Source organism: Oncorhynchus kisutch, linkage group LG25 (assembly GCF_002021735.2).
Source record: "Oncorhynchus kisutch isolate 150728-3 linkage group LG25, Okis_V2, whole genome shotgun sequence".
NCBI lineage: Eukaryota > Metazoa > Chordata > Actinopteri > Salmoniformes > Salmonidae > Oncorhynchus > Oncorhynchus kisutch.
The window spans coordinates 33,073,487-33,191,847 of record NC_034198.2 but is presented as its reverse complement, the minus strand read 5'-3'; the positions used below and the strand labels follow the sequence as shown (position 1 = coordinate 33,191,847).

Here is a 118,361-nt window from a genome sequence, read left to right as displayed (position 1 = left end):
TACACTTTATAGGGAACAGGTTTTTCGCATGACATGAAAGGGTTTTAAACTCTCAGATATTGAAAACAAAATGGAACACAGAAAACAGGATCCAGATTAAATCAATTTTCATCCTTCCACCCGTCTTCAATTCTAAACCATATATTTGATTGAATTGCTTAAAAGCACTGGTTGCAACAGAAGAGCCTTGTTCATTCTTCAACTGTGAATGCTAGAATAAGTTTTAACAATGTCCGTTATTTATGGGCAGCAGGAAAGCTTTATAAATGTACTCTTCAACCATGGAAAGTTAGAACTAAATTAGCTTACCAGTGATTATCTGGTTGCAAAGGTCTGTCAGCAAAATCTGGTCAGAATGGATGGATTGAGATGTGAATGTGGGCGGCATCAGATATGCTGGATAGATAAAATATGATAAAAAGAAACAGATCTGTGACCTTTCCCCACAACTCAACTCTGTGTAAACGACAGAGAAAAATAGTACCTTTTATTTATTTTTTTACAAACGTAAAAGCCTTTATAAAAACAGCAGGTTACCTTATAGTTTTCAGGAAGGTCGACTGGCTGTGGCCAACTTTCCATAGCACCCCTCAGAGACAGCATGTGTGTTAAAGATTACTTTGCAGTAGTCACATTGCCTAGCACCCTTTGGTTTTTGGTTACAAAAGTCCCTGACCTGTGCATTGGGGTCACTGTCCCCAAAGGACCATCAAGTATGACATTTCTCAACAGATTTGGATGTTGGTGCTACTGAGCAGTAGCTGGCTTTGAGACCCGTCGACTGCTTGGCATGCCTTCTATGACAGCTCTACAGTACGTCCACAGCAGCAACACGCTGGCTGTTAAAGTACTGTTCAGCAGGTGGGAACGCAGAAGCGCTAACCGTCGTTGAATCATTCAAACTTGGAATCAGAATTATTTTTGCTTAAACATTAAGTTTTTATTTTTGCTTAAACATGATGGATTGGCTGTAAGATTTCCACATGGTCAATTTGATTCCTGAGAAGACTGCTGGCGGGCTATTAAATAGAAAACTAGGTAACTACAGGTTTGACATTGATGTATCTAAGCAGATGTTTTAATGCAGCTTCAGATGTATTGTGCAGATTGGTTAATTGCCCAGTAGAGCAATCTAAGGGCCTACTCATGTTATAAATGATGATCTCTCAAATGTTCCCATCTCTTTTGTGGAAGAAGTTATATTTAATATAATTTTTTACAAGAGCCCTAGAATATTTGTTAAATGGCAGCTGTTGTTATCTCTATTCACTTTCTAAGTATACTACATAGAATAATTAATGATCTAGACAGCTTACTTTGAGAAACAACCCCCCCAAAATTCTAGTTCAGTAAGAAAGCTTAACATAACTATGTGTTTTTGGTGTTTGAGTCAATTAGACCATACCCATTTCAAGATGAACTTTCTAAACAATGAAAAGTTATTTCAGAATATTTAGGCAAATTAGCTGGCTCATTGATCCTGCTTTGTAGTATTCCTCTCTGTATCTATTTTTCTAAAACAAAAGTGTCTTCCTAAGATGTTGTGAGATTATTCAAAAAAACAGTAGAGAGAGCATAAGTAATCTTTCTGGTTACTTTTAATGCATAACTACACAAAACAAAAATACCCGATTGATGAGGAGGAACCCAATGCACAATGTATTTCGTATCCAATGCAACAGTATTATTCCCTTTGCCTAGAACAACAGAGAAGGTAGAATTCCTTTTAGCATCCCATAGCCTGGCAAATCAATTTTACTCCACCTTTCTGTCTTACACAACTCGACACATTTTGATGCAATATTTGTCTTGGCTGCCATGACAGTGATGAAGATTGACTAAGGAAATTGTAGTTTCTTCTTTTATCCAAAGACTATAACTACTAATACTGTTTCAATGCACATCCTTTTGGAATACTGTTTGTCATCAGGCTTCTTTTGGCAAGGATGTTACTTCTGGATGTAACCACTGACAGGCATTAGTGCTTTTTAATTTCACTTGGGCCCAGAACTGAAAACAGAAATATAAACCAGGTGGGTTTGTCTTCTGATGGACTCTGGCAGGACACCAGCCATCGGCTTTTTAGTCTTGATGATAAATCAGTATGATTAATACGAGATCTCTGACCTCGTTTAAACCCATTTCAGAAGAAGATGGTTAATACTGTACAGCTGATTGTCTGTTTTTTCCTTATTTATTTTCTTTTGAGGTATTTTCCCCTGGAAAACACATAACAGTCATGTTGTTCTGTCCATCTGAAGCTATAATTTCCCCTGGAAAACATGCATAAAGTCCCTATTTGACTGTAGTCTTATGACATAGCTGCCTGTGAGTTACTGTAACAAGCCTACAGCCTGTACAGTAAGAAGAAAGCACACATTCTCTTCCCAAGTTTGCTCTATGTGGCCAGGAGCTCTGACTTTGTTCCTACTGGAATACATTAACAAGTGAGATTATCCAGAGGCTAGCCTGTTTGAATTAGACGCCTTGAAAAAATACAGTTGTGTTTCATAAATATGAGACATGCACTGACCACCCTGCCTCTGATAACATCGTAGAGTGATTCCGAAGCAATCGATAACACCTTTACTGTATAAAGATTTGCAAGGCATGTTTCCTGTGTTAGTCCCCCCAAATAGATATAATGTATATATTTTTATGAAATCCATAAGAAACACAGCTTTCCATAACTGAAAGTAAATCCCCAAATATCCTCTCATTTACATGGCAGCAGAATCAGGAATGCACCTTACCTCTTCAATGCTGTAGTTGCCAAGGAGACCACACTAAACAGGAACCAATACAGAACATGTTTACATTTTCATACAGGCGATAAACTGACAGACACATTTGTCAGTTTCAGGTATTCAATTTAGAGTTGGCGATGATAATACAAAAAACTTAAAACATAAAATGGGACGTGAAAATATAAAATGGGAAAATATGGCATCATTTGGAATCATCTGGCATGAAATTGTTAAGAATAAAGATTGGAGAACTGTTGTTTAAGATTGATAGAAAAATGTCATCCACTGATCTTCAAACAGTAGGCATTTCACATAGGGCCAATATACAGTATGCAATCCTCAATTTATGTTTGTAACAATAGAGGGGAACCATGAATTTGTCCTAAATTTACAACACAAGACACAAGTTAACCTTGGGAAAATGCTTGCTTCTCATGAAAGGATGTCTGAAGATGAAAGTCTAAGTCCCAGGGCTAAACCTGCCAAGGCACGGGTACTTCAATTTACAATGATTGGAGAAGACATATCAGGTCAAATGCAGTCTTTCGGGACTCTGGAAAGACAACACACAGCCCCACTTTCTCTAGTTCAGGAAACAAATGTGCATATAAGCACACATACATCAGCGTAAGGAGACATTTCTTGTGTCTTGCTGCAGCCTTGTCATACCAAGCAACATGTAAAAATCTGACCCAGGTGGCCGTGCTGTTTAACAGACACTGATTGAGCTGTAATGGAAGTCCCAGCACACTCAAAGAAGACAAATAGGGAGAACTTGAGCCATATATTTACAGAGTTAACTTTTAGAATGTTTTTCTATTGTTATAATTCTAGACATTAAGTTAGATAGTATTGTCTAAATATTCCTAATGTAATGTTAATGGGGAGCTAACATGGCTGCCATAAACTGTTGAAGTGTAATGTCAATGCATCAATACGCAGAAACCGCATTGGCCCAGCTCTCTATATAAATTACTCTATAGGGAGAACCATGTAGAACGATGAATAAAGTAAACTGAATAAAAATTTTATTAGATACAATTTCACCAGCCTTGTGGACAGAGTGTAAGCTGACCCTTTGAAATAAACTGTGAGGCAAAGAAAATAAAAAAAATCCTGTAGTTAACTCAAGGGAAACAGAAATGGGAATTATGTAACAGAATTGACAATGGCTGTTGTTTTGTGGCCATTCATTTACATGTATTATTTAGTTCACTGAGAAACCAATGTTAACCCTGAAAGTGACAAAAATGGAAATTACTAAACCCTTTTTTTATCCATCTGAAATGTTTAGGACATTGTCAAGCAACTAGTTATAGACAAAACACACAATTTATTATGATTTAATATAAAATAAAATAATAACCTCTCTTTTGTATGCTAGTGGTGTGCGGCTAAACTGAAAATGTAGACTCAATAGTAAACTTTGGCATAGAAGTAGATGTAAAGTATATACTCTAAAAATACATAGTTTTGGGGCCACTTCAGATCTGCCCTTAGGGTGCGTGGCAGCCACTATAACTACAAAATTACTAAACAATTCTAGTCAGTAGCTAGGTATCCATCCAACTGGCAATAGGTTTTCAATATTCTAAAATATGCATAAATAAAATATGCACATTTTTCCACCAGAGATGTGTTTCCATCAAATTAACTTGTTTTAGATAAAAGTCTGTGCATGATGACATAGTGCACATATAAAACTTTTGCGGTTCAATTTCCGCGTACTGAATAAAAAATACAAGTTAAAGGGGGTTCCATCGCATTTTCAACTCTACTAATGGTTTTGTAACAAAAACTGTTTGCTTTATATAGCGAATGTGCCCACACTGGTCTGGGTAAATGCACTCCAGCCAACAGCTCGCAGAAACAGTGCTCTGGTATAGTCAACATGATGAGATCATTTCGAACGAAAGAGCAATATTATTTTTAATTGTCAAACGGCAGCCAAGCATCGATCATCATGTCACCAGAATAAGATATTTATTGGAAAGTAGCATCAAGCTCATCACCTTGCACTTTCACCACTCTGTGAAATTCATAACTTATAATAAACAGCTAGGTGTAATAAACGGCATGCTTTCCCGAGTTGTAGCGGGGGGACCAGAGTTGGATAGGTTACTTTCTAAATGTAATCCGTTAGTTACTAGTTACCTGTCCAAAATTGTAATCAGTAACGTAACTTTTGGATTACCCAAACTCAGTAATATAATCTGATTACATTCAGTTACTTTTCGATTACTTTCCCCTTAAGAGGCATTAGAAGAAGACAAAAATGTATGTTACCAATTGAACAACATCTATTGCAGTATAAATCAATGTTAAAGTTTACATAACTGGCCATATATGGATGTTACATTTTACTTTATGGATTGGTGGTGTATGCTTCTTCTAACCCATCGCTTTCTACTACATATAATAATACGATTAAATTATATCTTTACATTAATATATATAATTTATAAGTCCGAAAATGGATGTAACAACTACAGATAACCCCTTTAAGTCTATCAGAAGTGTGTGAGTTTGAGCATGTGTCCATTAGGCCTGTGGATGCATTTTATTTTATCAGCATGAATTACATTGAGCAATAAAAGCCCCACTTTCATTCCATAGGCTGGGATCCGCACTATGCATCTGTTATTCCATAGGCTGGGATCCGCACTATTCATCTGTTATTCCATAGGCTGGGATCTGCACTATTCATCTGTTATTCCATAGGCTGGGATCCGCACTATTCATCTGTTATTCCATAGGCTTGGATCTGCACTATTCATCTGTTATTCCATAGGCTGGGATCTGCACTATGCATCTGTTATTCCATAGGCTGGGATCTGCACTATTCATCTGTTATTCCATAGGCTGGGATCCGCACTATTCATCTGTTATTCCATAGGCTGGGATCTGCACTATGCATCTGTTATTCCATAGGCTGGGATCCGCACTATGCAGCTGTTATTCCATAGGCTGGGATCCGCACTATGCAGCTGTTATTCCATAGGCTGGGATCCGCACTATGCATCTGTTATTCCATAGGCTGGGATCCGCACTATGCATCTGTTATTCCATAGGCTGGGATCTGCACTATGCATCTGTTATTCCATAGGCTGGGATCCGCACTATGCATCTGTTATTCCATAGGCTGGGATCCGCACTATGCAGCTGTTATTCTATAGGCTGGGATCCGCACTATGCAGCTGTTATTCCATAGGCTGGGATCCGCACTATGCAGCTGTTATTCCATAGGCTGGGATCCGCACTATGCAGCTGTTATTCCATAGGCTGGGATCCGCACTATGCAGCTGTTATTCCATAGGCTGGGATCCGCACTATGCAGCTGTTATTCCATAGGCTGGGATCCGCACTATGCAGCTGTTATTCCATAGGCTGGGATCCGCACTATTCATCTGTTATTCTATAGGCTGGGATCCGCACTATGCAGCTGTTATTCCATAGGCTGAGATCCGCACTATGCAGCTGTTATTCCATAGGCTGGGATCCGCACTATGCAGCTGTTATTCCATAGGCTGGGATCCGCACTATTCATCTGTTGTAAGAGCTCATTTTTCACTAACTGTCCAATGGTTTAAAAAACAATGATTGATAGGCAGCTTAAATTTCTTCAATTCAACCATTATTGGGTTCAAATAAACATTTGATTTGTGAACAGCCATCCACAATAACCACAATCCGTAAGGCTCAAATAGCTAAATGAGACAGTGCATTGATGTGAATTACACTGCCGCTATGTAGATATCAATAATAAGTGATGTCCATATCGCCGTAGATTACACCACTGTCATCATTACCTCCAAGTGTTTATTCAAGTTGGATAATCTTTGGATGCCAACAGCAGTCGCACCATTGGAAGACATAGCTTGGACTGTAGCCTACAAAAGCCTATTCCTGCCCTTTTCCCGTGATCCATCAAACACATTTGGTGTGTCATCATAGTGGTCTCTGACTTGTGGTCAGACTCGCTCAGGTGGAACAAACTTAAACTTGTGCCTTTTTTCAATGCTGATTTGAGTGTCATTGAGAAAACAGTGAACTGTCAAATATTTTATTTTCGCAAACACCTTTTCTCAATTTAAAAGTCATCCTCGATGTAATCTAGATTTCCAAAAGTATCTGTAATCGGATTACAATATTTTTGCTTGTAACGTAACGGGTTACAGTTACCGGTATTTGTAATCTCTTACGTGTAACGGATTAGTTGTAATCCGTTAATTACCTTTGTAATTACTTGTGATTACTTGTAATCCATTACTCCCAAACCCTGGGGAGGACAATACAACATGTCATCACGTGACTCCAAGTTAACTTCGATATGATGGTTACTACAGATGAAGTCGGAAGTTTAAATACATCTTACAAAATACATTTAAACTCAGTTTTTCACAGTTCCTGACATTTAATCTTAGCAAAATACCCTGTTTTAGATCAGTTAGGATCCCCACTTTATTTTAAGAATGTGAAATGCCAGAATAAGAGTAGAGAGAATTATTTATTTCAGCTTTTATTTCTTTCATCACATTCCCATTGGGTCAGAAGTTCACATACACTCAATAAGTATTTGTTAGTATTGCCTTTAAATTGTTTAACTTGGGTCAAACATTTTGGGTAGCCGTCCACAAGCTTCCCAAAATAAGTTGGGTGAATTTTGGCCCATTCCTACATTCCTGACAGGGCTGGTGTAACTGAGTCAGGTTTGTAGGCCTCCTTACTCGCACACGCTTCTTTAGTTCTGCCCACAAATTGTCTATGGGATTGAGGTCAGTGCTTTCTGATGGCCACTCCAATACCTTGACTTTGTTGTCCTTAAGCCATTTTGCCAAAACTTTGGAAGTATGCTTGGGGTCATTGTTCATTTGGAAGACTAATTTGCGACCACGCTTTAATTTCCTGACTGATGTTTTGAGATGTTGCTTCAATGTATCCACATAATTTTCCTACCTCATGATGCCATCTATTTTGTGATGTGCACCAGTCCGTCCTGCAGCAAAGCACCCCCACAACATGATGCTGCCACCCCTGTGCTTTACAGTTGGGAGGGTGTTCTTTGGCTTGCAAGCTTCCCCCTCCAAACATAACAATGGTCATTATGGCAAAACAGTTCTATTTTTGTTTCATCAGATGAGAGGAGATTTCTCCAAAAAGTATGATCTTTGTCCCCATGTGCAGTTGCAAACTCTAGTCTGGCTTTTTTTTTATGGCGGTTTAGGAGTAGTGGCTTCTTCCTTACTGAGTGGCCTTTCAGGTTATGTCAATATAGGACTCATTTTACTGTGGATATAGATACTTTTGTACCTGCAAGGTCCTTTGCTGTTGTTCTGGGATTGATTTGCACTTTTTGCACCAAAGTACGTTCATCTCTAGGAGACAGAACGCGTCTCCTTCCTGAACGGTATGACGGCTGCGTGGTCCCATGGGGTTTATACTTGCGTACTATTGTTTGTACAGATGAACGTGGTAAATTCAGGCGTTTGGAAATTGCTCCCAAGGATGAACCAGACTTGTGGAGGTCTACAATTGTTTTCTGAGGTGATTTCTTTTGATTTTCCCATGATGTCAACCAAGGAGGCACTGATTTTGAAGGTAGGCCTTGAAATAGGCCTTTTACCTTTGTTTAACCAGTTAAGCTAGTTGAGAACAAGTTGTCATTTACAACTGCGACCTGGCCAAGATAAAGAAAAGCAGTGCGACACAAACAACAACACAGAGTTACACATGGAATAAACAAGCGTACAGTCAATAACACAATAGAAGAAAAAAAGACTTGTGGAGGTTTACAATTTTGTTCTTAGGTCTTAGCTGATTTCTTTAGATTTTCCCATGATGTCAAGCAAAGAGGCATTGAGTTTTAAGGTAGGCCTTGATATACATCCACAGGTACACCTCCAATTGACCTCCAATTGACTCAAATTATGTCAATCAGAAGCTTCTAAAGCCATGACATCATCTTCTGGAATTTTCCAAGCTGTTTAAAGGCACAGTAAACTTAGTGTATGTACACTTCTGACCCACTGGAATTGTGATACAATTAATTATAAGTGAAATAATCTGTCTGTAAATCTGTCTGTAAACAATGGATGGAAAAATTACTTGTGTCATGCACAAAGTAGATGTACTAACTGACTTGCCAAAACTATAGTTTGTTAACAATACATTTGTGGAAAAAAGTTTTAATGACTCCAACCTAAGTGTATGTAAACTTCCGACTTCAACTGTATATCTATATTTGCACATACATGTGTTTCCACCACCATTTCTCCCATTAATACATTTTACCGACCAAATCTCACCTTGTCTACCATATTTTGTTTTGTCGACATTCTTAAAATTTTACATAAGGCATTTGCGTGACATGTTTTATCTGACATGTACTTTACTCACATAAAAAGGTTGGATGGAAACCTGGCTAACCTGCAATTGGAACTGGATTGATAGCACATAGCATTCCAAATGTAGAGCTAAAAGTCTGATGGCACCAGTGCCCATATCACGTTCAGCACCAGTCAAAAGTTTGGACACACCTACTCACTCCAGGGTTTTTCTTTATTCTGACTATTTTCTACATTGTAGAATAATAGTGAAAACATCAAAGCTATGAAATAACACATACTGTACAGATTCACGTAATAACCAAAGAAGTGTTAAACAAATCAAAATACATTTGTGGAATTTCTTTCCTTCTTAATGCGTTTGAGCCAATCCGTTGTGTTGGGACAAGGTATTGGTGGCACACAGAAGATAGCCTTATTTGGTGAAAGACCAAGTCCATATTACGGCAAGAACAACTCCAATAAGCAAAGAGAAATGACAGTCCATCATTACTTTAAGACATGAAGGTCAGTCAATGCGAACATTTCAAGAACTTTGAAAGTTTCTTCAAGTCCCGTTGCAAAAACCATCACGCGCTGTGATGAAACTGGCTCTCATGACGGCCGCCACAGGAAAGGAAGACCCAGAGTTACTTCTGATACAGAGGATAAGTTCATTGGAGTTACCTGCCTCAGAAATTGCAACCCAAATAAATGCTTCACCGAGTTGAAGTAACAGACACATCTAAACATCAACTGTTCAGAGGAGACTGCATGAATCAGACCTTCATAGTCGAAATGCTGCAAAGAAACCACTACTAAAGGACACCAATATTAAGAAGAGACATGCTTGGGCCAAGAAACATGAGCAATGGACAATAGACCGGTAGAAATATGTCCTTTGGTCAAATTTGCGATTTTTGGTTCCAACCGCTGTGTCTTTGTGAGACTAGGTGAACGGATGATCTCTGCATGTTTAGTTCCCACCATGAAGGATGATGTGTGATGGTGTGGGGGTGCTATGCTGGTGACACTGTCAGTGATTTACTTAGAATTCAGGGCACACCTAACCAGCATGACTTCCACAGCATTCTGTAGCGATGCGGCATCCCATCTGGTTTGCACTTAGTGGGACTATCATTTGTTTTTTGACAATGACCCAACACACCTCCAGGCTGTGTAAAGGCTATTTGACCAAGAAGGAGAGTGATGAAGTGCTGCATCAGATGACCTGGCCTCCACAAGCACCTGACCTCAACCCAATTGAGATGGTTTGGGATGAGTTGGACCGCAGAATGAAGGAAAAGCAGTCAACAAATGCTCAGCATATGTGGGAACTCCTTCAAGACTGTTAGAAAAGCATTCCAGCTGAAGCTGATCGAGAGAATGCCAAGAGTGTGCAAAGCTGTCGGAGGCAAAGGGTGGCTACTTTAAAGAATCTAAAATGTGGAATATATTTTAATTTGTTTAACACTTTTTTGGTTACGACATGATTCCATATGTGTTATTTCATAGTGTTAATGTCTTCACTATTATTCTGCAATGTGGAATTTAAAAAACATTTATTTTGTTGGAAAAGATAAATAAAAGAATGTGTATTTTTGCCATAATTCCCCATTTAGGGTCAGAAATTACCCCTGTTGGCGCTTTTAGGGGTCTGAACAGCCTATGTTGCCGCTTTTAGGGTTAAGGATATTTTATTTGTTTCATGAGCAAACCTCGAAATTACTTTCATAAACCACTCAAGGTGTTGTTATCCTCTTTCCCCCTTATTATTCTTTGTAACACCTTCCACCTTCTATAGAGCGGATATTATACATGTTGAGACATTTCATTACAGTTGTTTAGTATGCAGACCTAAGCTTGTCACCTGCCTTCTTGCCTTTGGGACGACTCCCATTGGAGACATGAGCAACTCGTCATTATATAGCCAACAGATCTCAGACTAATGCTGCATTCAATTGCACTCTGAAATTTCCGACATGTGAACTGATATTATTTATACATGTACCGCAGCCCAACGAAACAGGAAGTCGGATATTTCAGAGTAGCATATGAACGCGGTATAAGGTAACACTGACATCATCTTTTAGGGTGTGGTAATGAGGTGACCATTAATGATTGCAATTGAGATCAGCCGTGTGGGTGAATTTAGCACATATTGATGTTTTAAGGAGACATCAGCTGGCGTTAATCTAGTGACATCCATGGTTGTAATAGGCACCTTGTTATTTGATTAAATTCCAATAGGCCACATTTTGCCTAGCCATTGTCACAAATTGAAAGGTGTGAAAACCATTAATAGGCTACTGTTTGTGTTTCCCTGAGCTGATTTGGGCCATCGGTTGATTGACAGATGTCGACCTACTGTAGAATGGTAAACTTTCCTCCAGTGTGGATGCTCGCCCATGTTTTATAGTTAGGCTATGTACAATTTGCAGAGGAATGTATGGTACTGAAAATCTGTACTTAAAGCGGTTATCAGCAGTAGAAACAATAACAAAGTGCTCTCCCAGACCCTGTTTCTTTATAAAGCTGAGGAATGGAGCTGGAGAAATGTAACCATTTAAATTCATAGACAGAGCTATTGATGCAAGGACTGACCATCCATGATATCACAATTATAGTTTTAACCATGTTTTGAGGCTATATAGTCTTTGATTTGTTTAGAAACAGAAAAATACCTAAGTACTAGTCACAAATGTAGTTTGGTAATTTTTACACCTTATAGTAAATTGTGACAGCAAAGAAAAAGGACAGTTTAGTGCAAGTGATTTGACATGCATTGTTTAATTTAAGCCTGCCAGCCAGCACCATCTTGCAGATGTCCTCCAGCACAGCTAAAATCTTGATATAATAACCATCAGATGGAAATAAACGGGGTCACGCAATGATATGGTGTGGTCCTCTAACTACAACTCGGGAAACCATGCAGTTTACTAGGCTACAGATGAAATAAGTTATGATGAACTTCACAGAGTTGTGAAAGTGCACGGTGATCTTGATGTTCCTTTCCAAACAATATCGAGGGTCTTATTCTGGTGACATGATGTTTGACAAATGCTTGACTGCTGTTTGACAAATATTTTTGCTCTTGTCCATGATAAACTCATTATAAAGACTAGTTTACCCGTCCTTACTGTATCTGCAAGCTGTCGGCTAGAGCACACGTGCCAAGACCAGAGTAGACACATTTGCTATTTAATGAAACAATTTTTGTGACATAACTATCCATTGGGTTGAAAATGCGATGGACACACATTGAACTTTAGATTTTTATTCGGGACATGAAAATGTAAGCGAAAAAGTACATTTTGTGTGGATTATGTCATCACGTGCTGATTTTTATCCCCAACATGTCCATTTGGTGTTAACACCCCTGGTGGTTAAAGGCACACATTTTCTTTATGCGGATTCTAGAATACTCACATGAAAATCTGTCGCCAATTGGATCGAAACCTAGCTGCTGTGCAGAATTTCATAAAAAGGTAAATGGTAACTGAGACATTTTAATAATTTTACAATTACAATAGCATTAGAACGCCAGCCAGCCCTGAGGTTAAGAGGTTGATCCGGTAACCGAAAGGTTGCTGGTTTGAATCCCCAAGCTGACTAGGTGAAAAATCTGTCGATGTGCCCTCGAGCAAGGCACTTAACTCTAATTGCTCCTGTAATGGATAAGAGCGTCTGCTAAATGAGTAAAATGTCAAATGTAATTGCACAATATAATTTCAAGTACATGTTATTAGTATGCAAATCAGGCACATTTGAACGTGTAATTAAACATCAAGGTAGGTATTCAGGTCAGCATCATAAGTAGCCTAACAGATAATCAAAAGGCCTAATAGAATATCAATTGCCATAGTCAACTCAATCATCTTTTTCCAGCCAAGGTAGGATTTACTGGTCAAGTTTCAATAGGATTTTGACATCAAAGTTGATTTTTTGGTACATTTTAGCTAACCGTAACCCTTCTCCCAACCTACTCCTCCTAACCTGCATTGTTAATTCTCTTAACCTGCTGCATAACTTCCAAAAGCAGTATCCCTTCTAGACAAAACCAGATTTACCTTCCGAACCTCACCTTTCCACTTACAAAGGTATTTTATTTTCTTGGCTGGCCTATTCTACTCCCCTTTGGTTGTGCTGTAAATAAGACAGACACAAAAACAACTTTGTAGTATATGGCACAAAAAAGATTACTGATATGATACACTGACTGAATGAGAGATTTGCTTATGGGCCTAGGTCTTAAAAACACAGGGACATTTACACACACGCACACTGCGCTGAACATTAGCTAGCTAGCTACATGGTTTACACTGCAGCTAGCTAGCTAGTTTAGACAGCATATCTACTTGCACTTAATGTGATAGCTAGTTAGCTATTGCCACACACATCTGATTAATCTGGGCACTATTTAAGCCAATGACAAGGTTGCTAGTTAGCCAATGAGCAGAGATAATATGGAGAGCTAAAAACAGGTAGTTAGCAACCTAGCCCTTTAATTTGCACTCGCCCTCAAAAATGTCATTTGTCATTTGCACCGAATACAACACCTTACCGTGAAATGCTTACTTTACAAGCCCTTTACCAACAATGCAGAGTATGAAAATACTGGCTAAATAAACTAATGTAAAAAAAAGAACAATAACGAGGCTACAGTTGAAGTCGTAAGTTTATATACACTTAGGTTGGAGTCATTAAAACTCGTTTTTCAACCACTCCACAAATTTATTGTTAACAAACTATAGTTTTGGCAAGTCGGTAAGGACATCTACTTTGTGTATGACACAAGTAATTTTTCCAACTATTGTTTACAGACAGATTATTTCACTTATAATTCACTGTATCACAATTCCAGTGGGTCAGAAGTTTACATACACTAAGTTGACTGTGCCTTTAAACAGCTTGGAAAATTTCAGAAAATGATGTCATGGCTTTAGAAGCTTCTGATAGGCTAATTGACATAATTTGAGTCAATTAGAGGTGTACCTGTTGCTGTATTTCAAGAACTACCTTCAAACTCAGTGCCTCTTTCATTGACATCATGGGAATATCAAAAGAAATCAGCCAAGCCCTCAGAAAAAATGTCTGGTTCATCCTTGGGAGCAATTTCCAAATGCCTGAAGGTACCACGTTCATCTGTAAAAACAATAGTACACAAGTATAAACACCATGGGACCACGCAGCCGTCATACCGCTTAGGAAGGAGACGCTTTCTGTCTTTTAGAGGTGAACGTTCTTTGGTGTGAAAAGTGTTAATCAATCCCAGGACAACAGCAAAGGACCTTGTGAAGATACTGGAGGAAACAGGTACAAAAGTATCTATTTCCACAGTAAAACGAGTCCTATATCGACATAACCTGAAAGGCCGCTCAGCAAGGAAGAAGCCACTGCTCCAAAACCACCATAAAACCAAAACCACTACGGTTTACAACTGCACATGGGGGACAAAGATCGTACTTTTTGGAGAAATGTCCTCTCGTCTGATAAAACAACAACTGTTTGGCCATAATGACCATCGTTATGTTTGGAGGAAAAAGGGGGAGACAACCAAGCCGAAGAACACCATCCCAAAGCACGGAGGTGGCAATATCATGTTGTGGGGGTGCTTTGCTGCAGGAGGGACTGGTGCACATCACAAAATAGATGGCATCATGAGGTAGGAAAATTATGTGGATATATTGAAGCAACATTTCAAGACATCAGCCAGGAAGTTAAAGCTTGGTCGCAAATGGGTCTTCCAAATGAACAATGACCCCAAGCATACTTCCAAAGTTGTGGCAAAATGGCTTAAGGACAACAAAGTCACGGTATTGGAGTGGCCATCACAAAGCACTGACATCAATCATGTAGAAAATTTGTGGGCAGAACTGAAAAAGCATGTATGAGCAAGGAGGCCTACAAACCTGACTCAGTTACACCAGCTCTGTCAGGAGGAATGGGCCAAAATTCACCCAACTTATTGTGGGAAGCTTGTGGAAGGCTACCCGAAACGTTTGACTCAAGTTAAATCATTTAAAGGCAATGCTACCAAATACTAATTGAGTGTATGTAAACTTTTACTAGGATTAAATGTCAGGAATTGTGAAAAACTGAGTTTATATGTATTTGGCTAATGTGTATGTAAACTTCCAACTTCAACTGTAGCCTACGCTGCTTGAACTGACACCCAGTGGACCTGTAGTTTAATATAGCCAAAAAACACCGTTCAGATCTGCCCCCTGGCAGTTATTCCTAAAATATTCAATATTCACTAAAATCCTACAGCTGCAGAATTATTTTCCTCCTGCGACAAAAGGGGTCAAATTAAGATCCAACATCTGTAGGATGAGCCATGACAAGAATACGCTATATACACTACCGTTCAAAAGTTTGGGGTCACTTAGAAATATCCTTGTTTTTGAAAGGGAGCACATTTCTTGTCCATTAAAATAACATCATGTTGATCAGATATACAGTATTGACATTGTTAATGTTGTAATTGACTATTGTAGCTGGAAATGGCTGATTTTTAATGGAATATCTATATAGGCGTAGAGATGTCCATTATCAGCAACCGTCGTTCCTGTGTTCCAATGGCATGTTGTGTTAGCTAATCCAAGTTAATCATTTTAAATGGCAAATTTATCATTAGAAAACCCTTTTGCAATTATGGTGGCACAGCTGAAAACTGTTGTACTGATTAAAGAAGCAATAAAACTGTCCTTCTTTAGACTAGTTGATTATCTCAAGCATCAGCATTTTTGGGTACGATTACAGGCTCAAAAAAAAAAATGGCCAGAAACATAGACTTTCTTCTGAAACTCGTCAGTCTATTCTTGTTCTGAGAAATTAAGGCTAATCCATAGAGAAATTGCGAGAAATTGCTAAGAAACTGAAGATCTCGTGCTGTGCACTACTCCTTTCACACAACAGTGCAAACTGGCCCTAACCAAAATAGAAAGAGGAGTGGGAGGCCCCGGTGCACAACTGAGCAAGAGGACAAGTACATTAGAGGGTTTAGTTTGAGAAACAGACGCCTCACAAAAGCATTTTATAAAATCTGACACCGTGGTAGGATTAACAAGAAGTTAATATTTAAATTTATGCAAAATATGTTTTGTTTTCAGAATTTTTATAATGAGCATTTCTGTATTTGAATTTGGCGCTCTGCAATCTCACTGGACGCTAGCGTCCCACATACCCTAGAGAGGTTAACAGTGTCATGACGTTGCCCTCTTTGGACACAGCGAGCACCATCCTCCTACCTCTGCACCTCCCCCTCTCTCTCTCTCCTACACTCAGGCTGCTGTGGTCAGAGAGGTCATAAATTCCTGGAGGAGAATCTTCCTCATGGCCAGACAGTATAGAGAGAGAGTGAGTTTCATAGAGAGAACAAAGGAATTTATTCCACCTCACAGAACTGGAGAACCGAACAATATTTATGTTCTGGAGAATGTATAAAAGATCGGTGAAGAATCCAGCTACGAACTGGTCCATTTGGTACAATTTTGTGAAACTCATGAGAGTCAACACAGCCGCATTACCATAACCCTGTTTTTTACAAGAGTCTCAGTTACGAGGCTTACATCTAATTGTTGTATAAAATGAGTGAGTAAAGATGAAACTATTTGTGAAATTTTGTAATGTGATTTTAGACTGTTTAATGAAGGAAACTCCAATTCCGTTTGGAGTTTAACTAAATCAGAGGACCGGAGGGTTGAGACCAGACCAGCTTACCTCGATAACCACGAGAGGGCTAAGGTTGCAGACCATACATTTCTCTTGTTGAAAACCATACCGCGGTTAAACTCTTAGACTATTGATACCGACAGAATAAGAACAAATCTTTGATGCTAATTACTAGTCTGCAGCTAGGAATTCGGTATCATTGAACGCGAAGACCGACAACCGCCGAAACATCTATTCTATAACAACATGAATGAATGTTACTCTGAACTATCCATTCTAACCAGAGAGAGAGAGGGCGGACAAACTCTCCAACAGAAACAAACTTTTCAACAAAGATCCCGACGACACACTGAGCGTAAATATATATTGATTGCAATTATTCCCGAATGAGTGAGCGTTCATGTGCAAAGGATTAGCATTTCAATTGTTATAATTATCAACTTTGTAGTGTCTCATCTCAGTCGACCCCCACTTCCCTTTTTGTCCACCAAGCCGCGATACCGGTTTATCCCACTAGGGAAACTTCATTATCATTTCCTTGTAACTATCTACAGTATGTTTATGCATTTCTGTGAATTACTTAGTTAGTAAGTATATGATTTAAGACAATTGATTTATGGATGACTCATAGTGAAGACTGGGTTCATGCAGATAACCAACTATTTACGATGTTTGGAATGAGACTAACGTGAGGTAAAGAATAACTCATTAATTCGAAGACTAATTGATCAGATATTAAAATACCTGAAGTTACATTCGGAAAATTATAACTTTGTAATCAGAATATTTTCCTTGGTGCCCCGACTTCCTAGTTAATTACAGTTACACGATTAATTCGTTTAATCGTGTAATAATAATTACAGAGAGTTATTTGATAAAAATAAGTCTTCAGTTTTAATGATGCCAAAGACACGACAACAGTCTAATGGCCTGGGGATAAACCGTTTCTATCAGTCTCTCCTCTCAGCTTTGATGCACCTGTACTGTCTCCTCTTTCTAGATGATAGCAGGGTGACCAGGCCCTGTTTCGAGTGGCTGAGGTCCTTGATGATCTTCTTGGACTTCCTGTGATACCGGGCTGACCTCACCACCATCTGGAGAGCCCTGTGTTTGCGGACTGTGCAATTGTCGTACCAGGGGTTGATACAAACCAACAGGATGCTCTCAATGGTGCATCTGTAGAAGTTTGTGATGGTTTTAGGGGCCAAGCTGAATTTCTTTAGCCTCCTGAGGTTGAATCAAATCAAAGTTTATTTGTCACATGCGCTGAATACAACAGGTGGAGACCTTACAGTGAAATGCTTACAGGCTCTAACCAATAGTGCAAAAAAAGTATTAGGTGAACAATAGGTAGGTAAAGAAATAAAACAGTAAAAAGACAGGCTATATACAGTAGCGAGGCTATAAAAGTAGCAAGGCTACGTACAGACACCGGTTAGTCAGGCTGATTGAGGCAGTATATATGATAAACAGAGAGTAGCAGCAGTATAAAAAGAGGGGTTGGTGGGTTTGGGGGGCAGGACACAATATAAATAGTCCGGGTATCCATTTGATTACCTGTTCAGGCTTGGGGGTAAACACTGTTAAGAAGCTGTTTTGTCCTAGACTTGGCACTCCGGTACCGCTTGCCATGCGGTAGCAGAGAGAACAGTCTATGACTGGGGTGGCTGGGGTCTTTGACAATTTTTAGGGCCTTCCTCTGACACCGCCTGGTGTAGAAGTCCTGGATGCCAGGCAGCTTTGCCCCAGTGATGTGCTGGGCCGTACGCACTACCCTCTGTAGTGCCTTGCGGTCGGGGGCCGAGCAATTGCTGTACCAGGCAGTGATGCAATGCTCTCGATGTCGCAGCTGAAGAACCTTTTGAGGATCTCAGGACCCATGCCAAATCTTTTTAGTTTCCTGAGGGGGAATAGGCTTTGTTGTGCCCTCAAGACTGTCTTGGTGTGTTTGGACCATTCTAGTTTGTTGGTGATGTGGACACCAAGGAACGTGAAGCTCTCAACCTGCTCCACTACAGCCCTGTCGATGAGAATGGGGCCGTGCTCAGTCCTCCTTTTCCTGTAGTCCACAATCATCTCCTTAGTCTTGGTTACGTTGAGAGATAAGTTGTTATTTTGGCACCACCCGGCCAGGTCTCTGACTTCCTCCCTATAGGCTGTCTCGTCGTTGTCGGTGATCAGGCATACCACTGTTGTGTCATCTGCAAACTTAATGATGGTGTTGGAGTCATGCCTGGCCATGCAGTCGTGGGTGAACAGGGAGTGCAGGAGGGGACTGAGCACACACCTCTGGGGAGCTTCAGTGTTGAGGATCAGCGTGGCAGATGTTTTGCTACCTACCCTCACCACCTGGGGGCGGCCCGTCAGGAAGTCCAGGATCCAGTTGCAGAGGGAGGTGTTTAGTCCCAGGATCCTTAGCTTAGTGATGAGCTTTGAGGGTATTATGTTGTTAAACGCTGATCTGGAGTCAATGAATAGCATTCTCACATAAGTGTTCTTCTTGTCCAGTTGGGAAAGGGCAGTGTGGAGTGCAATAGAGATTGCATCATCTGTGGATCTGTTTGGGCGGTATGCAAATTGGAGTGGGTCTAGGCTTTCTGGGATAATGGTGTTGATGTGAGCCATTACCAGCCTTTCAAAGCACTTCATGTCTAGGGACGTGAGTGCTACTTGTCTGTAGTCATTTTGACAGGTTGCCTTCGTGTTCTTGGGCACAGGGACTATGGTGGTCTGCTTGAAACATGTTGGTTTAACAGACTCAATCAGGGACATGTTGAAAATGTCAGTGAAGACATCTGCCAGTTGGTCAGCACATGCCCAGAGCACACGTCCTGGTAATCCATCTGGCCCCGCAGCCTTGTGTATGTCTTCTTGTTTAAAGGTATTACTCACGTCGGCTACAGAGAGCGTGATCACACAGTCGTCCGGAACAGCTGATGCTCTCATGCATGCCTCAGTGTTGCTTGCCTCGAAGCGAGCATAGAAGTGATTTAGCTTGTCTGGTAGGCTCGTGTCACTGGGCAGCTCATGACTGTGCTTCCCTTTGTAGTCTGTAATAGTTTGCAAGCCCTGCCACATAAGACGAGTGTCAGAGCCGGTGTAGTATTATTCAATCTTAGTCCTGTATTGACGCTTTGCCTGTTTGATGGTTTGTCGGAGGGCATAGCAGGATTTCTTGTAAGCTTCTGGGTTAGAATCCCGCACCTTGAAAGCGGCAGCTCTACCCTTTAGCTCAGTGTGAGTGTTGCCTGTAATCCATTGGTTCTGGTTGAGGTATGTACTTACAGTCACTGTTGGGACAACATCCTAGATGCACTTTTTGATAAAGCCAGTGACTGATGTGATGTACTCCTCAATGCCATCGGAAGAATCCCAGAACATGTTCCAGTCTGTGATAGCAAAACAGTCCTGTAGTTGACCACTTTTTTATAGACCGAGTCACTGGTACTTCCTGCTTTAATTTTTGCTTGTAAACAGGAATCAGGAGGATAGAGTTGTGATCGGATTTACCAAATGGAGGGCGAGGGAGAGTTTGTACGTGTCTCTATGTGTGGAGTACAGGTGATCTAGAATTGTTTTCCCTCTGGTTGCACATTTAACATGTTGTTGAAAATTTGGTAGAACTGATTTAAATTTCCCTGCATTAAAGTCTCAGGCCACTAGGAGTGCCGCCTCTGGGTGATTGGTTTCTTGTTTGCTTATTTCCTTATACAGCTGATTGAGTGCCGTCTTAGTGCCAGCATCTGTCTGTGGTGGTAAATAAACAGCCACGAAAAGTATAGCTGAAAACTCTCTAGGCAAGTAGTGTGGCCTGCAATTTATCACAATATACTCTAATATACACAATATACTCTATACCCTTAGATTTCATGCACCAGCTGTTGTTTACAAATATGCACAGCCCCCCCCCCCCCCGTCTTACTGGTGTGTGCTGTTCTATCTTGACGGGGCAGCGTGTATCCCGCTAGCTGAATATCCATGTCGTCATTCAGCCACGATTACGTAAGACATAGGATATTACAGTTTTTGATGTCCCGTTGGTAGGATATTTGTGATCGTACCTCTACTCTTGGCGAGTAGTATTGACGGTAACGGCAGCTTTCCCACTCGCCTTTTCCGGGTCCTGACCAGGCATCTGGCTCTTTGTCCTCTGTACCTGTGTCGCTTCCTCTTGCAAATAACGGGGATGTTGGCCCTGTCTGTCATGATGTTCGTAATAATGAATGTCGGACCAAGGCGCAGCGTACGTTGAGTTCAACATAATTTATTAAAGAAGTTCAACTTTAGCAAAGACAAAACAATAAACAATAAACTAACAAACAACAAACCGTGACTACAACACTAACTCAAAACATAAACAATATCCCATAACCCACAGGTGGAAAAAATGCTACTTAAGTATGATCCCCAATTAGAGACAACGATAGCCAGCTGCCTCTAATTGGGAATCATATCAAAACCCCAACATAGAAAAAACAACATAGAACCACACATAGAAAATATTAACTAGACTAACCCCCCAGTCACACCCTGACCTACTCCACCATAGAAAATAAAGGCTCTCTATGGTCACTTGATGATTGAGTTGGAGACGTGCGTTGCTACACAGTCATGGGTGAACAGGAAGTACAGGAGGGAAAGGAGCATGCACCCCTGTGGGGCCCCCATGTTGAGGATCAGTGTGGCGGAGGTGTTGTTGCCTACCTTCACCAATGACCCAGGGCCTTGAGCTTAGTGATGAGCTTTGAGATCACTATGGTGTTAAAGTCAAGGAACAGCATTCTGTGAGATGGGCAGTGTGCCTTGCAATGACGATTGTGTCATTCGTGGATCTGTTGGTGGTCTAAGTTGTCGGGTAAGGTAGAGGTGATATGGTCCTTAACTAGCCTCTCAAAGCACTTCAAGATGACAGAACTGAGTGTTATAGGGCGATAGTCATTTAGTTCAGTTACCTTTGCTATTTTGGGTCCAGGAATAATGGTGAACATTTTGAAGGAAGTGTGGGGGACAACAGACTGGGATATGGAGAGATTGAATATATCCGTAAACACTCCAGCCAGCTGGTCTGCACATGCTCTGAGGAATCGGCTTGGAATGCCTTCTGGGACGGTAGCCCTGCGAGGGTTAACACGCTTAAATGACTTACTCAAGTCGGCCACAGAGAACAAGAGCACACAGTCCTCATGAGCGGAGGGGCCCCACTGTCGTTCCATTCATCTGCTGCCATCACTTTATGTTTCATCATGATAATGCATGGCCCCATGTCTCAAAGATCTGTACACAATTCCTGGAAGCTGAAAATGTCCTAGTTCTTCCATGGCCTGCATACTCAGACATTTCAGTCATTGAGCATGTTTGGAATGCTCTGGATCAACGTTCTACGATGCTCTGGATTGACGTGTACGACATGTTCCAGTACCCACCAATTTCCAGCAACTTCACACAGCCATTGAAGAGGAGTGGGACGACATTCCACAGGCCACAATTAATTAGATGTGTTGCGCTGCACGATGTAAATGGTGGTCACACCAAATACTGACTGGTTTTCGGAACCTAAGTCTAGGTTCCTGGATATTACAAAAGGTGTACCACAGGGGTTGGGATTGGGACCTGTTCTCTTTAATATTTATATAAGTATATTGGTCTCTCTGTTAAATATTTTAATAGTTATCCATATTCAAATCAAATTTGTTTGATCACATACACATGTTTAGCAGATGTTATTGCTTGTGTAGCGAAATGCTTGTGTTTCTAGTTCCAACAGTGCAGTAAAATCTAACAAGTAATATCTAACAATTTCACAACAATACACACAATAGACACAAATCTAAAGTAAGGAATTTAATTAAGAATATATACTGTTATGTATGCCATTGCCCCAACTGTAGACCAGGCATTGAGCTGCAATCTGACCTTGTAACCTTACAGAAAGCCCTGGTTTATTAATAATGTGCACATAATGTGGCCACGACTAAATATATGTTGTTCTCTAATTCTCAAGAAAATGTTTCAGATGGACTAAATATTTATTAATTGAATGGTTCTCCCATCGATCGGGTTCCCGTCTCTATAAATATCTGAGCTTTTGGTTTGGCAAGGATTTAAAAAACAAACTAATGAGTTAGTTAAAAAGCTAAGATTTAAGTGGGCTTCATTTTTAGAAATTGATCTAGTCTCTCCCTAAACAGCAGGAAGCAGATCGTATAGTTCACTTTCCTGGCAGTTCTTGACTTTGGTGACACAATTTACCAGAATGCAGCAACCACTACTGTTAAACCTTTGGATTCCGTCTTCCATAGCACCCTTCACTTTATCACAGGTGAGAGCTTTAATACTCATCACTGCATCCTTTATGAAAAACTCTTGAGGTTCCTCGAGTCTACACCGAATGAGGCAAATCCCCTTTCAGTTTCAGTTTCCTCACCACTGGAACAATTTCCACAAGTCATTACAGTTAGATGTTCTGGTGTCGCTCAGACAGCTTAGGGTGTTAATTGAGGACCTAGTAGCTGAGGACTGTGACTGTTCTTCATACATTTTGTGTGTCCTGTTGATTCCTGTTTTATTTTTAATTGTATTGGTTTTTGTATTTTTTTCCCAGACGTGTTTTGTTCGTCCCCTCGTGTACTTTTGTATTTTTCATCTTTTTTGTATATATTTCAATTTTATTTTCAACCTCTTCTCCATTTTAGTTCAATTATACCTTCCAGTAACCTACCTCACCCAATGTGATACGGAACCGCTATTATTTGTCATTTTTAGACTTTAAAGCAAGAACCACAGCCATCAGAAGCTAACCATTTGCTACAAGCTATTTAGTCATTGTTAGCCACTGCAAGCGGCCTTGACCTTCTGCACAGGTACCAGCCCCTTTAAAAAAAAAAAAATCTATAAAAATCTATATATATATATAAAAAAAAATATATATATATACAGTGGGGCAAAAAAGTATTTAGTCAGCCACCAATTGTGCAAGTTCTCCCACTTAAAAAGATGAGAGAGGCCTGTAATTTTCATCATAGGTACACTTCAATGACAGACAAAATGAGAAAAAAAATCCAGAAAATCACATTGTAGGATTTTTAATGAATTTATCTGCAAATTATGGTGGAAAATAAGTATTTGGTCACCTACAAACAAGCAAGATTTCTGGCTCTCACAGACCTGTAACTTCTTCTTTAAGAGGTTTCTCTGTCCTCCACTCGTTACCTGTATTAATGGCACCTGTTTGAACTTGTTATCAGTATAAAAGACACCTGTCCACAACCTCAAACAGTCACACTCCAAACTCCACTATGGCCAAGACCAAAGAGCTGTCAAAGGACACCAGAAACAAAATTGTAGACCTGCACCAGGCTGGGAAGACTGAATCTGCAATAGGTAAGCAGCTTGGTTTGAAGAAATCAACTATGGGAGCAATTATTAGGAAATGGAAGACATACAAGACCACTGATAATCTCCCTCGATCTGGGGCTCCACGCAAGATCTCACCCCGTGGGGTCAAAATGATCACAAGAACGGTGAGAAAAAATCCCAGAACCACACGGGGGGACCTAGTGAATGACCTGCAGAGAGCTGGGACCAAAGTAACAAAGCCTACCATCAGTAACACACTACGCTGCCAGGGACTTAAATCCTGCAGTGCCAGACATGTCCCACTGCTTAAGCTAGTACATGTCCAGGCCCGTCTGAAGTTTGCTAGAGAGCATTTGGATGATCCAGAAGAAGATTGGGAGAATGTCATATGGTCAGATGAAACCAAAATATAACTTTTTGGTAAAAACTCAACTAGTTGTGTTTGGAGGACAAAGAACACCATACCTACTGTGAAGCATAGGGGTGGAAACATCATGCTTTGGGGCTGTTTTTCTGCAAAGGGACCAGGACGACTGATCCGTGTAAAGGAAAGAATGAATGGGGCCATGTATCGTGAGATTTTGAGTGAAAACCTCCTTTCATCAGCAAGGGCATTGAAGATGAAACGTGGCTGGGTCTTTCAGCATGACAATGATCCCAAACACACCGCCCGGGCAACGAAGGAGTGGCTTCGTAAGAAGCATTTCAAGGTCCTGGAGTGGCCTAGCCAGTCTCCAGATCTCAACCCCATAGAACATATTTGGAGGGAGTTGAAAGTCTGTGTTGCCCAGCAACAGCCCCAAAACATCACTGCTCTAGAGGAGATCTGCATGGAGGAATGGGCCAAAATACTAGCAACAGTGTGTGAAAACCTTGTGAAGACTTACAGAAAACATTTGACCTTTGTCATTGCCAACAAAGGGTATATAACAAAGTATTGAGAAAACTTTTGTTATTGACCAAATACTTATTTTCCACCATAATTTGCAAATAAATGTATTAAAAATCCTACAATGTGATTTTCTGGATTTTTCCCCTCATTTTGTCTGTCATAGGTGAAGTGTACCTATGATGAAAATACAGGCCTCTCTCATCTTTTTAAGTGGGAGAACATGCACAATTGGTGGCTGACTAAATACTTTTTTGCCCCACTGTATATATATATACAATGCCGGAAACCTTCCGTAATCCCTGGACCATTCTCCTGATCTTCACAGCTAGCTAGCACCCACCGTGTTACCCAGTACTGAAGCTATCCCTGAAACCCACCTCCCGGCCTACTCAGTTGTTCACCCGGACTCCACACAAACACGGCTAGAACACACTACTCCACCGGATCCTTGCCGTAAGCTCTGGACCTTGGCACCGGATCACTGCTGCTACCGAGTGGCTATAGTGGCTAAAGCCTCTGCCCCGAAGCTAGCACCAGTTAGCCAGGCGTATCTACCGTATAGAAAACTAAATTACTACAACTACAATACCTCTTTTGCCACCTGGCTTGGATCCTTAGTCGACACGGCGCCTCGCCGCACCACCACGACAAGTCTGCCGACGAATACTCCATCCGCTGTGCCTTCAACCGGCCTCCGCCGGAGCAGACGCTTCTACTAGCCCCGGGCTACTAATTTTAAACGCCGCGTCGCCCGCGTGCTAGCGTGGTAACGACTACTCCGCGGCCTCCCTGTTCCATCTATTGCTGCCCCTGGACCCTATGATCACTTGGCTACATAGCTGATGCCCGCTGGACTGTCCATTAATCACAGTACTCCATTCTGTTTATACTGTATACACTGTATATATATATATATATTTATTTATTATTATTTATTTATTTATTTATCTGCCGGCCCCAGCCGCAAACTCAGGCTCTGTGTGTAGTTAACCGACCCCCTGCCCATTCATCGCCATTTTACCTGTTGTTGTCTTAGATAGCTCTCCAAATCAACACCTGTGATTACTTTGTGCCTCGCTGTATGTCTCTCTCATACGTCAATATGCCTTGTATACTGTTGTTTAGGTTAGTTAACATTGTTTTAGTTTACAATGGAGCCCCTAGTTCCACTTATTATACCTCTGATACCTCCTTTGTCCCACCTCCCACACATGCGGTGACCTCACCCATTATAACCAGATTATCCAGAGATACAACCTCTCTTATCATTACTCAGTGCCTGGGCTTACCCCCGCTGTATCCGCACCCCACCATACCCCTGTCTGCACATTATGCCCTGAATCTATTCTACCACGCCCAGAAATCTGCTCCTTTTATTCTTTGTCCCCAACGCTCTAGGCGACCAGTTTTGACAGCCTTTAACCGTACCCTCATCCTACTCCTCCTCTGTTCCTCGGGTGATGTGAAGGTAAACCAAGGCCCTGCGTGTCCCCAGGCACCTTCATTTGTTGGCTTCTGTGATCGAAAAGAACTTGGTTTCATGCATGTCAACATCAGAAACCCCCTACCTAAGTTTGCTTTACTCACTGCTTTAGCACACTCCGCCAACCCTGATGTCCTTGCCGTGTCTGAATCCTGGCTTAGGAAGGCCACCAACAATTCTGAGATTTCCATACCCAGCTACAACATTTTCTGTCAAGATAGAACTGCCAAAGGGGGAGGAGTTGCAATCCACTGCAGAGAGAGCCTGCAAAGTTCTGTCATACTTTCCAGGTCTATACCCAAACAGTTTGAACTTCTAATTTAAAAAATGAACCTCTCCAGAAATAAGTCTCTCACTGTTGCCGCCTGGTATTGACCCCCCTCCGCTCCCAGCTGTGCCCTGGACACCATTTGTGAATTGATCGCCCCCCATCTAGCTTCAGAGTTCGTTCTGTTAGGTGACCTATACTGGGATATGCTAAACACTCCGGCATTCCTACAATCTAAGCTAGATGCCCCAAATCTCACACAAATCATCAAGGAACCCACCAGGTACAACCCTTAATCGGTAAACATGGGCACCCTCATAGACATTATCCTGACCAACTTGTCCTCCAAATACACCTCCGCTGTTTTCAATCAGGATCTCAGTGATCACTGCCTCATTGCCTGTATCCGCTATGGGTCCGTGGTCAAAAAACCACCCCTCATCACGAAAACACCTCTGCGAGCAAGCCTTTCTAATCAACCTGGTCCGGGTATCTTGGAAGGATATTGACCTCATCCCGTCAGTCGAGGATGCCTGGTCATTCTTTAAAAGTAATTTCCTCACCATCTTAGATAAGCATGCCCCGTTAAAAAAATGCAGAACTACGAACAGATATAGCCCTTGGTTCACTCCAGACCGGACTGCCCTTGACCAGCACAAAACATCCTGTGCGGACTGCCATAGCATCGAATAGTCCCCACGATATGCAACTGTTGAGGGAAGTCAGGAACCAATACATGCAGTCAGTCAGGAAAGCAAAGGCTAGCTTTATCAAGCAGAAATTCACATCCTGTAGCTCTAACTCCAAAAAGATTTGGGACACTGTAAAGTCCATGGAGAACAAAAGCACCTCATCCCAGCTGCCCACTGCACTGAGGCTAGGTAACACAGTCACCACTGATAAATCCATGATAATCGAAAATTTCAATAAGCATTTCTCAACGGCTGGCCATGCCTTCCTCCTGGCTACTCCAACCCCGGCCAACAGCTCCACCCCCCACCCCCCAATCCCGCAGCTACTCGCCCAAGCATCCCCAGCGTCTCCTTCACCCACATCCAGACAGCAAATGTTCTGAAAGAGCTGCAAAACCTGGACCAGTACAAATCGGCTGGGCTAGACAATCTGGACCCTCTCTTTCTAAAACTATCCTCCACCATTGTTGCAGCCCCTATTACCAGCCTGTTCAACCTCTCTTTCGTATCGTCCGAGATCCCTAAAGATTGGAAAGCTGCCGCGGTCATCTCCCTCTTCAAAGAGGGTGACACCCTAGACCCAAACTGTTACAGACCTGTATCCATCCTGCCCTGCCTATCTAAAGTCTTCGAAAGCCAAGTTAATATACAGATCCGTATTCTTATCGTCAGACTCAATAGCCGTGGTTTTTCTGACGACTGCCTCGCCTGGCAACTACTTTGCAGACAGAGTTCAGTGTGTCAAATCGGAGGCCATGTTGTCCGGACCTCTGGCATTCTCTATGGGGGTACCACAGGGTTCAATTCTCGGGCCGACTTTTTTCTCTGTATATATCAATGATGTCGCTCTTGCTGCGGGCGATTCCCTGATCCACCTCTACGCAGACGACACCATTCTGTATTCTTCTGGCCCTTCCTTGGACACTGTGCTAATTAACCTCCAAACGAGCTTCAATGCCATACAACACTCCTTCCGTGGCCTCCAACTGCTCTTAAACACTAGTAAAACCAAATACATATTCGTCGCCAGACCCACTGGCTCCAGGTCATCTATAAGTCTGTGCTAGGTAAATATCTGCCTTATCTCAGTTCACTGGTCATGATAACAACACGTAGCACACGTTCCAGCAGGTGTATCTCACTGATCATCCCCAAAGCAACACCTCATTTGACAGCCTTTCCTTCCAGTTCTCTGCTGCCAGTGACTGGAACGAATTGCAAAAATCCCTGAAGTTGGAGACTTTTATTTCCCTCACCAACTTTAAACATCAACTATCTGAGCAGCTAACTGATCACTGCAGCTGTACATAGTCCATCTGTAAATAGCCCACCCAATCTACCTACCTCATCCCCATACTGTTTTTATTTAATTTAATTTTCTGCTCTTTTGCACACCAGTATCTCTACTTGCACATCATCATCTGTTCATTTATCACTCCAGTGTTAATCTGCTAAATTGTAATTATTCGCTCCTATAGCCTATTTATTGCCTACCTCCTCATGCCTTTTGCACACACTGTATATAGACTTTCTTTTCTCTACTGTGTAATTGACTTGTTTGTGTCATTGGCTTGTTTATTTTTTACTCCATGTGTAACTCTGTGTTGTTGTCTGTTTTACACTGCTTTGCTTTATCTTGGCAAGGTCGCAGTTTCAAATTAGAACTTTTTCTCAACTAGCCTACCTGGATAGATAAAGGTAAATTTAAAATAAATAAATAATTAAATACAAGTATTGTTGTGATGAGGGCACCCTTGGGAAAGAGACCATGGTCTCAAGGAGTTTTCTCTGAATAAATAAAGAATAATACAAAAAAAATACATAATAGTACTTGCTAAAATAAAAAATACATCTGTTCAAGGTACAAAAACTAGTAACACTCAAGCAAAGAAAGACATAAAGAACGAAAGAAAGAGAGAAAGAAAGATAAAAAGAGAGAAAGAAAGAAAAACACCCTACACAAACTTTAGCGGATTGTCATGGGTTGTTTTACTGCTGTTTTCAGAGCAGCCATTTTGTGGTGTGCCTCAGAAGTAAGGGGCTGTTGATGTGATGGGATTCAGAGCACCTCTGACTCACTGTGGGCTGTAATTCAGCAGGAGGCCCTCCCGAGGGGAAGGAGGCAGTGTATCAATCTGCCCTCAGTATTGCAACTCCTTTCATGTGGTCAGGGGGTTTACGCTAAGAGGCCTCTATACTTGCTGAGAGTTCCTGAAAGTACGAGTTTATTCATGCTAGCCCCGTACGTTATAGAGAGGGAGAAATGTAGCTGGATTGGAAAGAATCCATGATATTAAACAGTAGATGGGATTGTAAGTGCTAGAAGTAATCATGCCAGGCAACAGGCCACAGGAATGCAAATCATCCTCCACGCCAAGAGTTAAGTTAGCAGGTGGCCTCTTCTATTCATTGAACATCAACACTTTACGATGGGAGCGCACATCACATCTGGGCAGACTGGTCACTGCTTTAAATTAAGTGAAATATAGTCACTCAATGTTCTGCCATTTGGAGAAAAAAAGCTATAAAAAGGGGTGACTGAGGGAAGAAAAAGTATAGCTGAATACATGTCCTGTGTTTGGTGAAGGTCAATACAGTTGTCTCAATAAATATTAATCTTTAACCTAATCCCTTTGGTTATCTACCTTTCCAAGTGTACTGAACATCCCTGGGCAACCAAAGGACTTCAGGAAGCCCTACTTGGACTGATTTGTTAGACCAGGGGTGAATGCAAGAGCTATTCATCCCAGGTCCCTGCTCTCATTTCATAAATGAGCTGCTATGGTGAGATATTGCATTAGTTAAGACAGCGCATGCTCCTGTTGATAGAACCTTCTTCTGATTCGACTTAAGCCTGCTCATTTCATAGGTAGATGCTTACAGCTTTCAGAATAAAAAAAAAGTAGATTAATATCACTTTATTCATACACAAGATCACCTTATTCATACACAAGATCACCTTATTCATACACAAGATCACCTTATTCATACACAAGATCACCTTATTCATACACAAGATCACCTTATTCATACACAAGATCACCTTATTCATACACAAGATCACCTTATTCATACACAAGATCACCTTATTCATACACAAGATCACCTTATTCATACACAAGATCACCTTATTCATACACAAGATCACCTTATTCATACACAAGATCACTTTATTCATACACAAGATCACTTTATTCATACACAAGATCACTTTATTCATACACAAGATCACTTTATTCATACACAAGATCACTTTATTCATACACAAGATCACCTTATTCATACACAAGATCACCTTATTCATACACAAGATCACCTTATTCATACACAAGATCACCTTATTCATACACAAGATCACCTTATTCATACACAAGATCACCTTATTCATACACAAGATCACCTTATTCATACACAAGATCACCTTATTCATACACAAGATCACCTTATTCATACACAAGATCACCTTATTCATACACAAGATCACCTTATTCATACACAAGATCACCTTATTCATACACAAGATCACCTTATTCATACACAAGATCACCTTATTCATACACAAGATCACCTTATTCATACACAAGATCACCTTATTCATACACAAGATCACCTTATTCATACACAAGATCACCTTATTCATACACAAGATCACCTTATTCATACACAAGATCACCTTATTCATACACAAGATCACCTTATTCATACACAAGATCACCTTATTCATACACAAGATCACCTTATTCATACACAAGATCACCTTATTCATACACAAGATCACCTTATTCATACACAAGATCACCTTATTCATACACAAGATCACCTTATTCATACACAAGATCACCTTATTCATACACAAGATCACCTTATTCATACACAAGATCACCTTATTCATACACAAGATCACCTTATTCATACACAAGATCACCTTATTCATACACAAGATCACCTTATTCATACACAAGATCACCTTATTCATACACAAGATCACCTTATTCATACACAAGATCACCTTATTCATACACAAGATCACCTTATTCATACACAAGATCACCTTATTCATACACAAGATCACCTTATTCATACACAAGATCACCTTATTCATACACAAGATCACTTTATTCATACACAAGATCACCTTATTCATACACAAGATCACCTTATTCATACACAAGATCACCTTATTCATACACAAGATCACCTTATTCATACACAAGATCACCTTATTCATACACAAGATCACCTTATTCATACACAAGATCACCTTATTCATACACAAGATCACCTTATTCATACACAAGATCACCTTATTCATACACAAGATCACCTTATTCATACACAAGATCACCTTATTCATACACAAGATCACCTTATTCATACACAAGATCACCTTATTCATACACAAGATCACCTTATTCATACACAAGATCACTTTATTCATACACAAGATCACCTTATTCATACACAAGATCACCTTATTCATACACAAGATCACTGTATTCATACACATTATCACCTTATTCATACACAAGATCACTTTATTTGTACACAAGATCACCTTATTCATATACAATATCACTTTATTTGTACACAATATCACCTTATTTGTACACGCAAGATCCAATGGAAGAAAGACACACATACACACTCAGGTTGGAAAGGTTGGCGCGGGGTGTTGTTGTTGTCGTGGAGCAGTTGTTGTTGGGTTTTAAGTGCCTTACTCAAGGGCACAACGGCATGCAATGGCATCTATGATTTGATACCAGCAACCCTCCGGTTGCCAGCTCACTTCCCGACAGATTTTTCCCATCAGACCCGGGATTCAATCTTGCAACCCTCCGGTTGCTTGCTCGCCTCTCTAACTGCTAGGCCCCCTGTTGCTAGGCTACTCTATAAACCAAAAAAATGTACTTGATGTACAGTGGTGTTTATTCATGGATGCCACGTCTCTCTGTGTTTCATAATTTTGATTCAATTCGCAAGAGACTGAATGTATCTCACCGGAGAAAGCATCTGAGCAAGCGAAACAGCGAAGTGCCCCTCTCTCTGTCTCTGTATGTGTAGCCCATGCCGTCTGGTCAAAAAGAGTATGACATTGTTGCCGCCCGCAGAATTGAATGCAAAGGAAGCCAGAGAGCATTTGGCCTCTGTTGATAAAAACATAAAAGTAATAAAAGCCAATCAACATTGAGCTAAACTGAGTGAGCTCAACTGTGAAATTAGCCATGGATGGAGACACGGATTTGGACTTAATTATCCATACTGGCCAATGATTATTACATCGATTCTGATCCAACCATTAATTAATATTGTGCCCATGGCCTGAGGATGGTAGTTCAATATGCTGCTAGATGTAGTAGGCTAACATTAACTAACTGGCTCATCATTGCCCATGAAAGGAAGTCAGGCTAGTGAGCAAGCATTTGAGCTAGGTAGCCTAGGAAAACATATATTGTGGTAACTCTCCGTGGTTCTAAATCATCAGTTATTTAGTAGTCCGAAAATGTTGGAAACATTAACTTGCTTGACTATGCTGTAGGTGATGTAACTGTTCGTATGCGGACTTCACAGGACGAATGTTGCTCCCCGGTTTTGTAATGAAACAAAGGTGTAGTTGAATTTATTCTGCCACTGTCTTCTTATTGGCCCTTAGGCCTATATGTCACAGTGGCAAGGCATAACAGGTTATAGAGCAAACAATGCAAATATCACAACAAAATGGTTGCAATATGTTTTTTTTCTGGCCTGGCTTCCTCAGTGATTTTACCCATGCACCGCTACTGTTTATGTATATTGCATAAACAAGAAGTTTGACTGAATCCTGCTCTTGTTGTGTTAGTGGTTATTAGGGACAAATTCCTCAATGGTTATCGATCTGTTCTTCATACCATTTGAGCCAAGTGGGAGCTGGAATAGCAACTATGGCAAATATCATTGCTTCTCTTTTTATCTTGAAGGATAGGAGGCAATGTCAGTGGTCAAAAGAGTAAGTAGAACTGTCTTGAACTGAATTGTGTCTCCAAAGTGTTTGTGTGTCACAGAGAAAACTGAATCCATTTAGATATTCTCCCTCTTGGCAGTTGTCGTTCTAATGGCGTGGATTTCCTAGCTAGTTGATTTAAAAGGTCACTTCTCTATGGAAACCCCATGCACAACGGTGCTTTACCAACAGCTGCTTGGCAGGACTCATGATTAAGTGCTAGCAGAGACGAAAAAAGCATAACAACCATTGTGATCACACCACCGTAATTCAAACCCTGATGCTACTCAGATACTTTGCATTAAACAATAATGTAGCAGTAGAACATTTGGTCAATGTATGGTCTAACCCGTACATTTATTTTATATTCTCCAAAATAGGAGGGATGCCTCTTTGGTGCCTAGTGACTATAGATCACCGCACACAGCAACAATATGATGGTGTAATCCTCCCTGTCAGGAGTCAGGAGAGAGCTCTGCTGAAGCTCACAAAACAACTAAACACTAGCAGTCTGTCACTACGCAGCAGATGTACAGGCTCCCTGGGTGGACCCCTATGTTTATATCATACTTGTCAAACATTTATAAATCTCAGACGGTAGTCCGGCAACAGTGCATAAAACATCCATAGAATTCCAAACACTAATACACGAAGACAACTTGGATTTGAAAAACCTGAAGGCCTGCAGCTGGAGGACAAAAGAGAGTGTTTGTCAATGGAGTTTCTTTAAGGTGGGATTGGTGTTTCAAGCCTTTGGGGGTGGGGAAAATTGTTATTTTCACGTTTAAACTGAACATCTTTTAAGGGATGTAAATTGTCTGTTTATTTTTTATTATGTATTGGTGGAATTAATAATAAATTAAAAGTATTTGGAAGCAATATTTTCAAAAAGATCATTTAATAATATGTAAACAACACTAACAATACAGTAACCTGTATTTTTCCCAAACATATATTACTCAGATTACTATGAAGCATAACAACATGACAATAATAATATAACATCAATAATAATACAAAAATAACAGTGATATAACCACAATTGGGCAAACAATGTATTTTCTCACACCTTGACCAAACCTGTCCCAAGCATGCATGCGTGCGCCATCGTGTGCATTTTGATTTAGTTTATCTCCGCCATATGCGTTCATGACACGCAGGTTAAAATACCAAAACCAACTGTGAACCAACTATATTAATTTGGGGACAAGTTGAAACACAAATGAAACATTCATGGACATTTAGCTAGCTTGCTGTTGCTAGCTAATTTGTCCTGGGAGATAAACATTGGCTTGCTATTTTATCTGAAATGCAAATGGTCCTATTTTTTTGCTGGATCTTTGTAGAATTTACTTTGAGTCATACAAAATTGTGTGTCCTCTACTCCGACAATTAATTTTGTTGTCAGTTTGTCAGTTTTCTTTGATTAATCTCTCCTTGTTAATTATTCAATCACCCATGTGGGTTAGTATGGTCATGAAAACAAAAGAGTAGATGGGAGAGGCAGGACATGGAACCAAGTTCTGGCTACGCAGACGATCGTTGAAACATGCAAGCAGTTTGGATGAAATGATTGAATAACGTGTACATGATGTGTACATTTATTTTGCAACACTCGCGCACACAACGTGGCCGGTCTAGTCAGCATGTTAGGGATGTTTCATCCATTACGTATTGAATATGTAAAATGTGAAAATATATACTGGCCATAAAGTACTTTTAAGAGAGCTACTGTACAACTTAATTTTCATATATTCCTACTGTTATTGAACTTTGACATTTCAAGGGTCTGAGAATATAGCAGGCCAGTCCTCATGTTTTTTCTGTGAATGCTCTGGAAATATGTATTCAACAGAATGTAGCTATGGGATACTTTGGCATAGAGGAAGTACCTTTCAGCAGAACTGATTTGATATAAAACATGATATATACATATATTTTATAGACAGAAGTCTAAGGATACCGTATAAACAACCACACGTTTTTCCAAACCCATTTTCATGATAGACTGAAGCCTGTGCACAGTGTAAATATGATTAACTTCAAGCCTGGAGGAAAAACTCTGAGTGTTATTCAAGGGGACCTATTTGAAATACTTCCTTTGCTCTTTTACGGCATACCTTTAATGTGATTTATGTTGTGCCAGGCTCTTACTCAGTCAATGACATCAATACGAATTCTGCTTTAACACGTCTGATGGATAAATCAAATACATTTTTTTGCAAGTTGTATAGGCTAGTATAGGTTATAATGTGCTTCATAATACAATGTTGATGCAATAATTGACACTATTTCTAGGTAAGATACTGTAGCTACGCAAACCATTTTCAACTGCGATGTCATAAGATTTTACCTCATTTTACTGTAGCAGCATCTTGTAAATCTTTTTTGAGTGGTTAGAATGGTTTAAAACAATGGTTTGAAAATGAAACCTAATGTAACAGTTTGAAAAACAGTGCTTTACACTCTTAGAAAACGGGTTCTAAAACGGTTCTTCCGCCGTCCCCATAGAAGCACCATTTTGGGTTCAATGTAGAACCGTATGTGGAAAGGCTTCTATATGGAACCCCAAAAGGTTCTACCTGGGAAGAAAAGGGTCTCTTCAAATGGTTCTCCTATGGGGACAGCCGAAGAACCATGTTGGTAAAATGTGTATACTTAGTTGAACCGTATTCAATAACAATACGTCCAATAGATCCATATTGGATCGAGAAGTTTCCTTTTGCTAAGATGTACAACAAAATCCTACAACTATAACAACGTATATGTTTGATATGGCCTATAGGAGAGAGTGCCAAGTGATGTCTAACATACATGCACTCTAATTTCATATTCTAAGTCATATTCATTGTACAATGTTGAGTGTTTCCACAAAAATAGGGGAAATAAATAAGTTAATACAACTAATATATACATAATACTGTACATCACACCTCCAACCTATCTAAATCGATATTGTACTTTTTCAGCAATACCACATATGTGAAATATAACGCTGCTTGCCCGTTAATGGCAACCACATGACCTGACGACCATGTTTCTGTATTTCTTGAGGATGACATTTGAGCTGTCATCAAAGTAAAGCACAGATATAGCGTTCAGCTTAGTCGGTGCACAACATGGCTTTGGCACATTGTCAGGGAACATCAGATGGACCTGTGGAAGTGAACAGAAAGGACTGAGTAAAATATAAATGAAAATGACTGAAAGAAAGAAAGGACTGAGTATAGAAAGGAGATAGCATCAATGCAGCAGTTTGAGAAGCTCATAAAATCTATATGGTGAGGGAATAATTATCACCATATTGTTAAAGAAATTCAATATGAATTCAAATAAGTAACCTTTGAGGCTTTGCACTTACCAGAGTTTGCACAATGGCGTGATTTGTCGCATTCATATGTGCATTGAGTGGAAAAGAACATTCCCCATCGCAGTAAAAAGCAGCATAGCCTTCAGGTGCAATAATCCAGTCCTTCAAATAGAATTAAAAAAGACAAAATAAGCCTGAACGTGCTCCTCATTGAATATTGAAGACACTTCATTCACACTTCATGTGTTTTCTTTAGTCAGTCATCTGTCTGTTTCTCGTGCACTGCATTGAATACCCTAAATAACAGTGTTGATACCAAAAGAGGTGTTTTTACAAACACACACATACTTGTAACACACATGTAATGATTCTGATATTTTCTTTTTACTAATTGCTCTTTTGACCAATCAAATCAGCCATGAAAAGGAGCTATTATTGGAGAAGAAAAAAAATTGGTCTGAATTGGGCTGCCTGTCTAAATGCAGCCTATGTGCCTTCTGCTCTGACATGCTTATGACAGTGTAGAATAGACATGGTAAGGTTGAAATGGTATTCCATCTTTCTTACCTGCCATCCTAAGTCTCGGAAGCTGACGTAAAGTTCATGCTTCTTGCAGGCTTGTTTCTGTTCACTGGTGTTATGATCTGAAAACAAGAAACATTAAATTAACGGTTTTTCATGCATCATTAGGCTTTTATTTGATTTTATTGAGCACCTGTGAGCACTATTATTATTTTGGACAATAGGAAACTAGAAAATTATTAGTGAAATGTTAACAAACTGTTAACAGCAAATGGCAGCACCAACTCATTTCTAGTTATTACAGTAAAGCGGCCACTGAAAGGGTGTTGACTGGGTGTCCCTAACGCACTGAACCACATCAGTTCTAAACAGCTGTGGAGCTGAAGCAAGTGCACATAGACTTCTATAAAATGACGCCAAATTAAACTAATTTATTGAGGGTCATTGGGGACGTTTTGTGTACTTTAGCTAGAGTATTTATTTAAGGTGAGCATTACATGTTAATATCCATGGACCATCCTGAGTTGAAGGAAGGGTAAAAGATTCAGCAGGTAGGTTTATTATTTTGAAAAGCTATGTGTTTTATATGGATCTATAGTACACGTGTAACTGCCAAAACAAGGCTAATTGGCAACAAGAAGCTGCTTGAGTAGACATAACATCCTGGAGGGTAGACATAACATCCTGGAGGGTAGACATAACATCCTGGAGGGTAGACATAACAATTATGATCGTTTAATATGCCCACCTCCACTTTTCGGTGCCTGTGATGATTCCTGTTGACCACCTGATTTGTTACGATTGTGATTCTTTTTCTTTCCACCAGCGGCCCTGACAGAGCGCAGCAATACCTCACTGGCCTTGAAGAATGAGACTAGGAACGGCTGTTTGGATTGTGGTCCATTCCTACCAACGATGCCAGCAGACTTCATGTTGATACTCCGTCCTTTAAAACAACAAGCAGTGTGAATAGCAGCAAACAGAATCATACTTACGTTCCTATCTAATCAAATGCAATGATCAGGGCACAACATAAGAGTTTATTTCCAAAAGGCAATATCCACCAATCCTTCACATTTGTGTTTTTAGGATTGCATATGGATACTTCATGTGTGTGTAAAATATTACTGTTCTCAGATGTTTCATTCATAGATTTTAGATGTATAGTTGAAGTTAGAAGTTTACATACACCTTAGCCAAATACATTTGAACTCAGTTTTTCACAATTCCTGACATTTAATCTTAGTAAAAAAAATCCCTGTCTTAGGTCAGTTAGTATCACCACTTTATTTTAAGAATGTGAAATGTCAGAATAATAGTAGAGCGAATAATTTATTTCAGCTTTTATTTCTTTCGATCACATTCAAATTGGGTCAGAAGTTTACATACACTCAATTTGTATTTGGTAGCATAGCCTTTAAATAGTTTAACTTGGGTCAAATGTTTCAGGTAGCCTTCCACACGCTTCCCACAATAAGTTGGGTGAATTTTGGCCCATTCCTCTTGACAGAGCTGGTGTAACAGAGTATTGTAGGCCTCCTTTCTGGCGTACGCTTTTTCAGTTCTGCCCACAAATTTTCTATGGGATTGAGGTCAGGGTTTTGTTATGGCCACTCCAATACCTTGACTTTGTTGTCCTTAAGCCATTTCGCAAACAACTTTGGAATTATGCTTTGGGTCATTGCCCATTTGGAAGACCCATTTGCGACCAAGCTTTAACTTTTTAACTTTTTTTTTTAAGACTGATGTCTTGAGATGTTACTTCAATATATCCACATAATTTTCCTACCTCATGACGCCATCTATTTTGTGAAGTGCACCAGTACCTCCTGCAGCAAAGCACCCCCACAACATGACGCTGCCACCCCCTTGCTTCATGGTTAGGATGGTGTTCTTCGGCTTGCTAGCCTCTCCCTTTTTCCTCTAAACATAATGGTCATTATGGCCAAACAGTTCTATTTTTGCTTCATCAGACCAGAGGACATTTCTCCAAAAAGTACGATCTTTGTCCCCATGTGCAGTTGCAAACCGTAGTCTGGCTTTTTTATGGTGATTTTGGAGCAGTGGCTTCTTCCTTGCTGAGCGGCCTTTCAGGTTATGTCGATATAGGACTCGTTTTACTGTGGATATATATACTTTTGTACCTGTTTCCTCCAGCATCTTCACACGGTCCTTTGCAATTGTTCTGGGATTGATTTGCACTTTCTGCACCAAAGTACGTTCATCTCTAGGGGACAGAACGTGTCTCCTTCCTGAGCGGTATGACGGCTGCATGGTCCCATGGTGTTTATACTTGCGTACTATTGTTTGTACAGATGAACGGGGCACCTTCAGGCATTTGGAAATTGCTCCCAAGGATGAACCAGACTTGTGGAGGTCTGCAATTTTTTTCTGAGGTCTCGGTTGATTTCTTTTGATTTTCCAATGATGTCAAGCAAAGAGGCACTGAGTTTGAAGGTAGGCCTAGAAATACATCCACAGGTACACCTCCAATTGACTCAAATGATGTCAATTAGCCTATCAGACGCTTCTAAAGCCATGACATCATTTTCTGGATTTTTCCAGGCTGTTTAAAGGCACAGTCAATTTAGTGACCCACTGGAATTTTTAGACAGTGAATTATAAGTGAAATAATCTGTCTGTAAACAATTGTTGTGAAAATTACTTGTGTCATGGACAAAGTAAATGTCCTAACCGACTTGCCAAAACTATAGTTTGTGAACAAGACATTTGTGGAGAGGTTGAGAAACGAGTTTTAATGACTCCAACCTAAGTGCATGTAAACTTCCGACTTCAACTGTATATTTTGATTTTGTTTTGCAAAACGCTACAAAATGTATACGTTGTTTAGCTGGAATGTTTTATTTTTTATTTAACCTTTATTTAACTAGGCAAGTCAGTTAAGAACAAATTCTTATTTGCATTGACGGCCTACCAAAAGGCAAAAGGTCTCCTGCGGGCATGGGGGCTGGAATTAAAAATAAACATGTATTAAATCAAAATATAGGACAAAACACACAACACGACAAGAGAGACAACACAACACTATATAAAGAGAGACTTAAGACAACAACATAGTATGGCAGCAACACATAACAGCACAGCATGTTAGCAACACAATATGACAACAACATGGTTGCAACACAACATGGCAGCAGCACAACATGGTAGCAGCACAAAACAGGGTACAAACATTATTGGGCAAAGACAACAGCACAAAGGGCCAGAAGGTAGAGACAACAATACATCACTTAAAGCAGCCACATCTGTCAGTAAGAGTGTACATGATTGAGTATTTGAATGAAGAGATTGAGATAAAACTGTCCAGTTTGAGTGTTTGTTGCAGCTTGTTCCAGTCGCTAGCTGCAGTGAACTGAAAAGACCAGAAACCCAGGGATGTGTGTGCTTTGGGGACCTTTAACAGAATGTGACTGGCAGAACGGGTGTTGTAAGTGGAGGATGAGGGCTGCAGTAGATATCTCAGATAGGGGGGAGTGAGCACTAAGAGGGTTTTATAAATAAGCATCAACCAGTGGGTCTTGCGATGGGTATACAGAGATGACCAGTTTACAGAGGAGTCTAGAGTGCAGTGATGTGTCCTACAAGCAGCATTGGTGGCAAATCTGATGGCCGAATGGTAAAGAACATCCAGCTGCTCGAGAGCACCCTTACCTGCCAATCTATGAATTACATCTCCGTATACTAGCATGGGTAGGATGGTCATCTGAATCAGGGTTAGTTTGGCAGCAGGGGTGAAAGAGGAGCTATTACGATAGAGGAAACCAAGTCTAGATTTAACTTTAGCCTGCAGTTTTGATATGTGCTGAGACAAGGACAGTGTACCATCTAGCTATACTCCCAAGTACTTGTATGAGGTGACTACCTCAAGCTCTAAACCCTCAGAGGTTGTAATCACACCTGGGGGGAGAGGGGCTTTCTTTTTACCAAACCACAGGACCTTTGTTTTAAGGGCAGATAAAGCTTTTTGGACACTAAGAAAGCTTTGTTGTAGAGCATTTAACACAAAATCTGGGGAGGGGCCAGCTGAGCATAAGACTGTATCCTCTGCATATAATTGGATGCGAGAGCTTCCTACTACCTGAGCTATGTTGTTGATGTAAATTGAGAAGAGCATGGGGCCTAGGATCGAGCCTTGGGGTGTACCTTGGTGACAGGCAGTGGCTGAGACAGCAGATATTCTGATTTTATACACTGCACTCTTTGAGAGAGGTAGTTAGCAAACCAGGACAAAGACCTTCTTGTCTACACCCATTCAGCATCATTCACACCCTCTTCAGCTTTAGCCCCACCCAGCTCTTAAGGGTTGTTCCGAATGTACTAACAGCAGCAGTCAAGCACCCGAGCTAACTTGTTAGCTACTTAAGTGAGAGAGAGAACAGCTCACTGAACATTACTCACCCTAGCAGAGCTAATTAGGCTGTTATGTTATCCAGAACATTGGTGACTGCAACTGTGTTGTCAGACTGTCCGTTAGTAAATTCAGAGCATTTCGCGTTCAGAGTGCACACCGGATGCTTTGGCCAATTAGTAGGGCTGATCCGAACATTCTGATGGCTCTTTCTGTCAAAATTAGACATTTGTAATATCTGAAAATATGGCTAGCTAGAATATCTTAATGTCTTATCTTACATTATTCATGGATGGAAGCGTCTCCTGTCGGATGCCATGGTTGCTCTTAGGTTGAAGATGTAATCCGGAGACATGTTATATTCCACTGATTTCAAAACTCAGTCCTCCAGAAAGTGGAGAGCCACACTTATGCAGTTTTAATACACAATACACTTTTAAAAAAGCCACGCTAGACAGGATTACTTAGACATATTGACCAGCTCAAATTGACAGAAGCGCACTAAACTCAGCAAAAAAAGAAACGTCCCTTTTTCAGTCTTTCAAAGATAATTTGTAAAAATCCAAATAACTTCACAGATCTTCACTGTAACGGGTTTAAACACTGTTTCCCATGCTTGTTCAATTAACCATAAGCAATTAATGAACATGCAGCTGTGGAACGGTTGTTAAGACACTAACAGTTTACAAACGGTAGGCAATTAAGTTCAAAGTTATTAAAATTTAGGGCACCAATGAGGCCTTTCTACTGACTCTTAAAAACACCAAAAGAAAGATGCCCAGGGTCCTTGCTCATCTGCATGAACGTGCCTTAGGCATGCTGCAAGGAGGCATGAGGACTGCAGATGTGGCCAGGGCTATAAATTGTAATGTCCGTACTGTGAGACGCCTAAGACAGCGCTACAGGGAGACAGGATGGACAGCTGATCATCCTCGCAGTGGCAGACCACATGTAACAACATCTGCACAGGACCGGTACATCCGAACATCACACCTGCAGGACAGGTATAGGATGGCAACAATAACTGCCTGAGTTACACGAGGAACGCACAATCCCTCCATCAGTGTTCAGACTGTCCACAGTAGGCTGAGAGAGGCTGGACTGAGGACTTGTAGGCCTGTTGTAAAGGCAGCTGCTCACCAGACATCACCGGCAACAAAGTCTCCTATGGGCACAAACCCACCGTCGCTGGACCAGACAGGATTAGCAAAAAGTGCTCTTCACTGACAAGCCACGGTTTTGTCTCATCTGGGGTGATACACTGAGGCGTTACACTGAGGTCTGCACTCTGGAGCGGAATCGATTTGGAGGTGGAGGGTCCGTCATTGTCACGTTCTGAACTTTCTTTCCTTTGTTTTGTCTTTATTTAGCATGGTCAGGGCGTGAGTTGGGGTGGGCAGTCTATGTTTGTTTTTCTATGTTTGGTTTCTGTTTCTGCCTAGTATGGTTCTCAATCAGAGGCAGGTGTCGTTAGTTGTCTCTGATTGAGAATCATACTTAGGTAGCCTGGGTTTCACTGTTGGTTTGTGGGTGTTTGTTTCCGTGTGTGTGTTTGTCGCCACACGGTACTGTTTCGTTTTTTGTAGATTTCACATTATCGTTTATTGTTTTTGCTCGAGTGTTCATTTGTCTTTATTAAAATATCATCATGAACACTTACCACGCTGCATCTTGGTTCGATCCTTACTCCTGTTCAGACGAAGATCTGCCGTTACAGTCGTGGTCTGGGGCGATGTGTCACAGCATCATCGGACTGAACTTGTTGTCATTGCAGGCAATCTCAATGCTGTGCATTACAGGGAAGACATCCTCCTCCCTCATGTGGTACACTTCCTGAAAGCTCATCCTGACATGACCCTCCAGCATGACAATGCCACCAGCCATACTGCTCGTTCTGTGTGTGATTTCCTGCAAGACAGGAATGTGTTCTGCATGGCCAGCGAAGAGCCCGGAACTCAATCCCTTTGAGCACATATGGGACCTGTTGGATCGGAGGGTGAGGGCTAGGGCCATTCCCCTCAGAAATGTCCGGGAACTTGCAGGTGCCTTGGTGGAAGAGTGGGGTAACATATCACAGCAAGAACTGGCAAATATTTTGCAGTCCATGAGGAGGAGATGCACTGCGGTACTGTTGATGGAATTTATAGCTTTAAAGGAATGATTAGAATACTCCACTCAGAAACCATATAATTGTTGAAATTGACTGGAATCATAAAGTTCTAATTAATGATATGTGTAGTTTTAGTCAGTCAAACAATATGTCTTGAGCACAAACTGTCTGAGCAATATTCGGTGCCGACCTGACTAGAGATTTGGGAGAGAACGGGACGTCTCAAGGACAAGGTCTCCCTAATCTCTGTCGGCTGGGTAGTGAGACAGTATGTGCGTCGGATACCTTCTGTTTTGTGTGGATGTATGTGTGTGCGTATGTTTGTGTGAAGGTGTGCGTGAGAAGCCAGTATAAAATGAATTGTTTTGTACAACAGGCTAGTGTGCTCTCATAAATACATTTTCTGAGTATTGTAGCTGGGCCTCCGTCTGATTCATTTCATCCAGTTTATTACAAATTCTGGGTTTCAGGCTGAGTAATTAATTCAATTGAGTTTATGAACATTGAGAACATAATTCTCGTGACAGGTACTTAATGCAGCTGGTGGCCACACCAGATACTGACTGTTACTTTTGATTTTTAGCCCGCCAACTTTGTTCAGGGACACATTATTCCATTTCTGTTAGTCACATGTCTGTATAACTTGTTCAGTTTATGTCTCAGTTGTTGAATCTTGTTATGTTCATACAAATATTTACACGTTAAGTTTGCTGAAAATAAATTCTGTTCAAGGTGAGAGGAAGTTTCTTTTTTTGCTGAGTTCATATGGCAGAACAATCCCAACTCATCTCTCGGCAAGTCCAGCCCACTCATTATCTCAGCCAATCATGGCTAGTGGGAGGTTTGCTCACTATTTCTGTGGCTCAGCCAACTAGGCTCGTAATTTAACAATTTTATTTGTATTTACAGATTGCATACACGTTTGTTATTAAGGAAAATGAAAGCTCACATGTTCGAGAAGGCATTTCTGCCAAGAACACATTTTGATAAAAATGTTTATGTTCAAACGGCTCTCCTGTGAAGTAGTGACCCGCGACATATGCCCAGTTTCCTGAAATGAGTCACATTGTACTGTGATATGTGGCTGTCTTACCTAGCTATCTTAAGATGAATGCACTAACTGTAAGTTGCTGTGGATAAGAGCAACTTGCGTTCTTGGCAGAAATGCCTTCTCGAACATGTGAGCTTTCATGTGCCTGAATAACAAACATGTATGCCATCTGTAAATACAAATAAAATTGTTAACCTCTATGAGGAATGGGCTTCTCAGGATGATCACCACAAACACATGAAGAGGATCTATCTTTACCTTTTATTTATTATTAGGAAAGTCAGTTAAGAACCAATTTTTATTTACAATGACTGCCTACCCCAGCCAAACACAGACTACACTGGGCCAATTGTGCACCACCCCATGGGACTCCCAATCACAGCCAGATGTGATGCAACCTGTATTTGAACCAGGGACTGCAGTTATATCTCTTGCATTGAGACAGAGTGCCTTAGAACACTGCACCACTTGGGAGCCCATGAAGCCAAGCAACACGTGTTGGGTTAAAAAGGAAGACACATTTCAGTTAAAGGTATTCAGTTGTGCAACTGACTAGGTATCCCCCTTTCCCCTTTCCCTAGGGCTCAGTTCTCCTCCCCTGTTGTTCTCTCTGTAGACCACAACCAAGTCACAGGGCTCTGTTTTCTCTTCACAGGGCTTATCCTACATTTGCTATGCAGAAGGCAAACAGCTCTGTCTGTCCTTCTCTCATCTGACATACAGGTTATGATATGGTACAGTATGTATCTCTTCATGGTTAACATCAACATCACAACCTCAAACCTTGACAATAAAGACCTAAACTCTCCTCTATGGACAGCTGTGTCTACCTACAAGATGGCAAAGAACTTGGGTGTGACTTTGGAAGACCAGTTTTGGGGTAACTACAAAGTTTAACTGCCATTTGCTTTTCTATATGTAATTCCCAGCAACAACAAAGGCTAAAGAAAAGTAAATGCTTCCATTACCATCCATAGTTTCAACAGAGAGCTGCAGACCCATGTTCTGCAGTGGATTCAGCACCCAGTGGTTACTGGTAGCTGTGATATCAAAGACCAGCCAACCCCCATCAGAGGCCTTGATCTTTTTGGAATCCAACAAGAACGTCTCTGCATCCCTGTTGAGGAAAAAATACATAGAAAATCAATAAAAAAATAACAGGTGAATGCATGTGATCACTTGACACACAAAGCAATGCACATGCATTATTATGTGTAATAGTTTGATTTATTGAATAAAAAAGATTTAGCACAGTGGTGATATAATTGATGGGCCTTCCTCTCCTCTTTAAGCTCTGGAACTAATCATGAAATTCCTGTCATTCCACGTTAATTTTGTTGCACGGGGCCACACAAAGAGAGAACATGCTTCCTCTGTGTCGTTTAGACTTGGAAGCAGAAGAACAGTTAAGGAGGCCCTGACACACCATATTGGAAATTATTATAGAAACAAAGTACCATTGAATAATCCCTACTGGATGCAATTTATTCCATCTTTCTCTCTCAGATCTGAGCCAAAAACATCCTTTGACAAACATGTGTCTTGCTAGTTACATTTATTGATCCCATTTGCTCTGTCCTTTGAGCCCCATACTTTGAAGTAAATTCTTCTGAAATACAGGCACGCAACTTTCACTGGGGACTGGGGGTCATGTCGTCCCTACATTCTGAAATTACATTTCAAACTCAAATAAAATCTAATCAATTTTATTGGTCACAATCATGTGTTTAGCAGATGTTATTGCGAGTGTAGCGAAATGCTTGTGCTTCTAGTACTGACCGTGCAGCAATAACAAGTAATATCTAACAATTCCACAATAAATACCTAATGGAATCGTTTACATTCTGAAATTACATTTCTGTCCGCCCCCAGTTTTATCATTGCAATATGATACAAAAAAGCGGCAACGGTGTGCTTTAGGACGACGTGGACGCCTCAGAGAGGTCCACTAGGCTGTTTGGAGTGTTCAGCAGGCTGGATTTAGGACCATCCGGACACCACAGAGGGGGCGGACAGGCTGTGTAAAAGGCAAAGGAACTGGAAGGCTGGTTGGACCAACACCAGAGAGTTGAACAGAGGCAGCTGCTGTCAGTGTGTTACATTTTTTTTCCAAATTGTAAAAGCAAGCAGAGCAGAAACTGGCTACTCTTTAGTTGACTGATGTAGCTGATAAGGTAACTGCTGTTTAACTTAACAGAATAAAACAAAACTAGTGTTTATTGGCAGTGCTGAGCTATTAGCTAGTGTGACTGACATATAACATTTTCTAAAGTTTCATCCTCTCTCGACTGAGGTGAATGAATTAGCTGCACTAGATAGTAGCTACCATAGCCAGGTCAGCTCTAGCCTCTACCTGTCTGGCAGATTGCGATATGAGGTCCCTATTATAACTATATAACAGCAGTTGCTTGTATTTACAGCAATTTTGGGCCTACCTGTAAGGAGTGGGAAGATTTTCAGACCAAGAAATATGGGTTATCAATATTTAGGCCTATTTCTACGCAATGTAGTAAACTAATTAGGAAGTATATTTTCTTGGAAAGATAACTGCCCAGTGCTTCTCTGCCCATGCATAGGCTATAGCCTACTCTATTTAATTGAGACCTCAAGCGCACCTGATCTCGCAGGTACTGTATGGCTACTGAACTTGAAGCAGCAAGAATGGTGACAGCGACACTTGCTATTTTTTTTGCAGAGTCCTATAGGACATAGCCTACCTTTTAGGAGGACCATTTGCAGGCATTGATAAATAAATGGGTAATCAATGCTTATTGAAAAAGAAAAGGCGCAACCCTCACTCACCATAGTAGCCTAACCAATGTGCGTATTGTGCCTTTTTCTTTTCAGTGATGATTATATTTTTGGATTGCACTTCAACTCACGTTGGTGGAGCACCCTCCACTTCGTTCCATTACCAATATTTATTTACAGACACCGTGGTAAACTACAGTCTAATCATATTTAAGTTAACAGCCACGTGATTCTCTGCCCATGTATGCAGCTTAGTCTATTTCAATGAGACCACACATTCTAGATGCACTTGAACTCTCACGCCCAACTAGGAGAGGTAGGCTACTAAAGTTGAAGCACCATATTCTGAGTGTGTGTGTAATGCGGAAAAAGATGTGCTTTTAAACCTCTCTTGGGTAGGGGGCAGTATTTTGACATCCGGATGAAAAGCATGCCCAAAGTAAACTGCTTGTTACTCTGCCCCAGAAGCTAGGATATGCATATAAAAACACTCTAAAGTTTCTGAAACTGTTAAAATAATGTCTGTGAGTATAACAGAACTGATTTGGCAGGCGAAACCCCGATGACAAAAACAATTGAGGTCATAGGATTTTCCAATGGATTTCTATGGGATACCCTTATTATTAGGAACCTGGTTGCAGTTCCTATGGCTTCCACTAGATGTCAACAGTCTTTAGAAATTGTTCAATGTTTTTCTTTTGAGAAATTAAGAAGTAGTCCTATTCATTGTATGTGTCACTCCAGGTGGACTCGGCTGTTTTGGTGCGCGTGAACTGGAGCGCGCTTCACATTGTATTTATCCGGTATTAGAAACCGTTTATTCCGTCTTAAATTTGATTGATTATTTACGTTTTAGGCTACCTGAGGTTGGATTAGGAACGTTGTTTGAAATGTTTGGACCAAGTTTACAGGTAACTTATTAGATACTGCGTAGGCATGTTGGGTGAGTTGAAACCGGTGTATTTCTGAATCAAGCGCGCCAAATAAATTGACATTTTTGGGACATAAAGAAGGACATTATCGAACAAAAGGACAATTTGTGATGTTTCTGGGACATGATGTTTCTTGGAGTGCCAACAGAAGAAGATCTTCAAAGGTAAGGCATTAATTATATCGCTATTACTGACTTATGTGTCGCACATTCCTGGTTGAAAAAGTATTTTCATGTGTTTCTATGCGGGGCGCTGTCCTCAGATAATCGCATGGTGTGCTTTTGCCATAAAGCCTTTTTGAAATCTGACACAGCAGCTGGATTAACAAGAAGTTAAGCTTTTTTTAAATGTATAACACATATATTTTCAAGAATGTTAAATATTTGAATTTAGTATTTTTGAATTTCGCGCTCTGCAATTTCACCAGATGTGAAATTGGCCAACAAGAAGTTAATACAATACAATACAATACAATAGGCTAACGCATACAAAGCAGAAAGAGGACCGTTTCCAAATAATCTGTGGGACAAGAAAAATATTTTCATCCCAAAGTCATTTGTCTGACCGCCTGCAGCATGAAAAATGCAGACCGCACTGATCTCAGACTGATCTCTGTCAGGTCCTGTAGGCATCCCCCGGGAATGCAGCCCTCTAGTGCACAGACAGTACACAATATTGCTCATCATGTTTTAGCAGGATCAGATGGTGACATGGGTCAGGGAGACTAATCTACAGAGCTCAGGTGATTTTTGCCGTATATTAACAATATCAGTGAATGATACAAAGTTCCATCTTGAATTGATGGGTAGACCTACATTAGCCACAGCACAGCAACTTAAAGCTACAGTCTGAGATCTGGCAATGATGGTCATTTCAATTATTGAACCATTGATTATATTCTTGGATAACATCATGTATAAATATACACCAAGGTAATTCGTTGTCATGCCTCATCTTAGGAGGATCAGATGGTGACAGGGGTCTCAGCAGAGTCAGGCAGCCTGGGAAGACCAGTCTGTGACGGAGCTGAGGTGAAGTTTTGCAGATACAACACGTTATTCTCTCTGTGCAGCAAACACTGGACAAGCCCCATACGGTTTCCAAACTGTATAAAGGGTTGAAAGAGGCTTTGTCTGATGTCACAAAACATTCTGAAACAAAAATGTGAAGAAGACCCATGGGCAGGATTCACAAAACCTTCTTAAGAAGAAATTTATTCGTAACAGCCATTTTTTCCCCTTAACTTTAGACTTAGAAAAATTGCTATTCCTCAATAGAGTTATTGGAAATGTTCTTAAGGTTTTTCCTAAATGTCTTTCGAAGAAAAAGGTTGAAAAGAAATGGGATTCTTGAAAATAATGCTTTAGAATTTCTTCTTGGAAATGTACTTTAGAACAGCTTAAACCCTTGAGACGAATGGATACTTTTGTAACCATGAACATTTTCTTGCGCCACAGACGCAGTTGGCTAACGGATACAAATTAAACATGCATTATCTAGCTAGCTAGTAATTAACAACATATTACAATATTCTAGAAGTGTTAAATAGCTAGTGCAATTTGCAAAGAAGAACATGGCTAACTTAGCTAACGTTAACGTTGTTAGCTATGTTGGCTATAATGTCTTTACACGTTAGCTAGCTAACGTATCTCACTAATTTACCGGTTGCGAAGTCCGTCTACCACCATCTCTATGATGGACGACACCTTCTCCTCCAGCTGGTCCACATGAATGGTCTCTCAGCCTTCTTCTTCTTAGCAGCCGACTTGATGTCGGACCACTTCTTCTTTACGGCGTCACTGTCCCTTGCTATACCCCCGACGGCAGAGACAGACTCGGCCACTCTCGCCCATCCTTTCTTTTTGGTCTCTGCAGTGACCACACAGTTATCAAGTCTCACCAATAGCAACCTTTTCCTGGCTGCTATTTCCTCCACCATCACTTCAATCTCTTTTTTTGGTTATACATTTTTGATTTTGATATAGTTAGTCTGATGGCTATAATGTGTGAAAAATAACAAAATAACCAAATATGATCATCCCTGTCACATAGGCTTATTGACTGGTTTCAAGCACGTCACTAATGTCAAAGCCCTCAAATGAATTACTTAAAAATCATCCAATGCGATTTTCTGGATTTTTGAAATTACAGACCTCTACATGCTTTGTAAGTAGGAAAACCTGCAAAATCCGCAGTGAATCAAATACTTGTTCTCCCCACTGTATATACAAAACATTAAGATCACTTGCTCTTTCTGTGACATAGGTGACCAGGTGAATCCAGGTGAAAGCTATGATCCCTTATTGACATCACTTGTCAAAGTTAATTAGCTCTTCAGTAAGACCATTCTACTGCCAATGTTTGTCTATGGAGATTGCATGATTGTGTGCTCGAATTTATACACCTGTCAGCAACGGGTGTGGCTGAAATAGCCAAATCCATTCATTTGAAGGGGTTTCGATATGCTTTTGACAGAATTAGATTACTTCCCAAAAAATGTTTTTTTTTGTCTTTGGCAATAGCAGGTTGTAACTCAGCCTCTGAATATCAAAGAAACAAAACAATGATATCAATATGCATCTGAGTAACGTCTTTCCCGGGTATTTTACACTTTTTTTCTAGCATAAAGCATTGCAGACCAACGCGCTGTTATAGATCACTTAATATAATCGGATCAGTTTTATTTGAATCAAAATCTTAAGCTAACAAAGGGTATGCTTTTAGACATTTTCTTTAATAAAAGGTCAGCCTATGGGATACCCTCTCATACCCCCTCAATTCAAGTCTTGGTTTAAACTTAACAGCCCTTCACTGGCACGGAGGTAGGCTTTTTAAAGAGTACAATATGGGTGGAGGAATTTACCAACAAATCTATTGATATAGCAGCATATAGCCTAATTTTGTTTGTTTCTTATTTCTTAAATAGGAAGAAATAGGTTCAACACAAAGCCCTCTTGTTGTTAGTAAAGTCTAATTTAAATGAAGACGGTTGAAATTAATTATGCTTACTTGAATTTGCCTACTTTCAGCACCCTGAGCTGTCCATTTCTGATTGATTGTGGCGCGGCTGCTAATTCGAAGTTTAAGCACCACAATGTAAGTTACTCCAATCTGGCTTATTGTCAATAACTCTGATAAATACACTACTGTTCAAAAGTTTGGGGTCACTTAGAAATGTTTTTGAAAGAAAAGCACATTTCTTGTCCATTAAAATAACATCAAATTGATAAGAAATACAGAGTAGACTTTGTTAATGTTGTAGATGACTATTGTAGCTGGAAACGGCAGATTTGTTTTGGAATATCTACATAGGCGTATAGAGGCCCATTATCAGCAACCATCACTACTGTGTTCCAATGACACGTTGTGTTAGCTAATCCAAGTTTATAATTTTAAAAAACTAATTTATCATTAGAAAACCCTTTTGCAATTATGTTAGCACAGCTGAAAACTGTTGTGCTTATTAAAGAAGCAATGAAACTGGCCTCCTTTAGACTAGTTGAGTATCTGGAGCATCAGCATTTTTGGGTTCGATTACAGGCAAATGGCCAGAAACAAAGCACTTTCTTCTGAAACTCGTCAGTCTATTATTGTTCTGAGAAATGAAGGCTAATCCATGTGAGAAATTTCCAAGAAACTGATGATGTCGTACAACGCTGTGTACTACTCCCTTCCCAAAACAGCGCAAGCTGGCCCTAACCAGAATAGAAAGAGGAGTGGGAGGCTCTGATCTCAAAATGACAAGTACATTAGAGTGTCTAGCTGAGAATCAGACGCCTCATAAGTCCTCAACTGGCAGCTTCATTAAATAGTACCCGCAAAACATCAGTCTCAACGTCAACAGTGAAGAGGCGACTCCGGGATGCTGACCTAGGCAGAGGTGCAAAGAAAAAGCCATATCTCAGACTGGCCAATAAAAAAAAGATTAAGATGGGCAAAAGAACACAGCATCCTGGAATCGCCTCTTCACTGTTGACGGTGAGACTGGTATATTGCGGGTGCTATTTAATGAAGCTTCCAGTTGAGGACTTGTGAGGTATCTTCTTCTCAAACTAGACACTCTAATGTACTTGTCCTCTTGCTCAGTTGTGCACCCGGGCCTCCCACTCCTTTTTCTATTCTGGTTAGAGCCAGTTTGCTCTGTTCTGTGAAGGGAGTAGGACACAGCGTAACGTAGTCATTTACAACATTAACAATGTCTACACTGTATTTCTGTTCAATATGATGTTGTTTTAATGGATAAGAAATGTGATTTTCTTTCAAAAACAAGGACATTTCTAAGTGACCCCAAACTTCTGAACAGTAGTGTACATCATGGGCAGGAAACATACTGTTTTTTATAAAATCAACTATATTCACACTCTCCTTAAACTGATGAGAACATAGGCTATAGGCTAGTCCATGCGCAAGAAGTGCGTTTTTTGGCCTAGGCCTAATCCTTTCCCAAAAATCGGAAGAAGCCTTTGACTCTTCTTCTGAACTGCCACCTACACAGCACAGCCACTGGCCAGGCAGCACATAAACACGTTTTTGATCAGCAAGAGCAGAGCAGGCAGGGGCTCAGGGTTGGAATATCCATTGCGGTGTGTAATGCAGCCTAGTTAATTACACCGTCACAGCAGCTATTTTCGAAATGTAACTTTACTCTTTGATTCTCCGAGCGTGCACTTCGTAGACTACAGCCTATATGGAAAATCTGATATAGACCACAGTAAATAGCCTATAGGCGCAATTGATATTGCACGCCCAGCGGAGAATCATAGATGAGGGGTGGCATCGGGCACACATCGATATATAACCTAATAAGCAACTAATTGTAAAAAAGTGTTTTTTAACCAAATACAAATTACTCTGACTAGATTAAAAAAAGACTAAACCTTCTCATGTCTAGACTTAAAAAAGACTAAACCCTCCTCTGACTATATTTAAAAAAGATTAAACCCTCCTCTGACTATATTTAAAAAAGACTAAACCCTCCCCTTGACTGAAATTTAAAAAGCATGGCCCTCTCCATTTTCCTCCAGGTAACCATTCTGTAACTTTCGATTCATGCCTAATGACTCTTTGGCCAGATTAGAGACAATCTGTTTTCACAACCGCACATTGTATGGACAGGCAGGATATTAATCAACCAGTCACATACTCAAGGTCATCATTTCCAAGTAGTGAAAAAAACATTAAAGTTACAAATGTGTCTTTGTTCTACCACACATTTCAAGTCCTATGTGTCTGAGCTGTTGAGCAGTTTAGAGCCATCTTTATGAGTGCTTCTTGGGGGAGGAGCAGAGAAAGGAGGTGCTGAACTGTGAAACTCTGAATAAGTTTTATCCAGCAGAAAAATAACAGTTAGGACCTAAGAAGCTAAATGTGTGGTGTGTGATGGCTCCAGACCTGGGTGAGCTATAAAGGTGACCGTGATGACTGGGGCCCAGGGCTTCAGATGGGAGAGTTTATTGACTAGGACCTCCAGAAAAGCCCAAGAGGGCCATATCTCCCCTTCAATCACCCGTACACATATTTGGCCAGTGAATGTGGGCCCTGCTTTAAGTAGACCCCTGTGTGTTCAGCTATGTCACTGCTTCCCACTTCCAGAACAGCTTTAAGAGAAGCAGGTAGGCATAAGGGTTACCATGGGAACCCCCTAGGCAGCTCCTATTGGGCCAATATGGCTTCAACTGAACGGGAATGTAACAAGTCGCCTGATAGTTAACACATAGAGCAGGAGGACTGATAACTGATGGATTTCAAGTGGTGAACTTGCTAATGGAAAAGCTTTATCCAAAAACTATATTTGTGAGCCCCTGGTGTGGTGAGAATGAGACAGAACAGGGTTTGAGATACAATGATGAGGTTCACAAACTGTATCTAGTCAGTCAGCTGAAAGGAGAGCAATGTAGAACACTTTTAGACCAGGCAAAGATCAACTGTAGAATTCAGACATAACATTGACATATTTACTTAACATGCAAATGTATGTTTGTTCTAAAGTTTCAGTAACTTATTAAAACCTATTTTTCATGTCCAAATACACATAAAGTCAAAATGTATGTTTGGTCTTAATGAATTAAAAGAAAAACCTGATTGGGCCAGAATGTTTGCGTAACCATGTCCATTAAGCTGTGTTTACACAAGCAGTCCAATCAGATCTTTTGCCAATAATTGGTCATTTGAACAATCAGATCTTTAGCCCATATTTGGTAATTTTAACAATCAGATCTTTAGCCCATATTTGGTCATTTTAACAATCAGATATTTTGCCCATAATTGGGTAAAAGATCAGAATTGGGCTGCCTGTGTCAACCCAGCCTTATTGCCTCCTTTGTTGTTTGCTTCATCTTCATTGGATTGTTTCATGACTCACCACACTGTGTAGGCTACTGATTGCATTTACCACAGCTAAAACTCTCTTTCCATGGAAGACGTATCATATAAATACCACAATGGATGTTTCTAGTCAATAAAATAAAGATCCTCCATTTGGAATCAAAGTTAAGATAAAACAAAAGTATAGCTCCTAATGATAATATATTTGTGACAAGCTTCATTTCGTGGCAATTCTTATTACTTTGTGCCACTTAATGCTCTGCAATATCCATCTATTGCCTAAATGTTTGTATCAGGTCATGATTTGATATTTCAAAGGAGACAAATAAAATGTTTGAAGATACTCAAAACAATCTGATTAATCAAGGAAAATACCCTCTAAACTTTAGAGATGGGCTAGTGTAAACATTTATTTTCTGTCTGATTGCCTGCCACAAGTTTTTCACAGTATCGTGCAGGTGTTAAAGGGACATTTGAAAGCCTCCCTTGGAGTTGATTGATTGACTGATTAAGTGCACAAGATTGGATATTGCTAGAGGTTCCAAGTGTGGCTTCCGATTTAAGGCCAATTTATGCTTGATCTCCAAATGCGGTTGGAGGTTCCGTATGGACGGTGTGACACAATTGTGGAGCCGCTGGAGGCATGCAGAGGCCATTGAGGTCCGTACCGCATTGCCGTGCACCTCCCAAATTTTGCAACAATGATGATGGCTCTGTATTGCTCCGTATAGCTCCGCATTGACATGATTGGTTAAAGAATGGTAGGGGCGGGAGGTCCTGTGTCAACACAAACTCACTTCGTTAACAACTTCCTTCACAACAACTCTGCTTCATAAAGCACAATACGTATGAATGCCCTGACTTCTGCAGAAGCTGCATCACAGTAAACGCTGTAAAGCCACTGCAGACTTTAGATTGACCATGCATAGCCTTTTAGGGAGAGCCGCTCATAGATGTTATGCTCTACAGATGTAGAATATGTTGCAAGGAAAGCTCAGGCTTGAATGCCTCGTGCACTTTAGGGAATGTACAGCATTAGTGGGGGATGCCCTAACGGAAGATTGTGTTTGTTTTTCATGATTATGTCTTGTAATTTAGTATTTGTATTGTGTTTTGTATTGATGTGTGTGTTTGTATTGTGCAGGGCTCATTTGTAAAAGAGACTTGGTCTCAATATGACACCCTGTTAAAATAAAGGTGAAGAAAAAGTATAAAATGTGATTGATTGGATTTATTGATTAATTAATTAGTTAATTAATTAATGCATTTATTCATTCATCCATTCATTTGAAAATACATTTACGTCCATATCACTGAGGTATTACATCTCACATATGATAAAGTAATGTTTTCCATTCTCAAACTGTCCAATTTAAAAACCCAAATCAGCAACCATTTTGGATCTCTAACTGGCAAAAAGACCAGGGCAGAACAAGGCAAACTGGTTTGTAAACTCACATGGCTGCATCTTTTATGTACAGTGATTCAGGATGCCTATAAACAGTAATAGGGGACATTTGAGATGGCTGTTTCCTCTCAGTTAAACAGAATAAAATGTGCTTTCACTTCCCTTTGTATAGGCGTTTGATTGAGGAATCTACCACTCTAAACCATAGAATGATCAATTACATGCAATAGCAAATTCAGTTCATAACATAGTTTGATTTAGACCAAATGTACAGTGACCGTCTAAAGAGGTATAAAACTGGATGTCAAGGATACTCTACTGTGCATAGTACTGTTTTAGAAAAAAAAGATTGTGGAACTTATTCCAAAGGTGGCATTCAATATAATCTGTTTCTGTGGAGGGACTTTTAAATGCCCATGACTGAATGTATATTCCATTTCACAAGAATTTACAAGGTAATGATATACTTCATATAAAAACATTTTTATAGGATGGATGATTTACAGAGTCAAATTGAAAAGCAGCTGGTCATGATTTGATATTTCGAAGGAGACAAATTACCTTCTTGAAGCTACAAGCTGATTAATCAAGAAAAAATACCCTCTAAACTTCAACGATGTACTTATATAAACAGGATGTCCTTTATTTTATGCCTGATTGCCTGACACAAGTGTTTCACAGAACCGTGCAGGTTTTAAAGGGCCATTTAAAAGCCTCCCTTGGAGTAAGCTGTCACAAGCATGTCCCCAAACCTGGATGCTCAGCTTTAGATAAGGATCTAAAGATATCCACGCCCAAAATTCCAAACTTTCAAATGCATTCACATCAAATCAAATCAAATGTTGTTTTTCACATGCGTCGAATACAACAGGTGTAAACGTTACTGTGAAATGCTGACTTGCAAGCCCTTAACCAACAATGCCATTTTAAGAAAATAGAGTTAAGAAAATTTGAAAATATGCAGATGTGTTCTTGCCTACCCTTACCCCCGGGAGACGACTCATCAGGAAGTCCAGGATCCAATTGCAGAGGGAGATGTTTAGTACCAGGGTTCTTAGCTTAGTGATGAGCTTCGTGGGCACTATGGTGTTGAACGCTGAGCTGCAGTCAATGAACAGCATTCTGACATACTGTAGGTGTTCCTTTTGTCCAGGTGGAAAAGGGCAGTGTTGTGTGCGATTGAGATTGTGTCATCTGTGGATCTGTTGGGTTGGTATGTGATTTGGAGTGGGTCTAGGGTTTCTGGGATGATGGTGTTGATGTGAGCCATGGCTAGCCTTTCAAAGCCCTTCATAGCTTCCGTCCTGAGTGCTACAGGGAGGTAGTCATTTAGGCAGGTTACCTTCGCTTCCTTGAGCACAGGGACAATGGTGGTCTGCTTGAAACATGTAGGTATTACAGATCCGGTCAGGGAGAAGTTGAAAATGTCAGTGAAGACACTTGCCAGTTGGTCAGCATATGCTCTGAGACAAGTCCTGGTAATCCGTCTGGCCCTGCGGTCTTGTGAATGTTGAACTGTTTAAAGGTATTGGTCACATCGGCTACGGAGAGCATGATCACTGATCACAGTGTCTGGAATAGCTGGTGCTCTCATACATGCTTCAGTGTTGCTTGCCTCGAACAGACCATAAAAGGGATTTAGACCGTTTGATAGGCTCGCGTCACTGGGCAGCTCGAGGCTGTTTTTCGCTTTGTAGTCCGTAATAGTTTGCAAGCCCTGCCACATCCGATGAGCGTCAGAGCCGGTGTACTAGGATTCCATCTTAGTCCTGTATTGACACTTTGCCTGTTTGATGGTTCATCTGAGGGCTGTCATGACGTTGGCATGTGGGTAAGGTTTATGACCCCCCCATAAATACCTTTCTCCCTTCCCTCTCTCTTGACTCTACAGAGGGACTCTTGAATAGCCTTTGAACAGAGATTCTGGGAACATCAGAAGGTGGGGGGAAATGAACCATATTTTGGTAATCCAACCAGTTGAACATATGCGTTGGTACTTAATGAATATGATGTCAGTTCAGTTGTCATCTGAGACATTCTCATCAATGATATGATGACATAAACGGTACAGTGGAAAGTCTACACATTATAGTTATCAGATTCACATGGAATTGTGTGCAATTTAAATGTTTGAATATGAAATTATTTGGGAGGGGATGAAATGTGATTTTATATTCTAAAATGTGAGAATTGGGTTTTCATGAATGAATTAGGCCCGACTCAGTGGCCCGCCCACGTGAAGAGACACTGGTTATAAACTATGAAACACGCCCTCCTCTCCCTTCCTATATAAAACCTTGACGACAATATAACTTTCTGTTCCGGGTACATTAGGATGACATTCCAATGTCAGAAGGGTTCAGATAATAACTACAGAACGAAGCCAACCTCAGTGTGAGCTTTGGTTGCGAATGGTATGAACTTTGAACTCTTATTCACTACAGAAGTGATACCTCCTAGCTGTTGAGTTAGCAACAGCAGCTGCAAACGTGGGCTAGGAAAGAACAGACAGAGTATCCCGTCTACCACACAACAACGTTATTACAATGTACCCAATTTACCACCAGAGACATTCTTCAAAGGACAAAGGACTCTGTTGGGCAACACGGCCTTCTATCTACCACCAGCCTACCGAAGTGCAGCTCAGAGTAAATATGTATTGCATTTTCCTTTTCCAAATGGGCGGTAATTTAGAATGCATAAGATACTGTATTTCCGAGACATCACTTCTCCCTTTTTCTTCAGTCTTTCCGCTCTTTCACTCAAACCCAACCCCCTTTTCTTTGGATAACCAGCTGTCATATCTGTTCTGTCCTGCTAGGTACGCTTTCCTTTATGGCATAATTTGTAATCAAGGTATGATTCATTCTGTGTATATGTAATTCTGTGTGATTAGTTAGGTATTTAGTAAATAAATAATTAAACCCAATTTTGTATTGCTGATTCAACTTGTTAGCCAGGGTGTTTGTGAAGATAACCAAGAATTTACAACTTTCATATGAGACTGAAATAAGCTGACGGTATTGATATTGACTGCTATTGATGTAAAATATTACTAGGTCTTTAAGAATTTATTCGGAATATAACTGCTCTATAAATATTATTTTGTGGTGCTATGACTTTCTAGTTAATTACATTTACATGATTAGCTCAATCAAGTAATATTAATTACAGAGAAAGGATTTTTATAGAATAGCATGTCATATCACTTAATCCGGCATAGCCAAAGACACGACAGGGCATAGCAGGATTTCTTATAAGATAAGTCTCCCGCTCCTTCAAAACGGCAGCTCTAGCCTTTAGCTCGGTGCTAATGTTGCCAGTTATCCATGGCTTCTGGTTGGGATATGAACGTTCTGTGACTGTGGGGATGATGTCGTCGATACACTTATTGATGAAACCGATTACTGAGGTGGTATACTCCTCAATGCCATTGGATGAATCCCAGAACATATTCCAGTCTGTGCAAGCAAAACAGTCCTGTTGCGTAGCTTCTGCATCATCTGACCGATTCCATATTGGTCGAGTCACTGGTACTTGTATAATTATTGTCAAATTTGCCAAATGGAGGTTGAGGGAGTACGTGTACGTGTCTCTTTGTGTGGAGTAAAGGTGGTCTAGAGTTTTTTTCTCCCTCTGGTTGCATATGACATGCTGGTAGAAATGAGGTACAACAGATTTAAGTTTGTCTGTATTAAAGTCCGCAAACACTAGGAGCACTGCTTCTGGATGAGCATTTTCTTGTTTTCTTATGGCCTTATACATCTTGTTGAGTACAGTCTTTGTGCGAGCGTCGGTTTGTGGTGGTAAATAGACGGCTATGAAAAATATAGATGAAAACTCTCTTGGTAGATAGTGTTGTCTACAGCTTATCATGAGGTACTCTACCTCAGACAAGCAATACCCAGAGACTACCTTAATATTAGACATTGCACACTAGCTGTTATTGACAAGTAGACACACACCCCTGCCCGTCATTTTACCGCACATAGCTGTTCTGTCCTGCCGATGCATGGAAAACCCAGTCAACTGTATATTATCTGTGTCGTCGTTCAGCCACGACTCGGTGAAACCTAAGATATTACAGTTTTTAATGTCTAAGTTTATTCTCCAGTGATTGCACGTTGGCTAATATAACAGATGGTAGAGGGGGCTTACACACTCATTGACAAATTCTTACAAGGCACCCTAATCTGTGCCCCTTATATTTCCGTCTTTTCTTCATAAGAATGACGGGATTTGGGATCCGCCATAAGAGATGGTAGCATCAACATTATGTACAAAATTGTTACAAACAATGCGGAAAAAAACACAAAATAGCACAATTGGTTAGGACCCCGTAAAACGGCAGCCATCCCCGTCAGCACCATTATCAGTTTCAAAGCTGATTCAAAACTAATTTAAGCTGTGTTCAATTTCATAAAATGTTAGGTTCACTCTAAGACCATTGCGTGACTGGTAGATTGGTTGATTGGTAGATTGGTAGATTGATTGACTGGTTGATTGGTAGATTGGTAGATTAGTAGATTGGAAGATTGTTTAATTGGTTGTTTGGTGGATTGGAAGTTTGGTGGGTTGATTGATTGATTGATCGGTTGGTTGATTGGTAAATTGGAAGACTGAAATATTGACTGATCTGTTTGGAAGATTAGTTGATCGATAGATTGGATGATTGGTTGATTGATAGATTGATTGATTGGAAGATTGCTTAATTGGTAGATTAAACGATTGGTTTGTTGATTTATTGGTTGATTGGTAGGTTGATTGAATTATTAATTGAATGTTTAATTGATTGGATTTATCAATGCATTCATTTGAACATACATTTACAGCCATGTCACTTAGATATTACATCAGACATGTGATAAAGACAGTTCTTCCATTCTCAAAATATCCAATATAAAACCCAAATCAGCAACCATTTTGGTTCTCTAACTGGCAAAAAGGCCAAGGCAGAACAAGGCAAACTGGTTTGTAAACTCACATGGCTGCATCTTTCATGTACAGTGATTCAGGATGCCTATAAACAGTTATAGGGGACATTTGAGATGGCTGTTTCCTCTCAGTTAAACAGAATAAGATGTGCTTTCACTTCCCTTCGTATAGGCGTTTGATTGAGGAATCCACCACTCTAAACCATAGAATGATCAATTACATGCAGTAGCAAATTCAGTTCATAACATAGTTTGATTTAGACCAAATGTACAGTGACCGTCTAAAGAGGTATAAAACTGGATGTCAAGGATACTCTACTGTGCATAGTACTGTTTTAGAAAAAAAAAGATTGTGGAACTTATGAATCATAAATATACAGTTCATCCTATTCCAAAGGTAGCAGTCAATATAATCTGTTTCTGTTTCTGGACTTTTAAATGTCCATAACTGAATTTATATACCATTTCAGAGAATTGAAAAGGTAATGATATACCTCATATTTAATTGGGATGATTTGGGGTGTTAAAATGAAGAGCAGCTGGAGCTTACTTGTTTTGATATTCCTTGATGACCTGGTGGATGGTGACCTTCAGGGTAATGTTCTCATAGCGAGGAGGACTGCCATCTTTGTAGATCCGAAACTCAGCAGCAGTCACCGCCTCCCCCTCTGGGATCTGAGTCAAGTCAAAACGGAACTCCTTGTAGTGTCTTCGCTGATGGGAGAAATCTTTGTCTTTCTCCACTGAAAAAGAAGACAGTATGGTCCATGAGGACTAAATAGAGGACTCGCATAACTCCATAACATGCTGAGAGGAAATGTATAAACCTTATTCAGATCAGTGATTATTATTACCGATATCTTCCTCCCTGATACACAATAGATCCAAAATGTGTTGCAAAGCGACAGAATGTGGTGTGACAGCAGTAACCTACCTAACTGAAAAAAATGTAATTTATCAAAACTTTTCACATTCCAAAAGCCAATCCAAACATTTTGACTCCCAACAAAAGCACTCTCCAGTCCATTCAATCAGTCAACTGAGTACAAGTAGAAGTTTCCAGACAGGCCCTCCACTGTGTGCCGCACAACATTCTCTGCCGATGATGAATGGGCTGTCAGTTATGAAAAACAGGGTGATTTCAATAATTGAAAGTTACTTTCGTCTGCCCCTCCACGTGAGAAAAAGAGATCAGACAGCCTTTTTTTTTACATGATTTGAGTGACTGCTTTGACCTCATTTACCAACCTAATATTGATCTCCTGTAGTTCCTATATAACAAATTGGCTATGTTTGATACAAGGAACCCATATTAATCTTTGTCTGATATATTTGTTTGAACTTGTTTCATAGGAGGACATTAGAAAATGTGCACATTTCCAATTTATAAAAATTATAAATGCAGGTGTAGCATCTTCATTTAACTAATATTGTCACCACTGGCGGTCGTGCCTTTTAAGATTAGGGAGGACAAATTGTTTTAATGAGCATGGTTTTATTTCTATTACAGCATTATTGGATGATACTCTAATTTGCCCTATTCCCATCATGAGGTTGTTACAACTTAGCATGCAAATTAAAGTTTATAACGTTGGTGCACAGGTCGAGAGACAAATTGGAGTAATCAAGATGACAGACAGTGACACATTCAATACTGCCTTGCACACTCTTGACTGCATCTAGCTGATCTGGGGTGTAATCATTAGTCCAAATAGTTTCAAAATGTTTCTCCTCCTCTCAACCTTCACTCTTTGCTTGTGGACTTCAGTGCACAACACAATAGCTGTGACCAAGGGCAAAAAACTCTCCAAGCCAAACCTTCATACCATAACCGCTAACCGCTACACAGCTTACATCGTTGTCACTATATTAACATTATAGTCAACAAACTAGAACTAACACGTTAGTAAACCCACAATCTAATCCATATATATAATTGCGAAGTAAGCAGTTTAGCAGTTACACCAGTGGTCCCTGGTGGCAATACATTTATAAAACTGAAAGTTTACCTGGACTTGGAAGAGTTGCAGTGTTTCATAGCCTCACAGCAGTGTTATAGAATATTGGACCTTTGACTTTCATTCTTTTCTCATTCTCAGCTCAAGCTATTTCTCCAACTGTCAATAAGTTCAAATGAACAGAGGACGGAATATCAGAGCTGCGTAGCAATGTCACAATGGGATGCTGGACTATCACGTCTCAGCATATGTGGACTATGATTTACTCTTTAGCCAGCTAGCTAACATACAGTAAATAGCTATCTAGCATTCCTCAATGTTGGAGTCAGGTTGTTGAGCAGGCTAAATGACCTGCATTACCTAAGTAAGTAAAAGGTAAAACAATAACAAAAAAATACCATGAAATCTCTCTCTCTCTCTCTCTCTGCTGCTTCTCCTTCATTTTTGAAGAAATGAATTTATTCAAAACTGTTCCAACTATTGTCTTTCTCTCTCTTTGAGTCAACTACTCACCACATTTTATGCACTGTAGTGCTAGCTAGCTATATCTTAGGCTTTCAGTAGGCTACTAGATAAATGATCTGAATCTTTGATTGGATGGCCAACGTGTCAGTTCATACTGCAAGAGCACTGGTAGGCAATTATGAAGTCGTCATAGTTACTGTCTAAGTCTATGAAAGCGGGTGAGAACCATGAGCCTCCTATGTTTTATATTGAAGTCAATGTACCCAGAGAAAGAAGGAAAATAGCTGTCCTCCGGTTACACCATGGTGCTACAGTAGAGGGTTCTGTTAAGGCCACTGTAGACCTTCATTGCAAAACTGAGTAGGATGGTCCTCGCCTTCCTCCTCTGAGGAGCCTCCACTGATAGTCACAGCAAAATAATCCTGCAGCAACATGATTTGAGCATTTAGTCAATAATGTTGCTTTATCAGTGGTTAGGCTATTAGCTGGCCAAATGTAAGCTACATGAAATAGCAAATTTATGTAAATCACAAAGCTCATCTGCATTTCCTGCGGTACAGGAAAATTATCAGCAACAAAATATTGATAAAATTAAGATTGTACATTTGTACTATATTATATGACTGAGAGTTACACTTGACAAACAAAGAAGAGCAGACCTCATTTTGAACCCTGTCTGCAATCAAAGGCATGCCATAATGCAGTCAAGAAGACACAAAGTGACAGCTAACCATCCAACACTTGCTAAATAGCAGTAGAAAAGCATTGATGTTGAGGTGTGTTAGTGTTCTGGCACAGCAAGTGAAATCATACAGCCAGTGGGACCATTTCACTGATAGTTTATCTACAGTGAAAGTCTGTGGTTACTTAACACAAACAGGCCAGAGGTCAGGCCGTCCTGTTATAGATTGGACTTGCTCCATGATTAGCTTTGGTCAGTAATCGGAAGCAGAAGTGAGGTTGAGTATATAGTATTTCAAGCGTCAGATAGCTGCAGATCAATTCAGAGGGTGGTTTGACTCACTAAAAAGGGTCGGCAACTTAGGCTACCAGACATGTAGCAGTTTCAGTTAATAAACTTTGATGATATTTTGCACAATTGTTCATCATAATGTCTCCCGAGTGGCGCAGTGGTGTAAGGCACTGCATCTCAGTGCATGAGGCATCACTGCAGTTCCTGGTTCGAAACCAGCTGCGTCACATCCGGCTGTGATTGGGAGTCCCATAGGCCAGCGCACAATTGGCCCAGTGTTGTCTGGGGTAGGCTGTCATTGTACGTAAGAAATTGCTCTTGCCTGATAAAAATTAATGTTGACAAGAGTGAATATGCATTTTTGCGAATACCTCACTTAAATGGCCTAATAATCATTCATAGTAGTAGTATTGTAATAGGCGTTAGTAGTAGCATTAGTGTAGTTAAATCCATTATAGCTGTAGTAGTAATACTTGCGTAAATAGTCTCATTGAACACTTTACCACTGACTGTCCCATGAATGAGAGCACAGAGCATTAAAGGCTGACAGTGAACATGCCATACAGCTCTAAGTGCAAACAGATGGGACTGGCCAAGGTGAGGGATTTTACATCCAACAGCGTGCACAGAAATACCTTTTACATGCTTTCGCTATACAGCACTTATAAGAGCTATATCTCGTATAAGCCTCTTTGTTGTTAAATGTGTTCTCTGTAACTGTAGTTGTTGGTAGATGTGTCTGTATCATTGTAGGATCTTAATTTGACCTGTATTGTCACAGCAAAAATAATCCTGCAGCAACAGGATTTGAACTGTTTAGTCCATAATGGTGCTTAATCAGTATCTGGTCAAAAGTAGGCTACATGAAAAGTGCAGTTCAGTTAATATAACCTGTGTTAGTGTGGGTTTTCAGTGAATTTCTGAAATCACAAAGCTCCTCTGTATTTCTTGCAGTGCAGGAAAATTCTCAGCAACAAAATAGTGATTTAATTAAGATCCTACATCTGTAAGTGTAGTTTGTGTTTTATCATAGTGGCACATGTGAACAAGTATAACATTTCACTAGCTCCTTTTTTGCCGCTGTTGTACTATTCCTTAAATGCGATATACATTACATTTCACTCTCCTTTGGGATGTAATGTTTAATGAAAAATGACACAAAGACGAATTAACAATGCTACTGCTTTCACATCTTACTTCCCAAATCAATTGCCACGATGAATAAGTGGCGAAAATGTGCAGCCCTCATTCGATCGCTTTCCTTTCTTTAACAACAGGACGTAATTAAGGCCAATTTAACCAAGGCCAGACAGTCATCTGATAAGTTTGTATGAACTGCGGGTATAAAGGTCAGCGCTACTGAAGAAACAGTGTTAATCATATTTACCAGAACGCCTTTCCTTAGGCTACAATGCTTTTTGACAATTTCAAAAAATATAAATATTCCAATGTGGGCCTTATGAAGTACTTTGATAAAAATCTATTCATTCAAAATGTATGTGCTGGATATCTAACATGTGCTGAATGCTTTTGATGTCCCCTTGTCAAATAACCATTGTCCTAGGTTATTCAAATATGAAGGTTTAAGAGAAAAGTCATGCATTTTAAGGGAAGCAAGACTTAGAATGAAATTGCAGTTGAATATTTCAAGATCTCCATAGAGATGAGAATTTGAAGAATGTCCATACAAACAGCTTGTTTGATCAAACCGTATTCAAAGAGCATGGATAAGGTCTTTAAAATATGGGTCGTTTGTGCTTTTACCACTGTTTTACCTTGTAAATATGGTCTGACATTAATATCAGGCATCTCAAAGTCTGAAATAGAAACTGATATTGACATCGAAATAGACTTGAAACATCAACAACAGTATAATGAAAAGTACAGCATTAAGACAAACAGCACAGTGACCTTGAAGAGAACTTGGGAACACTTCTGAGCAGTGTGCCACACTGTTCCTGCTACAGGTGACAAAGGGGAAATGAGTGCCTGATACTACAGGAATAGCCTATAACTTATATTAATTGGAAATCTAACTGAATATCATAATTATCTGCAACAAAATGAATAGCATTGCATATGCTACTGTGGGAGGAACATTTGTTTAACATGTTTAGGGTTTTTATTTTCGTCTAATGAATCCAATCAAATTCAATAAAAATAAACACAGATTCGTGTTAATTTAATCAATGTTGTTAAGTTAGAATTTGTATGAATCTATGTGGTATTTTAAATGTAAAATGAAAACATGGTTTAAAGAGTACGTTTCCAGTATTGAAGGACATATGGACAATATACGAAAAAGAATAAGCCTATAATAAATTAACAAATCTAAATATTTAAATATTAGTCGTGAGAAGGCCATGTGACATTGTTCTAAGGATTAAAAAATACTGTGGTTAATCAGTTACCGCAATATTTTCCATTTTGTGTGTGTTGGAGCGCACGGAACAAATCAGCAAGCTTGAAACCTTTCTCAATTCAATTCGCTTACCTAAGTTGACAAAGCTCATAACCATATCAGCATCGTTTAGAAAGTTGGTGTCGTGAGATGTAGTGAGTGGAGGGCTTTGGCTCGTCAGAGGAGCCGCGCGGTAAGGTTGCGAAACACGAGAGTGTCCCTGCGGAGAGCCGTGGTACCCTTTACGCGAGTTTCCATGAGCCTTCGCGCTGAATCCTTTCCCTGTAACCTCTTGTGTTCTCAACCCTTCTTCCTCCTCAGTAGTCATGGCATTGTACAGGTCAAGCATGAACAGGGGTGCTGAAGATGCTTGTTTTCCTGGAGAAAAGGGCCTTGGACGATGTGGTAAACCCAAAATAGAGAGAATCTCTCTCTGAATCTCTCTCCGTTCATGGTTACGCAATCTCCTGTAAATAAAACTAGAATGCACATGGTTGTCGCCTAAACCACAATGAGCGCAGTATAGAAAACTCAAGCAGCTCCAGAAAAGTCCAAACGTTGCCCGGTTCAAAGAAATGAAAGCTCTCATCTTGCACAATTATGTTTTTGATGATGATGTTACACAAGTATACAGTTGTTACCAATGTATAAAGATGATCTCCATTTCAATGCAAATATCACAATTTCTGAATGTTTTTTTTTACATCCAGCATAACATAAAGGTTATTATGTCACAACACTTTTAAGGAGAACGTCTGCCTGCAATGATGTTCTTGTAAGTCTCACATGAACGTATGCTGTGGAGCTGTCCCTTCTCTTCGGCAAAAATAAACACGTTTTTGTTGAAGTTCTTTCCAGTGCTCCGCTTAAATCCAATGTCCCACTGTCACATGTTTCAAAATAGGCGCATCACATGTGGAATTGTTACTTTCTATCGCACCTACACAATAACATGCAGGTACGCCCATAAAAGTCGAAAAAGCCCAACGCTTTCATTGAATAGGAACATAAAAGCCCCTTTGAGTGGAAATCAGTAGACTATATACAGTAATAGCACCCGTTGCCACTAGTTGCCACGGCGCGTAAAGTTTTTGGGAAAATGTGTTGAAGCTTGTTGTCTATCCAATGAGTCCATCCCATCCAGGAACACGTTTTTGCATCCACCTCTAGCGGCCACAATAAAACTTAACCGACATGAAGATGAATGTGGCAACTCAGATGTGCAAGGGGAGACACTTGAAATAAGAAACCTGTCTTAACAAGTCAAAGAATAACGACACGGCCATTTAATTACCCCTTCAGGGTTGGCCATATCAGTGCGTTTAAGGAGGGGACATTTGGACAAATGTGTAATTATTGTTTCCAAAATCAAATCTGTACATTCATTGAATCTAGAAATATATCAATCAACGTATATTTTTGACCACCTACAATATTATGTTGATGGTCTTTTAGGACAGGCCCATCTATATTGAACAAACATTTGATATGAATGCAACATGTAAAGTGTTGGTCTCATGTTTTGTGAGATGAAATACAAGATCCCAGAAATGTTCCATACACAAAGCTTTTTTTTCTCAAATTTTGTGGCCAAGTTTGTTTACATCCTTGTTAGCGAGCATATCTCATTTGCCAAGATAATCCGTCTACCTGACAGGTGTGGCATATCAAGAAGCTGATGAAACAGCATGATCATTACACAGGTACACCTTGTGCTGTGGAATATAAAAGGCCACTCTAAAATGTAAAGTTTTGTCACATAACATAATGCCACAGATATCTCAAGTTTTGATGGAGCGTGCAACTGGCATGCTGACTGAAGGAATTTTCACCAGAGCTGTTGCTAGTGAACTTAATGTTAATTTCTCTGCCATAGAGAATTTGGCAGTACGTCCAACCGGCCTCACAACCACAGACCACGTGTAACCACGCCAGCCCAGGACCTCCACATCTGGCTTCTTCGCCGGCGGGATCGTCTGCGACCAGCCACCTGGACAACTGATGAAACTGAGGAGCATTTCTGTCAGTAATAAAGGCCTTTTTTGGGAGAAAGAAAACCTATTCTGATTGGCTGGGCTTGCCTCCCCAGTGGGGGAGGTAATGTGTAATAAATAGAGTAGGGCCTAATTTATTTATGTCAATTGGCTTTTTTCCATCTATGAACTGAAATTGTCACATGTTGAGTTTATTGTTTTTGTTCATTATTATTTCCTTTTAGCTCCACAAAGTTGCAAATCATTTTTTTCTTAATGAGAAGACTGTAGGCTGGTGAGGTGTGACATGTGCGCGAGTTATCCTCACCAACACATGGGGCTGTATGGTCATCATCATTGGACATAGTTAAATAATGGGGTTAGTGCATACATTTTCATACGTACTGGTGCCCTGTGGGAATCAAACATACAACCCTGGCATTGCAGCAACTACGCTCTATCAACTGAACCACACAAGCCCCAGGTATGTGTAAGCCTATGTATGTATACAGGAACGTATGTGCTATTGAAATGGCTGCTAAGATCTCTTGCCAGGTTTGCAATAGTGTATTGATTGGGTATATCATGATATTCATTTACATTCATTTAAATCAAAGGCAACACAATTACTTTTCCAATTATGTTCAGACCTACAGTATGTATACACTATTAAAATGTTAACTTTTGAAGGGATTGATAGCAATAGTTACAGGTAAGAACAACCTGTAACCATGCAGTAGGCCTACCTCAGCTTTAATATTACTGATGTACTATCATAGTGTCCAAGCTATCAGTCATTGGTTGGCTCAGGTGCAGCTTAGCAGTGCTGTCAATATTATCCCCAAGACATATACAGTAGCAGCATAAACTGTCCTTCTCCACATTTTCTCTATCAAAGTCTTGGCCTCTAATGGTTGGCTTCGCTATAGTTAGGCTACTCATGGTGATGTATTGGTTGACCTCGCTAACTATAGCTAGGCTGCTCATTAAGATCTATTGGCTATTTGTTCTATGCCTTTGAAGCTGAGTTTCTTTTGAAAAGAGATAGAAATGGTAAATTATTATTATTATTAGCAATCTATAAAGTATTTAATTTTCATTTAAATTGACTAAGCATCCCCAATGATTAAGTTATTTCACAGTTTAGTTGCAGAGTTGTAATCCCATTGCGCCATCTAGTGTAGGATGTGTACATCACCTGTTATTGCAGACAGACAGACAGCCATAGACAGACACACAGATACACACACACACATGCGAGGACACACACAAATTCAGGCTGAGTCATCCGGCAACTGTGATGTGACAGTTGATCAAGATCGTACAAAGATGTAAGAGTGTGAGAGTGTTAGGACCATCATTTATCATCATCCCCAATTACCACCAGTGAGAATTCTGTACTTAAAAGGAAATTCCAACTGTGATTTTGAAACAGAAGGAAATTAATAATATAAGGTAAAAAGTGGTGGAATTTATTTTTTTATTTGCATAACACACACACAAACACAAAAAAACTTCACGTCATAAAAAAGTTTTAATTAATGATACCAAAAGTCAATACAAAAGTCACCATTACACATACAAAATTAGACACAGCAAAAAAACGACCATGCTCTCACAGGTAAAGCCCATCAATACACAGTAAATTAGTTCAGTTTTATAAATAACCAAAAATACTTCAACTTGATAGGCTAAGGTAAGACAAGGTACGGTAAGGTAAGGTACTCAGGCACATAAATGTCATATATGCACGAACAGTAAAACATTTGTAACAGAGCAAACTTCAGATTAAGTCAAGATGTCAACATTTATCCCGCACTCTTTTGGCAGAAAGTAGCTAGGATTTCCCAGGTTTACATTTGTTATAGTAGGTAGGCCTATCCTCTACTCAAGTTTTAAAAAATACTTGTTAATGTATTTTTCATACAATACATAAACTAGTTTTTGTATAAAATGTTTTAAAAGGAATATAAACTGAAATAGCATCGCTGTAATGCACACAGGTTTTAGATTATGGCTTTTATATGTTCATTCATCAAAATGTTTCATAAACATAGCAGCCTCCATTATAGACATAGTAAGCTCACAGATTTGCCCTGAAACTATGTAATAATTATTTAGATGTTGTTTACAACAACTTTATTTGTCAAATTACAAATTATAATACATTACAGGGTCTTTAAACATTTCATAAAAAAATACAAACAAATTTGCTAAACAAATTGAGGGGTGACCATGAAAAAGAAATGGTGCAAAAACACAACTTTTTTGGGGTGACCAATCAGAATGTATGGTGCAAAAACCAAAACGTTTTGGGGTGACCAATCAGAAAGTCTGGTGCAAAAAAATCATAATTTTGGGGTGATCAATCAAAAAGTATAGTGCAAAAACACCAACACCAGGCGGCAGTATATGGCAAGAAAATGTACCATCAGCATTGTCCAAGTGGAGTACCAACCCTTTATTCCCGTGTGCTTCTGTGAGCAATGTAGAATTCTTTACATTGGATTTTTTGTATTGCTATTTGGCTCAGAATCTAACCAATGCCAACCAAAGCCATCCAAATGTAGGAGCAATTACTATCAATCTTTTAAAGGGATAGTGAAACATTTTTTTCATGCTAGCTGTTCCTGTAGACTTCCAGTCATTGTGCTAATGCTAGATAGCAATGGCTCCAGAAACTACCTTCAAACTGCCTGCAGAGACAAATGGTATCCATGAGTTCATCTGACTCTGGGCAAGTACAAAAAGGAAAAAATGTTGTACTATCCCTTTAAAGCAAAATGGAGCCCATGACATAACAAGCAGAATGTGACAAGGACAGAATGAATATGTTTTTTCCCCCTCTAAAGCCGGTTTATACCTGCTGCTAATATGGGTCCTGTGTCCTGATCTTGTCCACATTGTGATTGTCCCCAAATTTTCAGAAATGTAATCTCTTATCCGTCCACTGTGCATGCATTGTGACGAGATTTCCTGGCCCACCCCTGTATGCAAATTATTTCACAGTTATTCTTTCAAAATAATCTTTCTTTATTTTAAGACACATATTGATGACATAAGTCAATGGTGCCATCTGTCCAGATTCGTCTACACAGATATTTCCAAACCCAACGTGTGCCTAACTACCTAAGAAGCTGGTCAGGAAGATTCGATCAGAATCAGATCACAGATCACAATCTTATAATTGTCTACACCTGTCTAAAAATGTGGGCACAGTCAAAATGTGGACAAGATCAGGACAAAGGACCAGGTTAGAACCAGGTATAAACTGGGCTTGATAAAGGTCATGAAAGGATGCACATGAGTATCTTTGCTATATACATGTTAAGAGGTACTTCCTGTTTCCGTGACTAATGGGAAACACTGTAAAATGTGATCTTCCTGAGATTGGAAAGATTTGCTGTTTTTCTTTGAGATGTATGTATCTACTTCAGACTGTTTGATTGCCTGCCTGCTGCCATGTTGGGTCAATAGTTTGGTCCTTTACTAAAAGGATCCCTGCTCCTCATCATGACACCGTAACACATGGATAGATGACACACCCCCGGCTGGCCCGGGACCCCAGGGTTACCTCTCTTCCCCTCCTCCCCGTTTAAGCCAGGGGGTCCTGGCTTCCCTGGATGGCCTGGTTTACTGTACCCCTGGGGGCCCATTTGACCTAGGAAAGTAGACCATTACAAATTAGATGTTTCTCTTGTGGTTCCAAAACATGTCTTACTGGTTTGCCAACAATTCCTAATCCTGTTCTTTCATCACTTTTGATTGAAAAAGGGTAGCTAAGGTCCCAGAAGGCTTACAATGTGTTTATCTGCAGAAGAGGGGAAAAGGGTCCTAATAGATTTGAAATGAATCCCAGAAAGTACTCTCCAACAGCTTGGACACTATGCAGTGACTCAGATGCATCAATCTTAAGAACATTCTCCTGATTCCATTTCTATCTTAACTAAATAGACATTTTTTTATTTGTTTTTATTTTTGACCTGTATTTAACCAGGCAAGTCAATTAAGAACAAATTCTTATTTTCAATGACAGCCTAGGAACAGTGGGTTAACTGCCTGTTCAGGGGCAGAACAACAGATTTGTACCTTGTCAGCTCGGGGATTTGAACTTGCAGCCTTCCGGTTACTAGTCCAACACTCTAACCAATAGGCTACCCTGCCGCCCCACATAACTACACTGAGTGAACAAAACATACAGAACACCTTCCTAATATTGAGTTGCACCCTTCCTTTTCCCCCCAGAACTGCCTACATTTTTTGACACAAACCGGTGCACCTGGCACCAACTACCATACCCCGTTCGTTCAAAGGCACTTACATCTTTTGTCTTGCCCATTCACCCTGTGAATGGCACACATACGCAATCCATTTCTCAATTGTCTCAAGGCTTACAAATACTTCTTTAACCTGTCTCCTTGTCTTCATCTACACTGATTGAAGTGGATTTAACAGGTGACATCAATAAGGGATCTTAGTCTATGTCATGGAAAGAGTAGGTGGTCATAATGTTTTGTATACTCAGTGTATATTGCATTTATCTGATTGGATGTACAGTAGCGTACCATACATAGTAAACATGTATTATATTCCTATTATTACCTGGAGGCCCTGGAGTTCCCGGATCTCCAATCTCTGTTCTTCCTTGACTGCCCTTCTCACCCTTTAATCCAGGATCTCCTGGAAACACACATAGAATGCAATGTGTTCCAGACAATACAAATAGAATGCAATGTGTTCCAGACAGTACAAATCGAATGCAATGTGTCCCAGACAGTACAAATAGAATGCAATGTGTCCCAGACAGTACAAATAGAATGCAATGTGTTCCAGACAGTACAAATAGAATGCAATGTGTTCCAGACAGTACAAATAGAATGCAATGTGTTCCAGACAGTACAAATAGAATGCAATGTGTTCCAGACACTACAAATAGTATGCAATGTGTTCCAGATAGAACAAATAAAATGCAATGTGTTCCAGACAGTACAAATAGAATGCAATGTGTTCCAGCTAGAACAAATAGAATGCAATGTGTTCCAGACAGTGCAAATAGAATGCAATGTGTTACAGACAGTGCAAATAGAATGCAATGTGTTCCAGACAGTGCAAATAGAATGCAATGTGTTACAGATAGAACAGATAGAATGCAATGTGTTCCAGATAGAACAAATAGAATGCAATGTGTTCCAGATAGAACAAATAGACTGAAATGTGTTCCAGATAGAACAAATAGAATGCAGTGTGTTCCGGACAGTACAAATAGAATGCAATGTGTTCCGGACAATACAAATAGAATGCAATGTGTTCCAGACAGTACAAATAGAATGCAATGTTTTCCAGACAGTACAAATAGAATGCAATGTGTTCCAGACAGTACAAATAGAATACAATGTGTTCCAGATAGAACAAATAGAATGCAATGTGTTCCAGACAGTACAAATAGAATGAAATGTGTTCCAGACAGTACAAATACAATGCAATGTGTTCCAGATAGAACAAATATAATGCAGTGTGTTCCAGACAGTACAAATAGAATGAAATGTGTTCCAGATAGAACACATAGAATGCAATGTGTTCTAGGCAGTACAAATAGAATGCAATGTGTTCCAGACAGTACAAACACATTTTGAAATCTTATTTGAATAAAGGAAAAAGCTAGGCCTATGTTTATATTCTACTCTACTGTTTACCTGTACATGCTGTACAGATTAATTGAGTCCTCTGTATTAATTGAGTCCTCTGTAAGCCTATGTATTACCTTTCAAGCCAAGCATCCCAGGATGCCCAGGTCGACCTGGATGGCCTGGCTGTCCACTGGAACCAGGGTTCCCAGGAAAGCCTGTAGATCCTTGGGGCCCAACCGGGCCTGGTACCCCCGGAGTCCCATCCCTGGTCTGACAGTGGTCACAGTTACTCAGCTGCTGGTTACTGAGGAGTAGTGAAGGCATCTCCACTGGGATGAAAACACAATGGAGAGGGCTCAGATATAGGTGTACTACACAGAGCACAGCAATGATCAAACATAATCAATACTCACATCTAAGTACCTCTCTGCATATTTCCTGAATTATTTGCTTGGACATCTCCCTTCCCTGTGGAAATGTGACATGATTGATGGCATCATGCAAAATGTACGAGTCAATTAATACAAATGGCATAGACATTGATGGAACAGTGAACGATTGTTGTTGAAAAGTGACATGTTGGGTAGTTGTTGATGACCAAGGATGGTCAGTGTACTGGTGATTGTACTGGTGAGGTACATACAGGTCTCCCCTCTAGTCCAGGTGGCCCAAGAGGGCCAACGTCCCCGCTCTGTCCTCGAGGCCCAGGCGGGCCTGTCTGCCCAGATAGTCCTGGCTGGCCTTGGTGACCTCCCAGTCCCCTCTGACCGGGGTCTCCTGTTGTCCCTTTCTGGCTTCCACAAGAGCATAGTATAAGTACACACACACTGCTCTAGATGGGGATGTATGCTTGGCTATTAGGGCTACAGCTACTTACAGTAGTCAATGACAAACTTACCTCTCCTTTTTGTCCTGATGAGCCATTAGAGCCCTGTCAATCAAAGTCATAATGGCTGATTATTAGTCATGTTCATTAATTATAATGTAATTGGAATTGAATGAGATGGAAATACAACTAACTTCCATATCCTCTAGATGTGGATAAAGGGAAAACATGCTGTTTAAATTGATATTGCCAATGGAAAAGTGATCGTCAGAAGTCAATTTGAGAGTTGTTCTGACACTTCCAAATTCACAATCCAATTTCTGTACATGAATGTATTAGATCAGTGCTGGTCTATGATATGAAATAAATACATTGTGACAAGAGGAAAATATTCCCATTTACAAATTATTTAGGCTATTGAAGAACCACTATAATGTGGTGAGAAAAGTTTCCCAATAGAACAAGTCTACTGCAGCACTTGCAAGCAGTAAATATTGTGTAACTGGGCTTCCGAGGCTACTGGACAATCAACTGTCCAATTGGACAAAATGCTCTTGTATAGCCATTACAGAATTAATTCATTGATGTAAAAAGAATAGATGTAATCATAGGAAGGGGAACTTACATGATTCCCTGGAATTCCTATATCTCCTTTTTCACCTCTCAATCCCTGTAGAGAAAATTAAACTAGCAATTAGGGTTTTTTGTTTCTAGTCATTCTGTTTGTGATTAAATGTAAGGTCATCCGTAATCAAATTAGTGTCCTTCAGAGCAGAGTTAAAATTGACTGAGATTTTACAAGAAGGTTGTTGCTACGTCCATGACAGTCAGTTTAATGATATTTCCATCCAGAGACTCAGTACAAGTGACTTCTTAACCGTAGTCCTGTGGTGACATTGTCATTTGACTCGATACGCTTCCTAGTTTCCCCCCCAAAGATCATAGCTGTCCCCGTTTTCCATGACTTTTAAATTAAGCGGTTGTTCAACATGATTCCACTCTGGCTAAATGAAAGCAACCACATTTGGAAGGAGGTAGTGAGCCAAGCATCCGATTATACTTGAAGCAGTCTTTTGTACATGGAAAATGTAGCAACCTGTATATACAGTACCAGTCAAAGGTTTGGACACACCTACTCATTCAAGGGTTTTTCTTTATTTTTTACTATTTTCTACATTGTAGAATAATACTGAAGACATCAAAACTCTAAAATAACACATGTGGAATCATGTAGTAACCAAACAAGTGTTAAACAAATCAAAATATATTTTGAATTTGAGACTCTTCAAAGTAGCCACCCTTTGCCTCGATGACAGCTTTACACACTCTTGGCATACAATGTTGAAAATAGTAAAAAATAAAGAAACACTCTTTAATGGGTAGGTTTGTCCAAACTTTTGACTGGTACTGTATGTTTCCCAAAGCAACCTCCGGCCATACGTAAAATGAAGGTTTCAATATGTTCATCAGTTACAGTATATTACATTTCATTTTGTTGCTGTTTACCATTATTTACTCTCTTGGACTGAACAGCATGGAAAAATATAACTCAACTCTATGCTTTACATGTATGGAATTCCATCTGAAATCCTCTGAGAGGACAGACGCTCCATACAAAGAATCAAGGGTAGCTAATGGATTTGAATTATCAGGAGTTATTAAATGTCGCAAATACCTCCCCTCCTCGTTCACCTGGATCTCCCCTTTGTCCCTAGTGAGATAGAAATGACACAACAATCCCGTGTTATGATATTGTTCTAATACTGTTACAATGGAGAATACAGAGTTACAGCTACACATGTTCAAACATCAGCTGCATCCAGTCCATGGAACATGCTATGGATATGCCAGAGGACAGTGTGTTAAACATTTTACAAGCCTCTTGTAGTGTTTCCCTGTTTTTTGAAAATATATTTTGTTGTAAGATTGCAAGTTGTCCTGAAGTGGTAGAAATTAAACGAAAGGCAAACTAAAAAGTGCTGTTTATGATACGGTAAGCTAGATATAATTGTCTCTAGGGTGGAGCATCAAATAATGACTGTTAAACAGTTCCTGTAAAAAATACTGTTATTGATCAATGATGTATTTTATTGCATTTAATTAACCCTCACCTGTAAATTGCAGTCCTTGGGGAAATGTATTTATTTCATCATATGAAACGCTTATTGGAAGAGGTGGTATAAATTATTATTCTTTATTGAAGTTAATGGAGGTAAATCTGGAAACACAGCTCACTATAAAGTAGCTTTCTGGCTCCTAATTCTTCATCAAAATGCAACGTCAGTGTTTTTCCTCGCTCATTAAATAAACAATTTGATCGGGATGGCAACACTGAAAACATTTGCAGAAAACATTCTTAATGCTTAATCCCAGCTCAATCGTACACTAAGTCTCAGAAAAATAAATAATTATATCAATTTCAAAATAACCTATTTGAGTAGAACATTTAGTGAAAATGAGTATAATTGCTAATTCCAATAATTCCAATAATGGCTAAATAGGTTAATCCCTATTGAACAGTATAGACATACTAATTTCACAGCAGTTAAGAGTGATTTTGTAGGAGACTGTCCTCTCCCTAATAACTACCTTAGGTCCTGTCAGGCCTGGCATTCCTGGGTGTCCTGGCTGACCTGCTCCACCATGGTCACCTGACTTGCCCTGGAATAACATTCATTCAATCAGCATTATACTGTACATGTCCATTTGAGTCATTTAGCAGACACTTATTACAGCGACTTACAGTCTTAACATAGCTGGGTGAGACAACCACATATCTGCACATAGTAAGAACCCACAGTAAGGACACTTTCTCTTTTAGACGTTCTGTAGCTTACGTCGTAAGGGTTCGTCAATGACTCACACAGCCTTCTTAAAACAGATCTAAATGACGTAATCACCTTTACATTCATAATAGACAATATCAACCGATATAAAACTTTAAATGTTGACCTCCTGTCCTGGAACCCCTGGTTGACCTGGAAGTCCACTTTCACCTTTGCTGCCCTTTATTTGAGAAAAAAATATTAGTTGAAGGAGGTACTTCATAAAATACAATTCAGAAATACAATTCTGCTTTGAAATCATGAAATACTGCTGTGAAAAAAAGGCATTGTTGAAAGGCATTGTTTCCACATTGGCAGAGATCACATTCAAGGTAAGTGCTGCGTATGTCGGCTCAATCAGAAATGCCATTTAAATGTCAAGCGTGCTATTACACTATCTAGTGCTGATCGGATTTAAACCTAGCCCTAGTTTGTGTTTTTTCTTTTTCTAAACAAGTATCCTCTCCCTAATAAATGCTGTTTGAAACTAGGACAATAATATGAAAACCCTGGTCATGTCTATAAACTACTATTTCACTCCTGTGCCATTAACCAATACACATTGGCTCTTGTTAAACAGATATGAGTTAATGAAAAGTGATTGGGAGACAGAGAGTCGAGACCAGAGAACCAGAGTACCAGACCGCTTTTGATTTCCATCCCAAAATTCCACTGTCGAAGGCAATAGTAGTCAACTTATATCACCATTTCATTTGGCGTCTCCAGTATAACCATGGCACTGCTCTAAACAACATACTCGCTAGAAATTATATCACTGCAGAAAATGTTAACCCAAGCACTATATGCATCTACAATAATGCAAAGTTTTGTTGCATGTCTCGGTAGGCCTATACAGTGGCACTCTAACATGACTAGAGGAACGGATTTCACACACCAATAGACAAGGGCTGATATGCACAGCGCAACTATAAACCCTTTCAAGGACAGATGAGGTAATGTAATATTTTGAATTTCATAACACTGCTCAATGTCATTAACGGTTTTAAAGTTGCTCTGTGTGGTCATCACTGCCTCTAGTGGTGGTGTTGCAGCACTGCCTCTAGTGGTGGTGTCGCAGCACTGCCTCTAGTGGTGGTGTCGCAGCACTGCCTCTAGAGTGGTGGTGTCGCAGCACTGCCTCTAGTGGTGGTGTCGCAGCACTGCCTCTAGAGTGGTGGTGTCGCAGCACTGCCTCTAGTGGTGGTGTCGCAGCACTGCCTCTAGTGGTGGTGTCGCAGCGCTGCCTCTAGTGGTGGTGTCGCAGCGCTGCCTCTAGTGGTGGTGTTGCAGCACTGCCTCTAGTGGTGGTGTTGCAGCACTGCCTCTAGTGGTGGTATCGCAGCACTGCCTCTAGTGGTGGTGTCGCAGCACTGCCTCTAGTGGTGGTGTCGCAGCACTGCCTCTAGAGTGGTGGTGTCGCAGCACTGCCTCTAGTGGTGGTGTCGCAGCACTGCCTCTAGTGGTGGTGTCGCAGCGCTGCCTCTAGTGGTGGTGTCGCAGCGCTGCCTCTAGTGGTGGTGTCGCAGCACTGCCTCTAGTGGTGGTGTTGCAGCACTGCCTCTAGTGGTGGTGTTGCAGCACTGCCTCTAGTGGTGGTGTTGCAGCACTGCCTCTAGTGATGGTGTTGCAGCACTGCCTCTAGTGGTGGTCTTGCAGGAGACAGGAGTAATTGAGATCTTCAACAGTACCAGTACCAGTAAATGGCCAGAACACTGAAATTCATCCAACACATTACAGATGTAGGGTCTTAATTTGTGCCAGTTTGCTGCAGCAGGAAAATACTTATTAAACCAATCATAATTCATGGACATTTTTGTATGAGGTGATGGATTTTTTGTTAGATCAAGTCTGAAATGTATAGGTGGAAATGACAAACTTTAGAAGCCTTTTTAAAACTCAAATACACTCAAAGTTAGCATTTCCTGCTGTGCAGGAACATTCTCAGCAACAAAACAGTGATCAAATTAAGATCCTACATTTGTACCTGTATTGGTTCACATCATTTCAATGCTAATATGATGTATTAAGGTATGTGTTCGAGCAATCTTTACTAATACTATTGACTATATTTACACAAGTTATTGAGATGTTCTCAGCCCCCCATGAAAAGTGCATTTTACTACTTCTGCAAATAGTATTCACATGGACATTGGGCAAAAGAAAATTGACATAATCCATGATTGACATAATCCCATTGACAAGATGTTACATTTCTGGAAGAGAACAGAAACCACTAGTACCTTAGGTCCAGGTTGTCCTGATGATCCAGGTTCACCAGGCAATCCATTGTCCCCCTAAATAAGAAAAACAAGAAAACAACATCAGTTTCGATGTTCCCGGTATCTCTGCACATCTGTATTTGTATTTATTATGGATCATTGAGTATGTGTGAAAATTACTTAGAACTTTGCTCCATGCATATGTAAAATATACTACTGTAAGTGTGACCCTGAATACATTTGGACAAATTGAAACTGGATCTATTGGTGGCAGCCAACTTACAGATAGTCCAATGGAACCTTTGGCTCCCTTCGGTCCTGGTAAACCATCTTCACCCTGTAATTATAGAATCATATAATTAATAACACTGGTAGTCGCTTTTCTATACAGTGGTTGTTCAATTTGGAAATATTTTTAGCTAAGAAATACAAGTTTAACAACTTCCCTGATTGTTTGCATGTGTGCTCTTTCTCTCTGTCACTTATGACATCTTTATTAAAGATTATTTATGTATTTCAATCTCAAAACTTGAACCATAGTTTATAAAAGTCTAATGTTATGGGGATAGGGTACTGGGTCCTCAGAGGACTTTTGAAATTGTACTTATTTGTGGGCAAGACTGAAGTCTTCAATTTTTGTAATCCCAAAATCATTTGTGGATTTTCCAAAATCCATCACCTGCACTTATATTTTTGTCATTTAGCAGACGTTAAAATCTTATCCAGAGTGACTTACAAGAGCAATTAGGGTTCAGTGCCTTGCTCAAGGGCACATCGGCAGATTTTTCACCTAGTCGACTTGGGGATTCAAACCAGCAATTTTTTCGGTTACTGGCCCAACACTTTAACGACTAGGCTTACTTTATTATATTCCTATTTATTTTAGTCTATACTTTATAACAGTGCACGTAAACCATAGTTGAAAACAGTATAGTGTTCCTAAATTGTTTTAGACATAAAATAAGGGAATGCCAAATAAAGTACAATAACATTATAGCCTTTCTTGCACAAAAGTTTGCTACAAAAAATAGCTGGGAAGGAGATTGTGACTTTGAATCAATATTTAATGAAAATGTAATAGACAGTATGGGTACGTCCTGATATAAGGGCAGACGTTTATGAGAATAACAGGAGCTCACCTTAGTTCCACTCTGGCCCTCATTCCCAGGCTCGCCAGGCATACCCTGGAAACAAAAGAGTATGTAGCTTACTCTATATGACAGAACACGATCACGATCTTTCTTCTGAGAGGTCTGGATTATTCACATATCAAATGTCTTTCCCCTGAGCTTCGCTGGCTGTATCAGACAGTGGGTTTAATAGCTTTCACAGGATGTTGTAAAAACAAACACAAATACCGCCCTAATGAAGAGAACAGTAGTACTAGATAGCATTGGGTATCACTATGAATGGACAGGTCGAATGCGGCTTGAAACCTCATTGCATTTATAATTCATCAGAGAGATTGTTGTACCAATCTATATAACATACAATGTGTGTGTTAACCCTTGGCGATCTCTTCATAACATGTTCATTGATTTTATATGAATAACTAGTTGACCCCTAACAAGGATAGACCTAATAGTACAAATAGGTTTGTTGTCCAACTAAACTAATGGTGTTTTCTAATGCAAGAAATAGACCTCTGAACCTTTCACCTATTACTACCTGTCAGGGCAAGGAGATTGAGGTTGTAACCTCATATAAATATCTTTGAATTTTAATTGATGATGCCTGTCTTTTAAATTGCATATTCAACAATTTACAAAAAAAATGAGGCTGAAATTGGGATTTTATTTTAGGAATAAGGCCTGTTTTTCTTTTGAAGCCAGAAGGAGGCTAGTATCAGCTACATTTATGCCTTTACTAGACTATGGGGATATTTTATTTATGAATGCTTTCGCTCAGTGTTTGAGATCAATTGACACTCTTTACCATGGCACTTTGAGATTCATTTTAAACTGTAAAACCCTTACGCACCACTGCACTTTGTATACCAGGGTTGGCTGGCCTTCTCTAGTCACTCGTAGGCTCAGTCACTGGTATACTTTTATGTACAAAGCCATTTTAGGTTTACTACCTTTTTATTTGTGCATTTTTATTGTGGTGGGTACTCTCTTCGTTCGCTGGACTTTATCCTGCTAACTGTTCCAAATGTCCGAACTGAATTTGGTAAAAGGGCTTTTATGTACTCTGCGCCATCGTCTTGGAACACCTTACAAAATACTTTTAAACTGGAAAAATTCGTCCCGATTGGTGTTTTTAAATCACCGATGAAAGATTTTGAGGCTAATTCCCTGACCTGTCAATGTTTTTAATTTGCTGTTTTATACTCTTGTGAATTCAATGGTTTCTATTAGATTACTTGTAGTTTTTCATGTTGTCTGTCTGTAATTTTCTTTGTAATGACTTGTGCTGCCGATCTTGGCCAGGGCGCTCTTGAAAAATAGATTTGAATCTCAATGAGCCCTTCCTGGTTAAATAAAGGTTAAATTAAATTAAAAATATACTTCCTAAAGTTTGTATAGAAGAATATACACAACTTTATGTGGACCTATAATTGTTCTCTGCACACAACAGTTTTCCCACTAATCAGTCATTTCAACATGGAAAATGTATCTGGGACACCTCCAGAGTCTCATTCCGACAAAGCCTCAGACCTCAAAGCTCTTAAAGCCACAGTGTATATCTTGGTTTAAATGAATAGCAACACAGTCCCAAAAATATTACTCAATGAAAACAGCAATAGGTGTTTCAAATGCTTAAGGATATGTTCCATGAAGTGGAACGGGTGCATTCCATTTCCATGAAAGCTTGCCCATTTTGTCTGACCACTCAGTGTTTAAAAGAAGAAGCATGTATGTAGTGAACACATATGCCATGTTTATGGAAGTACTAAATAAGGACTACTGCATTTAGTGATACCAAATATCTCTGAAAATACACTGTGGTGTAACCCTGTGAACGATGAGACCAAAAGGAGACTATTGCGTACAGGCCAAAGGTCAGTTGATACATCATATTTAAGTAGTCCCAGAGATGACTGCATATCCTTTTACAATTATGATCTACATTCATGACTGTACGCATATTATCTATTGAAAACATTTCCTCCTCTTCAAAGACTTTCGACAGACACATCTCTGTCACACTTCAAACAAAGACTGACGTCGAAGGTTAAGGATATGGATATGGGTGACATAGCAGGTCACCCAAGTAGTGGTTGGCGGCAAATGGTTGGCGGCAAATGTAGAATAACCAACAATGTCAAATCCCAAGCAGGGATTGTCACATCCTAAACCAAATTCTGCATATTCCATTACACCTCACCGCATAATCTGATATATGTTTGGTAGATGAGAGACAATATTTGTTGTTAATGGACAAATGTGAAAAGTGCCTGGCGTTTAAAACCCTCCTGGGGACATAAATGGTCGTAAATAGTAAATCTGTTAGTTTGTGAATGTTTAGTTGAGTAAATAAACAGTTTATAATTGTTGAGCACATCCAACAAAACTACCTTGAAATGCCTCTTTAGTCAGTTTTTCATGATAAACGGGTACAGATGTTTGGAAAACGGCAGAGACTTCATCTTGAGGGGATTGTAAAGGAGCATGGAAACATGGAAAATAACTCATCAAAAATCCTCCGATGCTGCAAATATATTAAAAGCTGTTCCCCAGACGAGGCCATTGACAATTAGCCACTTCAGTTAAGACACCATGAAAATCTATGTATGTGTCATATAGATAAGCCAAAGCGTATTTATGTGTTAAACAGCAGAGATGTTCTTGGAATAGGCAGAGTAGTACATCATGGTCAACTATAGTTTGTTACATGTATTCTTGGATCATTGACGTGAGTATGGGGGAGATGAATGGAGTTAATCCATGAACAAGTTGTGACTGTGAGACTTATTATGGCTCATTGGAGGCACAAATGTTTCATATCATTTTCTTCCAATGGAATTCATAAAAAATGTTGCACATCAAAGAGTTGCCTAGCTATGGAAGTGTCCAAGAACAGCCTTTGTTTCCTTCTCTTTACATTGTGTTCTACTAATTAGAAATGTGACGACAAAGAACCCTTTCAATTCCAAACACTAAATACCTAAATAAGGACCTCTAACCAATTTTTGTCAAGAACACCGCATGAGCTATGTTTTTTGTTATGTGCAATGCTTAAATCCTGTTAAATGTTAACATGCAGTACTGTATCTATCTGCTGCAGAGGAGGCTGGTAGGAGGAGCTATAGGAGGACAGGCTCATTGTAATGGCTGGAATGGAATAAATGGAATGGTATCAAACACATCAAACATATGGAAACCACATGTTTTACTCCATTCCATATATGCCATTCCAGCCATGACAATAAGCCTGTCCTCCTATAGCTCCTCCAAACAGCCTTCTCTAATCTGTTGGCATCTATCTGTTGGCTTTGGATAGGGCCTGAAAGTGGTTTTGGAGGGCCAATAGTGTGTGCTCTTCCATCTAACCTAAAAAAAACAATGACTCAAGGTGATGTCTTTCGGATACAACACTCTTGACTCTCATTGGTTATTCAAAATCACATGACACTTGTCTCAAGAGTAAGGCTGATAACCCAATCCTTTCCCCCATGCCATTATCAACACGTCATGTAAAATAAGTACCTAAATAGAAAAAATATAGAAAAAAGTCTCACAATACAATCATTTTTAGACACTAGCTTTGAGGGGGTTACAGGCAGATACAACTATTGTGTTATTTAGTCCATAAAGACATTGGATCATTGGATGTTCTGGCAAACCAAATGGCTTACAGCCCTGTGGAGCAACTGACTCATCTAGAACATTGTAGTTCCACCACTCGGCTTGTGCGGCCAAATCTGCAGAACTCCCAAGACTAATGGGGATGCACTTGTGTAAAATTCTTTTTCAGATGTATTATTCTGTCCCCAAATGACTACAAAATGACTACATGAAGTCACCAAAGTATTGCCATAATAGGGTTTATATCCTGGGATGAACTAGAGGGAAACCACTCCAAATTTACTAGCTGTCAGAAATACTGTCATGATCCATGATGTCGGCTGTGATTCAAGTAGCTCCAGATGACCGAGTCTGTTTTGGATATCCCCTGCTAAAGTCAAGGAACTCATTTTATTTGAGGGGGCGGAGGGCATTCTGGCATTGTTCATATTTCATAGAAACCTAAGCATACAAGAAAGTAGACCGTCTAGAGTGCATAGAATGTAGATTATAATCCATGGTTATGGAAAGAATAGAAATGTCCATGACTTACAGGATGGCCCTCCCTTCCGTCTAGACCAGGGATGCCAGCTGCTCCAACCTCTCCCTATTGACGAAAATAATGCATCAGAATATCATTAACACAGACATCATGCTTGATGATTCAGTGAACCGGCTACAGGTACAGTTCAAAGGGATAGCAGCACCCACCATGAATTTGCTAATTGGATACTGTTGAATCTATCTTTGTTAGATTAACGTTAACAGCAGAGGCGGCAGGTAGCCCAGCAGTTAACAGTGTTGGGCCAGTAACCGAAAGGTCGCCGGTTTGGATCCCCAAGCCAACTGGGTGAAAAATCTGCCGATGTGCCCCTGAGCAAGGCATTTAGCTGTAAGTCACTCTGGATAAGAGTGTCTGTCAAATTAGGTGTTAAATAAGGTGTCTGTACAGTGTCAGCTCTACATGTGACCCAGCTTGTCAAGCCATGATGAGGTTAAATAAGGTACAGTGTCTGTACAGTATCAGCTCTACATGTGACCCAGCTTGTCAAGCCATGATGAGGTGTTAAATAAGGTGTCTGTACAGTATCAGCTCTACATGTGACCCAGCTTGTCAAGCCATGATGAGGTTAAATAAGGTACAGTGTCTGTACAGTATCAGCTCTACATGTGACCCAGCTTGTCAAGCCATGATGAGGTGTTAAATAAGGTGTCTGTACAGTATCAGCTCTACATGTGACCCAGCTTGTCAAGCTGGGCGGCAGCGTAGCCTAGTGGTTAGAGTGTTGGACTAGTAACGAAAAGGTTGCAAGTTCAAATCCCTGAGCTGACAAGGTACAAATCTGTCATTCTACCCCTGAACAAGGCAGTTAACCCACTAGGCCATCATTGAAAATAAGAATTTGTTCTTAACTGACTTGCCTAGTTAAATAAAGGTTAAAAAAGCCATAATAAGGTGTCTGTACAGTATCAGCTCTACATGTACAGTAACCCAGCTTGTCAAGACATTATTTTCAACCAACTGGCATTCTAAAAACATCCAATGAGACACTACTTGTTCTATTTTCCACAGTGTAGAAGGGAAGAAACCAACTGTGAACATTTTTGGAAGGTTCTACATGTGGAAGAAAAAAATCATATAAATCCAGAAGTTATAACGCAGACACAACCACCTAGATGGTGATGAACTGCCATTAAGATAATGGAAACCATGTGTCAGAAAAGCCTGAGCTGAGTAAGAACACAAGGAAACAATGGTGGTAACCCCCTTATAGATCACAATGTGATCTAACAGCAATAATATATTTCCACTGTTGGGGAACTGCCAGACAATAGCAGCGTAACCCTTTGGTGGTTCAGTACAGACCGACTACGACAAGTCAACCTTATAGTCAATTTTGTCAAACGTCAATCCCATCCACCAGTGAGTTAACTTTCCTTTGTTTTAGTCACATTGAAAACCAACCTTTTGACCGATTTGTCCTGGGACTCCGTTCTTTCCATCGTTTCCAGGTAAACCCTGAGTTGAAGAATGGGAGAAAGAGATATTTTTTCAAACTTAAAGCCATGTCAGTTCCTGATTTGAGACCAGAGTATCTATATTGTACATACTGGTACTCCTGGATGTCCGGCTGGCCCAGAGAATCCCCTGGCTCCTTTTTCTCCCTGAAATCGTTAAATTGATATATAGTATTTAGTCTTTTATTAGGATCCCCTTTAGCTGCTGTCAAGGCAGCCGCTACTCTTCCTCGGGTCCATACGGGAACCAAACAACAACATCACACCAAAACGGTCTACATCATCAATAAAACAATACATCACACAATACCTTGTGTACTATGCAAATTCACCCTTATCCATCATTACAAATGTACAATATAAAATGTACAATATTACAACAATATAATACTGCAGTATATTGGCCAGAGGTCAATATACTGTATACATTTGTCAATATGTTTGTCATCTTGAAAGCATAAGCAAGTGGCCTGTTAACTACTACCTAACCATTGTTGTTTACTTGGCAACTAATGTACATAACCGTGTGGTTAACAGTATTGGGATATTCTTACCACTAGGCCATCTTTGCCGGCAAGTCCTGATCCCCCTGAAATACCCATAGAGCCCTGGAAAAGAAATGAAAGAAATGAGAGATTAATTTAAGAACGCCCCTTGCCTACCTTTCCCTGAAAACAGTTGATTAAGATGAACAGTGAAATGCTTACTTACGAGCCCTTCCAAACAAAAAAGTAATAACACATAATAATAACAACAGTAACAATAAATAATGTACAGAGTCAATGTCTATGTTCCTTATAACCTACAAATGTTTCATGTTCTTTTGAATTTCCTTTGGCTTGCTCTCATAGAATACAAGGTGTATTGTTTTATTAGATGTGGGGTTCATGACATTCAGTTCACCAGCTGTTTATTTCCATTTAAGACGGCTCTATTAGGATAGTTCCGAGAGTTTATTGCTATGGATTACCAATAGCTTCCTTTTCTGTTCATAATTTGACCAAAGTAATTAATCAATGCAACACATGTCATCTTCCCAGGATGTAAGACATTTAGGGAGATGGATTACTGATTTTATACAGATTAATTGAATAACCTGGCTGATAATGTGCATGCAAGGAGTTGATATTATATAGAGATGTATACATTTGATAACCTTATTCAGTGAAACCAGTGTTATGGTGTACCTTTTCACCTGCTTGACCCAATGGCCCAGGTAATCCCGGAACCCCTCTTTCACCCTGAAAAGACAAGAGATTTATACATAAAATGTGTGTCTGATAAAAGTGATTGTAGATTATTAGAAGTAGCTTTGATCAGTTGGTTGGAATACAAGCATTGGTTATAATGAATGAAAGTGGGTCTCCTACAGTGTCATAAAATAAATAATGCCGAATCGATAAAAAGTCATACTAATGCTTTTTTTTGACCTTCCTACCGAATCACCAGGTCGTCCTTGTTCTCCCTTGTTGCCATCAACCCCGCGTCGCCCCTGAAAGAGAGAACAGAAAGAGTAGCTCCATTGATTTTACATCAAAAACACTACTCTGATCAAAACATAATTTGTTTTAAAATTCAGCTGATACCTCTGTCCCAGTTGGACCCTGTGGTCCAGGAATCCCTCGGTTACCAGGCACACCCTTCAATTTAAAAAGAGGAGAGATGAGAATTCATGAGATATTTACCCTTTTTATTAATGTTGCTCATAGATAAAACACATGAATCAGCTGTGTTCAATTAAATTAGTCTCACTTAATGTGGCAATCAGCAGTTAAACATTAACAAGGCGTGCTCCCAGCCTGTTTCGCAAATAATTTGAGGGATGGGGCTGGAGAAACGTAACCACGCTCAAATTCGTAGACAGAGCTATGGATGCAAGGACTGACCAACCATTATATCAAAATTAAGGGTAACAATTTACTTTGACAACACAGCTATAAAGCATTCTTTATACATCTATAAGCATTTCATGAACGTGTTATAACAGGCCCCAAATGCATTATTAATTAAAGGTTAATGAAATATATCCATTGCATATCTACAGAGCATATCTATAGCGCCTTCATATCTTCTTAGTCTGGTGTGGATCACTTGGTAGAGCACAGCACTTACAACACCAGGGTTGTGGGTTCAACTCCCATAGGGGACCAGTATGAAAATCTATGTACTTAGTACGGTAAGTCGCTTTGGATAAGAGAGTCTGCTAAATGTAAAGAAATGCAAAAGCTCATGTTTAGGTATCTTTATAGATGTGTCAGATTGTGTACTTTATCCTTCATAGTTACATTTTCATTGACCTATGCATACTCTCACAAATTATCTACCTTAATTGATGACATGTGTGTGCTGTAACTTTCTGTACTTAATTAACCACCCTCCTGTGATTGGAGCATCTCTTAAACTACTGACTCTCTTTCATTGTGGTCCACACGCTCTGCCTCCATTATAACCTGTGGTGCACCTGTGTTTGAGGTCAAGCGCGGTGAATAAAAAACGCAAATTGTTGGTCCAAACTACAAAGGTTTGAGCTGCGTAGGTGTGGTTGAAGCTAGCTCATAGTGGCGTTCGTCCTAAAAAATAGTTTGCCCTGAGTTCAGGGTTGTCGTCTATCGTTAGTTTTTTTGTAGTTGCTCCAAGTGCCACACCCCGTGCTCCCCATGCTCGTGGTGATGGTGGCTTCGCCAGGTAGATTAATTGTGATTAAATAATTGACAACGTAATTTATTTGCTCTTATGGACAGTAATGTGGTTGTAGTCTTGTGCATTATTATTGTCTAAGTAGTGTGCAAGCCACCATCTGGGTATCTATTGACTGATGATCATTGTGATACTGGCTTGGAGAAAGAAGATTGTAATAAAATATATATTTTTTAATGGTGTTGTCTGGTCAATTGTATTGCTAATGACCGAACTCATAGAATTTGGGCTCCCGAGTGGCGCAGCGGTCTAAGGCACTGCATCTCTATGCAAGAGGCATCACTGCAGTCACTTTTTCCACATTTTGTCCCATTACAGCCTTATATTGTTTTTTCCCCCTCATCAATCCAACAATACCATATTATGACAAAGGAAATACAGGTTTTAAAAAATGTTTGTACATTTATTTAAAAAAATGTAAAACAGAAATAAACTCAGCAAGAAAAGAAACGTCCTTTTTTCAGGACCCTGTCTTTCAAAGATAATTCGTAAAAATTCAAATAACTTCACAGATCTTCATTATAAATGGTTTAACCACTGTTTCCCATGCTTGTTCAATGAACCATACGCAATTAATGAACATGCACCTGTGTAGTTAAGACACTAACAGCTTACAAACGGTAGGCAATTAAGTTCAAAGTTATTAAAAATTAGGGCACTAAAGAGGTCTTTCTACTGACTCTGAAAAACACCAAAAGAAAGATGCCCAGGGTCCCTGATCATCTGCGTGAATGTGCCTTAGGCATGCTGCAAGGAGGCATGAGGACTGCAGATGTGGCCAGGGCAATACATTGCAATGTCCGTACTGTGAAACGCCTAAGACAGCGCTACAGGGAGACAGGACGGACAGCTGATTGTTACACGTGGTCTGCCACTGCGAGGACAACACCTGCACAGGATCAGTACATCCGAACATCACACCTGCAGCACCAGGTACAGGATGGCAACAACAACTGCCCGAGTTACACCAGGAACGCACAATCCGTCCATCAGTGCTCAGACTGTCCGCAATAGGCTGAGAGAGGCTGGACTGAGGGCTTGTAGGCCTGTTGTAAGGCAGGTCCTCACCAGACATCACCGGCAACTACGTTGCCTATGGGCACAAACCCACCGTCGCTGGACCAAACAGGACTGGCAAAAAGTGCACTTCACGGAAAAGTCACGGTTTTGTTTCACCAGGGGTGATGGTCGGATTCGTGTTTATCTTGAAAGAATGAGCGTTACACCGAGTCCTGTACTCTGGAGTGGGATCAATTTGGAGGTGGCGCGTCCGTCATGGTCTGGGGCGGTGTGTAACACTCATTCCTTCACGAAGGAGAGTTACACACAGCATCATCGGACTGAGCTTGTTGACATTGCAGGCAATCTCAGTGCTGTTCATTATAGGGAAGACATCCTACTCCCTCATGTGATACCCTTCCTGCAGGCTCATCCTGACATGACCCTCCAGCATGACAATGCCACCAGCCATACTGCTCATTCTGTGTCTGATTTCCTGCAAGAAAGGAATGTCAGTGATCTGCCATGGCCAGCGAAGAGCCCGGATCTCAATCCCATTGAGCACGTCTGGGACCTGTTGGATCGGAGGGTGAGGGCTCGGGCCATTCCCCCCAGAAATGTCCGGGAACTTGCAGGTGCCTTGGTGGAAGAGTGGGGTAACATCTCACAGCAAGAACTGGCAAATCTGGTGCAGTCCATGAGGAGGATACGCACTGTGGTACTTAATGCAGCAGGTGGCCACACCAGATGCTGACTGTTACTTTGGATTTTGAACCCCATTATGTTCAGGGACACATTATTCCATTTCTGTTCGTCACATGTCTGTGGAACTTGTTCAGTTTATGTCTCAGTTGTTGAATCTTATTATGTTCATACAAATATTTACACATGTTAAGTTTGCTGAAAATAAACGCAGTTGACAGTGAGAGGACGTTTCTTTTTTTGCTGAGTTTACTTTATTCACCAGGGGTGAATGTTTAGACCCTTTGCTATGAGACTCGAAATTGAGTTCAGGTGCATCCTGTTCCCATTGATCATCCTTAAGATGTTTCTTCAACTTGATTGGAGTCCACCTGTGATAAAGTCAATTGATTGGACATGATTTGGAAAGGCACACACCAGTCTATATAAGCTCCCAAAGTTGACAGTGCTTGTCAGACCAAAAACCAAGCCATGAGATAGAAGGAATTGTCCATAGAGCTCCGAGCCAGGATTGTGTCTAGGCACAGATCTGGGAAAGGGTAACAAAAAATGTCTGCTGCATTTAAGGTCCCCAAGAACACAGTTGCCTCCATCATTCTTAAATGGAAGAAGTTTGGAACCACCAAAACTTTTCATGGAGCTGGCCGCCTGGCCAAACTGAGCAATCGGGGGAGAAGGGCCTTGCTCAGGGAGGTGACTAAGAACATGATGGTCACTCTGATAGAGCTCCAGAGTTCCTCTGCGGAGATGGGAGAACCTTTCAGAAAGACAACCATCTCTGCAGCACTCACCAATCAGGCCTTTATGGTAGAGTTGCCAGACGGAAGCCACTCCTCAGTAAAAGGCACATGAAAGCCTTTCTTGGAGTTTGCCAAAAGGCACTCACAGACCATGAAAAAAAAGATTCTCTGGTCTGATGAAACCAAGATTGAAACCTTTGGACTGAATGCCAAGCGTCAGATCTGGAGGAAACCAGGCACCACTCATCACCTGGCCAATACCATCCCTACGGTTAAGCATGGTGGTGGCAGCATTATGCTGTGGGAATGTTTTTCAGGGGCCGGGACTGGGAGACTAGTGTGAGGAAAAGGTGAACGAAGCAAAGAGATCCTTAATGAAAACCTGCACCAGAGCGCTCAGGACCTCAGACTGGGGCGAAGGTTCACCTTCCAACAGGACAACGAGCCTAAGCACAATGCAGTCAAGACAACGCAGGAGAGACTTTGGGACACTCTCAATGTCCTTGAGTGGCCCAACCAGAGCCCGGACTTGAACCTGATCAAACATCTCTGAAAATAGCTGTGCAGCGACACTCTCCATCCAACCTGACAGAGCTTGAGAGGATCTGCAGAGAAGAATGGGAGAAACTCTCCAAATACAGGTGTGCCAAGCTTGTAGCGTCATACCCAAGAAGACTGTTGGTGGTTGAGGATATCCCTCTAGTGGTTTGGGAGCTCATCTTTGGCAAAGTGGATGGGGATATATCCTGCCTGTTTGGCTCTGTCCGGGGGTATCTTCCGACAGGGTCACAGTGTCTCCTGACCCCTCCTGTCTCAGTCTCCAGTATTTATGCTGCAATAGTTTATGTGTCGGGGGGCTAGGGTCAGTCTGTTATATCTGGAGTATTTCTCCTGTCTTCCTGTGTGAATTTAAGTATTCCCCCTCTAATTCTCTCTCTTATCTCTTTCTTTCTCTTTCTTTCGGAGGACCTGAACCCTAGGACCATGCCTCAGGACTACCTGGCCTGATGACTCCTTGCTGTCCCCAGTCCACTTGATCATGCTGATGCTCCAGTTTCAACTGTTCTGCCTGTGGCTCTGGAACCCTGACCTGTTCACTGGAAGTGCTACCTTGTCCCGGACATGCTATATTGGACTCTCTCTCTACCACACCTTCTGTCTCTGACTCTGAATGATTGGCAATGTGATAGGTGAGAATTGTCTGTTAATTGAATGATTAGAATATTCCGCCCTGAAACATATAATTTTATGGAATTGATTAGAATGTATGAAATCATAATCAATAAATGTTTAGTCCTAGTCAGAATTAGGGTAAAACAATATGTCTTTATGGTATTCTAAACACAGACTGTCTGAGCTCGGTGCCGACCTGACTAGAGATTTGGGAGAGAGCGGGGAGTACGTCTCAAGGACAAGGTCACTATCTCTGTCGGCTGGAAAGTGAGACAGACCGTGTGTGCGTAGCAGGACATGTGTGTGCATATGTTTGTGTGTATGTGTGTGCGAATGTTTGTGTGTATGTGTGTGCGAATGTTTGTGTGTATGTGTGGGCGTATGTTTGTGTGTATGTGTGGGCGTATGTTTGTGTGTATGTGTGGGCGTATGATTGTGTGTGGGGTAGTGATATCCTTCCTGTTTGGCCCTGTCCGGGGGTGTCCTCGGATGGGGCCACAGTGTCTCCTGACCCCTCCTGTCTCAGCCTCCAGTATTTATGCTGCAGTAGTTTATGTGTCGGGGGGCTGGGGTCAGTTTGTTATATCTGGAGTACTTCTCCTGTCCTATTCGGTGTCCTGTGTGAATCTAAGTGTGCGTTCTCTAATTCTCTCCTTCTCTCTTTCTTTCTCTCTCTCGGAGGACCTGAGCCCTAGGACCATGCCCCAGGACTACCTGACATGATGACTCCTTGCTGTCCCCAGTCCACCTGACCATGCTGCTGCTCCAGTTTCAACTTCCACCTGACTGTGCTGCTGCTCCAGTTTCAACTGTTCTGCCTTATTATTATTCGACCATGCTGGTCATTTATGAACATTTGAACATCTTTGCCATGTTCTGTTATAATCTCCACCCGGCACAGCCAGAAGAGGACTGGCCACCCCACATAGCCTGGTTCCTCTCTAGGTTTCTTCCTAGGTATTGGCCTTTCTAGGGAGTTTTTCCTAGCCACCGTGCTTCTACACCTGCATTGCTTGCTGTTTGGGCTTTTAGGCTGGGTTTCTGTACAGCACTTTGAGATATCAGCTGATGTACGAAGGGCTATATAAATACATTTGATTTGATTTGTATGTGCGGGCGTATGTTTGTATGTGCGGGCGTATGTTTGTGTGTATGTGTGGGCGTGAGAAGTCAGTATAAAATGAATTGATTTGTATTCTTGACTTCAGAACGTTCCCGTGAATAAACATTTAACTTTGGTAGACTGGGCCTCTGTCTGTTTCCTTTTCTATCAGTATCTTACAAATCCTGATATAACAGACTAAGGGTAACTTAATTGGTAAATGAACAGGAGTATAGAATTCTCCTGACACTATGAAAAGCCAACTGACATTTACTCTTGAGGTGCTGACCTGCTGCACCCTCTACTACCACTGTGATTATTATTGTCTGACCCTGCTGGTCATCTATGAACGTTTGAACATCTTGGCAATGTTCATTTATAATCTCCACCCGGCACAGCCAGAAGAGAACTGAACACCCCTCAGAGCCTGGTCCCTCTCTAGGTTTCGTCCTAGGTTCCGGCCTTTCTAGGGAGTTTTTCCTAGCCACCATACTTCTACGCTGCACAAAGTACTGGGTAAAGGGTATGAATACTTACATAAATGTGATATTGGAGTGTTCATTTATTTTTTAATGCAGAAAAACGGATTCTGCTTTGTCATTATGGGTTATTGTGTGTCGATTGATGAGGGGGAAAAAACTATTTAATCCATTTTAGAATGAGGCTGTAACTTAATAAAATGTGTAAAATGTCAAGGGGTCTGAATACTTTCCGAAGGCACTGTATTTCATTAACCTTTAATGTGGTTGGGAACTGTTATAACATGTTCCTGAAAAGCTTATATATGTGTAATGAATGCTTTATGGCTATATAGTGTTGGGTTCGGATTTCTTGACTTATGAAATCATGAAATATACTTATTCATGTCACAGGGAGAGAGTGGAATGTATCATGTTTACATTGTGTCAGGATGTGTTATCGTTAGCCTTCAGGGATCCTAGTCACCATGACAGAAGTGATTTTGGTAGGATTGATCACTTTGGGGCAGAGGTCAGGTCAGATGAAGTGAGGAAGAACAGATATCACTAAGGTTCTGTCTAGCACCAGGGATGCATTGGCTGTTCAGATGTGTAGGAGGAGACTCAGCCTGGGAGAAAGAGTTAAATATCAGTGCTTGTGTGAATATGTTTTTTGTCTAATGCAGCTGTATTGACCAGAATAAACTTGGTGTGAGCTTTCATAGTGTCCGAGTTCTTACTCTGATAATTAGAACATAACACTAGTCAAATTATAGTTTTAACCTATACAGGCTATACAGTGTTTGTTTACAAACATTGGTGTAAAACAAGGTCATATTTTGGGTTCTGATGGGGTACGACAGTTTAACTAAGCTCATGAGGCATTTAAGTTATTTTCTTCAAGAATCAATGTGTACATATCATTCCTTTCTATGTCCAAAAATGGATGTAGCTATTGCAATTGCCCCTTCAACATTTTAAAACAACTTTTAAAACCTTCATACATACACACTTTATAAGCCTTCATTAGCCCTTTATAAGGCCGATATAGATGCTTCAGAAGTCATTCATAATCAAATGCCATATGAAGGGTGCCAAAAGGGTTTTGATAGATTTGATTTGACAAAACAGATGTAAGCACCTTTTATATCACTCTTTATGTAGTATGACTTTGCTCATAAAGGATTCGTAAGACCTCTATGTAGGGATTATTAAAGCTCTAAAAAGCCTTTATCAGTTGAAACATGTTGCTGGTATAGTTAAGACAAGGTTTTTGGTATCCTGTAAAAGTCAAGGTTATAAGGTTATGGGTAAACTGTGCCGTTGTCCTCACAGCAGGACAACCAAAATCTATATGAGGACATGACCTCCAGCCAGCTTTCAATTTGAATCTGTTGAAACATGCTAATCAGTTTAATCAAACATCAGGCAATTTATTTTCTCCAAATCTTGTTCCTACATGGCCATGAAAGAGGGTGAACCCCTTTTTCCATTGCTTTTAGGAGACGTACTTTTATCCTCGTGAGAGTGGTGAGCACCACCGCCAAGCACTATACACTTCATAATTTTACGTCAAGAGAGCATATGAAACTCATTAATGAATTAGCGCTCATACTGCTGCTCTGCAGCTGTTATGGAAAACTTGAGCCTCTGCCCTAGATATGAAGTACTACATAGGTAGCAATTTACAATTCACACTACCTGTTAGCTACAATATAGTTCCATGCTGCATTTGACTTGATTTTAATATCATAAACTGGCACAGGAATGGTATGTTCTTTTTTTGTGTTTTTGACATCTGCATGTCTATATTCAACATAAGAAAAAATAGTCAGGAGAAAAGTATGCTTTCTGAGTGTAGATACGTTTCTGCATTGATCATAGATCTTTGCTCTTAGTATGATGGTAAACTTGATTACTGTACAGAATATGGTTCCAGTTCTGTACGTTCTTTCATACTTCCACACCCATACTTGATTATACTACAAGTGGGTACCATTTGTTTATTCAACTAAGTGTGTCGACAAATTCATTGGGGAAAATTTGAGGACTGTTCAATTAAGATAATTATTCAATTCTATTTAATGACTCAAACCACTAGAGGATGTTTACTGGGAACTAAAATATTCTCAGTTGCTACGGACATTAGCATTTGCAATAAAACAGCCCTCATATTTTGGGATAAACCCAAATGCAACATCTGCCCCAACTTCAGTGGGAGGATGAAATGTAGGAGGATGATATGTACTGCTTTCATTGTTATGTAGTGTAGGGTTTGAACGAAACTAATATCTTTCCTCTGGTTACAAAGGAAAGACTTCACAAGATATTTATGAAAGACACTCTCTCATCCCTTTATGGCACTTTGGAGGAAGATTTGCTCCAATAATGCATTGCCAGTATTTAAAGGCCACAACATGTTCACGAAGAATTCATCTTTGTATTGTAAACTGGTCTACAATTCTCGTGACCTCAGTCATCAGTAGAGATTAGTATTGAGTGCAAGTTGAACACCCCACACAGACCAACGTACTGTCCTTCCAACCATACAGCATTTCAAAGCCTCTAATGGAAAAAGCTAGGAAAATATAGGACTTCAAAATGTCATCCGAACAGTGAGTTGATAAAGAGTTCATTGATAGATAACAATGAACAAATTGAGTTCATAAAAATTTGTGAAACAATGGTTATTTTGTCCCTGATATAGTTTAGGCAGAAAATGACACAATAGTCTTTGTTACATGACTATTTACAAGAATAATGATGATATTCAAAATTGACTTTATATGCCACTTTGGGCAAACATTACTGAGTCATTACAGGATGGTTTTCCGGACACAGATTCAGACTAGTCCTGAATTAAAAATAACTTTTAATGTAGATTCTCCATTGAGCTTACTTTTTAGTCCAACACTAGGTTTAATCTGTGTCCAGGAAATCGCTCTACAAGTTCAAAGTGATGGTAGAGCTGGTACAAGCAAACAAGCAATATCAGCAAATGTGCCACATGTTTTCAGTTACTGAATTTCAAGGTTCTTATGTAAGTATTCATACAGACACTCTTACCTCCTGCTTAACAGTTTCAGTGAAATCTGAGTCATACCACAAAAAACAACAAATGCCAAACCGCTAATGCACAAACGCCTACTAAAAAATCTACTGCTTCTGTAAGATTTATCTTGTTACAGTGACAGTCCCCTGCGAGGTAACATGTGCTGTACTGTTGCATGGAAACAATGACCATGAGTCCTCTTAAAACATTTGTCAGATTTCCAAAAACATTTGCTTCTAGCCCTTAGAAATGAACAGTCCCCTAAAGGTCATGATCCAATCCACTAAGGGTCTATTCAATCAATTCTGGTAAGACAATTCTGCTCTAACTCAAAGAAATCAAACACCAACATGGAACGAAGATATGTAGGGACTTTATCATTAAGCTAGACACTAGGTTAGAGAGACATTCACCTTTACAAATTACATGACAGATTATTCTCTTTTCCTTTCTGCTTGATGTTAGAGAGCATCTCAGGGAGGACTTGCTCCTTGACTATCTTCATGATCTGTTTCATAATAGTTATGTTCTGACTATAAGCCACTTAACATGTAATCAGGTGAAGATCCAATATGCTTTAGCATCTTGAGTGGCAACCAGATCATTATATCAAATCTACACTTAGAAAAAAAGGGTTCTAAAAGGGTTCTTCGGCTGTCCACATAGGATAACCCTTTTTGGTTCCAGGAATAACTTTTAGGGTTTCATGTAGAACCCTCTGTGGAAAGGGTCCTACATGGAACCAGAAAGAGTTCTACGTGGAACCAAAAAAGGGTTATCAAAGGGTTATCCTATAGGGACAGCCGAAGAACCCTTTTTGGTTCTAGATAGCACCTTTTTTTCTACTCTCTGCAGATTTATGTATGTTAGAAACTGCGGCAGCGGTGATTACTTACGTTTGAGTACAATCTAGTCTAGAAATAGTAGATCTGGGCCCGTATCCACAAAGCGTCTCAAAGTAGGAGTGCTGATCTAGGATATGTCCATATAATCTTAATCTTTGTGATCAACACTCCTACTCTGAGACACTTAGTGGATACGGGCCCTGGACTTATTAAGCATATTTAACACAAAGCTTTTCTGCAAATAATGAAATTTGATCTCCATCTGGCTCGCCTCCATCTGGCCCGCCTCCATCTGGCCCGCCTCGTGTGCCCAGTTATCACACTGGCAGGAGTCATAAAGTTTCTCCTGCCACCCAGTAGGGAGAAAAAGCCTTTAGAGTTAAGTTCCAGATACTGTACTTAACACTCAGACATGAACCTCTTTTCCCTTTTAAGCATGTGGAAAATGCCCTGAAATCCCTAGAAGGTAAATCCTGTTGGAGAAAGGGTACTATTAGCACCACTATGTACTCTACCTCAGGTGCCGATGGCATGGGCGTCAATTAAGGCATCCCCCTGCACCTGATTCAGAGGGTTTGGGTTAAACGTAGAAGACACGTTTTGGTTGAATGCATTCAGTTGTGCAACTGACTAGGTATCCCCTTTCACCCTCTCTCTCCAAGTGTGCTCTTTAACCGTTACAACATTAAAGGGAATTCTCTTGACATCCAAAACATCCAACTGATTTAAATGGCCATTCAGCAATGTCCCGAATAGCAATTCATCCATTTTCAATGCATTTATTTTCTCCAAAAGTGTTGGATTCTGATTGGTGTTGAGTAAGTAGATGTTTGTATATTAAACTATGTAGTACTCACAGGCTTACCATCAGCACCAGCAGGACCAGCTTGACCTGGGTTCCCCATTGTTCCTGCTTCCCCCTGATAGAGAACACAGCATGTTATTGACTGGACCATTTTGATCTTTAAAACAACACAATTGCACCACTCATGAAACCGCTGAACTACTCAGAAACTGTTTGTCTATTGCATGCTGCAAAGCAGCACCGATTTGGTTTTAAAACATGTTCTTTGTGAGGAGCAAATGCTTTTTACCTTTCCTGGAAAAGACCTTTCAAGGTTTTACAGACTTTATCAGTACGAAAGATCATTCTGAGTTCATGTCTCAGCAGGACATGTTGAGCTTTACTTGATTCAAGATGCCCTTTGCTACAATTCCTGTTAAAATATCAGCCCCATAGGAGGCTGGTAGGAAGATATACAGGAGGACGGGCTCATTGTAATGGATGGAAGGGAGTAAATTGAATAGTAAGAAACACATAACAATTATGGAAACATGTTTAACTCCATTCCATTGATACCATTCCAGCCATTACAATGAGCCCATCCTCCTGTAGCTCCTCCCACCAGTTTCCTCTGATTCAGCCCAAAAGATCCATCTGTGAACCAGCCATGCTTGTAGCCTTTTGGATGTATTGTTAAAACCTTTAAGAGCAATCTTTTCCTGTTGAAAAACTGGATTTGTACCCATGCGTGACTATGGCCTTATAAACACAAACATGCCTGCAACCTTGTGCACTTTTACAGAATAAAAGGACCTGTTGCTGTGGTAATATTGCTTAAAGGTGAAACGTTTTAGTTTAACTTTTAACATCTTGTAAATTCTTTGGCATATGCTCTGTGAACAATTAAATGTGTCACACAGCACTTTATTTTGTGGCCCATTTAAGGAAATTTTATTTTGCCTAGGAGCCAGTCTGTTTGTACTTTTAGTCAACTTGTCATTCTCTTGCCAAACAATCTGTAACTAGTCCCTTTTTCAATGGTTCATTATTTCCATCAATAAAGACGTTGGACAGTGGGGCAGGTCTTATTGATAACATCTTCCAACCACAACCCAATCACATGCATTGCTGTCACAGTGACGTACTGTAGGCACAAAGCCACATCCGTTTGAACCGCATCTTTCTATTTGGCTGTACGTTCACGTCTTGCATGAATTGGTCATGCAAGTTGTGGGTAGACAAAACCATTTATGTCAGAAAACTGTTCAAAAGTGAAACGCTTTCAGAAGTGTATTTGATTTGCACAGCATCATGTCCTGATGGAAGGAGTTGACACCTGATTTAGAAACTGGCAAGCGCGGTGATGTAACCCTTCTGACTGACCTTCATTCCTTGAAGACCAGGAGGTCCGGGAGGACAGGTACATGGTTCTGGAGTGGGGTCCACGTCTATGTCACCAGGGCCATTGGCGCACTGGAATAAACAAGAAACACGCACACCATTCACTAATGGCACGTAGCCCTTTCCAGCGGTCAAACCACCAAATCGCCCTCTAGTGGCCTCATGGGTGGAAAGTTATTAATATTTTTCATAATTAATCAAGATGATAAAAAAAACAGCCAAAAATCCAGTGTTTCAATGTCAAACTTTTTTTCCCTCTTATTTCTTCTGTTACGTATATAAAGTGTAATATTGGGATGAGAACTCAAAATGTAATACATTTCAACGCTATATCTGACATGGTACAGGTGTCTTTTTTTTAAGCCCATAGCCATGTGTGTGAGGTGTGTACTTTTCTTTCAAAGTAGACTACCAAGAAACACTCTGCCTACTGCAGTAAAAGGTTTGAACATAGTGATCACTAAGCCATACTCTTGTCATATGGAAGACATATGAGCAATTAATCAAAGATATGTCTGATTTTCTGCTAACAGACACTCAGACAACTGAAGCCAAGGGAGTGCATTCAGTTCAGGTCTCTTAGCAGTCGTATCATTTAGCATTTGGCAGCCTAGTAGCATTCACACAGCAGACACTTCCAGCAAAATGACTTTGCAAACATAGTTCTAGAGACAAAGGGCTATATTACATGTTTATAGCAAGAGACAAAAAACCTTGACTGCATATTAGTACAAATATGTTTGCTTGCTTGACGCAAGGGAAAAATATTACTTTGGACTTACCCTGGAATTCATAAAATGTAACTATAGGTATGTTCAACATAACGTTATTACCATGGGATTACTTTTGTATTTACCGGTAGCCTAGCGGTTAAGAGTGTTGGGCCAGTAACTGAAAGGACGCTGGTGCAAATTGTCAAGCCGGCAGGGTGGTAAAAAATCTGACGTTTTGCCCTTGAGCAAGGTCGTTAACCCCCAACAACAACTGCTCCCCGGGCGCCTATGATGTGGACGTCGATTACAGAAGACCCCCGCACTTCGCTGATTCAGAGGGGTTTGGTTAAATGCGGAAGACACATTCCGTTTGAATGCATTCAGTTGTGCAATTGACTAGGTATCCCCTTTCCCTTCCCTATTACAATGTTGTAACTATAGTTAGTGCTGTGTAGTTACCTGGGTATAAGGGAAGCTTAAAAGAAAACTCCACCCAAAAACTATATTTTAGTTTGTTTCATGAGTCCCTTGTTGATATAGTCCCAAAATCTGTTGCATGTCAGCAACCACATTTTCAAGATACTGTATTTTCAAAATACAGTAATACAGTCAGTATTTTGCATTATATGATGGTGTGTATTGCATCATATAATTGCTGGCATGCAAAACAAATTGGGATTATATAAACAATGGACTAATAAAACCAATACCAAAAGATAGAATGTTGGGTGGAATTTCCCTTTAAGGTAAAGTGTTACCTATACATTGCACAACCCCTAGCAGATTAGTGATGGCAGGTAGCCTAGTGGGCCAGTAACCGAAAGGTTGCTAGATCGAATCCCCGAGCTCATAAGGTAAAAATCTATTGTTCTGCACCTGAACAAGGCAGTTTACCCACTGTTCCTAGGCTGTCATTGTAAATAAGAATTTGTTCCTAACTGACTTGCCTAGTTGAATAAAGGTTAAATAAAAAACTTATAAATTAAAAAAGTGACACTGCAAAAGACCATAAAATAAAGTATAGCCTTACCTCTGGCGATGAAAATTAAACTAGGGTTTACTTTGTAAGCGAGCAAAGCCATCAGCCAAAATACATACCTCGCCGTCCTGGAAATAAAAGGAGCGAGATTATGTCATGGAAGCGCCTTGAACCTGTAATCTCACACTAATAGACCAATTCGTTTAGACGATAACACTGGTTGAAGGTAAATGTGACAATGCAAAAGACATGCAGGGAGAGAGAGAGAGATGCTGGCATGCGGTTGTGTTTTCAGTGCCTCTCTGTCCCTCTCTTTTTGTTTCTCCCAAACTGATATCCAGAAACCACATATGCAAAACAATGGTCTGGCATCGTGGGTTAGTAGTGAAAGCAATAGCCAAGCCAATGCAGCATTTGGCCACTGCTTCACAAACAGATTTGCTGTCAGATGGTAAAATAATAGTGAGAGCAATGTGCATGTGGCAAGCAGAGGTAAAGGCGCTCCACCACAGCACAGTAGAAAGCAGGATGAGGTCAAACAAGTGATACGTGTAATAATCTATAAAACACGGGTCATATATCGTGAATCATATTCCTAGTACCATATGATTCAGTGCACAACTGAAAGGAGAAAGAAGAAAGAAAAAGTAACGTTTTTTGACAAATTTCAACAGATTTCAAGATGAACATTGTATGGATTTTCCCCCGATACTAAGTCATGGTGGTGGTATGGTGGTATACAGTATAGTGGTGCATTGAGATCACAAACAGGAAAATATGTGATCCCTTAAAAAATGTGGTTTGGTTTTAATGTGCCACATTAATTACAAGGACACATCCAAAAAGTTGGTTGTACTCACAACTCCAGGTATTTCACAGGCAGTCTCACGTTTGTTCTGCTCGGGGTCGCAGTAGATCCTGAGTTTCATAATCTCAAACTGTTAAAGATAAAGGAATTATCATACGGTCGGGGGAAAAGCATTTCAACACTAACAAGTGGCTACTTTATCTTGATAAGAGTTTTATAACAATTCATGAAAAGTAATACGTCCCTCTCATCACCATAAGTTATTTCTCTAGACTTAAGTGACACCTTCATTATATTTACCATAACTTGTAAGGATTTACTTGTAGGTCATTTTCAAGTTTTATGGGTTGAAAACAAATCCAGCAACATTCAGGTTGCACGTCTCAAATGAGCTTGGCCAAAAGTTGTTCATTTTAACACACATCATTATGATTGATTGCAGTTTGAGGATGTTTGGCACAGCACACCAAGTATCAACATGGCCTAATAAAGCAAAGACTAAATAAGACATAGAGGGCAGAGAGGTTCTTGGTGGCAAGATTTTCTAATCCACTGAGGTCAGTATGTTTTAGAGGAAAATGCAGAATATTGACTCTTCACATCCTACTGTTAAACAGTTAGACCAATAGCCACTTAAACGCAATCCAATGTACAGATGTAGGATGTTAATTTGATCACAATGTTGAAGGAGAACTTTGCAAACTTGTGGTGTATTTTAGGTTTTAAAAGGCTTCTAAAATGTGTAATTTCCCTCGCAAAAAATTCAGCAACCCCTACAAAAATGCCCATTAATTGTAATTAATTGTAATTCACATTTCCTGTTGCAGAAGGATTATTTTCTTGTTGTAGCAAACTGGCTCAAATTAAGATCCTACATCTGTAAACGACAGTTGTCTTGCTCAAAGAAGCACAAATGCACGTTATTGGTTCTGAAAATGTTGTCTCCGGATACTTACTGGTACAGTCGTCTCTTTGCTGACATACTTTCCGATCTGGGTCTTCCCATTAATGAAGATACCAACAGGAGGTTCCAATGGCATGGTTTCAATTTCCAGGTCATCAACATACAGGGTAACATCCTGCTCAGTGACCAGTAGGCGAAGCTGGTGCCAGTTCTCATCAAATAGTTTCTATTTGACAAGAAAAGAGGATAAGGAATGATTATATATACAAAGGTCAACAACGTCAAGGAGAATGTAGCAACCTGCCTACTAGAGAGTGCAATGGATATGAAATTGTTGGGCAATCACAAAACACTGATAGAAAGAACAATGGAGAAACAAAGAATAAAGACAGCCTCAGCTTTAGAAGATCAGTTTCTTTTCTTTTTTGTTAAAATCACTAATCCATATGGTCAAAACGTAAGAAATCTAAGGCTGCGTTTAGACAGGCACCTCAATAAAGAAGGAATTAATTGGTATTTTGACCAATAACATCAGATATTTTTTACATCAGATATCTTTTAGAGCTGATCTGATTGGTCAAAAGAACAACTAGTGAAAACAATATCAGAATTGGTCTGCCTGTCTAAAGGCAGACCATGATATTTAACTCAGGCATGTCAAGTAGCCATTGTAAAGTAGGCCTCGGCTAGCACAAGGCCAGTAGGAAAATGTCGGATGATTTCAAATAGTCTGATAAGGTGACTGATCTCCAAGAAGTTATTATCTAACGATATTGAATCATTCCTTCAATTCACTACATCCCATTCTCCTCAAATGTCACAGTCTTCAATCCCCCCACATCCTAGTCCTTAGAAAGCTAGTTATTTTCCCAAAAATGCTTCTTTGGAATATAATGTAGCTTGTTGTCATATCATTAGTGTGTGTAGTAATAAACCCTATCACTGTTTTATGAGGACTCTCTGTGTTTCATGGACTGTAGAGACTGTACATCTGCCTCAGAGATTTTCATGATGATTGCCAGTTCTGGAGAGAAATGAATTAATGACTTAGCCAGACTATTTTTGTTTCTCTTTTCCAAATTTGATGTTTTATAAATGCCACAAACAGATCATGATTTTACATTTGTTGGGGCTCGGTACAGATTTATCATCTTAATCACTCTTTTGTTGCTGAGAATTTCACTGTTTCACAGGAAATGCATATGAGCTTCGTGATTTACAAAGATTAATTGAAAACATGCACTAACAGATGGTTATAGTAACAGTATCCCACTTTGCAAGTAGCCTCATTTTGACCCGCTAAAGGCCTAACCACCGCTCAAGCAACATTATGGATTAAACGTTCAAATCCTGTTGCTGCAGTATTATTTTGCTGTGACTATACTCATTCAAGGGGTTTTCTTTGCCTTGATGCAAAGCTGTCATCTTTGAAGAATCTCAAATATAAAATCTATTTTAATTTGTTTAACACATTTTCTGGTTACTACATGATTTCATATGTGTTATTTCATACTTTTGATGTATTCACTATTACTAGAAAATAGTAAAAATAAAGAAAAACCCTTGAATGAGTAGGTGTATCTAAACCTTTGACTGGTACTGTAGGTAGGGGTAAAAGTGACTAGGCAATCAGGATAGATAATAAAAAGAGTACCAATAAACAGAGGTCAAATAAAGATCCAACATCTGTAAAGTACTATCATGTCATGTGTCTGTTTTGGTGGTTTGGAAGACTCATGGTGTTGAGGTACCTTGGAAGGTTCTTGTTGGAAGACCACTGTCTGAGTATCACCTGGTGCTACACTGGTTGTAGTGAACTTGACATTGCGTTCAAATCCGTTAAGTGTGACAGCCATTTGTGGTTTCCCGTTATTGGTCTGTACCCTCCATAAGTCCCACTCTTCCCTGAGCAGAGACCCCTTGTACCTCAGTGTGGACACAAAGACGTAGGACGGAGGCAGGCCGTCTGGAAACAAGTTCCTGTGAGCCAAAATTAAACAACCAGTCAATCACATCACCATGAAACAACCAGTCAATCACATCACTATGAAACCAGAGTGATAAAGTAGACATGGCAACAGTGACACTCGTAGGAAAGGTTACCATCTTTACCTCACAATCAGTGGATACTACACGATTAGAAATGTTTAAAAAAAGATGTAAAACATCACAGCACAATTGAAAAACATATGGCACATGGAAACTAAACCAGGGTGGTCTACGGTGATAGGTGGGATAGGCTGAGAGTGGCTGAGGTTTGGGATTAAACAGCTGAGGTCTATGGTGATAGCTGGGATGGGCTGAGGGGTGGGAGTAAAGAGCTGAGGTCTATGGTGGTAGGTGGGATGGGCTGAGGGGTGGGAGTAAAGAGCTGAGGTCTATGGTGATAGGTGGGATGGGCTGAGGGTTGGGATTAAAGAGTTGAGGTCTATGGTGATAGGTGGGATGGGCTGAGGGGTGGGATTAAAGAGCTGAGGTCTATGCTGATAGGTGGGATGGGCTGAGGGTTGGGATTAAAGAGTTTATGTTTGGTATTGTATTATTGTTATGTGAATGCTTTATATAAAAGTACCATGTATGTCAAATGTGCATGTAAAATGTGTATGCAAAATGTATGCGAAAATGTATTTATAAAATGTATGTACACTACCATTCAAAGTTTGGGGTCACTTAGACATTTCCTTATTTTTGAAAGAAAAGCTAATTTTGTCTATTAAAAGAACATCAAATTGATCAGAAATACAGTGTAGACATTGTTCATGTTGTAAATTACTATTGTAGCTGGAAACGGCAAAAGGAATATGTACATAGGCGTACAGAGGCCCATTATCAGCAACCATCACTCCTGTGTTCCAATGGCATGTTGTGTTAGCTAATCCAAGTTTATAATTTTAAAAGGCTAATTGGGGTGGCAGGGTAGCCTAGTGGTTAGAGTGTCGGACTAATAACCGAAAGGTTGCAAGTTCAAATCCCCAAGCTGACAAGATACAAATCTGTCCTTCTGCCCCTGAACAGGCAGTTAACCCACTGTTCCTAGGCCGTCATTGAAAATAAGAATTTGTTCTTAACTGACATGCCTACTTAAATAAAAATCAAATAAACCCATTTTGCAATTATGTTAGCACAGCTGAAAACTCTTGTACTGATTGAAGAAGCAATAAGTAAGTAAGATGGCGCCTGAGAGGATGGCAGATGTTTATTTGTGTTATTTGTAACTTTAAAAAAAATATTTTTTGGTACATAATGTGGCCGCTACCGTCTCTTATGAGCGAAAATAACTTCTAGACATCAGGACTGCGATTACTCACGACGGACTAGCAGAATCCTCTTTTTCCTTTCACAACTATGATGAGCCCGACACGAAGGATACACTGCTTCCTCAAGAACAGGCCCCGATCCCGTGATCTGCGTGAAGAGGAGGCGGAAAAAGAGGGGGTGAAGGTCAGGCTGCCTTCTAAGAATTCATAGGCGATCGAATAAACCCCCACTTCCCTCCATTCTGGTGGCAAAGTGCAATCTTTGGAGAATAAACTCGACGAGTTACGAGGAAGATTAAACCACCAACAGGAGATTTAAAAACTGTAACATCTTATGTTTCACGGAGTCGTGGCTGAACGACTACAACATCAACATACAGCTGGCTGGTTATTCGCTGTACCGGCAGGATAGAACAGCGGCGTCTGGTAAGACAAGGGGCGGCGGTCTATGTATTTTTGTAAACAACAGCTGGTGCACGATATCTAAGGAAGTCTCGAGCTATTGCTCGCCTGAGGTAGAGTATCTCATGATAAGCTGTAGACCACACTACTTACTGAGATAGTTGTCATCTGTATTCTTTGTAGCTGTTTCCATACCACCACAGTCAGAGGCTGGCACTGAGACAGCATTGAATGAGCTATATTCCACCATAAGCAAACAAGAAAACGCACCACCCAGAGGTGGCGCTCCTAGTTACTGGGGACTTTAATGCAGGGAACCTTAAATCCATTTGACCAAATTTCTATCAGCATGTTAAATGTGCAACCAGAGGGAAAATAACTCTGGACCACCTATACTCCACACACAGAGATGCATACAAAGCTCTCCCTCACTCTCCATTTGGCAAATCTGACCATAGTTTTATCCTCCTGACTCCTGATACCAAGCAAAAATTAAAGCAGGAAGCACCAGTGACTAGATCAATAAAAAAGTGGTCAGAGGAAGCAGATGCTAAGCAACAGGACTGTTTTGCTAGCACAGACTGGAATATGTTCCGGGATTCCTCCTCTGATCAGTCATTGGCTTCATCAATAAGTGCATTGATGATGTCATCCCCACAGTGGCTGTACTTACACACCCCAACCAGAAGCCATGGATTAGAGGCAGCATCCACACTGAGCTAAAGGCAAGAGCTGCCGCATTCAAGGAGCGGGACTCTAACCCGGAAGCTTATAAGAAATCCCGCTATGCCCTCCAACGAACCATCAAACAGGCAAAGCGTCAATACAGGGCTAAGGTCGAATCGTACTACACCGGCTCTGACGCTCATCGGATGTGGCAGGGCTTACAAACCATTACAGACTACAAAGGGAAGCACAGCCGAGAGCTGCCCAGTGACACAAGCCTACCAGACGAGCTAAACTACTTCTATGCTCGCTTCTCACATGGAATAGCCTTCATTTCTCAGAACAAGAATAGACTGACGAGTTTCAGAAGAAAGTTATTTGTTTCTGGCCATTTTAAGCCTGTAATCGAAACCACAAATGCTGATGCTCCAGATACTCAACTTGTCTAAAGAAGGCCACTTTTATTGCTTCTTTAATCAGTACGACAGTTTTCAGCTGTGCTAACATAATTGTAAAAGAGTTTTCTAATGATCAATTAGCCTTTTAAAATGATGAACATGGATTAGCTAACACAACATGCCATTGGAACACAGGAGTGATGGTTGCTGATAATGGGCCTCTGTACACCTATATAGATATTCCATTAAAAATCAACCGTTTCCAACTACAATAGTCAATTACAGCATTAACAATGTCAACACTGTATTTCTGATCAATTTGAAGCTATTTTAATTGACACATTTTTTTGCTTTTCATTCAAAAACAAGAACATTTCTAAGTGACCCCAAACCTTTCAACGGTAGTGTATATGTAGCAGAAAGGCTGTAAAAAATAAATAAAGACATTTGTCCTCCGAAGAGGGATGGTTAATCAAAAATACAAATAAAAAATTAAATATTGACACAGCCACTGGTGTTGCACATACTGAGGTACGGGGGGGGGGGGGGGGGGTGTCAACGAGATTTGGGGTCCCCCAGCCCCCCAAAAAAGCATCATACCATGAAAGAAATGTTCAGAATTATATGAAATTAGCTTTATAACTACAACATTTTCTCTCAGCAATATGTAGAATGTCAGGAAATTAGCTCAGAGACTCTTGAAAGTCAGGACAATTGTTGTCCGACAGGGAAATTGTATTTTTATAGTTAAAAAATATGATTTTGTTGTGTTATTTTTATTTGAGCCCTAAAATGTACATTCATGAGAATCTTAGAAGGAATGAGATTTGTTTTAGGAATTCTCTAAACTTTCAAAATGCCTTTGTCCGGAGCAAAGGAACCCAATTTCAAACTTTTTTTAAATTTAATTTTTTTTTAACTGGCAATGATGGTTATTAACTAGAAAATTATCTTATTGAGTTTCATGAAATAGCCATCTCTGACTTTAAAACCCCCTAGATTTGATTGACACACCCACACCCACAAGGTGATGTCATTTTGGATATTGAGTAGCTCCCTGTGTGTTTAAGTTAGAGACATACAGTACAATTTATTGTATTGGCCGCAGCTCAATCCCCTCTTTCCGGATATATAAAGTTTTCACTTAATCCATACAACGGGGCTTTTGAAAGGGGCCTTTTTATACACATGAGAGAATCCAGACAAGACATTCGCAACAAATCTGTCTGTAAAACCCAAACAGTGTGAGTTACAAACTAATAAGCTTCAGGGAAGTTGTCTGAAGGTAATCCAGTACCAGGCTGCAAAAAATGTATAGGTAAAATGTGCCAAAAATAACGTGACCAAACATGGGTCTAAGTTTTCTCATTCAAAACCTTGTTCCTTATTATTTATTTTTTGCCATTTATTCCTGTGTAGTTCAATGTGTTTCTATGGGCTGTAGCAATAAAGGTCTAATTCAATATTATATCAAATATGTTTTTTTATATAGGCCTTTAAACACTTGTTCGATAATAATTGTAAAAATAAAATGCCTTTTATGGTGTCTGATGGGGTTGGCAGGAATCCAGTTAGTTGCATTTTATGAAAACATATAGAAATTGGAGGTTGTTCCTTTACATGCTGTTATACTGTAGCTGACACTTTGGTCTATCAAAATATATGTTTCATTTCTATTTGTATTTTTATTAAGACAAATATTTGTGGAAAGAAAGTTGAGATTGTCCTGTCTTTCAAGAATCCCTGAGCTATAAAATAGCAAAGCCAAAATGTGTAAAATAGCATGAGATTAGCTATAAATCTGCACATTTTTCTCTCTGCCCACATGAAAAACAGGGGGCCCAGTGAAACTGTGCTACGCCACTGGACATGGCATGGTGTTTAAAGCTTACGTCGTGCTTTCACTCAGGTCAACGCGAGATGTCACCTGGAAGGCTTTGGAGCCATAGAAAGACCCTTGAGTTTTTTTGACCTTTTTGGCCAAATTAAGATACTGTAGAATATCGAAGCCCTTCACATCACCGTTATCGACTGAGATACTGCTTGGACAAACAGTCTCTGAAATAAAGAGAATGAGAGAATTTAGAACACAGCAGAGTACGTATTTTTGTGTGACTGGTTGAACATCACAAACACACTTTCATACCACCATCCTTTTTTCTGGTCGGGCTGCATGTTAATTTTGAGTTAAATCCATTTACTTTGACCTGGAAACCGAAGTGTCAGATAATCTGTTGTAAAAGGCATTGGAAAGGATCACTGGACATTTTGCAAATATGCAGGCTGTCTAAAGAACACCCCTCCCATTGTGAAAACCAGACAGAATTTGACCATTACACCCACCCCTTAATCACGCATGTTAATTATTACAGTAGGCTATTCATTTACATGGGATCAGGCATCCTTATTGTTTTTAAGTGGATACAACCACTCAAATAGGTCCGATTTTCCTAACTATTGTTTTATGCTTGGTTCTGGGAGTTGTTTTTGCTCTTGTTCTTGATGAAACCATTTTGTTTTAAATAGCTTCACTAACCTTCACTTCACTCTGAAGCATGAACCAGTATCTGGGCAAAGGAGATGATGAATATGACGAGATCGCCTCTCTGCACAAACCGCTACCATTCAAGCTACCATTCACCAGCTCTGCAAGCGTCAACATTTCAGAATTACTAACCAAATATGCCTGCGCTGCCAGGAACTATTGTAATTTACTGCCGTTATGCCATGTATGTTCCTTCAAAAAAGATTGAAATAAAAATCTACAAGCAAACAAAAGAAATCATTATGTATTGTTTCTTACCAGAAGGTGCCTCTTCCGGTCAAAAGCAATTGATAGCTGTTTTGTTGTTGTTGCTTGTTCATTTTTATTTAGGCCTTGGCAGAGAGCAGATCACATCATATCATCCTCTCCTTTGCCCAGATATTGGGTCACCTGAAGCACTAACATCACATTGACATTACTCTCTTAGCACAGTTTGGCTCGTCATCCATAGTCATCAGCTTTAGAAAACATTTACATTAACAATCATTAGATCTTGAGAAAAAAAAATGATTTCAAGACAGCTCTTGGTTTTGAAGAGCTTCAATGTTTGGCAATGTGCAAACATGTTAAATGAACCGAAGAGTCCTTAAAGGCCCTCTCCTTCATTTTAACGAACAACAACAAAAATGATTGCCCCACTTGGTTTGTTATAAAGCTGAGGGATAGGGCTTATGACTGTCCCCATTTTGTCATCACAACAATGCCTACCTTCACACAATTTCTGCCTTATGGTCTCACGGATCTTGGAAATAGCTTTATAGTCATCAACGTAAAACACGTAGTTGGAGGAAGGCTTGTTTCCAATAGCATTCAACTCTGCCTCTTCTGTCTCAGATCCCACACCAATGGCAAAGATGATTATTCCTCTTCTCCTGGCTGCCTCTGCTGCAGCTTTCACCTCATCTTGTGACTTCCCGTCTGTTAGGACCACAGCGATTCTAGCAACGCCCTTTGGGCCTCTCTCAGACAGGTTAAACAGTTTGTCGCTAGCAAACTGTATGGCTGTCCCAGTCCTTGTATTTCCTCCCATGTAGTCAATGGATTCCATGGCTCTAATGAGATCCTTGATATGAAGGTGCTTCCCTAGTGGAATATTTATGATTGGATCATCACTGTATTGGACCACTCCGATCTGGGAGAACTTCTGTCCGATGTTAAAGCTTGTGGTAATGTTGACTAGCCATCGCTTCACTATTTCAAAGTTCACATCAGCTACACTCCATGAGCCGTCTAGGATAAAGACCAGATCACTTGCAACAGTCTTACAACCTGGAAGAGACATGAGACACATGAGTGGTGTTACACAGCCTTGAGAAAAACATTAATGCTGAGTATTCACTTCTTCTAAAGGAATGGTCTTTACCAATACGGTTCATAGAGAGCTTTCCTGAACATCCGTTCTGTTTTTATAGTAAACCTGAGAGATAACGGACACCATGCAATGGAAATGTGTCACACATAACGATGAAGACAGAAGCACTCTTACTGAATCTCATGTCCTCATCTTGTGCTGTACAAGACAAGTGAAGGAGCATGAAGCACACACACCGCAAGACACAATGCATGGATCTTGTTTTGCAACCCATGATGCTGAAGTACCAAACTCCAATTGTGCCCCTATAGGGAAAGGGAAACAACACATGCATTGCTGAGATTGTCGTTACAATTGCTCATATCAGTTAACCAATCAAGACCGTTTTTCTTACTTGAATTGCATGCAATGCATATCTTAATATTGAAAGTAGACATATCTGTGACAAAAGATGGAGGGTCAGTATATTGCATTTGTTGTAAACAAGATAAAGCAAATGAAGTATGTGTTAGTGGCAATGAAACATGGAAGAGCATTCTGAGGTCTCTCTCTCTCACACACACTCGCTCTCTCTCACACACTCGCTCTCTCTCCGTGTGTGTGAGTACTCAGAATTGTTTTGATCATACTTCTTTGTTTCCCTCTGGCTTCTTTAGGAAATGGTATATTTTATTGCAGTTTCCAGCCCGTGAAAGTTAGAAACTGCAGACATTATAAAAAGAAGCAGCTATAAATGAAGAACAGATATGTTCCATAGAAAGCATTTGTGGAAGGAAGGAAGGAATTAAAGACCTTTAGTCAGCTCAGTCAATCCATCCGATCAACCTTAAGCAGTGGGTTTTCCTAAGACAATGACCAGACTTGGATAGAAGAATTCTGCAATGACCGAAATCTAACCCTGATCCACCATATGTAACTGTGCAGTCGGTTTGTTGTCACAGCCATAACATGACTGTGTTTTTCCACTCCCTGACCTGGGATTTGCGGCACAGCTCAGTGAGGCTCCAAACTGCCATGGTAGAGCCGGCCATTTTGTTCCGGTCTTTCCCCCCCAATCCGTCCAGAGCACTAGGGGAGGTCGCTGGAGCAGCAGCGTGACATGGGCAATTTGGTATGGTCAGTAAAATCCTGTATCCTTGGGACATTCCTACCATAAACCTTAACCTTAACCCCTACATTACCCTAACTCTAACCCTTACGGTTTTAAAATTTCAACTTCAATGAGGTGACGTCAGAGTTGGGACTTCCCAATGATCCCAGATAGCAAAGACCCATTCGCTAGTACCCCAAACTGGATATTTCTACATTTCTGCTAAAGCCACATGGAATTCATTTATGGCGTCGGACAGTGAAATTCCAGCTCTGGACAGTGACCAAACACATGTAGTCATGACGAATGGATGGCAACCATTGTCCAAGACACCAAGAGACCGGGTTGTGATTGGACTACACAGTTAAAGGAACACATTCCTGAATGGGCTACATTAAAGCTTGATGGAGTAGGCACCAGCTGAGAATGCATGCCACAAAATTCTCTCAAATAACCCATGCACTTGTTTTGCAGGTCAGTGCAGTGCCGTCAACCATATGTTTATTTTTATTTTGTATGACCTAGTCATTGACCTCTGACGTTATTGGAGCAGTGCAAATAGCTCTCCATCTTGGTCAAGATGACGGGTCGCTGGTATGCAGTTTATTATACCCCCCCCCCCCGACTAGAAAAACACGAAACAATATCCATCATAAAGATTTTTTTAAATCTGACATATTGCCTAAAACCCGTAACATGACTTCCAAATTCTATTCCAGACACCTTATTTATTATTATCGAGTCTGAGTTATTCATCTAGTTTGCAGCAATACTTTGTAAAATATTTATGTCATGCCTGGTGGGTTGCATCCAGCTGGACATGGGAGTCAGGAAGCTCATGTTGAACAGCTGATTCCTCCCACTTTTCCAGAAAAGGTGCTACCAACAGAGTTAACCTGTTCGTGGTTCGAGCCAAAAGCACAAACTTATATAGATGATCACTTACGGATTTTCTGGTTCCTTCATCTGGTTCTTACCCTAACCTTTTTGGTTGCTATGGTCTTCTGATTGATAGAGTTGTTGTTAGGGATACATTTGAGATGTTGTTTTCACAACTCCAAAGCTAATTGGGGAAGTTAATGTGCACCTACTAGAATAGCTATTTAAACATTAGCACCTGCTGTCTTAAATGACTGTGTTCAATATGTCAACCATTGCATTTTGGACTGAACTCCTTTAAATGATGCAATTAAAAGTTATTCCATCCCAAAATCAACAGCTGCTGTTCAGCATGTACTACAACCAATGATTTATACAGCATGTACACTAGCTGACTGACTAGCTGTTTCTAAGCCACCGCGCCTCAATTGTGACACTCCGCCACCATTGTAAAAAATATTTTGGAAGCTATATAAATACATTTATTTTTATACCTTCATTTGTTTTTGCCAGCTTTATTATATTATAAGCTCCTTATTTTATTACAGACACATACATTTGATTATGTTAGCTAAGCAGAAAAATATATATATTTAGAAATATTCCTTAAAGTATAGTTGGTTACTTTCCCCACTACAAAAACAAAAATACTTACTGCCCAGTGCAGTAAAATATGTATATATTTCCACACTGAGGTTGGAATAATAATTTGAAATTCAGAAAATGATGATAATGCCCTTTTTAGTGTAAGAGCTGTTTGAAAATACCGCCTGAAATGTCTGCCTGTTTTGATGGGAATTCCAACGCTCTCTGCCAATAACAGATCGTTTTTCAGTTATCCCTCCTCTCTCAGACCACTCCCAGACAGTCCTAGCAAAATTCTTAGCAAACTAAGAAGCAATCTTTTTGTTCATGACCATATTAATAGAAAACAATCACAGTAAGTTATTAATTGTTACCCAGAAATGATTTGATATTGAGATACAAATGGCTGCTTTGGACCTTTAAATACATGTCATTTTGTTCTTAAAAAATGTAATTGAAATACTGTAGAATTCCATTCATTCATGTGGAGGACTGCTTCTTCTGGGGAGTACCAATATGGCAGACTGGTGGTTTCAAAGCCTCTCTTTGGCCAATACATAGCATCAGCAATCCAGGGTTTATATACATAATTGATTACAACTTTGCCAAGGTAAGGGGAACGTTAATTACTGCCAAGTTCCTCAGGCACCAAGGGAAAAGCCAAAACATTATATTAGCTCTCCCTTGAAATCAAATCAAATAAGCAAAACCATGAACCCATATCATCACAGTAGACTAAACCACTTGGAGCCTGGGAGGGGTATATTATCATCCATTATGTTCCTATTTTAGAATGAGCTACAGGCTAGGGGTTTACTTTTGGGAATGCCTAACTTTTGTTTTATATAAAACTGTCACACTCACAGAAACTCATGAAAGCAATTTATGCAAACCCCTGATCTTGGTATTTCTATGGATTTTGTTCCCTCAACTTTCTTTTTCTGTTTATGAGAGGAGACTGAGTCGAGCGCCAAGCAGAGTTCAGTTAAATAATTCCATTCATTCTTTGCATATGACAGAGGCACAAACAAGGGACTGATAACTGCTCCTAATGTCTTCAGTATGCTACCTGCTGTCTGCTGCTGCAGCCGCTCAAATCATAGGAATATAAACACTGGTAGATTATCACATCTATTGAGACATTGATAAAGCACAAAGCTTCAGTGAAAGCTACAACACACTAAAACACACTCAAAAACCAGAATGATCTGAAATTGTACTGAAAGTTCATACTCAGTCTAAATCCCAAAAGGATCCAACAGGTACAACTTGCTTTACAATGCATTAAACAATTGAATAATAAACACATTTCAAACAACAAACAATCTGTTTCCTAATTTAAACATGAAACATTCTTTAGCATACCGTAGATTAAAGTATTGGCATCAAAGGCCCTTGCAGACCCAAAATCAACAAGTGTACAAAATGTGGTTTTCCAAAAATGGCAAAAGCAAACCCCCCAACCCCCCCCCCCACAAAAAAAGTTACCAGAGGTTAGTGTAGTCCGAGTGTCAGTGTCCCCTGTCACCTTCTCATATGTGCCCTGTGGCCATAACCGTGGCAAGGTCTAGGTAGAAGAAGAAGCTGTGTTTGGGGAAGAAGTTTCAGCACTGCACCAAATGTTCCTCCTGTGACTGAAAGCCTGCCCTCTCCATTCACTTTCCAGTTCTCTCTCTCTCTCTCTCTCTCTCTCTCGCTCTCTCTCTCTACCTCTCTCTTCCCCTCTCTCCCCCTGCCTCCCCTTCTCACTTTCTTCCCCTCTCTCTTGCTCTCCCCCTCTTCCCTTTCACTTTCTTCACCTCCCTCCCTCCCCCTTCTCTCTACCCCTCTCTCTTCTCCTCTTTCTCTCTCTGCCTCTCTCCCTCTCTCTCTTTTCTCTGGGTCTTCTCCAACCTTTACTGACCAACAGCCACTCTTAATTATCCAGGCTAAAAGAGAGAGAGACAGATAAGAAATACTGAGAGAGACAGCCTCTTTCTGTCAGTGCCAGGAGAAAAAGAGTAGTCAAAAGGACAGGATTGTGTGTGGGGGCTGAGGGTATACACATGAAGTCCTGAGGGTTCCAGGAACCAGGGTGGGTCCTAGATAAGGCTACAGGCTTTCACATGCTGGGACCAAACCTCGGGCTTGGTAACTGGCATTCTGTTCCGTTGTTTTTCATATTCCGTTGTTCTCCATATCTCCATCTGCCCATTGTCATTTTCCTATTGTGTGCTCATGGAAAGGGCTTACCAAGGTGGACAGCAGGAGATCATGTTGTACAAGTGAGCAATGAACAAGGGGCATAAAATGACTGTGATATGGTACCGTTCCTAGTAGCCTAGTCTTACAGCTGAAACTCGTCAAAAATGTCCAACCAAATCTGATATCAGTTGAGAATGTTGTTGTAGACTTCAGTTTGTCATATTTCTTTGAGTTTCATAGCTCTAAAGCATCCTGCATCAACTAATGACTCCATTTTGGCTTTCTGCACCTCAGTATTGCAATGATTAACGGGGGCAGTTTCAGCATACAGGCTGAAATACTCCCAGGGTAGCCCAGAATACACAATGTTAGGCCTTCACAATGTAAATCTCATGAGAATAAAAACACACATTGTACACATCAAGATGATTTCGCAACCTGACCTAAGGGAACAAAAAATTCAGTGTAATAACTAAGATAGACATGAAATGCTGTCCAGATGCTGTAGGACAGGGTTTCCCAATAGGCGGCACACGGGCCGAAT

At 40.2% G+C, this 118,361-nt stretch overlaps 2 protein-coding genes across 5 annotated transcripts; both read right to left on the bottom strand.

Moving 5' to 3' along the window:
• Positions 1 to 34,276: 34,276 nt before the first annotated feature.
• Positions 34,277 to 68,047, bottom strand: bmp5 (bone morphogenetic protein 5). The gene is made up of 7 exons (XM_020461016.2): positions 67,017 to 68,047; positions 61,677 to 61,869; positions 45,746 to 45,894; positions 37,996 to 38,193; positions 37,293 to 37,369; positions 36,777 to 36,887; positions 34,277 to 36,571 (listed from the first exon to the last, which is right to left on the bottom strand). Exons 1-7 carry the CDS (start codon positions 67,510 to 67,512, stop codon positions 36,422 to 36,424), a joined length of 1,374 nt encoding a protein of 457 aa, XP_020316605.1. The 5' UTR covers positions 67,513 to 68,047; the 3' UTR covers positions 34,277 to 36,421.
• Positions 68,048 to 70,362: 2,315 nt separating this feature from the next.
• Positions 70,363 to 117,345, bottom strand: col21a1 (collagen, type XXI, alpha 1). 4 transcript variants are annotated; one of them, XR_004205463.1, is made up of 30 exons: positions 117,122 to 117,345; positions 113,254 to 113,384; positions 112,476 to 113,036; positions 111,115 to 111,280; positions 106,251 to 106,479; positions 104,552 to 104,725; positions 103,648 to 103,725; positions 102,907 to 102,915; positions 101,078 to 101,167; positions 99,768 to 99,830; positions 88,729 to 88,782; positions 88,581 to 88,634; positions 88,330 to 88,383; positions 87,697 to 87,750; positions 87,236 to 87,289; positions 87,090 to 87,143; positions 85,677 to 85,730; positions 81,533 to 81,577; positions 80,677 to 80,730; positions 80,415 to 80,468; positions 78,302 to 78,355; positions 77,939 to 78,010; positions 77,025 to 77,060; positions 75,975 to 76,019; positions 75,422 to 75,454; positions 75,167 to 75,317; positions 74,937 to 74,991; positions 74,658 to 74,852; positions 73,499 to 73,576; positions 70,363 to 72,557 (listed from the first exon to the last, which is right to left on the bottom strand). XR_004205463.1 is itself a non-coding variant. In XM_020460804.2 (30 exons), exons 2-30 carry the CDS (start codon positions 113,351 to 113,353, stop codon positions 72,367 to 72,369), a joined length of 2,907 nt encoding a protein of 968 aa, XP_020316393.1. In that variant the 5' UTR covers positions 113,354 to 113,384; positions 117,122 to 117,330; the 3' UTR covers positions 70,363 to 72,366. The 4 variants fall into 4 exon arrangements, 3 of the variants coding, with proteins under 3 accessions (XP_020316393.1, XP_020316395.1, XP_031660932.1); XM_020460804.2 differs by having other exon boundaries at positions 75,167 to 75,313; positions 117,122 to 117,330; XM_020460806.2 differs by lacking the exon at positions 102,907 to 102,915 and having other exon boundaries at positions 75,167 to 75,313; positions 117,122 to 117,332.
• Between the last annotated feature and the right edge of the window lie 1,016 nt (positions 117,346 to 118,361).

Excerpts from the sequence above, each read along its gene's own strand:
- bmp5 (XM_020461016.2), bottom strand. The coding sequence starts at position 67,512 with ATGAGAGCTTTCATTTCTTTGAACCGGGCAACGTTTGGACTTTTCTGG. Across the intron at positions 45,895-61,676 it reads ATCAAGGAATATCAAAACAA|GGATGCAGAGACGTTCTTGT; the intron begins GTAAGCTCCAGC and ends TTTCCTCAACAG. Across the intron at positions 38,194-45,745 it reads CTCTGTTGAAACTATGGATG|GACGGAGTATCAACATGAAG; the intron begins GTAATGGAAGCA and ends GTTGTTTTAAAG.
- col21a1 (XM_020460804.2), bottom strand. The coding sequence starts at position 113,353 with ATGGGTTGCAAAACAAGATCCATGCATTGTGTCTTGCGGTGTGTGTGC. Across the intron at positions 87,144-87,235 it reads CCGGACATCCAGGAGTACCA|GGTTTACCTGGAAACGATGG; the intron begins GTATGTACAATA and ends TCTTCAACTCAG. Across the intron at positions 72,558-73,498 it reads GGGAACTCCAGGGCCTCCAG|GTCAAATGGGCCCCCAGGGG; the intron begins GTAATAATAGGA and ends CTACTTTCCTAG.